Below are 144,179 nucleotides of genomic sequence, written 5' to 3'. Positions count from 1 at the left end.
TTTCTTTTTTTTTTTTTTTTTTTTTTTTCTAATATAGAATGGAAGGTTTTATGTAGGGCTCGTTAGTTCTTTGTATCAGTTACCTTTTTTTCAATTTATGACATGCTACATTGCGGCTGCAACATCAAGATTTGTTTTCTTTTTGTGGAGTTATGCATATTTGTTATACACAAGTTGGTATGATTGAGTTATCTTCTTAAGATGACATTCTTGTTGTTCAAAAAAAAAAAAAAAAACACGGCATTCTCTTGAATAAATTCATCACAGGATGCTTGGTGCATGATTTATTGTAATCTGATAAAGAGTGTTTAGTTTTAATTATTATTTTTCTGATGCAGGAAATGATGAATGAATCCCACGCTTTATTTTCAGAGGCATTCACAATTCTACAACAGGCATGAAATTCCACATTGTTGTATCTCTCCTAAGAGGAATTCCTTATTTTAAAATAATTGTTGTGTAATAACTGCAGGTTACTGGCCCAATGCATCGGGATGTTGCCACTTGTTGTCGGTATGTCATGGTTGTTTTTGTTTATGTTAAGTACGATTCTAAAGGTTTTGTTTGTTCAAGTCATAATTAAATCTTCATGCTTGGTTGCTTTAGACTTGGGTAATGGTAGCGAAGTAATACTTATAGTAATGATTATCGGTTCCTACACCTCATAAATTTAAAGAATTGTAGTCAATACTTGTGTCCTTTCTTTTTTTGGTAACTATTGTATTTTTGGTAACTACTTGTGTCCTTTCTAATGAAGTCTAGCAAACGTATTTTTCTAAAGCCTAAATCCTAAACTGAATTGAGAAATTCAGGTGGATGCATGAGTCCTAAAAACTGTTAAAATCCTATTTTAGTCCCTAAACATCATAAATGCAGATCCTGCATGTCCTTTTCTAGGATTAATGCGTCCTTTTCTAGTTAATAATAATTTTAGGGACTAATGTGAATTTGTTATATTTTCAAAGTTTAACTCCTAAATTTATGAAGGATGAAATTAGGTATATTCTCTATTTTTTCTTGTTTGCATTTCTGCATAATGTATTTAATTTCAATTATTAAATTTCAGGCATCTTGCGATGATTTCGTATCATAATGGAGACATGGTTGGGGCTATTGCTCAAACACAAAGAGAATTAATTATAAATGAACGTTGTCTTGGTCTGGATCATCCCGACACTGCCCACAGGCAGGCACTCCCTATTCTGTTGATCTTGGTTCATTGTGTAATACTATGGGATTCTGTTTTCTTCTGCATTCTTTTATTTGCATATCATTGTGTTTTTGCCAAGACATATAGTCACAATGTGCAAAGAAATGTATTGGTGTGATAAAACAGTTTGCTCTGAAACATTGTGTGATCTGTTATTGTTGTCGTTGGTGCAGTTATTGCAATATGGCTCTGTTCTATCATGGACTTAACCAAACAGAATTTTCTCTTCATTACATGGCACGTGCTTTGCTCCTATTAAATTTGTCATTGGGTCCTGACCATCCTGATATCGCATCAACTTTCATCAATGTTGCAATGATATATCAGGATATGAAAAAGACAAGCATAGCTCTTCGTTACCTGCAAGAAGCTTTAAAAAAGAATGAAAGGCTTCTTGGAAAGGAACATATTCAAACAGCTTTAAGTTATCATGCTCTTGCTATTGCATTTAACTCTATAGGTGCTTTCAATCTCTCTTTACAGGTATGTATAGTGGTAAAAGTTGATGTCTATTTTCTCATGTTACCTGTTGATGGTTGAGTCATCCTAGTGTTTGGTTTGCAGCATGAGAAGACAACATTTGATATACTTGCCAAACAACTTGGTGAAGAAGATTCAAAGACACGTGACGCATTAAACTGGATGAATAGTTTTAAGCTGCGTGAACTACAGGTATCATCATTCTTTCTTCTTGTTAATATGGAATTACACAATCCCAAAAGGTTCACATTACTAGGAGTACTTCTTGGTCTAACTTAGATTTGATTTTTAGACAAAAATTCATCCAAACCAAACACAAAAGTAATGTGGTTTGGTTTGATTTGGTTCAGGTTGAATTCAATACCAAATCTGAACCAGGTTCAATGCAATACTAATCAGCACTAAACTAATTGATCTTTGTAGTTCAATTTGGTTCGATTTTTTTATTTTTCTAATTTATTTTTGTGTCTTTTAAAGTTATTTTTAATTTGGAAACTAATAAAATAAAGCATAATCTAATGACCAATTAAGTCATGATCAATATTTAAAAATGACATTTACATAACGACAAGGCATAAACAATAAAACAATAAAAAAATCTCTCAATAATAATTACATTACAAATCTCTTCTAAAACAAGTGCTTATTATCGGATATTTATGGTCAATAAGGCATGCATTGTCATAATTCATAATTAAACATAACCAAAATGTCTAATACATAACCAAATTAGTTTGATTTGGTTAGGTTTCTACAAAAGAAATTGAAAATCAAATCAATCCACAGTGGAGAAAGCAGTTGAATGGGAGAATTCACTAGAATTTACATTTGTTATCTGATTTTAGCAATTAAAAAGTTCCAATTTAACTATTTAAATATGAGCAAAATGAAAAAATTGCAGTTGGACATCTCAGCAACAATGAGGACTTTGAACACTGATCAACTTCTTATCATCATAATCATAATAGTGAATTTTTTTTATGTCATACTAGGACACGAGTGTATAATTTCACTGTATGTTTTAACTATGTTAAAATTAAATTCTATGTAATTAACAAGTTGGACCAAAACTGTCACTTCTTTTATAATAGTAGGATTCACATTTAATATGTTATATGACAGAAGAATGTACAAAAGCAAAGAGATCAAGTTCTGAACGATGCATCTACTCAGAGGGCCATTGATATTTTGAAGGTTATTCTTTAAGTTCTTTTGATTTGTCTGTTATTTTTCTGATGGAATTAGCAGATCACCATACTGCCATATTGAAAGAATAATAGAAAGATGGGAAAGAATAATAGAAGGATGGACAAATTCAGTTGGTTAAGTTTGATACTCTTGAGTGTGACATCATTATGTGTTTTTTGATTTTTTTCCCCTGAAATGTTTCTAATTTATTTTTTGTGAAATCTGTATATCTTATTATGAAATTTTTTTAATTTTCTTTTTATTTTGCCAGGCACGTCCTGAGTTGATCCATTCATTCCAGGCTGCCAAAGGATCTGGAACTTCAGGTTCATCTGCAAACAAGTCCATCAATGCTGCTTTAATTGGTGAGACTCTCCCTAGGGGAAGGAAAATTGATGAAAGGGCTGCACGTGCAGCTGCTGGAGTCCGAAGGAAGGCTGCAGCAAAGGGTTTGTTACGCCCTCCTGGTGTACAAGCTCAAGCAGTACCTTCCCTTACACAGCTTCTCCATTTTATTAATTCAGGGATGACTCAAGATGCTGTGGAAAATGGACTAGCACATCCCGTTAAAAAGGAAGACAATGATGATGCAACTGATGACCAATCAATGCACTTGCAAGAGCAAGTTCCAGCTGGTTTGGGAAAAGGGCTGACATCATTGGATGCCAAGAAACGAAAAGCAAAAGTTGGGGTTATCTGAAGTTTGCATAGGATCATGAATTCTTGAGTTTGTTAGATTGACGTGATTACGATTTCTTTTTGAATTTGTTGTTAGATTGACGGAGTACTTTTTTTTCGACTTTTTAAGAGTTGAATTTGTTAGATTGATCGATGGAGTACTTTTTTCTGCTTTTCAAGAGTAGCAGCTTTCAGTAACTAGTTTGCATATGATATCAAATAATTTATTTTTGAACTGGGTGTGCATATGGTTAGAGCAAGTAATTGTCATTAGGGGCAAAAATGAATTATTGAAAAATATGTAAATAAATCTGACTTAAATTTTTTTAACAAAATTTATAATAATTTAAATATAGCATAAATTTCATTATATTCAATAATTAAAAGTGTAAATAAATATTATTTTAATATGTCAGCATTAATTATGATGTCGAAATTTTATTTTAACTATTAAATAAGAGTATAATAGTATAGTTAGGATTAGTTGGTTTTAATGTTAAGGGAAAGAAAGAGGAATAATATATATATGATTATAGAAAAGAAATAAATGGAAAGGGAAAGAAAGAGGAATGATGGAAATTAAGGTAAATTTTAAGGAAAATTGTGTTGATTGGATTGATGAAACTTAAAAAGAAAAAAAGTGAAATTCATTTTTTTTAACCTCATAAAAATTAAATCTTACAAATAAATTCTTATATTATTCATAAATAAGTAAATTAATTTACACTTAAAATATAACATGAAAAATGCACAGGATAATTAGAGAATGGTGATGAAATTTTTTACCCTTGGCAAGTGGACCAAGTTTCATTGTAATAATTTGATATCGATCTCAGAGATTTGGTGATCCTAATAATTCCCTTTCTTGTTTACAGAGAACATGAATGAAACATTGATTTAAATATATACCAAAGTAAATAAAAGAAATAGTATAAAATTAATAGAAAACTTTATATGAGAAAGAGATTGGATTCAAATGTACTTTCTAACTCTTTTAATCTTCATAAAATAAATATGATTCCAATTCTATTACTTCCACGTTCAATGATCAATTCAACCAGATTCCTCAAAATTGAGCCCTAAGGTGATTAACCCTAAACATGATTCCGCTATGATTTAAGATTAATACCTTGCATTAAGAACGATAACTTGAACCAAAAATGGCTAACAAAATCAATTCTATTCCTAGAACAAAAGATTGTTAGGTGAGTGATTCAGTTCAGGCTTTTCCCAACAGAGTTCAAAAACCTAATATCATAAAACGGGTGGTCAAATCAGATTAAGCATTAAAAGAAGAATCAAACACAAGTAATAGAACTGAATATCAGATAAATCTAAGAAGAAATAGAGTTAGTAGTTACATTGGATCCAACCCAAAACTAGTCGCTCATGGTGAGGTCCATAACAAATAAAAAACATGAGATTACACAATAGAAGAGAAGAAATGAAGATGGGTCCTCGTTCCCAAGCAATCCAAGCTTCAAATCTAATCTTCGCGCTCTCCTCGTCTTCTGGGTTTTCTTTCTCTCCTTTTTCATTTGTTCCGTCTTCGTTTTCTCTTTTTGTTCTTTTTCATCCCTAAAATATGTTTTGTCTAGGGGAAAGTTGGGATTTTTAACCCAAGGCTGCAGATCAAGATGTGTGGCTACGACTCTAGAAGTGTTTCAAGATGCAGGAAGTTCCAAAGCTGCAGCTCTGGAATAGGGGTTGTAGCTCTGAAACTCTGGGCAATCCAGAATGTTCCAAGGCTGGAGCTCTTGCTTTATGGCTAAAACTTCAACTCTCTGGAATGCTTCTTTTTGGTTCATGCTCCATGGCTGTAGCTTTGGCTTTGGAGCTATAGCCTTGGATTTCCAACTTCATCAAAATCTACACAAAAGAGAAATATTTTCAATCAAAGAAACTAAACTCTTGTAACTCCTTAGATTAATCTTAGTTTATCTATTTAGGAGTCAAATATAACCAAAATTACTTACATCTCTCTCAAAAAGAGTGTCAAATCAAGGATAAAAATATGTAATTTGAGCACTTATCAGAGAACATATTATAAATTAAAAAAAAAAACAAGATTGCATGTTTAGAAAACATAAAACAAAAATGCAAAAATAAATTAAATTGTAAATACAAAATTAAAATGCTACAAAACATGCACGACAAAATAATTATAAAAGTAACAGAATGGGGGCCAACAATATTATTGCTGTCAAAAGGTTAAAAAAGAATATGAAAGTATGTAAAGTTTTTGAAATTCAATTTCTCTGCTGCTGTCAAAAGTTGAAAAAAATATATATGAAATATGTATATAAAGCTTTCGAAATTCAATTTCATGCTTGGAATGGATGGAAGTTATTTCAGATGAACACATTTTCTTTTTCATTTCCTTCTTCATCCCATCCATAAACAAACAATGAAAAAAATTCATTTCCACAATATTTTCATTTTCTTTATCTCATATCTTCTCAATTCCATATAAACAAACAAAGACTCGGTATAGTGAAATGTATGTTATCAATTTCCTTGTACAGCAAATTTGGCTGCAATCCTAATATGACATATAAATAGGTTTATTTAACGTCGCATAAGTTTCTCATACTTAATGCCGCATTTATTACATTATCTCATGTTGAATTTATTGACGGTGTCATACTTTGTAGTCATGAAATGCATAATATATATATATATATATATATATATATATATATATATATATATATAGCGGAGGGTTATAATTACATCGGTGTAACTTTAACGAAATATTATACCGCTTAATAACTTTATATTAATTGTGAATTTTGTAAATCTAACCATTAAATTGAAATTTCATATCACTTTATATGTGTATATCAAATTTTGTTAAAATTGAACAACAACTTAAAGGTAATCAAAGTGTTCTTATTTTAGTGTATTTTGAAATGAATATATTACGTCAATTTTGTTTTATAAAAATGAAGTATCAAATTATCTTGGATTAATATAAAATTTTGTATATATGATCTAAGAGATATAAACTTTCAGTCTAACGGTTAGATTTACAAAATTCACATCTAATATAATGTTAATGAGCGGTGTAATAGTTAATAAAAGTTACACCGATGTTATTATAACACTCCTTTTATATATATATATATATATATATATATATATATATATATATATATATATATATATATTCATAATTATGTTGTGATTGAGAGTTCAGATTTTGGAGTTACATGATAAAGGCACCCTGTTATGTTTTTAGATAATTTAATTTAGATTTAGTTAATTTTTTAATTTTATAAACTTTATTTTAGTTTTATTTATATAAAAATGTTCCATGTTTAATCTTAGAGTTAATCACCTATACACTATTGACAACTAATTATATCTTTTAATTGTGTCATGTCACTGTAAACATATTTACTTTTAACAATAACATGGCACAATTAAAACATATAATTGGTTGTCAGTGTAAAAAAACTTTACACTGACAGTGTATAGGTAATTAACTCTTAATCTTATTCAGCTTATTTTTGTTTTTCTTAGTCTTTTTTATAAGTATAAAAAGAAATAAGATAATAATATATAATATGTATTAAAATAAAAAATTAATTATAGATATTAAAATGTATAGTTCATACAACTATAAACATTAAAAGAACAATTAAATTTTTAATTTAACTGTATTTAATCATATCACAATTTGCATATGGAAACAAGGGTTAGAGAACTTCAGAGTTTTGGAAATTAGAGCTGCATGGATAAACTCCTCCTCCAAAATAGGAATCCAGTTGAAGACCATCTATTGGAATTCTACAAAAATAATATCTCGTTGATCTAGTATATATAGTTTTGTAGTTAGTTTGAGTATATTTTGTAAACTCATCTTCTTGAATTAATAAAATATCTTTGTTTTATAAAATAAAAAATTAATGATTTAAATATGTTTTTAACTATTTTAAAATGGGCTATTTTTTATTTTAATTTTTATAAAAATTTTCTTTATTTTCATTATTATTGTATTTAGTCTTTAGTATTATGCGATCATTATTAATTATTTTTGTGTTTGACATTGCTCCTGACATCCATAATTGTACTTGATATTGTGTTAGTATGTGATATTTTTAAAAAAATTTTAATAAATCTTTATATCATATACTGTTATCAACCTTAAAATTAACATAAGTGACAAAAATATCGACTTTAAATTTTTTGATTTTTATAAAATATTTTTTTTTGAATTTAAGTTTTAAAGAGATGAAAGTCAAAGAAAAATATTGGATAAGAATCAAAATCAAAATTTGTTATTTTTTAAGGGTTAGAAACGATTTCAAATTTTAAAGAAATAAAAAATAGAGACTAAAATTAAAATACACTCATTTTATGAGAAAAAAAATGTTTAAACCAAAATTAATTCATAACTCACTAGTACAAAAATGACTTTTAAAATCAGGGTTTTAAAATCGGTTATAAGGTAACCGATTTTAAAAGTGATGCGGTGGCAATTTCGTAAATAATGGCATTATTTTTAAAATCGGTTATGTTATAACCGATTTTAAAAGTCTGTGACGTTACTTTTAAAATCAGTTCTTGAAGAACCGATTTTAAAAGTCCATTTTTAAAATCGGTTCTTGAAGACCGATTTTAAAAGTCCACTTTTAAAATCGGTTTCAAATAGCCGATTTTAAAAGTAGAACTTTTAAAATCGGTTTTTGAATAACCGATTTTAAAAGTGGACTTTTAAAATCGGTTATTGAACAACCGATTTTAAAAGTATTATCACAGAGTTAAACTTCTATATTCTCTCATTCTCCCCCTAGCTCCATATTCTCTACTCTTTGCCTTCAATAAGTTCTTATACTCCTCTCTTTACTCTCTCGGACTCTCATCTAAAGTGTGCAGCTTCTTAGTTTTTCAGAATAATACAAGATCAAGGTAACATTGTCTTCTATTGTCTCTTGTTTTGTTGTTTTTTGGCAAAATTTGTGTCTGGAACGGTCCCAGAACGGGCCGTTCTGCTTGCAGAACGGGTCGTTCTACAAGCAGTACGGGCCGTTCTGGGGCCGTTCATTTAGGCATTTTTTGAATTTTGGAACAGGCTGTTCCAGTTTAGGTACCCAACTTAGAAAATTAGACCATTTGTATGTATGTGTTATATATTTGTATTTTTATTAATAATTTGTGATATAATTAATGTCTACCTAGTAATTTAGTGTTTAGAAAAATTAGTTGCTTTATTCGATTTTTATAAATTATTATGATGATGTTATATTTATGCACATATTGAGTGAACCTTAGTTTCCCATTTGAAATTTAATACAAATGATTAAAATAGTGAGATTAACATTCATGGTCTATGTTTATTTTTTTTTATGAAGAACAGAAGTTATGGATAAAAGTTGGTTATTGAATTGAAGTTGGATACATGCATCACGTATAAGTGATGAGTATGAGACTGAAGTAGAATATTTTGTTGAATATGTAATACGAAATGCTAATGATGATATGAATGGAAGGTTTTTTTGTCCTTGTGTTAATTGTTGTAATGCGACTCGCCTAGAACTTGATGTTATAAGAGAACATCTTTTGTGTGATGGATTTCTTAAGAGTTATACACGTTGGATATGGCATGGTGAAAATGTTGACATTCCAAGTGTATCAGTCGAAACTCAAACTCAAACATTTACACAAGAGATAGATATGGATGATCGGTTAGAGGAGATGCTTCGTGATGTGGGTCCAGAAGCATTCAAGCATGCACATATGTATGAAACTATGTGCAATGATTTGGAGAAGCCGTTGTATCCAAACTGTACAAAATTCACAAGACTTTTAGCGATATTAAGATTGTTCAATTTGAAGGCAAGAAATGGATGGAGTGATAAAAGCTTCACAGAATTGTTAGAGCTACTGAAAGAAATGCTTCCAGAGGGCAACATATTGCCTAATCGTAACTACGAGGCAAAAAAGGTGTTGTGTCCTATGGGTTTGGAGTATAAGAAGATACATGCATGCCCAAATGACTGTATGTTATATCATGGTGAGTTTGAAGGGTTGCATCAATGTCCAAGATGTGGGTTGTCACGATATAAAAAGAAACAAGATGATTCTAATTATGATGTGAGCACTAAGGGTACTCCAGCGAAGGTTTTATGGTATTTGCCAATTGTTCCGAGATTAAAACGTTTGTTTGCTAATGCAGATGACACAAAGCTAATGAGATGACATGAAGATGAAAGGAAGTGTGATGGAAGTCTTAGGCATCCAGCAGATTGTTTGCAATGGAAAAAAATTGATTCTATGTTTCCAAATTTTGGCAAGGAGCCAAGAAATGTGAGGCTTGGACTAGCTACGGATGGAATGAATCAGGGATCCTCCTTAAATAAGTCAAATATTTAAAAAAAAATTAACCACTTTTAACATCGGTCATGTCATAACCGATGTTAAAAGTGAGACTTTTAACATCGGTCATGCATTGACCGATTTTAAAAGTCCCACTTTTAAAATCGGTTCACAATGACCGATTTTAAAAGTCTCACTTTTAACATCAGTTATGAAATGACCGATGTTAAAAGTGGGACTTTTAAAATCGGTCATTGTGAACTGATTTTAAAAGTGGGACTTTTAAAATCGGTCATTGTGAACCGATTTTAAAAGTGGGACTTTTAAAATCGGTCAATGACCGATGTTAAAAGTCCCACCTTTTAAAATCGGTTCGAGAACCGATTTTAAAAGTAAAAAATAACCGATTTTAAAAGTCTTTTTTCCACTAGTGACTACACTTTAAAAATATAATAAAATAAGTGATTAATGTTAAAAGAATAAAAATCAACCTTTAAATATTAAACATCAACAATTATCTTGTACGAAAATAATTTTAAGAATTTTTTTCCGATGAAAAGAATTTTAAGGTTAATTTCTTATATAATTTAATTTATATTTATCATAATTATTTATAAATTAAATTTTAATATCTCAAAATAACATATCAATAAATAAAAATAATATAATATTATAATATAAAATATTTATCATAAATTTTAAATATAAATTATATATTACAGTGGACTATCTTAATAGGTAGTTTATAATATTCATCTCAATTACACGATTATACAAAGTTCCCTATGCACCAAATATTTTGTTCTTCCATCTCTCTCTTCCACCACCACCTCCCTTCTTCCTCTTTGGCTCCGCTACTCTACCCACAACACAGCCAATTTCACTGTACACGGTATAAGTGTGTAGATGAGTTAGATCTGTCGATAGTTATAAGTGCTTCACCATACTCCACTTCTAAAGTGTTTCACTCTAGAATTACTTAAAATTATATACTAAATATAACATTTATTTATATATAATTTATTGTTATATATTTTAATTATATATAATATAATAAACATTTAATTGCTGCAATAAATATAAGTATTATAAAAACTTATTACCATCAAATAATACTTTGTACTTTTTTATGTTTAAAAATGGAACAGATCCTAGTCTAGCTCCTATAGTACCCTTTCTTTGTGGAATTGAAGTTCTCTAGATTAATTCGGAATGCACGAGCATCACGCGTTGGACGATATATCATTATTTTATGTTTTATAATAGATCGGTGTTATATAAAATTCGAATAAACAGTTATTTTGGTTATTAAAATTGAGATGTGCCTTTGTTTTTAATCTCGAAATCTAAAACAATTTTTTTAAAGTATATATATTGACAATTATGTTAGTCTAAAGTTAAACTACTGATATCAATTTAATAATGAAATATTATTACAGTGTTATAAATTCTATATTCTAAATTTTATTGTTATCTTTATAATTCTTACATATAAAAATATGTTATTTAAAAATTTAAAAAAAAAATGTGACTAGTATTAATATTTGGCGTAGTTGTAATTTCATGGATTCCGTTATTGGACATAATCATAGTTTTATTTATTGTAACATTTGGAGTTCATAAAATGTGGTAAGATTTGGTTTGAGATGGAGAATCGGGAAGGTGAAGGAATTAATATTTGGCTTAGGGAATTCAAAACAATGTTCTATAACAACCACCTAATCCTAGTGTTTCATTCTTAACACCCACTCATGGACTTGATGATAGATGATGGGAAATATTTGGAGTTCATACACTTCTTGTTTCCTAACCATTTGGCCGAGACAATTATTCAAATGTATATCCCTTATGATGTTGGAGTGATAGAAGAATTTGGAAGTTTGATAATAAGGGTATCTACACAGTCAGATCAACATATATAATGATGAGAGATTCTATTGATGATGTCAATATTATTTAAATGGAAGGAGATTGATTATTGTAGAGAAAAACTGAAATTAGAAGAGGTTGAATAAATTCAGTTTAAAATTCAATTTTAGAGAAAAGAAAAAATACTAGAAGAAGATTGAACGGTGTCAATAAAAATTTTAACACTTTTTTTTTTTTGAAATAGTGAATAGTAACATAGGTCTAAAAGAATGCAGATGAAACAAATTAAATCACACAAGATATTTTTATACTAATATGTCTTAATCACTAAGATTATGTTCAATTTTTTTTTTATCAATTTAATCAAGTTTTATGTTTCATAAAAATATAAATATTGTTTCACAAACCACTCCTGACTCAACTTAAGTATTATTTAATTTGTCTCTTCAAGTAAATTATGCAAGTATTCATTAAACAACAAATTCTTTCCAAATTTCAATGTCAAGTAGCCTTTAAACACAAAGTCTCTCTAGATTTCAAGTTAAAACACATAATTTTAAGCTAGATAAAGATAATAAAGGAAACAAAGATCGATTTCCCTTTCATGCTCAGTAATAGCTTCAATTTGCATATAGTCACTAGTGTAAAAATTGGATTTAAAATCATACTTTTAAGATCGGTTACAAGGTAACCGATCTTAAAAGTGACGCGGTCGCAATTTTGTAAATAACATGAACACTTTTAAGATTGTTTAAAATTTAACCGATCTTAAAAACTGATCTTAAAAGATACACTTTTAAGATCGGTTACAAAAGAACCGATCTTAAAAGTTTTGTAACCGATCTTAAAAGTGCCACTTTTAAGATCGGTTATAAAATAACCGATCTTAAAAGTACTTTTAAAATTGGTTATTTAAGAACCGATTTTAAAAGTGCTACTTTTAAAATCGGTTATTTCATAACCGATTTTGTATGTAGTATACAAAATCGGTTCTTAAATAACCAATTTTAAAAGTATCGTCAGAAATCTTTTATATTCCCCTCCATTCTCATTCTCTTTAATCTTTTCCTCCATTCCTTTTTTAATCTCTGACGCTCTCATTTTCAAGTCTCTAATAAGGTAAATTTCGTTGTCATTTTTGTTTTCATTTTCGTCTTCTCATGTTCTTCTTGTGTCTCTTTTTGTTTTCTCATGCTTTTCTCGTCTCTATTTTCGTTGTAGGTTCAGTTTGGGTAAATTTCGAACCTGGAATGGCCCGTTCTGCAAGGAGAACGGGCCGTCCTCCAAGAAGAACGGGCCGTTGTCCTTGGAGAACGGGCCGTTCTGCAAGGAGAATGCCCCGTAGTAAAAGTTACCTTGTTAGGCCTTTTGAACAGACTGGAATGGCCCGTTCCAGTTTTGGAACGGCCCGTTCTAGTTTAATTTTTTTTCGCGGCTAGACTTTTAAGATCGGTTATAAAACAATTGTTAAGTCTCAATTTTACCTCTTTTTGGATGAGACTTATTAGACAAATTCCACTCATCCTTTGAACCATTGCAATATAATTGTTCTCTTTTTGGTTCATTTTGTGTGCAGATATAACTAACCCAAATTCACCTAACAATACCTTAATCCACCTCTTTTTTTGTGCAGGTATTGAGTGAAGAGTGGAAAGTTGAAGATCTCTCAGGATTGGAAGTATAAGAAGCTGAGGAGCAGAACAGGGTAGCTGCGCCGGGCGCAAGATGATACGCGCCGGGCTTGAGCGAAACAGAGCAGCTCATCTCTGGAAGCCATCACGCCGGGCGCAATTTAGAATTACGCCGGGCGTGACGCTTGGCAGAGACTCAAGAAGAAGAATATGCGCCGGGCGCGGATACTTACGCGCCGGGCGCGAAACCCTAATCTGACCTCCCAGGCTCGCATTTAAGGAGAACTTCGAGGGTTTTTCCATTATCTACACATTGGGCGCGTTTTGGGAGCTGTGGAAGGGATTCCCGGAGCTTGGAGCCGTTCGTGTGTGGGTCTTTCCTTCGGTTCTTCACTTCCTCTTCCATCTCTATTTTATATTTACCCTCTTTGTTGAGTGGTTTCACCCATTTTTGTGGGGTTAGATGTAACCAACGAATTCTATTGTAATCCTTACGGTTTTTATGATATATATACATGTTGTTTCATTCATTGTTGTTTATGTTTCTATTCTTAATGCTTGCTTTGGATTTAATCTCATTGCATGATATAGGTTCCATTGGGTATTGGAAAATAACCCTTGAAACTAGCTCTGAAACAAATGCCTAGTGGGAAATGTATCTAGGAATGGAGCTTAGCCCATTAGTAGTCTTAAACCCTAGCCCGTAATGCGGGTGTAGATACTGGGTACTCAAGGGATTGATATTCAGTATCCACATCTAGGCTCTTGCTCTAAGGGATTAGGTTTGAGTAAACTATTGGGTTGACTAAGCAATGAATTTAACAAGAGATTAAGGATTCATTAGTTTGATGTTTGGTGAAATCTGACCCCACAATCTCACAAAACCATAAAATCATTTCTACCCTTTCCACTCACAAACCAATATTTATTTACAGCTTTCATTCCAATAGTCTTAACCTTGAATTCACATGACAAAATATTGAAATTGGAATTATTCTTTAGTCACGAATAGTCAATAAATGCTTATATTACCTTCTAATCCCTGTGGATACGATATTTTTACTACTTGAACGGCCGGTATACTTGCCGTGTTTGAGACCGTTGATAGAATTAAACGAATTTACAAATATTAACAAAAGTGTTTCAACGGAAATCTCAACAAGTTTTTGTCGATCTTAAAAGTTAACTTTTAAAATCGGTTGTTTAACCGATTTTAAAAGTCTAACTTTTAAAATCAGCTCTTTCAAAATCGGTTACAGAACCAATTTTAAAAGTTAAAAATAACCGATTTTAAAAGTCTTTTTTCCACTAGTGAGTCCACCTTGAAATTCTTAAAATACTGACCATAAAGTTTAAACAACTCCACTTGCTCCACCCATTAAGGGACATCCATCCAATAAGTGCAACAACCTTCATCTAATAAGGATATATAAGAATGTCACCATGGTTGGCTTGATACCTACATACATACACAATACTTGAAAAGCAGGAACTCTCAACTATTTGGATGCAATTGATTCAAAGCCACGTTCATCTTCCTAAGGAAATCACACTCCACGGCATTAAAAGGAAATGTAATGTCCATGTCTTGGAGAACACATCAATACATATACACAAATAGGCACAAGTACTTCTCCTCGCCCAAATACACACAATCACTCTCAACACACGGATGGAGCACAAACAAATGCGTGTGTGATGATGTAGACTATATGTTGTTACCAGAGTTTGCAAGTGCTTTGAAGACAAAATGATGACTTCCTTGTTATGCAATATTCGCGATGGTGAGAGCACTCTAACGCTCAAATTAAAAAGAAGTCTAAATTTAAGATAAAATTAAAGTTTAAGTGATATCTAATGTCCTATATATACATAATTAATTCCATCGCAAGATTAATTTTAAGAAACGATTTTGCATGATATATAGTTACATGGATATTTCTTTGACAAATTCTATCGCACCCTCATTTTTTCAAGGGTTTTGGTACCTTGCATACGTGGACCAATAATTTATATACATTTAATTTAATTGTGCCATGTCAAGTTAAATTTGAAATTATAAAATTTTGCTATTAAGTCCCCTTTTTTTTCAACTTTTTATTGCACACAAGTATTTTATTAACCTATAACTATTACAATCATCTTTCATATTTGTAACATTAGTTTTCTTTTCTGCCATTGATACTTGAGAGTTTCGTGGTTGTCTCATCTTACTCGGAAGGCTTCGCATGAGTGACGAGAGTTTCGTGATTGTTTATCTCGGTCGGAAGGGTTGGCAAGTGGTGACCTTTATTGGCTTGCAAAGGAAGATTTCTCCGTTTTTTCTCATCGTTGCTGTCAACCATTCTTTTTTCTCACTGGGTTGCTTTGCAGTCACCAGTATTTCCACAGATCTTAGGTATTTCCATTCGAAATTAACCAATCCGTTTTTGTCTTTAATATTAATTTTTTGACAGGTATTTAAATTTTGTTTCAATTTTTTTGATTAGGGGTTAGGGTTTGTGGTTGATTTTTTCCATTGTTTCAATTCCGTTTCGTTTCACATATAGGGTTTATTTAACCAATCTATTTTTGTCTTTAATATTAACTTTTTGACAGGTATTTAAATTTTTTTTATTGGGGGTTAGGGTTTGTGGTGGATTTTTTTCCATTGTTTCAGTTTCGTTTCGTTTCACATATAGGGTTTGTGGTAGATTGTTTTGGTTTCCATTGTGTCAATGTTGTTTCATTTGTTATTTAGGGTTTGTGGTGGATTGTTTTGTTTGCAATGTTTAAATTATATATATTTTTTCGATTAATGAGAATGAGTTTAGCAAGATGATATGTTCTGATAATGGATAAATCATTTGAGTATTTTTGAATGTTGTTTTGTGATGCGATTATTGACTATGTGCATTTTATAGTTATGCATGTTTTAATTGAAATCGCTTATGCTTATGGTTCTAATTTTTTACTGTGTGCATGTTTAAGTTATGCATGTTTGTCAATATTGATTTCGTTCATATTGAATGTTGATATATTGTGTTCTGATTGTTTTTTTTAAATCATTAATTTTCATAAATTTTGGTTAATTTGAACACAACTTGTATAATGTATTGTATGCTACCTTTGGTTACCCTTTCATGTGTTTTGATCCTTTAAATTAGTGTTCGATGTTTGCATTGAAGCTAAAATTTTGTTGTATTTGGAACTTCTCAATATTAGTTGAGTATTTGTTAATGCTTCAGGTTGTGATATGCATTTAAAGGTAGCGTGTATAGCTTGTGCTTATTTGATGTGATTTAATCTTTAATTTTTTTAGAAGAATTGGATTATTTGTCAACATCCATTTCATTCATATTGAATTTTGATATATTTTGTTCTAATTATGTTTTTCCAGATTATTTAATTTCTAAAATTTTTGACTTTTGGTTAATTGTAACACAACTTATATTGTATCTTCCTCATGGGTACCCTGTCATTTTTTTGTATCCTTTAGATTAGTGTTCCATGCTTTATATTTAAGCTAAAATTTTGTTGTATTTTGAAATTCTGAATATTAGTTAAGTATACATATTTATTTTTGAAGTTTATTGTTGTTCGCATTTACATTTATTTAGTGGTATAATAAAATGTTGTTTTGAATATCAGAAATAGAAAGTATAGCCACAAATTATAGTCAATGGACAACTCTACATGTTTAGGTGGTAGCATGAATAATTCATCAAATGGTCCCATTTTGACACTACCATTGGTATGCAAGTGTGGTGCTCGAAGCAGGTTGAAAACCTCATGGTCTGAGGATAATCCGGCCAGAAGATTCCATGGTTGTGGTAACTATAATGCGTCTTTAAGATATTGTGATTATTTCAGTTGGTATGACCCTCTTACAAATGATTTTCATGCAAATCTCTTCAATAAGCTTAAGAGAGAAAATAACAATTTAAAAGTACAATTAGAAGCAACAAGGTTACATTGGATGAAGGGTTTTTGGTTCTTCTAGCGACAACAACAATGGGTTGTCTAGCGATAATGTTGAGAATTCTAGTATTATTGAAGATGATATTAAAAAATTGAAGGCTGAAGTTGATGTGGTTCATACAGAGTTACAAATTTTGCATGAATTAATGGGCACAAACCAAGTTGAATTAGAGTTATTGAATGAGAAGGTTGAATGCTACAAAGCTAAAGTGAAGAAGCTATTTTTCATCATATTTTCTATATTGATATTTTTTTTGCAAAGTTGGTTCATTTTATGTAGTTTTATGGTTATTTGCAGTTGCATTCATCGTAATCCAAATGCAACACACCACTTGCTTTGGTTTTTTTGCATTAAAAAGTGGAAAAAGCCCCCTGAACTGGTGTCGAACTGTTTCCCAAACACATATGATTAATGCATATGTATTGTGTAATAGGTTCCAAGTTATATTAATGGTATATTTTGATTATGGGTTTTTTATAACTTTTTTTAATGGCATTGTATTGTTTGTTTTCATCTTATAACAATTTTAAGAATGCATACTTTGAATATACCATATGATGTTGTTGGTTATAGTTTTATCGTTCATATGGATGTATTAGTGTTCTTATCATTTATGATTTAAGTTTCGTTTCAACTATTTATTATAATTTGAAAAATGAAAGAAAAATATTATGTATATTTTCTTTTTCTTCTATCTATACTTACTCTATATAAAGGAAATATTTTTCTTAAAAATCGCCTTGGTCTCCACATTTGTAAGACTATTATATCGTTTTATTATTAATTTATTTTAAATAATTAATTGACATTATTATGAAATCTACGTGTTAAATTCAAGATGGTAGGAGTGAAGGACAAAGTACCTATTAAAGTAACATACATTTATTTCTAAATTTTATTTTAGATTTATTAGAGACTGTAATAGTTACCTATTAAGAAACTTATATTTTGTTTAGTATATAATGTCAATTTTTATGGTAATGTATTTGTAAAATTGAAATTAGTAGTTATGTTGAAAAAGCGTGTGACACCCTCTACCCTCCATACCATAACACATAATAATAAAATTTGAATAACATAACATTTCATAATTAAAATATCAAACGTGTTCAGATAGAGAGTACCACATCCATAACTTAACAAAATCAGCGGAAATTACAAAGAAATAAAACTAAACTTTCCAAAATAATTTAATAAAAACATCTTAATCTAATCCTATCTACGCCCGATGTCACATGTCCTATCAGAGCAAATCCTAATATAGAAGTCTAAGCTTCATCACCAACATCTTCAGCCTCATGCTGATAATAACCTGTAAGGCAGTCAAGGAAAAACAACACAAGAAAAGGGAGTGAGAAACATCTCACTCTGGCTCACAGTGTAGGAATATACACTGGATAGCCAAACACAAACAAAACATATATAACACAGATAAATTAGTAATAATATCACATCTCACTCATTCAAGACATAAAAATATCAATTTATCATATAACATTAAAATGCACATGGATGGACACAGACTACATTTTATCATGCATGTGGCGCTAGTAAAACATCACATGACATATTGCCGCTAGCAATATACGAAGAGTAGTCTAGGAGTACATGCTGGGTCACACCCTCTGCGCACTCTCACTAGAAGGACATACTACCAGAGTCTCGTCGGGATAGCTAAGCCGCGCAAGATACATCTCATGCACACAATGGGCGAGACTGGGACTTCCAAACCGAGCTATCCCCAATGACTAATCTCCAAAGCTTTTACACTAGGGGGTCTTCTCTAGCGGTGTATTCCATATCATACCCTTAAAAACATTTATGCACATGATGCATGTCAATCAAGACTCTATGCATTCTAATATCACATTATTATCATCACATCTCATCATCACATTTCATCATCATATTCCATCATCATATTTCATCATCATATTCATATTACCACATTATCACATTATCAAATTATATTCACAATTCTCACAAAGCACTTTAATCCATATTAAAACTCATCTATTTGCGAAATTAAATACATATTTACACTCTGTAAACATTAAGGAACACAACAGAAAACTCAAAAGGTAAAACATTTAAAATTTTCCTATTTCTCATAGGGTTTCCACAAGAACCCACAGAGCACTCTAATTCATATCAAAACATATTCATTTTCAAAATTAATCACATCCTCATGCATCACATCCAACAAGGAACACAACAAAGCAATCAGAAGGCAAAACAGAAAACATTCATATTTTGCTCGTTTTCTCACAGGGTTTCCCGTAGGAAAACACAGAAATCTCAAATTATACAATTACAATTTTAAAACTAAAATTAATCATTCATTCAAGCAATTTATACAATTAATTACATACAAGAGGAATAATAGATGAAACAGATACAATTGGGGAAAACCCTTCATACATGAGCATACAACAAATACAACAAACACAAGATTGGGGGCCAATCCCACTACCCAACATATATTCCCACACCCAAAGCAAGGTTTCTCACTCCCCCCCTTACCTGGATGAGCAGAAGACGAATGGTCTTGATGTGATCTAAGATCGTTCCTGAGTACTCTTCCTTATAGCTATTTGTTTCTCCTCTTTTTTTTTTCTAACCCTTCAAAACACAAATGAGACAGATAGGGTTAACGCTACTTGACTCCTTTCTTAAAATTAATCCATTGAGCTGGGTCAACCCAACCCATTTTCCTTCTCTTCTAACCCACTTCTATTTTTCCTCAAAATAATTAAATAAAATAAATACATGTACATTATAAAATATTTTTCCTCTATAATAATAATATATTTCTGACCCAAAATATAATAATATAATTTCAATAACAAAATATCATATAAAATCAACCTTTTCTTAAAACATATAAATATTTATTTAAAAAATTCTAATAAAAATTATTTAATACGTACAAAATAATTGTCCAAAACAATAATTACTTAAAATGTACAAAATAATATCCCTCTATAATTATTAAAATAATTATGATCAAATACCATCTAATAATAATAATAATAATAATAATAATAATAATAATAATAATAATAATAATAACCTTTTTGAAAACTGGGGTGTTATAAAGTGTAATATGGATATCATGCTCATCTTATGTGAACAAATCGTTCTATTCAATTGAATATTGTATATGAAATGTCCTTAGGTTATTTAATTTTCTTTTATACTTTTTTGGATTTTTATTGGCAAAGGGTATACATCATGATTACTTATTGTTTTATTTTGCTTTTTAAATAGATGGACCCTGCTTTTATGTTGGTCATTGCAAAAAAAATAGCAATTATTATACTTCTTACTGGTGGAGGACGTGAAAATTTCTTAATTGGTGAAACTGATTATTACCATGGTGTAGTTCGTGGAATATTTAAAGATCAAATTATTGGTGGAGTGTTTCATCCAGGTATGAATATGTAAAATGAATTTATATGTTGTTATACATGAAGTTATTTATTCATTATTAAGATTTTGAACTGTACATTAATTTACTCTATTTGTGATGCATATTGTGCTTTAGTGTAGATTGTATTAATTTTTTTATTGTATTAATTATTTGTATTATTTGAATGATAGTGCTTTGTATCTTAATATTAGTATTAATTATATAGGTAATAATTTTTTTTTTCAGAAAATACACTTTCATGAAGGTAAACATGGCATAATAATAATTCATAAACAAAAGAGCTGTCAAAACGGGTCAGCCCGGCCCATGTTTGCTGGCCCACCTTGACCCATTTTAAAATATAAAATTCATTTTCCCATAGTAAATCAACATGTAGTAAATGATAAATAAGAAATCAAAAAGTCAGACAATGAATAACAACCATGTTGTAACCAAAGTTCAAATTGAGACAACAAAAAACTAAATTCTGGCTTAGTAAAGAAAACTTTTTAATCCAAACTCAAAAATTTTCAATCATCCAATTTTGACTAGATTCTTCCTTTTAGCTTGAACCTCATCCCAATTTTGAAAAACTCTTTGAACAACTTCATTCTTGATATCATTGTAATCATCAAGAATTAAATCAATAGCTAAACACATCCTATTTTTAGGTTTTACCTGTCAATAACAAAATACAAGTGCTTAATTTTATTTTATGCAAATTAAAAAGTCAATTGTCATATTTTTGGCTTGATATAAACACTTATAGAAATTTTTTCATATCGATCACTCCAAATGCACTCACGCATCCATTCAGCAACCCAAACACCGCAATCATTCCTAAAAACGAATAAATATATAAATTTTAATGTGTAACAAGTTTTTGAATAATTATATGAAAATTATAATAATTGTAATAAAAATTTAAAATTTAAATTAAAAATGGTTAATTATGATATTACGATCCATGTAGTTGTTTGCCAAGTTCAGCTGGTTCTTTCAAATCATAATCAGATATTATAGGCTTGACAGCATTGGGACTGTCATAGAATGAAGGGTCCTGCAATATTTCTTCTAAAAACATAGCCTACATATAACAAAATTAGTTAATAAGACAAATATAAAAGGTTTATTACAAATCATACTTATATAAATACATAAAATACATAAATAAATTACCAATTTTTTTACTTTCCGCTTTCTTAATTGAGTTGTTGATGGTGTTGGCTTAGAGTCCAACATATGAAGAGTTTTATCAAGCATGTCAACCACTAGAAGGTACCAAAGGTTTTTTCCATCATTAAAGGAAAAAATATCTGTTACAAATGAATTAAAAAAAAAACATTACCATGACATATATAACATATTAAGTGCACCAAAAAATAAATATTAAATATTATGGGTCCATGTTAAGACATTTACCTTTCACAAAAGATCAGCATTTTCCATGAAGTCCTTTTGATAAAATCTAATAACTGTTTCAATTGATGTTTCTCGGTCCAAAGCATATTGCTGTAGTAAAAAAATTTCATTAGTTATGTTGTACCTAAATATATATGGCAAATAAAATAAATCAAAGAATTAATTTTTAGAACTGGGTTTACCGAAAAAGTTGTTGGTAAGAACCAAGTTGACATATATTTTGATAGTTTTTTGTGATGAAAAGAAAACTTGCAAACAAGTAGATTAAGGACTTGCAATAATTGATAAGATACAATGATTTGCTAAAAAAAATAAAATTAAGCTATACTTTTTATTAATTATTATTTAATGTTTTTTTACCTCTTGATCAACACAAGTTTTAGGCATTAGAGACAATAATGTCTTTCTATTTCCATAACCCCAAGATGATTTTATCAAAACCTCTTCCCTGTAATGAAAGAATACAAAGTTATTCATTGTTCAGTAAAAGATTCGATATTCATGTGTAATGCAAGTATGTAAAATGAAATAAACAAATACATACCCAAGTAATTCATCTATTTTGTTTGTTTGAAATATATAAGACGCAACAATAGCCTCCATCTCATTGAGAATCATATCATTGGGTGGTCTAAATGAAACTGGCATCCACTAAAAAATATAAAATTTAATTAATAGTATAACAGAAAATTAAACCACAATATTTGGAAAGATTAGCATATGAACTTATGCTTGGTATATCAATTTCGTTTGTACAACCTTCATATTTTCCAATAATGATTGGCTGGTATGAAATGTTTATATTAGAAGTGTTCCCATATTCATAACTGGAAAATAATTTCTTTGGTTGGATTGTTGGCTTAAATTGACATATTCTATTTTCAGTAGACCCAATTTTTGATGTCAATTTTTGTGTGGATAAAGCCAACTCTTTCATAATTTTCTCTGTTGCATGTTTCTCCATTGCTGATGAGTGATTTGGTGTACAAACTTTGTTCATAAATAATACACCATTTTTTGTTTGAGAACAATGAGAAGGACTCAACATTTGGTTGTTACTTGCAACAACCCTTGTCAAATTACATACAACCTCTGTTAAGTTTTCCACAGTGGATTTGACATTTGAGACCTCTTTCAATACTTGCATTACTCTTGGTTGTTGTGAATCCTGTTTGCCAACCTGATGATGTTTTTTATTGGGAGTCAACTCAAATAGCTCTTCTTCATTTTGTTGACATTTGAGGTTACTCTTACGGTAATTGTCATACACATATTTTACATATAAAAATACGAATAATAAAAATATAAATTTAAATTAAGATTCAACTATTTACATACATTATAAAGGTTGACATACACATACATTCATACATTATTTTTGTATATGATACATGCATCCAAATAAAACCATTTATTAAAAGACGTTTACCTTAAGGAAATTTCAATAACTTCTGTCAATAGTTTTGTTTTCTTGCAGCTTCTCTTCATGCTTGCCTTTGTTTGAAGAGACTGAGTTGTAGGTTGTAACAGCCCGATTTTCACAGATTGTTTCAAGGCCCAAAGGCTCAATAGGGGTGATTAGTAGCCCAGAATGGACCGTTCCCAAATTGGAACGGGCCGTTCTAAACTACTAAAATGAGAGTGATTTTGTATCCCAGAACGGGTCGTTCCCAAACTGGAACGGGCAGTTCCAAAATACAAAGATTGTCTACAAATTTTAGATGGGAACGGGGCGTTCCCAATTTGGAACGGGCCGTTCCAAATCACCAAAAATGCCTAAAATCCTAATTGGGAACAGGTCGTTCCAGATATGGCCGTTGTGGGTTAAGTGCAACCCCAGAACGGACCGTTCTGGTTTGAGAACAGGTCGTTCTGGATGTGAATTTTACACATGCCGTCAGAGCCCAGAACAGGCCTTTTCGGATTCGAAACGGGTCATTCCGGCGACGCCTAATGCCTATAAATAGAGTGCTTTGGCACTCCCAAAGAGCACACCTTTCATTTCTGACTCTTTTTCTTCTTTTCTCTTTTCTCTTCTTCTGCAGTCTCTGTAGACTGAGGGAAACCCAACGGAGGAGATCAACCAGATCCTTAAGTTACTGTTTATCCAGGTACGGGGGAAATGGAAATTATTTATGTGTAGAGTTACATGAGGAATTGGGTAGAGGAAGAGTCCCTTAAGATTATGAGTAATTTTATAATAATTTCTATTTGAGAAATTGATGATCCCATTAAACTGTATATGTATTGAGGATTAGAAATATGCTAATACTTTTGTAAGAATGATGATCTGGGAGAGAGAACAAAATTGTTAAAAAAGTGCCTGTGAGCTAGGTTTTGGAATAATTGGGGGTTTTACTGTTTATGTTAAAATTATATTAAAATGATAATTCCATTGATTATTATATTAATTTATGAATGTTATTGTTATATTACTTGATAAAAATTGATGATTTAGATGTGAATTGCTTGAGGTGTATGAAACCCATTATTTTGGACTTATCTGACGTGTGTATGGAATTGAACTATGAGATGTTGTGTGGAATGTGAATGAGATGTGATTGTGGTTCTTCACACCTATGACCAGGGGTGAGCACGGCCCGGGATTGTTACATGGGTATCGTGACCTTGGTTAACATGTCAGGGGTGAGCACGACCCTAAGTTAGGGGTAACGTGACCTTGGCATAGTGTTATATCAGGGATGAGCATGCCCCGAGATTGTTGCATGGGTATCGTGACCTTGGTTAACATGTCAGGGGTGAGCACGACCCTGGGTTAGGGGTAACGTGACCTTGACACAATGTTATATTAGGGGTGAGCACGACCTTGGATTGTTATGTGGGTATCGTGACCTTGAATAACATGTCGGGGGTGAGCACGACCCTGGGCTAGATATGCTACAGGGGAATCGTGACCTTGGCACAATGTTATATCAGGGGTGAGCACAACCTTGTATTGTTAAATGGGTAGCGTGACCTTGGCATAGTGTGAAGTGCAAGATTTGTGATGATTGGTGTGATTGAGAATTATGACATGATGACGATGCATGATTGATTGAAATAAGATATGTTGAAATATTTATGAATATTAAGTTATAATGAGTTATGATTATGTCGTATTTTTCCTTGTGTGCTTTTCATATAGATATTTTCTTTTCTTACAGTACAAATTGTGGATATTTTAGGTAAGGAAGAGTGTCAACAGTTGAATTGTGGGTATGCTCTGATATTGTGACATCGAGGCAGAGGATTTTTAGGACATAAATTTTTATATGGATTTGGAATTGTAAATATGATTTTGAAAACAATTTGTAAACTCTCAAGTTTTATTTTCAATTATCATGTTGGTTATTGATAAATGAATATGAAGGTTTTATGTGAACCCTTTTACCAACGTTGAAAATTTTATTCTTTAGTTTATTTACATGATTAATCTTTATATATGTGTTGGGGGTAGTAAGGGTGTCACATTTAGTGGTATCAGAGCAGGTCGATCCAATCGGCCGTGAGTTATAAGTCTACTATGATTGTTTGGTAGATGAATGATGGAATGAATTGATTGTGAAACTTATTGATATGCTAGTATGATGATTGATTATGTTTGTTTTTATTTAATTGTGTGTACTCTAACAATTTTTTGCTTTATATGAGGATAATGATGATGATGTTAATGTTTTCCTTGTGTTGTTAGTGTTGTGCTTACTTGTATATTATTTTCTTAGAATTTGGCTGAAAGACATGATATAGCTTAGTTGATGCTATTCATGATTGTTTATTTGTTTTGATACTTCTTGCTTATGTAAGAAGTAGTGGTTGAGTGGTATCACTCGTGTTGCGAGCATATGTACCAGTAGTAGTGGACGAAGCCTTGTGCTAACCAACTGGAAACTATTAGAATCTTGGATGTGAGTGAGACATTGATTTGTCGAGTGTATTGAGAGTTTATGGTTGATGGAGTTTCTGGAATTTATAGTTTTAGCGATTGAATCCAAGGAGGTTGTATCTTGAGAATTGGAAGTTTTGATATTCTTGATGAGAGATTGAAATGTTGGTATTTTCCTCGAGTGTTGGTGCTTTTTAACCTTTCATGGTTTAGGTAGCATGTGAGTTTTATTTTCTAAGTTTGTTGTGCTAAATATGTGAGTTGTTTTTGGTTTAGGATTGTAGTGGGAAGCTTGAATATGAAGTTGAGGTGTGATTTTGGAAGGATTGAGGTATTTTTGTGGCCTTAGATATATCGATAAACTATTGCTGTCTGGTGTAGAAGATATTTTTGCTGCAGTTTTGTTGTGCCAGTATGAGTACCATATTGACATAATTAGATTTTGTGGTCTTCATGAACGTTGTAGCCTTGGATGTTATCTTTCCAATAGAACTGGAATTAGGTAAAACGGAGGTCTAGAACTTCAATTATAACTGCTTTGGTGATCAGAAGACTAGTTGTAAGCGCTGGATATATTTGTTGTGGTTTTGGAATTTTTAGCTAAGAAGATGATCTTAGCTTTCTTTTGAGATAGGTTTGAGATCATTTGAATGAGTATAACTCTTTGTGTCATTTGCTTTGACATTGTTGAAGGGAGGTATATGCTGTCATGATGTTTTGAGTTGTTAGGCATAGCAATGATAGAAAATGATTTGGATATGATGCTCTGAGGTGTTATCATTGAGAGGTTGTTTAAGATGGTATGATGCTATGTGGTAAGGTTGGTTCATGTACATGCTATATGGTGTAAACGGTAATTCATTCGTACATGCTCAGGGATGGTATATATGAAGGTTTAAATTAGGTATTCTAATATGATTTGATATGCATGTATGTTGATATGAGGATAGATGACCTTATGGATCAATTAGCGAGTGTTTATGTGTTTAGTAAGATTGACCTTAAGGTGTGATATCATCATATTGGAGATGAGGATGAAGATGAATCCAAGACAGCTTTACGCTAATTTATCTAAGTGTGATTTTTGATTGTATGAGGTGAGTTTTCTAGGCCATATAATTTCTAGCAGAGGTATAACATAGATCTACTTAAGATAGAAGTCATGCTTAAGTGGGAGATACCAAAGTCAGTTAGTGAGATTATGAGTTTTCTTGGATTAGCTTATTATTATAGGAGATTTATTGAGTAAATTTCTAAGATAGCATTACCTTTGACTAGATTGACTAGGAAGGAGTTTCCTTGTGAGGGATGGCAAATGTGAGAGTAGGTTCCAAACTTTTAAGGAAAGATTGACTAGTGTTGATACTACTGGATTGTAGTAATACTTTGGTGGTATACAGTGATGCTTCTAAGATGGGATTAGGTGGAGTGTTGATACAAGAAGGAAATGTAGTAGCTTATGTTTCTTGAAATTGAAAATTCATGAGAGGAATTACCTTACCCATGACCTTGAGTTAGCGGTTATGATATTTACAGTAAAATTTGAAGACACTACCTACATGATTCTAAGCTTGAAGTATTTAGTGATCTTTAGAGCCTTAAATATCTTTTGATCAAGGGAGATAGTTGAAATTTCTTAAGGACTAGGATTTTAATCTTAGTTGTTATCCAGGTAAAGCCAATTTGGTGACCGATGCTTTGAGTATGAGACCTTTATATTTGCCTTTCCTTATGATTAGAGAGATGGATCTTTTAGTTCAAATTAAGGATTTAAGCTTGACTTATGAGGTTACCCTTAGTAGTGTGAGACTAAGTATGACTCGAGTAACTAGTAGATTGTTAAAGGAAAATTGGAGGAACATAATTAGTTGATTCATTTTGGTGATAAGATATGAGGTTATAGGACAAGATAATAGATAAGAGTTTGCCTTGGGTATAGATGAAGTTGTATGACTTTGAGATCGAGTATGTGTACCTAGTGAACTTATGTTTAGGTGTTTGATCTTTAAAGAGGGTCATAGAAGAAAAACTAATATTGTGGCAGATGCCTTGAGTAGGATGACCATTCACCTACCATCTTTGATGATTTAAGGGTTGAATTTGATTAAAGAGTTAGAAACTTAAGTGTGATGTGTAAGCTCACCCTTAGAAGCATTGAATTGAGTATGTCGAAAGTGACTAGTGGACGAGATTAGAGAAGCCTAGGAGTTAGATCCTTTCTTAGTGAACCAAGTGGAGAGGATTGGTAAGGGTATGGGTAACCCTTTACGAGTGGAAGTTGATGGTGTTTTGGGGTTCAATGATAGGATCTATGTACCTAGTAACCCCAAATTAAGGAAGATGATCTTAGAGGAAAGACATAAGAGTACTCTTAACATTCATTTAGGAGCTACTAAGATATATCCGAGTGGCGCAACGGAAGCATAGTGGCCTAAGGTGAAGAGAGGAGTAGAGGAATTTGTGTACTCGTGTTTAGTATGCTAGAAGTCTTTAGGACTTTTGCAGCCTTTAGACGTCTCATTTTGGAAGTGAGATGGTGTGTACATAAACCTTGGTTGTAGGCTTGACTAAGATGATTACGAAATTTGATTCTTTTTGGGTTATAGTGGTTAGACTCACCAAGTTTAATTGCCTTATCCTCGTTGATAATAGATATTCCTTGGTGAGATTGTTAGAGTTGTACATGAGTAAGGTAGTGAGGTTGTATGAGAATTAGAAAATAAGATGCGAGGAGCCTACCTATTTCTGTTTTCAGGTGAATTTCGGGGACAAAATTTCTAAAAGGAGGGGAGAATTGTAACAACCCGATTTTCACAGATTGTTTGAGACGGGCCGTTTCCAGATTGGAACGGGCCGTTCCAAACTACTAAAATGAGAGTGATTTTGTATCCCAGAACCGGCCGTTCCAAAATACAAAGATTTTCTACAAATTTTAGATGGGAACGGGGCGTTCCAAATCACCAAAAATGCCTACAACCCTAATTGAGAATGGGTCGTTCCAGATATGGCCGTTGTGGGTTAAGTGCAACCCCAGAACGGGCCGTTCTGGTTTAAGAATAGGCCGTTTTGGATGCGAATTTTACGCATGCCATCAGAGTCGAGAACGGGCCGTTCTAGATTCAAAACGAGCCGTTCCGGCAACGCCTAATGCCTATAAATAGAGTGCTCTGACACTCTCAAAGAGCACACCTTTCATTTCTGACTCTTTTTCTTATTTTCTCTCTTCTCTTCTTCTGCACTCTCTGTAGATCGAGGGGAACCCAATGGAAAAGATCAACCACATCCTTAATTTCAGTTACTGTTTATCCAGGTACGAGGGAAAGGGAAATTATTTATGTGTAGAGTTACATGAGGAATTGGGTAGAGGAAGAGTCCCTTAAGATTATGAGTAATTTTATAATTATTTCTGTTTGAGAAATTGATGATCCCATTAAACTGTATATGTATTAAGGATTAGAAATATGCTAATAATTTGTAAGAATGATGATCTGGGAGAGAGAACGAAATTGTAAAAAAGTGTCTGTGAGCTAGGTTTTGCAACAATTGGGGATTTTACTGTTTATGTTAAAATTACATTAAAATGATAATTCCATTGATTATTATATTAATTTATGAATGTTATTGTTATATTACTTGATAAAAATTGATGATTTAGATGTGAATTGCTTAAGGTGTATGAAACCCATTATTTTGGACTTATCTAATGTGTGTATGGAATTGAACTATGAGATGTTGTGTGGAATGTGAATGAGATGTGATTGTGGTTCTTCACACCTATGACCAGGGGTGAGCACGACCTAGGATTGTTACATGGGTATCGTGACCTTGGTTAACATGTCAGGGGTGAGCACGACCCTGAGTTAGGGGTAACATGACATTGGCACAGTGTTATATCAGGAGTGAGCACGGCCCGGGATTGTTACATGGGTATCGTGACCTTGGTTAACATGTCAAGGGTGAGCACGGTCCTGGCTTATGGGTAACGTGACCTTGACACAGTGTTATATTAGGGGTGAGCACGGCCTTGGATTGTTACGTGGGTATCATGACCTTGAATAACATGTCGGGGGTGAGCACGACCTTGGGCTAGATATGCTACAGGGGAATCATGACCTTGGCACAGTGTTATATCAGGGGTGAGCACGACCTTGGATTTTTAAATGGGTAGCGTGACCTTGGCATAGTGTGAAGTGCAAGATTTATGATGATTGGTGTGATTGAGAATTATGACGTGATGACGATGCATGATTGATTGAAATACAATATGTTGAAATATTTATGAATATTAAGTTATAATGAGTTGTGATTATGTCGTGTTTTTCCTTGTATGCTTTTCATATCGATGTTTTCTTTTCTTACAGTACAAATTGTGGATATTTTAGGTGAGAAAATGTCAACAGTTGAATTGTGGGTATGCTCTGATATTGTGAGATCGGGGCAGAGAATTTTTAGGACATAGATTTTTATATGGATTTAGAATTGTAAATATGATTTTGAAAACAATTTGTAAACTCTCAAGTTTTATTTTTAATTATTATGTTGGTTATTGATAAATGAATATGAAGGTTTTATGTGAACCGTTTTACCAACGTTGAAAATTTTATTCTTTAGGTTATTTACATGATTAATATTTTGTGTTGGGGTAGTAAGGGTGTCACATAGGTTTCTTAATTTGATGCTTGCAAGAAGACTTTTTAGCTCCTGCCATGATGTTTTTAAATACTAAATTTATGTATACAACAAAAGAGTTTGAGTAAAATAATGTGAATATGATAGTATAGCTGACATTTGTGTGTGTGTGTATATATATATATATAATATAATATAATATAATATTTATATGTCTGTTGAAAAATTTATTTAATTTTAGTTTACGTTTTGTTATTGGACTTTGAACATGTAACACAGTTCACGCTTCATGATTAACTCGATTGCATGTAATAATAAAGTCGATGTTCCAGGTGGTTGGTTGATGGAAACGAAGCATCAACAACCTCTAAAAATAAGTCTAACATTGTTGTTGTATATGCCACTAGTAACCATCAATAACAGCGTTTGTAGTGTGGCTCCATGAGGCCATAGGTTGCATGATTTGTTTCTTGATTGTGATGCCTTTACTTGTCCATCTACTTGGCATGCTGAAGCATTTAAGGCTACAAGTTCTGCCTTTACGTGTCCATTTACATGGCATGGTAAATTAAAAACCAAAAATTTAACCAATAATTAACGTAGCTAATTAGTAAATCAATTTAATTATTAATAAATGTATCATTCAATTCATAGTTATTTTTTCAGTCGATTTAATTAAATTGAAATTGTACTATACAATTTGAAAATTAAAACCCATGTTAAATTTTTTTCTTATATCGAGCTAATAAAAAGGATACATTTAACAAATCTAGCAAATATATAATTATCATCTTTTATTTCATTCTTTTAAGAAGCTTGTTTTCATGTTTTTCTCTTTTCAGTTTCTATTTTCCTCTTACCACATCAATATATAAAAATAATTTATTTTTATAACTATTATTTTTTTAAGAAGTAAGAAATTGTTGTAAAAAAAATTGTACGTCTCGAAGATGAAAGTCCAAGATTTATTCGGAAACAAATAAAAGTTAATTTAAATTATATAATTTTAAATTGAATAATTATTTTATAATAAATTTATTCAAAAGTATGAATATTTTAAAACTTTTGGGCGATGTTTCGGAATGAATTACAATTTTCTTTTGTAATACTATAATATATTTAAATATATATATATATATATATATATATATAAAAGCTTTACGAAGAACTAAATGAGTTTGGTTGCATTGTTAAACTCAATTGTTTTATAATAGAGAAATTTTGATACCATTATCTATACTAGTAGAATTAATGTACCTCTATATTTTATTTAATAATAATATTTAAAAAACATGAATGTTTATTAGATTAATTAGTATTATCTTGATCCTCAAATCTTAAAATCTTAAGTTTAAGTATTGTGTTTGTAAAGATAATTAATTTTTAAATTTATTTTTTATCATTTATAAATTTAAAGATAAAATTGTGTAAAAAAATATATGCAATAAATCAAATTATTATTTTTTATATATGTTATAGATATGATTATAAAAAAATTGTCAGTAGCATTAAAATAATCTGTTGATAAGAACCTAATCGATTATTGAAACAACTATAAATAAGAATAAAAATAAAAAGTGGTTTCATGGTAGTTAATATATTTCAGTAGTAATAGTTCATGGTAGTTCGTAAAATGTTGTGACTATTACACTATAACAATAATAAAGCTACTATTTTGAACTTTAATATTAAAAATATAGAATGTACTCTTCCTTTAATAAATATTTTTTTAATAATAAATAGATGGGTCAAGGTACTTCGTGTCTCTAATAATTACACACAGATAAATATTAAAAATTATAAATAGTTATTCAAAAAAATATAAGAAGAGTATTTTTTTTTTAATTCAAGGTGTATAATCATCTACTAAAAAGTGGAGACCAAAAAGGTGGTTATCAAAATATATCCCCCTTATAATATGTATGTATGTATAGATGTATAGATGTATAGATATAGATACATATATAATAAATTGAAAATGGTAAAACTTGTATTTTAGATGTTCAAATTAAAAACTAAAATTTGTATACTTAAAACATCAATTTTTTTCCATGCGTGATACTGCAATTATTTCTTATTTATTTAAAAACTTTATGGATTTATGATATCAAAATTTATAATAATAATTAGCAGAAAAAATGCACTATGTGCCTGCATCACATTAAAATAAAAAATAGCTCTAGTTAGAGATATTATAAGATTTCAATTTAAACTTTATCCATAGTTTACCAATTCTAATATGTTTAAAATTATAAATAATCAAAAACAACATACAAAATATAATATTTATAAAAATATATATATATATATATATATATATATATATATATATATATATATATACATATGATATACAATAGTTAATATTACAGTTAAATATAATAATAGATTTTAGTCATCCGTGGAATACATACAACTATATCATAAGAAAACATCGACATTAAGATTAAGACATTCAGTATTTAGGAACAAAAGATTACACTTAATATGCTTACAATAACCCTAAAAACCTATTTACTTGTTCTATTTATAATAAAAAATACACCGATGATCACATTTTAAATAAATGAACATTAAGTCTCCAAAATGTGTAAAAGTAATTGGATGATCAAGTACCTGAAAATTAAAAAATATAAAGTATTAGTATTGTTCATAGCTCTATTTCATAATGGTTAATGAAACAAATTTCACTATATTGCACCTTATCTGCGATATTCTTGAACGAATAGGTATATCTTGTTTTCTCCTTTAACTTTATCAAAAATCAATAAGTCCCCATCAACTAAGTCGTGATTTCTTGCAAACTCATACCAACCAGTCCCAAATAAACTTTTATATTTGTAGTTTAAGAGTGATCACCTTAATTTTCTACCACTTGGAAGTACAATATCAACATCTTTTTTACTATTCTCTTCTCCAAGAGACTCATTTCTCCTAATATCAGCAGGAACGGGCTAAATTTTTATAATAAAATAAAATGAAAATAATTTAGTATTTAATAAATTTATTAATTATTAATTCTTCATCAAATTAACAATGAAAGTGTAACTTACCAACGCTCTTTTCAGATAAGTATATGTGACTATTGTTTCCCAACCAACAATCACTAGTGCAAAAATTGGATTTAAAATCGAAGTTTTAAGATTGGTTACAAGGTAACCGATCTTAAAAGTGACGTGGTGACAATTTTGTAAATGATATGAAAACTTTTAAGATCGGTTAAAATTTAACCGATCTTAAAAGTACTTTTGAGACCGGTTATTTTATGACCGATCTTAAAAGGCATGTCTAACACAACTTTTGAGATCGGTTACAAAAGAACCGATCTTAAAAGTTGTATTAGGCATAACTTTTAAGATCGGTCATAAAATAACCGATCTTAAAAGTACTTCTAAGATCGGTTATTTTATGACCGATTTTAAAAGTGTTACTTTTAAAATCGGTTATTTAAGAATCGATTTTAAAAGTGCTATTTTTAAAATCAGTTATTTCAGAACCGATTTTGTATGTAGTATACAAAATCGGTTCTTAAATAACCGATTTTAAAAGTATCGGCAGAAACCTTTTATATTTCCCTCCATTCTCATTCTCTTTAATCTTTTCCTCCATTCCTTTTTTTATTCTCTCGTGCTCTCATTTTCTAAAGTCTCCAATAAGGTAAATTTCGTTGTCGTTTTCATTTTCATTTTTGTCTTCTCATGCTCTTCTTGTGTCTCTTTTCGTTTTCTCATGCTCTTCTCTTGTCTCTATTTTTGTTGTAGGTTCATTTTGGGTAAATTTTGAATATAGAATGACCCGTTCTGCAAGGAAAATGGTCCGTTCTGCAAGGAGAACGACCCGTTCTTCAGGGAGAACGACCCGTACTGCAAGGAGAACGGGTCGTTCTGATGTCCATTCTGGATTGGTTAAACTTATGTCAAACTATGCTAGAACGGCCTGTTCCACACTATCTTTTTAGGCCTTTTTAACAACATGGAACGGCCCGTTCCAGTTTTGGAACGACCCGTTCTAGTTTATTTTCTTCGCAGTCAGGACTTTTAAGATCGGTTATAAAACAACCAATCTTAAAAGTTAGACTTTTAAAATCGGCTCTTTTAAAATTGGTTACGGAACCAATTTTAAAAGTTGAAAATGGATAACAAACTCAGATAGTAATAGTTTAAAATGACAAACCTCTCCTTTTCGAAGCAAAAATTCAAATGAATCTTTAATGTTGTCAATGTTAGCCATGAGAGAAACCAGTAATGAACACAAAAATGAAAACTAACTTAGAGAAATAAAGCCTAAGACAGAGAAACGAAAATGGCTTTGAGAAAAACAAAACAAAACTATGAGAGAGGTTATTAAGTTTAGTTTACGATTTAAAAAAAAAAAACTAGTTAGTGGTTTGACACGTGTAGTGCTTTTTAGCATTTACGAAGAGTTGTAAGTTTTAACCAACAATTTTATTTTGTTTATTCTATCTTAAAAGTTAAGTTTATATTTTTTTGTAACCAAAATTTAAGACTATATTAAATTCAATTGACTAACATACAATATTTATTAGCTGTGCACAATTACCATTATTTTTTCTTTTCGTAACTCAAGGATAATATTCTGCAAAGTCAGGAATATTTGATGGTGGTGTCAGGATTTTGTGATTCACAATAGAGGATAAGCCTCATTTTTAACAATTTTAATTTATGATGCATCGTCCCAATAGTAATGCTGTAATGGTTCTCCATAATTTTTCAACATAAATTCTGCCTTAATAATGATAGTATCCCCGCATGAGAATCCTATAGGTGACGTGAGATGACTGGTCGTGTATGTTGACATGACTGCTACGTGTGTTGAGTTGCTCGAAATAGTTTAGGAAATGCAACCACTTGAAACATGTAACTTTGTTTCCAAAAAAAATTTGAGTATTACCGTGTTTACCCCTCATACATTGTATAATGGTACAAGGCTGACATGTTTATTTGAACGACTACACCTCGTCACAAATTTTGATACATTTATCTTGTTATTATTCTTTATTATTTTATTATAATAAACATTTGATGATTGGTGACTATATTCAAGTATTATTAAAAGGAAAAAAATTAATTATTTATTACTTAAGGTCATGGTCTACATGTTAAATAAAAAAAATAAGACTAAATACAAATGATGAAATTAAATAATCCAATTAATTTAAGAATAATTGGACAATTAAATAAATTAGTTAAAAGGCTAATCATTAATGTTGATCAGTAGATTAAATGAGGTACATAGTTTAGGGTTTAATCAAATAAGTAATATATATACACATATAGTTTTCCAATATATATATATATATATATATATATATATATATATATATATATATATACCTGCATAGTTAACTAGTACATGAATGAGATATATTTGTTTAGGGTTTTGTCTCAAATCATTAATACTAGCTAAGTAATTTAGGTTCATGGTTGAACATTTGATTAATCACTAGATAGGTACATAGTTAACAACTAAATCAAATATAATATATATATATATATATATATATATATATGTATGTATATATATGTGTGTGTGTATATATATATATATATATATATATATATATATATATATATACACTTAATTAGTAGATTAAATGAGGTACACAGATAGGTAGATAGTTAACTACTAAATGAAATCAATTAAATATAAAATAAAATGATTAATCACTACATAGGTAGATGGTTAATGAGTAGATTAAATGAGGTACATAGATAGGTAGATAGTTAACTACTAAAAAATACAATGATTAATCACTACATAGGTAGATGGTTAATTAGTAGATTAAATGAAGTACATAGGTACTAGATAGTTAGATAGTTAACCACTAAATCAATTAAATAATATATATACAAATATAGTTGTCGAATATATATATATATATATATATATATATATATATATATATATATATACATATACACACACATATATATATATATATAGTTAACTAGTACATTCAATGAGATGTATTTGTTTAGGGTTTAGTCTCAAGTCATTAATACTAGCTAATTAATTTAGGTTCATGGTTGAATATTTGATTAATCACTAGATAGGTACATAGTTAACCACTAAATCAAATATATAATATATGTACCCGTATTGTTTTCGTGTATATATATATATATATATATATATATACATATATATATATATATATATATATATATATATATATTTAATTAGTAGATTAAATGAGCTACATAGATGGATAGATAGTTAATTAACAACTAAATGAAATAAATTAAATAAAAAATACAATGATTAATCACTACATAGGTAGATGGTTAATTAGTAGATTAAATGAGGTACATAGATAGGTAGATAGTTAACCACTAAATCAATTATATAATATATATACACATATAGTTTTCCAATATATGTATATATATACACACACATATATATATAGTTAACTAGTACATTGAATGAGATATATTTGTTTAGGGCTTAGTCTCAAATCATTAATACTAGCTAATTAATTTAGGTTCATGGTTGAACATTTGATTAATCAATAGATAAGTACATAGTTAACCACTAAATCAATTAAATAATATATATACACATATAGTTTTCCAATATATATATATATATATATATACACACACATATATATATTGTTAACTAGTACATTCAATGAGATATAGTTGTTTAGGGTTTAGTCTCAAATCATTAATACTAACTAATTAATTTAGGTTCATGGTTGAACATTTGATTAATCACTAGATATATGTACATAGTTAACCACTAAATCAAATATATAATATATGTACCCATATTGTTTTTCTATATATATATATATATATATATATATATATATATATATATATTTAATTATTAGATTAAATGAGGTACATAGATAGGTAGATAGTTAACTAGTAAATGTATTAAATTAAATAAAAAATACAATCATTATTCACTAGATAGGTGGATAATAAATTAGTAGATTAAATGAGGTACATATATAATTTTATAATATTACACAACAATAAATAAATATATTTATACTAATATATAAACGAGATACCCTTTTTGGTAACCACTTTTTTTTTACTATTATACCGTTTCATTTAAAATAATTAGAAAAAAAAATTTAGTCAAATTTAAGTTACGACTTTCAATAATTATTTTTTGTTTTCATTTTTACATGGATCATTTTATCTTTTATTTATTTTTCAATAACTATTTTTTTATGAGTAGTTTGTCATTTTTTTATTTATTTGTTTTTTTTAATACAATCTAGGCACGGAGTTCTTTTTTCCTTCTTATATATATATATAATGCCTAACATCCTTATCTATACTAACATATAAAGGGGATACATTTTTTAGTAACCACCTTGGTCTCCACATTTTGTTGACTAATACGCCCTTCTATTTTAAAAAATTAGAAAAAATAATATTTTTAATCAAATTCAAGAACTTGAAACTAATAAATTAATTATAACATTTACTTAATTTTATTTTTATTTTATATTTAATAGAGGCACGAAGTGCCTCAACCTCACTAGTACATCATAAATTTAATATATAAAGTAATTTTAATATTTACTAATTTTATTTCATAATTTACTAATTTTAATATGGACACACGTTTGCATTCATAATTTTATTTCAGTGTTTGAAAATTATAACCGTAAGCATTTGTGTTAAAAAGACTTTAATTGGCGTATTGGAATCAGTTATGTTATGACTAATGATAACTGATTTTGCCATTTATGACATGTTTACCAGGCTTACATGGTTTTGCATGTTACATATTTGAACGATATGCCAATTATCACACGTTTAAACGGTTTAAATATTTGAACGCATTTTTGAACCAACTATGGTAACCGGTTTCAAGAAACAACATACAAAAACTGTTTTGTAACTTCCCAATATTGATTCCAATGTCATCAAACTGAAACAACGTGCCATAATGGGGTCTCTTCAAAAATTTTTGTCAGTTTTCTTTCTGATCTTATATATAGATGTTTGCCACATACGAGAAATATAACACAATCAAAGTTCTTTGTCATATTCTCTTACTACACAACTTTACTTAGACCACTGCTACAGAAGCCAAAACTATTCTTTTTCTTTGAAACTATTCTTCGTTCAAATGGAGAAGTCTATTGCTCATGATCCTGAAGAGGAAATGGAAACTCTGAAAGACGTCAAGAATCATGAAATTCATTGCGAATACGTCCCTGGATATGTAAGTAATAAAAATTTTGTTTTAAATTCTCTATATTAAATTATATTTCAAAATAAACAGTATAATTTTTTCTTGTATTTAATTTATCATTTCTTTTCTTCTATGTAGAGAAAAATAAGATTGCCCAACTTATTTTCTATTGATTACTACAATGAAATCAAAGACGTAGTTACTCTAGAAGATCCTTACGATAATTCTTTTGAATGTTCTGTGAAGAAAAAGAATGGCCGGTTGTAATTAACTGAAGGAACTGAACCTATTGGCCCTTTTAATGGCCTTGATAGAGGTGGTTGGCTAAGTCTGACATTTTTGACTGAAAAATATTTTGCAATGTTAGTAAAATATAGGTTAAGTGACGAAGTTGATTATCCCAAAACAATAAAAAATTTTAAACTGACTAAGTTCAAGGCCAACCACCTCAGTCAAAAATTTCAAACTGACTAAGTTCAGTAAAAAATGTCAGACTTAGCCAACGACCTCTATCAAGGCCATAAAAAGGATCAATAGGTTCAGTTCCTTCAGTTAATTACAACCGGCCATTCTTTTTCTTCACAGAACATTCAAAAGAATTACCGTAAGGATCTTCTAGAGTAACTACGTCTTTGATTTCATTGTAGTAATCAATAGAAAATAAGTCGGGCAATCTTATTTTTCTCTACATAGAAGAAAAGAAATGATAAATTATATACAAGAAAAAAATATACTATTTATTTTGAAATATAATTTAATATGAAGAATTTAAAATAAATTTTTATTACTTACATATCCAGGGACGTATTCGCAATGAATTTCACAATTCTTGACATCTTTCAAAGTTTCCATTTCTTCTTCAGGATCATGAGCAATAGACTTCTCCATTTGAACGAAGAATAGTTTCAAAGAAAAAGAATAGTTTTGGCTTCTATAGCAGTGGTCTAAGTAAAGTTGTGTAGTAAGAGAATATGACAAAGAACTTTGACTGTGTTATATTTCTCGTATGTGGCAAACATCTATATATAAGAGTCAGAAAGAAAACTGACAAAAAAATTTGAAGAGACCCCATTATGGCACGTTGTTTCAGTTTGATGACATTGGAATGAATATTAAGAAGTTACAAAACAGTTTTTGTATGTTGTTTCTTGAAACCGGTTACCATAGTTGGTTCAAAAATGCGTTCAAATATTTAAACCGTTTAAACGTGTGATAATTGGCATATCGTTCAAATATGTAACATGCAAAACCATGTAAGCCTGGTAAACACATGTCATAAATGGCAAAATCAGTTATCATTAGTCATAACATAATTGATTCCAATACGCCAATTAAAGTCTTTTTAACACAAATGCTTACTGTTATAATTTTCAAACACTGAAATAAAATTATGAATGCAAACATGTGTCCATATTAAAATTAGTAAATTATGAAATAAAATTATGTTATAATTAATTTATTAGTTTAAAGTTCTTGAATTTGATTAAAAATATTATTTTTTCTAATTTTTTAAAATAGAAGGGTGTATTAGTCAACAAAATGTGGAGACCAAGGTGGTTACTAAAAAATGTATCCCCTTTATATGTTAGTATAGATAACAAAGCACATTGACTTTGTTAATCAGGTCTACTTCATAATACCAAAATATTACAAATTAATCCTAAACCCTAAATATTAAAATTACCATAATCAATTCTGAATCTTCATAACATGGGTCAAATTGCGTCTATCATGAGGAAATGAAAATTCAAGTTCATCTTCGGCAACAAACTGATTTTTGTTACAAAAATCCTTCCAACCTTTCCCAAGTTTGACAAATTTCCTTCCCTCGGAATGAATGATGACAGAACATTTCACCATCTCTACAGGACCACAGATATTCAATGTTTTCCATCTTCTCTTACGCAAATGATCTCCAAATTCTACCGGCAAGCTCTGTTAGAATATAAAATAAATAATTATTTTCTATTTTCCCTATTCATAAAAAAGGTTTTATTTTTAAAAAGACAAAAAATAAAATATACTCACCAATTGACTTCCAGTTGCTTTATACTCAATCAGCACTACTTTGAACACTTTTTTCGTAAAGGTGGGTGGTCGACTTTCAGATGGAGTTACCAGGTTGGGATTACGAGATGAACACGAAGGGTTTGCAGCTTCATCTACGAATTTTAGGTTCGATGGGTTACTCCATACAGTAATGTGAAACAACCTTAACCCTACGTAGCAAAACATGATGGAATGATCTCCAGTCATCCCATAAAATTTTTGCAAGAAACCCCAACCATCTGTTATTAGTGCTTCTTCATGGACGACTTCACATTTCAGTTTGTGTTTGTTTTCGTTTTGATCAATTACTATCCAGATGCCACCCAGTTCGTCCTTAAAATTGTTCCAGAAGTCTTCCTCAACTTTTCCAAAAGGCTAACGAAGAAAACTAAAAATTGTCAAGCAAATAACTTTAAAAACATAAACAAAATCATAAAATTACCTTTTTTTTCCGATGAAACGTCACGAACCACCCTAAAGTTGTCATCTCGTTAATCGGTGTTTGTCTTCTTGGCGTCATTGCTCTCCAACACAAAACACATATTTCGTGAAACCTTGTGTTTGACGGTTTGGGTTTTGGTATTTTGAAACGATGAGACCTTATAACTTCTAATTACTAATAACAATTAATACCAAACCGTCACCCAAGCGGAACCAAGACACTACATAATTGGATTATGAGGTCTTGTAGGCCCATATGACATTTATCTTTTTGGGCTTTAGGATTAATAATTGGATCATCATATATATATAAACACCACCTTAGTAATTTTTGTACTCGAATTGGGTTACTTAAATATATTTTAACTTTTTTTAACATACCTATAAATAATAAATACTAAATTACTTCATGGTAGAAGCACTAGACTTCGATATAAAAACCAAAATTCTATATGTAGATTAACTATTTTAGATTTTAGTGTTTTCTTAAAATTCCTTAACCTAAGGTCATTACTTTGATCCTAATGTCATTAATTTCATCACTATAATTGCTTTTCTTAACAGGGCTCTAAAGGTCCCACTATTCCATGAACGTGTTATAGTTTATGTATTCTTTATTTTCTTGTTCCCAACTAACTCAATTCAAATTCGTAAGTTCAAATTCGTAACTCGCTTCAAATTTGAAAGTTCAAATTCGCAAGTTTATGCATTACGTAAATCATTAGACTCGGTTGTTGCCTTAAGTTCAATAATAGTAATAAAAAATCAAAATAACTGGTTACAATTGACATACACACAACATTTTTTTTAACTTTAAAAAGAAACTAATCTTAATGTCTAACATTCAGATTCAATAAAATAAAATGGCCTACACTAGGGAATAAAACTACCAACTTAAAAAATATATAAATCAAATTAATATGCATATATAATTTGGTCCTCAAAACATTCAAAACGTGCATATAAATTAAAAATTATAAAGAACACATAAGGACATTTCTTTTGTTTCTCATCAACCATGTTCTTGAAAAATTCTGAAAATTAAGGATCATCAGCAATACCACCTGAAGAAAAAAAAACATTATTAAAACAAAGAAAATAATTAAAATTCATTTATCATAAAATTTAACAAACCAATTGCATTCATCCTACATTGTAAAAATAGTAACCGGTTTCAGTTCCATTATTAATTGTTTGTTGAAGCAGGGACGGATCCACGTTATAGAGAGTGGGGGCACTTGCCCCCACTACTATTTGACACATATATAATTTTTATTTTAAAAAATAATATATTTTAAAAAATAAAAATTATATTCTAATAAAATAAATATATATATTTAAATTATCATAGATTAAGAAAAAATATTTATTTATTTGATGCCTATCAACCTTTTAAAGGAGATTAATTCTCTTATATGATAAAGAATATTTCTTAATAACGAATCAATTTTTTAAAAAAATTTAATTATAATATATATATATATATATATATATATATATATATATATATATATATATATATATATTAATACTCACATATATAATGTAATATATTAAAAAAAATTAATTTTTGATAAAATAAAATTTACAGTATGCATGTTTACCTTTTGTGTTTTTTATTTATTGTATATGTTGATTAAAAAAATCAAAATAGTAAAATTGTATACGTTAATTAAAAAAATCAAAATAAAAAAAATTAGAAGATTTATTTTTCATTTAAAATTTTTATTATAAATTATATTTTAAAATAAATTATCATCTAAAAATATATTAGATATTAAAAATATATTTATATCATAAATAAATTAAACTTGGTTTTTATAAAATTTAACATATTTATTTTTATATTTTTAATAGTATTAAATTATTATAAAGTAGACCTTTAGGATTGTAGTTCTACCCAAACATTTAAAAATGTCTATGATAGATAATTAAGTCATACTTAGAATATATATTTTTAAATAAACTTATATTTAAACCTACTAAATTGTAATAAAATCTAATCTAACCTAGTTTATTTTCATCTTTAATTATAATCGTAGATATAAAAGATTGTAAAAAATAATTATAATATATATTTATGTCTTTAAAAATTATATATAAAATTTTTAATATTACAAATATATAAATAAATATTGTTCCCACTATATAAAATTTCTGGATCCGTCACTGTGTTGAAGCAAATTATTCCAATAGAAACCCTACTGACATTATGCATTGTATTGTTCTGCATTAAAAAAAATAGGTTAGTATTTAAAAATTTTACAAAACTGAAAATACCTACAAAATTAAATATAATTTAAAATCAAACCTGAGAAGGCTGTGTAAAAACTGAATAATGAGAATTAACTGAAATAGATAGGCCTTGATTGTGTGTAATATATTGGGATGGCAAGTATGCAAATGAAGGTGGAATGAAAATTCCTGGGGGATAAATTGAATTAACTCCACTACAAGGGGGAAAAGAAGGAACCACAACTTTGACTTTAGGGATTACTAGTGTTGCTCTACTTGTTGATGTAGTTGTTAATTGCTTCTACGAATAAACAGTTAAACCCAAAAGAAAATTACTCAAACAGTAACAACACAAAAAACAAAAGAAATTAAAATTAAAGCACACAATTGATTTTTCTACATTAGAGGTTTTGACTTTCTTAATTGTCTTTTCTTATCCATTTCTGTTTTCTTGTCTTTCGCATTCTGCAATAAAATGAAATAAAATTAGACGTTAGAAATACAAATACTAACACAAAATAAATTGTAAATAACATAATAAGAATAAATTTATCAACAACCTCATTTGTATTATCATCATGTGTCGGATCTTCCTTCTCCTAAAAAACAAGAATTTTGTATTATTATTTAAATTTTTTTTGTAAGGACACAAAACAAAACTTAATTGTCAAACATAATAAGATTACATGGTCATCATCAATGGATTCTACAATTGATGCATTGTCTTCATTTTCTTCATTGTTTTGATTCATGTCAAGAGAACCAACAAACTTTGAACATCTCCTAATTGTGTGGCCAATGTTATTACAGTTTCTACATCGTCTTTTCTTACCACAAATCCTTTCTTTCTTGGAGTCCCTTTTGTCTTCACTACCATCGGATCACCAACTCCATTGACACATGACATGTCATTATGACTTCCTTCCAGCATTTTCTCATACTTATGAGCCAAATTTAAAAAATTATCTCTAATTTAAGTAAATAAATTCCTTTTTTGTTTGCAGCAATATCACAAATCCTATTAGCAACAAAAAAAACTGCCCCAAATTAAGCATTTTTCATCACATCTGAAGTTGTTTCCAATGTATCTGAGCATAATAAATCAGTCTTTGCTGTCTTTGTCCATCTTCTACAAATTAAACTCTGGAGAATATTTTCCATGTACTCATTTTTCATAACAACAAAAATATGAGCACAGGGTATTCCACGAGATTCAAATAAGTGACATTCACAAACTATGTTACAGTTCACTGTATCATAAACAACATTGACTTCTTTCATACGATTACAATACATGTTAATCTTGAACAACAATTGGTCTCCATTTTGTATTCGCTCAACAACATTCAATGCCCCAGCAACTATTATCTCTTCCTTCACTTCTTTGAATATCTCCATGGTATATATATCTTTGAAGCCTTACGCTCAAAGTTATACAAAGAGGTAGTCAACACTGGTTCAACAAAAGAATCTTTAAAATCTGCAATGTGTTCATTGTTCCTATATTCTCTTAAAGCTTGGTCAAAACATTGTATGAATTCTATTATAGTACTTTTTCTCCTAACATAAGTTTTGATTATTGAATTTATCGCTTCACACTGAGAAGTCGTTCTTATGCGGCCAAAAAATTTATCACGAAAATAAGCAGTAGCCCACAAATGCTTAATATCATATGTTTTAGAAACCCACTTATTTCCAACAAGACCATGCTTTGAAATTATCTTCTTCCAATATGATTCAAATTCATCAGGAGTAAAGTTTGAATACATGGCTGTCTTAAAATCTGATAAAAATTCAGAAATCTTAACATTCTCACAAGCATTCTTATGCAAGTGCCATGCACAAAGACGATGTGATGCATTTGGAAATACTTGTCTTATGGCCTCCCTCATAGCTCCATCACCATCTGTAACAACTGATCTTGGATATTTATTATGCATTGCATCCAAGAAAGTCTCCAACACCCACTTATAAGTCTCAGTAATTTCATCAGCCAACAAAGCACAACAAAAAATAGTTGTTTGAGAATGATGATTACAACTAGAGAAAATTACCAAAGGAATGTTGTATTTATTCTTTTTGTACGTGGTGTCAAATGCAAGTACATCACCAAAACATTGGAAGTCTGATCTACTACATCCATCTACCCAAAATAAATCCTTCAATTTACCATCATGTGTAGTTTGAAATTTTGAATAAAACTTTGGATCATTACCAGCCTTGCCTTCTAAATAGCTTAATGCAACACTCACATCCCCATCTTTAATCATATCACGTTGGGTTCGATAAAATGATTGTAAAGGTCACATTTTGAGAAACCAATACTACCATATCCACCCTTTTGAGATAATAAATATCCCATTATGTGGCAAGTTCTAACACCAAATGAATGCAAACTATTCACTTGAGCTTTATCACCATCAGAAAGTACACGGTACTTAGGAATATGATGGATATCATGGAGTGGGGTAACATAGTGATTATGAGTTTCCTCAAATGAAAATACACTCCATTTAGAAGTTTTATAATCAAGGTAAACACGAAGCTTAGCTTGACAATTAGTACGAGTGATGGGCCTATGCTCCCTTTTCCTATCCACCCTCTAGTAGTGTTTTTTATTTCACAAACCTTGTCTATTGCATACAAAAAGACGTTTAATAACATTTCCCTTTATATCTCTATGTATATCTTCTTTCCTTATTACAAACCCATGAAACCTAGCATATGCAGTATAAAATTCAAAAGCATGGTCTTCACTACAAAATTCTAAAACTTTAATATCATCACCTGTCAAATCAGCTATTCTTTTAAATTCATCAGTTGATACATTTTCTTCTTCACCAACCTTTCCATCAACATCATCATTCACACCATCTTTATCAATGTCATCAAGTATAACAACATCATTACTTAAATCCTTATCATCACCCAAATTAACAGTTGGTTCTCTATCACAATTATCCATCTACAATATATACCATAACATGAATTTCAAATAACTAATCTATCAAAGAATACATACAGTTAAACCAAAATAAATGTATATATTAAAATTAAACCATAGTATTAAGGAAAAAGTTACTTATGTGAAAACAAAATGCAACCTTCATTAAATAAAACAAATACAATTCAAATAAAAACAGAGTATAACAAAAAAGGTTTATACAAGAAAAAAAAAGAGTATAACACTAACACATTAAAGCCATAGTGCAAACACATTCATTTTTCACCACAACCTTCATTTTCTGTTAACTAATTATACACAAAATTTAAAACAAAAAAACCCCAAACTCATAACATAATAGAGAGAGTAACATAAAAAAAAAAATAAACGACATTACCTTTTCGCCAAAAATCAATGTCGAATAGCTGCTGCCAAACAATCAAAATTACCTTTTCCAAAACCCGACCTAAAGGAAGAAGACAATTCCAAATAAGTGATTAATTTTCCAAATAACCTATGAAATTGAAAGTGGAACACAATGAATGGAGATTACCTTCTCGAAAGTTAAAGTCGGAACCCAAAATCTAAAGGAAGAACGTCGAGTAGTTAACGACGATGGCAACGAAATGGTGCAAACTTGTAACTAATGAAGCTACAGAACGAAGATAATGAAGGAGAAAATCAATGTCAAACCCTAAACCCTGAAAGTCAACCAAGAAAACGAACCCGAAAACAATAAAGATGACCTTCTTGAAAGCCAAACCGTAAACCCTGAAAGTCGGCCAACAATGTTGAGTACTTCACTCTACGACAACAATGAACTAGTCGAAATCTTTACCTATCGAAAATCCACCGCTACAGAACTACAAATACAAATAATCCTAAACTTTTAACTTAACACTTAAAGGACTATTTTACAATTTTTAAAAATTTGTTATTTATGTAAATCACTTGGTACGATATGCGTTAACTTAACCATTATAATTATGTCACGTAAGAAAGATTCCAAAATTACCCTAAATATAATGATACCGAAGAGTTTCTCTATTTCTATAATTGTGCACGACATTTATTGTGCAGGGAAATTATCCCTAATGTATAGCTCTTTTACGGACTTTTGGATCTTTAGAAATATAATGTCAACATTGTTCTTTGTTGCTCCTTGAGCTATGTTCCAAACTCCCAGTCATGAGCTCGACTCGGGAGTTGTGTGGTACATTAATTATAATTATACGTGGATGGTTTGATGAGAATGCGACAACAAAGGCATGAATATTATATATATATATGGGTTGATGAAATGAAGGCCACATCCCACAACTCCCAACATAAGATAGTCACCATAACATGATTGAGACACTCTTGTTCCTCTTCCTCTTGTCCCTTGTTCTAACATACGCCTTCTTCTTCTTCTTCTCTTCTTCCACTAAGAATCTCCACCTTCCACCAAGTCCTCCAAGCATTCCCCTACTGGGCCACCTCCACCTCCTCTCTCCATCCCTCCACAACTCTCTCCACGCCCTCTCCTCCAAGCACGGCCCTCTCCTCCTCCTCCGCCTCGGCCCCTCCCGCCGCCTCCTGGTCGCCTCCTCGGCCGCGCTCGCCGCCGCCCTCTTCACGACCCACGACCTGGCCTTCTCCTCGCGCCCCGCCTTCGCCTTTGCGGAGAAGCTCCCCTTCGGCAGCGCCGGCTTCATCACCGTCCCCTATGGGCCCTACTGGCGCTTCATGAAGAGGCTTTGCATGACGGAGCTTCTCTCCGCGCGCCAGCTGGAGCGCTCCAAGAGGGTGAGGAGGGAAGAGATTGAGCGTTCCCTCAGAAATGTGTTGGAGAAGGCTCGGGACTGTGTTGCCCTTGACTTGGGCTCTCACTTCATGAAATTCACCAATAATGTCACTTGCAGGATGGCAATGAGCACCAGGTTTCTGTTAATTACTACTCCTATTCTCTATCATGATTTTCTTTTTTCTAGGTGTATTGATTGAAAGGTTGAAACTATTTGATCTTCATATTATTTTAATAGTATTCTTAGAAACACACTATTTAATATTTTTAATTAATTAAAATTTATTAAAAATATAAATATATGTAAATCTTACACTTTATTTTATAACTTTTCTCATTTTATAATTTTTGATAAATTTTAGGAAACATTTAGTTCTCGGTACACCGAACAATTCTATACATTTTTAGTATTATATATACTATTTCTCATATCACATCTTTATATGTAATAATGGAAAATTTAGAAATAAAATAAAATTTTAAAACAAGTTTTTTTGTACAATATGATAATTATTAAAAAATTAATACACCATTTTGTCTCTAATTTTTTTAAAAATTTTAATTAAATACCTAAATTAAAAAAATTATAATTAGATTCAATTTTTTATATTTATTAATTTAAATTTGAGGTTAAAAATTTGTTTATAATCTGTAAAATTTCACTAATTAAATATCCTTTATATCCTCATATATGAATTTGAAAAATCACATTAGCTTACTATTTTCATGTCATCATCTATGAATATCATATTTTAATCTTTACATGTTAAAAATTAAAATTTTCTATTATCCCTAAATTCTTATGATCAGAGGTATTATGAAGAAATTTTTACGATTAAGAATTAAAACTTGATTCATATGAATAATAACATGAAATAGTGATATGATGGATTGTAAACAAATTTATAATTTCAGGACTAATATTTAAAAATATAGAATTATTAATGTATTAAATCTATATAAAAAAAAATCTATTTCCTTTCAGAACAAGTACATTGTACACCGAACTTATATTTAGATTTTCATGTTTAAAACATATAATATTTTTTTTAAAAATGACTGTTTTGGTGGTGTTTGATTTGCGACAAGTTGTTCGGATAACTGCGAGGATGCTGAGAGGATCAGGAAGCTGGTAAAGGAGACCTTTGAGCTAGCTGCGAAGCTTTGCTTTGGAGATGTGTTGGGCCCTCTCAAGATGTTGAGTTTCTGGGTTTATGGGAAAAGGGCTTTGGATGTGAGCACAAGGTACGATGAATTGTTGGAGAAGGTGCTCAAGGAACATGAACACGAAAGATTATCAAGTGGAAATGAGCATTCTGGTGATGAAAGTGAAAGGGATTTGATGGATATTCTATTAGATGTTTACCATGATGCTCATGCAGAGTTCAAGATCACAAGGACTCATATTAAAGCCTTCTTTCTGGTAAGTTCCATTTATCATATATTTATCTTTCTTTGTGTTCATTATAAAAGGATGTGTTTATATTTGAATGGTTAGCTTTTTAATCAATCACCTTCTTACATTTTCCTATAAAATAAACTCCTTTAACGTGTTGAAATGTAGGACTGAAGAATTAGTAATAAGGTGATTTGTTTTTAATGCATGGCTAGTGTGGATTTATTGCACCCAAAAAGAATGAAGGGTGGTTTTTTAAACCTTCTTTTTCTGTATTTGGTAAATTTATGAATAATTATGTTTTTAATTTACCATTGAATTACATGTAATATTTCCTATTACACTCACAATTGTGGTTGTATAGACTCCAAAAACCTTTGTTAACAGCGATTGCAAATAGTTTCTCAAAGATCTTGTTTAGAAAAATATTTTTAGAAACATTTCAGGAGAAAAATGGAAAGCAAACCTGAAATAAGCTTTTTTGTAATTTAAAATTATCTTATGTATAAACTAATTTGTATCAGCTGAGACTTATTTTAACTTATAAAAACACTTATTTCACTTTTACTCTTTTAGAAGTGTTTTTGAAAAAATTTACTCAACCATACTCTAAAGCCTTGTTTGTGGTTGATAATTATAGATTAAGATTGTGATGGCCTCTACGAAACTAACATGAATTTACTCTTGTGGCAAGGACCTCTTCATTGGAGGCACAGAAACATCAGCAGAAGCAATGCAATGGGCAATGGCTGAGCTCCTTAACCACCCTGAAGCATTTCAAAGGGTGAGAAAGGAGATAGAGTTAGTCACAGGCAATGGTAGGCTAGTTGAAGAATCAGATATCCCAAACATGCCATATTTGCAAGCAGTTGTGAAGGAAACACTAAGACTTTATCCACCAGGGCCAGTCACAACAAGAGAGTGTCGCCAACACTGCAAAATAAACGGCTTTGATGTGCCACCAAAAACAGCAGTGGCAATAAACTTGTATGCCATAATGAGGGACCCTGATTCTTGGGACCATCCAAATGAGTTTATCCCTGAAAGGTTCTTGCAAGAACAAGATGAGGATTGTTTAAGTGATGATGGTAAGAGAATGAAGTTCAATTTTGTGGCATTTGGAGGTGGAAGGAGAGGGTGTCCTGGGACAACACTGGCATTCAGCTTGATGAACACTGCAATTGCTGCCATGGTGCAGTGCTTTGATTGGAGAATTGGTGAAGATGGAAAAGGTGAAAAGGTTGATATGCAATCAGGCTCTGGCATGTCGTTGACCATGGCTCACCCCCTTATTTGTCTTCCCGTGCTACATTTTAACCCTTATGATGTATAATTTTATTATTATCAATCAGTATTCTTTGCCAAATATGGACGCAATTTCTCATCAAAGTTTCACAAACATCTAAATATATATAATGAAGACTTACCTGGAAAGATCTTGTATTATGCAACTATTAGTATATTGTAGTTTAATTGCTGAAAATAATGTTTTTTTACTATCTTTAACCACCAATTGTGTAACCAATTTTAAAGGTATATATGACTAAACTTTTTTATTATAATCTCTTCTTAAAAAAGCAAAATATGAAGAAAAATAAAATAAAATAAGTTTCTTTATATGAAATTAGTTAATTTGAGAAATTCTCTTTTCTTAATTTTTTAAAAAATCTTATTTTTGATTTATGTATAAATTAGCTTTAACTCATATAATTTTTTTAATTTTTATTTCTCTCTCTTATAAGTACTTCTAAAAATATTTATCCAAACAGACTTGTAATAAATAATAATAATAATAATAATTGCTTTAATTTAGTAATATTTATCTAAAAGTCTCGCATAAGTAAATAATTTTAAGCCAAAAATGTTTTAAAAGAAAACTAATATTTAAAAATAAGAAACAAACATAAATAAGAAGTGTCCATCTGCCCAGGATATGATGATAATAATGCATAAGGAAAACTAATTATTTGTGGGAGTGCATTATCTAATTATTTGTGTATTTACTTTTCTGTTTTCAATTAATCACTAATTTTAAAACAATAATAACAAGAGAAAAAAATGAAACAGTAAAAATTTACAAACAATAGGAAACTAAAATAAAAAAATAAAATAAGTTTAAAATATTCTGTTTTTTTTTAAAAAGAACTTAACAAAAACCCTTTTATTAAATAAGTTTTTGTTTCTTTTATATAAAACTCCTCTTTCTATATTGAACACGAGTAGCTATATTATGTGAGAGTGTGTTTATAGAATTTTTCTAAATACTTTTACGCCCTTTTCTTTGATAAGAAGATTTATATATTTTTTAACTTTTTTATTTATTTTAATTTACGTTCACCATGTATATTTTTAAATTAAATTTAATAATTTTAAAATAAATTATTAATAAATACAAATAATCTTGTATCCTGATATAAATTATTTTTCTTAATATCTATACCTATTAACAAAGGGAACAAGTTTTAATAATCACCATGTTAATTTCTATTTTTATATTAGACATTATTATCATTAAATTTAGCAAATTTTTTTCTTTCAAAACTTTTAAAAATAAATATATAGAAGTACAAAGTGTCTCTTTCCCTACTAGTAAAATATAATATTTGTTAAAATATTTATTTAAATAAATTTTAAGTTATTATTATTTACATATTAAAATATTAATATATAATAAATATTTGATATGTACACATTAAAATATTAGTGATATATAAGTTTATAGTTTTCAAATTAACAATAATTTTAAAATATTTAAAATAAAATTATTAAAAATAAGATACAATGTTTTCACAATCAATATAAAATGTTTTTAAAACAAACAACATATATGTTTTAATTAAAATGAAAGAAACAACTTAAATATAATTTTAATCTCAAATTTAGATATATATTTTTTGTAGAGCTGTCAAAACGGGTAACCCGGCCCGGCCCACCACGGGTTGAGCCTTTGGTGGGCCAACCCAACCCGGCTCGTTTATTGGTGAGCTGGAAAAAATTGAGCCCGGCCCGGCCCACCACGGGTTGGTGGGCTAAACGGGTTGGCTCACCTAATTTGAAAAAATCACCTAATTTAAAAAAGTGTAATCAAATTTAATGCCTAATCCTGCAAAAATAGTATGCACATAAGCTTTTCTAGAGAAAAGTAAATAAATTCCTACACTAATTACATAATTTGAAGAAAAAATACATAAAATTGAGAACCTATGATGGTTTATGAAGTTTTATTTGGCCCAACCCAATAGCAGAAGTTTTTTTTTTTTTATGGGCTGGTGGGTCAGCCCGGCTCACCACGGGTTGAACCCGGGTGAGCCGGGTTGTTAGTGGGTCGGGTTTAAAATTGGCCCACACTGAAATTTGCAAATTTTTTTTAGCCCAACCCGGCTCGAACCCATGGTGGGCCGGGTTGGCTCACCGGGCTGAGCCCATTTTGACAGCTCTAATTTTTTGTCCCTATAATTTTTTTAAAAAAAATTATTCTCTTAAATTTAAAATTTGTTTTAGTTCTTAAAATATCAAAATTATTTTAGTCTTTCTTCATTTATTGCTATCAAATATGATATTAATAATTAAAATAATAATTTTATAAATTATAAAAATTAAAATAATATTTTTTTATAATTTTAAAATTAAAACATAAATTTTAAATTTGATGACTTAAAAAATATATTCCCAAATTTAGAGAAATAAAAAACACACATGATTTTTTTTTAAATTGAGTCCTTTAAAAAGTTTTATGCATATGTTTCTTAAACAAATATAACATAACATTTTATTTTATTTTTTTAAAATTAATGTCTCTTAAACTAATAAAATAAGCTATCAAGTTCTTTACCAAAAATGTGTTTTCCGTTGCCGGGACTTGAACCCGGGTCTTTCGGGTGAGAGCCGAATATCCTGACCAACTAGACTACAACGGATATTTTGAAAAATGATTGACTAACAATTTAACTCAACTGTAATATTGGTGAGTCTGGTACACAAACATTGAAACATGGATGCTCTGAATTAACTTTCTAATTTTTGTATACTCTGATTTCAGACAACTTCGTCTTTTAACTTTATCAATAAAACTATCCAACTTAATTACTTACTGTAATATTTCAATTTCCTTAAACGAAAATAGACCTAAACCTAGAGATGTAAAAATGGGCTTGGTTCGAGCCGGGTTGGGTTGAAAAAAATTTAAAATTTTTAATACGGGTCAAATTTGAACCCGGCTCACTAACAACCCGATTCACTCGGGTTGAACCCGTGGTGAGTCGGACTGGCCCACCAACCCGTGATTAATTTTTTTTTTAAATACAATAATTATTGGGTCATGGTGCAGTCCAACATGAGACAATAATGATTTAATGTTGGATTGTGATTTGTAATTTTTATGATTTTGGATTGTATTTGAAGTTTAAGATGATTTTAGATTATATTTGAAGTTTAAGATGATTTTGGATTATATTTATCTCTTTGAGATTATTTAGATTTGATTTGATTGTATTTAAAATTATCATTTAATGTTTGGGATGAATGATTCATTTATGGATGTCTTAATTAAGAATCTCAGATTTTTAAAATAAGTTTAAATTTTGGGCTTTAGTTGTATATTAAGAAAAAAAATGAAAAAAAATATTTTTTAAAGGTAAGCCAACCTATTTAACCCACCAACCCGTGATGGGCCGGGCCGGGTTCGATTTTTTTGAGCTCACTGATAAAAGAGCCGGGTTAGTCAGTTGGTGTAGTGAGCCGGGCCGGGCCGGGCCGGGCCGGGCCGGATAGCCCGTTTTGACAACTTTACCTAAACCAAGTTTTTAGGATTAATTATTTGTAAAAGACTCAAAAGGAGTAGAGAAGAGTCATACATGCTGATAAGCAAATTCGTAATTGATCTTAAATTGAACCACTGCATTTCTTATTTACATCGTTTATATTAGAATTAATGTAGATATAACGACAATATAGATATAGCGATGTTAAATAGTATTTTTCTTTCTTGGCATATTAAGTTTTTTACATTTTTTTTATATAAGAATTCGTTTTGTACATAACTAATACTTGTGTAGAATCTATAGTCCATAGCATATAAATTAATCATTAAATATTTAAACGTCAAGTTTGGATAAGTATCAAGTTAATTTCCTGAAACTTTCCTGCACCTATTTAATATTAATTTATAACCATGTCAAAATTAGAAAGTACGTATTATTCATTGTATAGTGCGTTTTCTTTTATATCTCTCTTTCCATACAATTTTTCTATGCATATTTTTATATTCCTCTTTTTATCCACATTTTTCTTATTAACACTATTATTTTATTAAATTATATAAAACAATTACAAAGAGTATTTTAAAATAAAGCTATTTATAATTGATTTAAATAATTTATTATTAAGCATAGAATTATTGTTTGTTGTTAAATATATAATAAAATATATATTATATGGTTTTAATGGTTTATTAACATTACTACTATTACCACAATTACTTATATAAATATTATTACAATCTCACAAATATTATAAAATATAGTTACAAAATGTTGTTTCTGTAAAAAAAAAAAAAAAGAAATAGTATAGTATAGTATTATAATAAACTTAAGTCGTAATTAAATTTAAAAGAACATAACATATAAATGAAAAATTATTTTAAAGTCTCTGGATATATATTTGCCAATTATTATATAAAACTAAGGAAAATATAGTACAGACATTATCGTACCTGTGTGTCACGTTCTTATTGTGCTAAATTTATACATTATAGCAATTTATCTTGTTATAGTTGATATATATATATATATATATATATATATATATATATATATATATATTATTTATTTTTTGCAACATGTTTATTTATAATTTTTTTATGTTGTATAAAGGTATTATAAAAAGATAAAAGTCTCACATCAGTTAATATTATTTTTGAAGAATTGTTTATAAATTAAATGGTAATATGAACTACAAAGATATCAGGCTAAACGACCATTTTAGAGCACTTTTACAAACTATTTATCAAAATGGGGTTGTTTTAAAATATATTACACTTTTGGGGCTGTTTTCTACGGTGTCGCTATGGCCCATAGCAACACCTATGACACCTGGCAATTTTGTAACTCCAGCGAAGCCATGAAAGCCATATTGATAATATCGCTACAGCCTATAGCGACACAAAACAGCTCCACTGAAGTCGCTATAGCCTACAGCGTCAAATATTTAATATAAACAAAATAATTTTATTATAAGTAAATAAATTTTAAAAAAATAATTTGTGAAAGTGGCGCTATGGCCTATAGCGACACTGTGTCGCTATGGGTTATAGCGCCACCCAGTTAAAAAATTAAAAATGATAAAAAGAGAAAAAAATATATATATAACATAAAGAAAAAAATAGAAAAGATAATTATATAAATATAGATTTATATGAAAATCAGAAAATAAATTAAAATCTGGAAAAAAATTAATTAAATTAATAATTTAAAAAATAAAAAATAAAAAATTTAAAAGAAGTGGCAGTGTCCATAGCGACACTGCTTTTATTTTTTTTTTTCATTTTTTTTAATTACGCATTTTTCGTTTAATATTTTTTAATTAATATATAAAAAAGTTATTAATACACTTAAACAATAAAAAGAAATAAAATTACCTAAATCATAAATATATAAAATAAAATTTATATTAAACAAATATATATATAAAAAAAAAAGTTAAAAAAAGTGGCGCTATGGCCTATAGCGACACTGTGTCGCTATGGGCCATAGCGCCACCCATTTAAAAATTAAAATTACCTGAATCACAAATATATAAAATAAAATTTATATTAAACAAATATATATAAAAAAAGTTAAAAAAAAAGTGGCGCCATGGCCTATAGCGATACTGTGTCGATATGGGCCATAGCGCCACCCAGTTAAAAATTAAAAATGATAAAAAGAGAAAAAAAAAATATATATAACATAAAGAAAAAAATAGAAAAGATAATTATATAAATATAGATTTATATGAAAATCAGAAAATAAATTAAAATCTGGAAAAAATTAATTAAGTTAATAATTTAGAAAAATAAAAAAATAAAAAATTTAAAAGAAGTGGCGGTGTCCATAGCGACACTGCTTTTAATTTTTTTTTTCATTTTTTTTAATTACGCATTTTTCGTTTAATATTTTTTAATTAACATATAAAGAAATTATTAAATATTTAAATACATATTTAATTCGTAATATAAATATTTAAAGGAAAAAAAATATATAAAGTAAACAAATTATAGAAAAAATAAGTTTATAAATAGAAATTAATATTTAATTGATTATAGAAAAGAAATTATTTTTAAAATTAATTTAGTTAATATTAAAAAAAAAAAAAAAAAAAAAAACCTACAAACATAGTGGTGTCGCTACCCATAGCGACACCACTTTTTGATTTTTTTTTATTTTTTTAATTACGTTTTTTAAAGGAAAAAAATATATTACGTTTAATTACGTTTTTGTGGCCCAGTTTATTTTAAAATTTAATTATATTATATTAAACGAATTATATATAAATACTGAAAATGCAAGGCGCTATGGCCCATAGCGACACAGTGTCGCTATGGGCCATAGCGCCTCTCTTAAAAATTACATAAAAATTTATTTTATAATTACATTTTTAAAAAACTTAATTTTATTTTTATAAATATATAATAAATAACTCAGTTTATTATTTTTATTTTACATTTCTATTATTTTCATTTTTTTTCTTTTTTTTTCTTAGAACGTGTCGCTATGGGCTACATCATTTTTGTTAGTCCATCAACTGTGTTGCCCCAGCCTATAGCGACACTGATGTGGCTCATTCCAGCCCACCCTAGACCAAAAAAAAATTGCCACGTATCATAGGTGTCGCTATGGGCCATAGCGACACCGTAAAAAATAGCCCTAAAGGTGTAATATGTTTCAAAGCAACCCTATTTTGATAAATAATTTGTAAAAGTGTTCTAAAATGGTCGTTTAGCCAAGATATCAACAAGAGTGAAGAGGCTCATGCCCATGCACATGACCCATTTGGGTCTCATTTTTTTTCATGTTAGTTATGGGACTAGTTACAAAATTTTAAGAGCATCTTCGGTTTTTGTTGCATTCTTTCTTTCTATTTCTTTCTGCTCCAGGACTTATTAGACTTTGAGTTCTAAACTTTTTTTCGTGTTAGTTTTGCAAACTCAATTATAAAATTAGAAGGTTCTAAATTCTAAGCTTTTATTCTTACTAGTTTTTGTAGCCTTAATTTAAAAACTAAGACTCTGAATTCTAAGTTTTTGTTATTGTTAGTTTAGCTACCTCATTTATAAAATCGGGACGTTCTTATTATATCCTAGAGGAACTTGCGTCAAAGAAGTACTTTAGTATAGTAGCGCGTCACATTTTATTCTTGATGCATTACATAAAGTAAAATATTTTCAAGAGAGGTGGATTTTAGTATGATAAGCAAACCTTCTTGTTGGGTCATATTTTATATAAAGGATGGTAATACATGTTTCATTTTAGCGTTCATTTTTGCATCGCATGAAGTTAAACATTTTCAAGGAATATGACTTCAACTTGAGTTTTATACACTGTTATATTATATTATGTCATGATGTCTTGATCAAAGGATTTAGAAACATGTTGAGAAAGGGCGCGAGACATTAAGTTTAATACATTGTAACAATTTCCTTTTATAATATGTTTCCATGTATATTAATTTATTTTTTGCATAATGCATGTTCATATGTATCTTTTGTTTCTTCTATGTTATTTTTAGTTTAATAAAATATTTCTCAACAGTTGTCCAAACACATGCAATGTAATTTCCTTAATTTTTTTTTTGTTATCATATATGTATGTGGTAGTAAATCAAAAATATTAAAAAATGGATCGAGTACATTTAGCCAATGATTCGTTCTTAATAAGATATGATTGTCACTAACACTCTCTACTAGTATGATATACTCGGTGATTAGTCCACATACATGCCTCAACTCACATGGATTAACATGGATCATTAGAATTTCCTCACCAAATGTGATCTTCTTAAGGTCAAAGTAAAGAATTTTCTATAACCTCCATCAACTAGGTTCATTAAGCATTTTCTTAAAACTATCATCATGGTATAATACATGATCACACAAGGATGCACATGATGTCACAAGTCTCATATGGAGAATCCTACATCTATAGGCTATGCCCTTATTCAAATCATAACATAATTGTTAGGATTTCATGAGTAATTTTCAAAAACAATTTTAAATCAAAAGGAACCCATATGTGGAAAACTCCTTTCTCACAAATCACACTAAATGTAAGAACAACACTAAAGGTTTCGGGTTTTATCTTTATAGCACACTTTATGCCTTTTGGTGAGTCCATATATGTGGTTGAAGGATGATCATCTTCTTTCTTCTGATCACTGAACACTAAAGGGTATGGTGCCTTTACTCAATCCACATGAGCAACCTAGAGGATGAGATTTTAGTGCTAGCCACTTGTGGACAAGGTTAGGGATTTGTGCCTCTCACAAACCTCTCAAAGACTCCTCTGTATTTTTCTCTCTTAGAAAATATCCTAGGTATGATTAAGTTAACCTGTATATTAATAGCCTCTTGTTGACCTAATTTGCCTCGTTGATGGGATTATCCAATACAAACTGAAATTCTTGTTATTTAATTGAATCACATTTAATTAAATCTGCTTCTAATTAATTAAGTGATCCTTAAATTAAATCATATTTAATTTAATGACTTTACCTTAAACATTTATTCTATATGTGTGACCTTATAGGTTCTCACTTAATAGAAATAATATTGAATATATTTATATTAAATATTATATATACAGACTAACATCTAGTAATGCATCCTTTTCGCGTAATTAAATAAAAATAAATCAATGATTCGATTTCACTACCATAACTATTATAGTAATATGTCCCCTCGTCCAAATGCATTTGATTGAACATGAGATATAAACTTATTATTCTCATTAAATTCAATCATGTTTTTTGATACCCAAATAAACGTTCAAACATGAATAGTCCTAATATTCAATATTGGTCCATTCCAAAGTAGTTACACATATTTCACATCTTACTTTATGGACTGGTCCAAGACACATCTCCTATTATGCGAGAGGGATGAATTTTCTCTATATCATTCACACCCCTCACATGATTCATTTCATGCCCAATTAACTATATTTATAATTATCTTCTTACAAATAATATCTGATAACATTAAAGGCTACAACTCCTACATGCAAAAATCATAGTGACTTAAAGTCAAAAAACTACTTTACTATAGTTGTCATGAGAAACATTTATGATACTCGTATAAAATATTATGAAGTATTCTTATAATGGTCCATCCAATATAAATATCTACCTCTAGTATTAATAGTTAAAGTTATGAGTTTGAGATGTTATGTGATGAATTATTGTGTTGTGATGTGTGATGTGCAATTTAGATATTTGTGCCTGTAGCTGAGCTAAGTATGTGTAGGAGTTTATGATGGGTATGTTGTGTGATCAGATACCTATACAATTGAGTAATACATATGAAAGTAGAGTTGTCATAATGGCTCAAAACCCGTGATCCAACCCAGTCCATGCGGGTTTGAGCCGAATTGGGCTAAATTTTTTTGGCCTATTCCAATTGTAAGAAAAACTTGGCTAGGCTTACTTGTAACCTAACTCACCACAAGCCAACTCAGGGTGAGCTGGATTGCCTCATGAGTTGACTCGCCTAGATATTTTTTATTTTATTTTTTAGGTTTCCAAATGTTAATTTATGTGATTATACATTTGTACCATTAATTAAATTTTGTACATACTAGATATGAATTATGATAATTAGTGTCAATTTGATATTATTTGTCAATATTTTATGTAACAAGTTTGATTTTATAAGTTGATTAAGTTGGTTGTGGATGATGTCTATTTTTTTTTGACATTTTATTTGTCCTATTTGTTAACATAGTTATAATTTTAAAATATAAGATTATAATATGTATTTTTTTTTACAATGTTTGATAATTTTTTTTTATATATTTTCTTAAATTTAAGTGAATCAACTCGTTTAATCTATCAACCTGTAGTGGGTTGGGTTGAGTTTTTTTTTAAGCTCATCTATAGGTGAGTCTGATTGGGTTGACTCACCTATTGTTTAACCTGTGGTAGGTCGGGTCAGGTCAAGTTACCCACTTTGATAGCTCTATATGAAAGAGTTACGTAATTGAGATATTGTATGAAAAGTTACTTGCAATGTGAGTTATATTTGTGATTGTGAGTTATGTGTGTGATGCGGGTTAAATCTAAGCAATGACTTAACAACATGAAATCTAAGCTATACTTGGTCATTTGAGAAGTTTAGTTAGAGGTCTAGTAGTGTGAAAGTCTGCCTAGAGAGAGGTCTAGTAGTGTGAACCGCATTTGTGTGTTTTGATGATGTGATTAAGTCCAACATGCATAGTTTGTTTGAAGGTGGTTGTGAACTTATGCAAGAGGATCTCTATGGTCCTCTACCTTGGCCGCAAAGTGTTATGGTTGAGAACCTTTAACAATAAATAGAAGTCGATCATACACAATTGTGATACTTCAAGTGAAATTATAGATATATTTTCTAATTGAAAGTAAATTGAGAGGGTTACCTAATGTGTGAGAATCCAATCCATGTGGTAACATTTGCAAAATAATTTATTTGTTTGAAATGATAGTTGGAATTTGAAAATAATTTTATTGTTAAATAAATTGCTTTTACACTTCTTAAAACTTAAGATTATTTTCTAACTTTTTATTTTATTTTTAAAATGATTTTGTAATAGTTAATTTTTTTGTTGTATCGAACAAAATTAAATATCTTAAACATAATTTATTAAAAAGTTTATCCAAACAAATTCATTCAAATTATAACCGATTATAACAATAGATTATCTATATAATCTTTTGTTTCACAAAAAAATCTATTCATAGTTATTCCGAAAATATTTGTAAATAAAATATACTTCCAATTGCGATTCTGTACTCGTGAAGAATCGAAATAGTGGATACAAAGGTTAAAGTTTGATAAAGAATTTTTTTCATGTAAATAATGAAGTTGCTTTCGAAAACCAGGGAGTATCCATACGCAACAACTTTGTGCTGAAATGCCAGCTAAGATGGATACTTCACTTACCATTCTATTCCAATACGTAACGCACAATTAGAAAAGAAAACCTCAACAACATTGAAACTAGAGGCCTATATTGTGGATCATCCATTTGATCATCTACCTCTTCCTAACCAAAAGACTTTAGCCAACAACACAATCAAAGTTATTATTCAAGTCAAAAGGCCAAAAACTATGGTGTATGCATGTGTTCGAGGGCTAGCAAGTTAGGTGAACTTGAACATAATTTTGTCTTAGTTTCAAGCTAGAGAACTTGGTCCCCTTTTCATCGATTTTAGTTGAGAAATTTTCGGACAGTTTAGCACCTAAAAAATAAAAAATCGGTACTCTGTTGATTCTTTCAATGAAAAACTTTACAGATGTCATGATATCAAGCAAGCAAACTTCACCTTGTTCCCATTTTATAAAGATTGTGTTTGTTGAACCTCCGAATTTCCCTCGCTCATAAGTATCACCTAGCTCATGCAAATGTTAAACTTTCACAAAATCTGAATTTAGCAAATCAGAAACCAAAACGGACACCTCTCATGGCATTGAAACAGCTTTCCCTTCTTTTCATATTTTTCTCATTAGGTAATTGTAATTACATGTTCTGTTTCTCCAACACACCACATTTGGTGTTTGGTTTTCAAAACATTTACTATAGCTTTATTAGAATGTACCTACCTCTTATGGTATTTTTCTTTTAATTTCAGGAGTGGATGCAACAGTTTTTACTTTTCAAAATAGATGTAGGGACACAATATGGCCTGGGGTCCTAACAGGAGCAGGAAGACCTCAAATCATTGATGATGGGATTGAGATAAAACCTGGAAAGGCCATAAACATCACTGCACCAAAAGGGTGGTCTGGCCGCTTCTGGGGGCGGCATGGATGAACCTTTGATAGCTCTGGCAGTGGAACATGCATCACAGGAGACTGTGGAGGCAAGCTTAAATGTGGTGGTGTTGGTGGTGCGCCACCAGCTTCACTAGCAGAGTTTACACTAGACAGCCAGGAAGGGGATTTTTATGATGTTAGCCTTGTTGATGGTTACAACTTGCCAATGTCAATCTTTCCCACTGGGGGATCCGGGCAGTGTAAGACTGTTACATGTCGGTCGGATTTGAACAGAAACTGCCCCAGTGGGTTGGAGATGAGGAACCAAAGCCACATTGTTGGTTGTAAGAGTGCATGTATGGTTTTCAACAAGCCGGAATATTGTTGCACTGGCAACTTCAATAGCCCACAGAAATGGCAGCCAACAAGTTATTCAAAGGTGTTCAAGGCTTCTTGTCCTCAGGCTTATAGCTATGCCTATGATGATGCAACCAGCACATTCACTTGCCAAGGAGCAGATTACTTAATTAGGTTTTGTTAGATAGGACATAGAGGAATAGACATTGTATTTACTCTCTGTGTGTTTATTTTCTTGATTATACATGTTTAGCAGATTTTCTAAAGAAATGTCATGTTAAATATACAGGAGTTTATTTAAGATTTCCTCACCATTGAATATTTAACAAATGATTGAGATTAAAATTATGAATGATAAATTTATCGACGAGAAGTAGATGGTAAAATAGTGAGAGCCATCAAATGCAAATATATCAACATTAATTTCAGAGTAATGCAAACCCCATTAATCTACAGCATAGGCGCATAAACATTTCACAAATTTAATATTAATGAAGAAGGTCTCCCACAAACTCTCATTAAAAGCTTTATCTTCTGCAACCCTCATTCACATCTGGTTTGTTGGAGGATAGATATTACTAAACAAAACAATGAGGTTGGTCTAATTATAATTTATAACACAGAAACCCTCCATGAATATTAAAGATCAAATCAATGGATATGTGCTGAGATCAGTGTAGTAGGTAATGACAACAATATAAGAAATCTAGTGCCTAAGAGATAACAACTTTTTAGCAAGGAGATCTCAAACTTTGTTCATTATCATCGACCGAATAGTCGTCCATTATTTCATTTCGAAACCCATTGTAAAATACATTGTTTATCTGGCTTCAAGAACATGTTCATTCATAATATTAAACAATAACATTTTCCTGTCATGTATAATGTTAGGAGTCTCATGATGAGTAAGCATATAACGAGATGAGTAAGCATATAACGAGAGTCCGACTCAAAAAACTAGTCCATTTGGTAGGAGAGCCTCAAGGCTTAAGTACCATATTAAGCTTCATATTCTACTCAATGTAGACTCCTAACATATAACTAAGAGAATGATGTCCTATTTGCATCCTTGGGATGCTGCTTTGTGTAATAGTCATGGCAAAGGAGTCACATCTAGATACATTGAACAGACTACTCAAATTCATCATATCCTTCTTGAGTTTGCAAAACTATGCCTAACAACTATCTCTTGGAGGGTAAAATACAGTAAAAAGAAAAAATAAATGGCAAAGTATATATAAAACTCATAATAGCATGGGGGAGGGAGGTAAATAGTCCTTACCCAAGACAAAGGTGGCCCTAGGTGAAAACAAATTCTAAATAATACTGCAACAATTGAATCTCCTATTAGCATTCTGGCATTCAGGTTCTTGCAATGGGACACTAATTTTTGTTCCATCAAGTTCAAGGTTTACTTTATCCCAATTTGATTCAGGTCCATCCACAGGGATGTGCTTCCTACTGACAGTTCTGTATACTTGAGAGAGGAGACCAAGGAAAGCTGATTCCACATTGGTGGAGTCAAGTGCCGATGTCTCCAGAAAGAAGAGACCTTCCTGCTTTGCAAAGTCTCTGGCTACCTCAATAGGCACTGCTCGAATAGAACTCAGGTCAGATTTGTTGCCAACAAGCATGACAAGTATATTTTTATCCGCATGTATCCGGAGCTCATCCAACCACTTTTCAACATGGTCAAAGGTTTGCTGATTGGTTATGTCGTATGCTAGTAACGCACCAGTTGCACCCCGGTAATACGCAGTTGTAATTGCTTGGTACCTGTCATGAATGCCAACATTGTCACAGGAAAAATGAAATAGACATGCATTTGAAGGACACTTCAGCAACCAAATAAACCACACCCATAAAAATGAATAAAACACAGAATCATGGCAATTGACAGACTAGTTAAAATCGTAGGTACATGGTACATGGTTATGCGTTTTTATGTATATACGTGGTTCATCAAGTAGTACACAGTGCAGTGAATTCGGTATGCTGTGCATAGGGTTATAGGGAGAATTTTATATATATGGTTAAAACTTAAAACCAAGGTTTTAAATTGCGGTTGCAATAGTTTCACCGCAAAGCAATCCTTGACATTGCTGGAAACTGTGAATAAATGTGATCAAAATTGTGGTCCAAAGAGCCCCAAAACCTTGAAGATGCAGCTGAAATCGTGGTCACGTACAGTTTTTCAAAACCTTGCTTAGAACTCATCACAAACTCACTCTATTCTGTTGAAGCTTAATGCTACAACAGAGACAATACAACCAAGAAGCCATCAACTGCTAAACATTTAGATGAATATCATGTAGTTGAAGGGCCATGATTCACCACTTGCATCTTCTGGATTGCTTGTATTAAAAAACTACGCTGGTTTTTGTTTCTCAAAAGATCAGATCTCAACTTTTAGATTTTCAGATCTCAGTTATTCATATTCCTAATCAAAAACACATAATAAAAGAAATGTAATTCATCATGAGAATGAATGCATAGTGGAAAAATGTTGGACCTTTCTTGACCAGCAGTGTCCCAAATCTGTGCCTTGACTAGTTTATGATCCATGACGACCGTCCTAGTCAGAAACTCAACTCCAATTGTGGGTTTGGATTTCATGTGGAATTCGTTTTTCACAAAGCGATTCAAAAGCTGAGATTTTCCAACCCCCGAGTCCCCAATCGTGACAATCTTGAAAATGTAGTCGATGCCCTCGTCAGCATCACCCTGCCACTGAGCCATTTTCTCAACGACCCTTTTGGAGGCTCAACGCAACAGGGCAAACTGCGCAGCGTGTTGGGCATAAAAACGAGACCTTTTTTTTTTTCTGTGTGCACACGCCTCGTGTGTGTGTGTGTGTGCCTCCACGGAACGTTGTTTTTATAGGAAAGAGAAAAAAGGGGTGGTTGGTTGGAGAGGCATTTGGGTAAGGGAAAAATGGCATGTCAATTAGTTTCATTAATGTTTGAATCACGCTTCCGTCTTTGAGTAGACACTGGAAGCGTTCTTTTGCTGAAAGCAGAGATAACGAGTTTACAGTTTCGAATTTGGACAGCAACTTGGGACACACGACAAGAAAGGAAGATTAGGATTTTGACACTTTTATAACCCAAAAAGAATTATTTTACTGTGACGTGGAATCTAAGATGGATACAAACGGTGCAAGTACATCCTTATTTATATGGGTGGGTTTGGTTTGGGGCTTTGGGCTTAGTTAAGAAGGCTTCTACGGGGAAGCATGAAGGTAAGTGCCTCATGGCATTAAAAATATTTATAATAATAATATTTTAGTATTTAAGTTTTTTTTAATAAATGTATCTGCATAGAGTTACAGGGATCAATTCATCCTTCATTCCAATATACTAACATGGGTTTTTTAAGTTTTCCATCTCTTAATTATTATTTAAGTCTCTTTGGTTCTTCATGTTTAAAGAGTTGACTTTATTCAATCTTACTTGTCTAAGAAGGGGGAAAGAAATAATATACATGTAAAAATCACTTCAATACTTAATTCCATTGTTTATTTCAACCAAATCAAAGTAATTAATACTTGTAATAAATATGATTTAAAAGCATCTTTTTCTCTTTAATTCACTATTATTTATACTAATTTTATTGAGTATAGATACATTATATTTGAAGGGTATTTCTATGCAATTCATGGAATCTTTATTTACATAGTCCTTGACAAAGATTCAAGAATCCTTTAATTTTATCCCTCGATCAAATCCTATTGATATACATGCCCTCAAGCTTTTATATAGGTTATAAATAAAAATAAAACAAAAATTTACTTTTCAGTAATTATAAAGTAAAAAAAAAAAAAATGTTGTGTTTGTGACGATGATTATTGTTGTGAAAGAAAGCAAATTCTCATAGACATTTATTTTTCCAATATCATATTTCTTTTTTCGAAAAATACAGAGTAACTCAATATTATATTTGTTTTTCCAAGTTTTACACAACAGTATGTGTAGACTCGCATAATAAAAGCTAAAAGCATGTTATTGAGAAAATATAATGACAAAAAAAAAAGAAGAGGAATATAGGCAAAGAAAATAAAAAAAAATAGTGATACAAAAAAAATAATTATATGTGTGTCTCAAAATTTCAGTTATTAATCACTTACATAATCTTTGTGAGTTTGTCTCCACTACAACTGTAACACTCCAATTTGTATACTTTTATTGAGAGTAATTTAATAATTTTTAGAGGGTGATTTAGTAGCCCAGAATGGACCGTTCCAAACTGCTAAAAAGATCTATTTTTGGTAGTCCAGAACGGGTCGTTCCCAATCTGGAATGGGTCGTTCTAAACCACCAAAATGGCCTATAATCCTAGATTGGAACGAGGTGTTCCAAAGATGAGAACGGACCCTTCCAGAGATGAGAACGGGTCGTTCCAAATATGGTCGTTATGGGTTTAATTGCAACCCCAGAATGGGTCGTTCTGGTTTGGGAACGGGCCGTTCTAGATGTGAATTTTATACATGATGTGAGATTTCAGAACGGGCCGTTCCACGAATCCTGATGCCTATAAATTGAGTGCTCTAGCACTCCCAAAATCATATTTTTTAGTTCTGACTTCTTTCAGTTCTGACTTCTTTCTTCTACATTCTCTTCTTTCCCTTCTACACTCTCTGAAGATCGAGGGGCACTTAGAGGAGGAGACCAAGGAGATCTCTGTTTTAGTTTCAACTGTTGTTTATCCAGGTACGGAGAAAAAGGGGATTATTTATATGTAGAGTTACATGAGGGAGTTGGGTAGAGGAAGAGTCCCTTAGGATTATGAGTAATTTTATAATTATTTCTGTTTGGATAATTATTGGTCTTATGTGATTCTGTATGTATTTAAGACTACGAATATATGATTAATTTGTAAAAATGATGCTCTGGGAGAGAAAACGAAATTATAGAAAAGTGCCTGTAAGTTAGGTTTTGGAAAAATTGGATTATTTCTGTTTGAGGAATTAATGATCCCATTAGATTCTGTATGTGTTGAGAATTATAAATATATATTTAATTTGTAATAATGATGATCTGGGAGAGAGAACGAAATTGTAGAAAAGTGTCTGTGAGTTAGGTTTTGGAACAATTGGGATTTTTACTGTTTATGTTAAGATTATATTAAATGTGTAATTCCATTGATTATTATATTAATTGATAACATGATGTTGCGAATGGTATGTTATGACTTAACTGCCCAATTAATTATGATGTGAGTATGTGAACATGAGATGAGATGTTGTGTGGAATGTGAATGTGATGTGATTGTGGTTCTTCACACTTATGACCAGGGGTGAACACGGCCCTGGATTGTTACATGGGTATCGTGACCTTGGATAACATGTCAGGGGTGAGCACGACCCTAGGTTAGGGGTAACGTGACCTTGGCACAATGTTATATCAGGGGTGAGCACGGCTCTGGATTGTTACGTGGGTATCGTGACCTTGGATAACATGTCAGGGGTGAGCACGATCCTGGGCTAGATATGCTACAAGGGAAACGTGACCTTGGCATCGTGTTATATCAGGGGTAAACACGGCCTTGGATTGTTACGTGGTGTTGGATCGAGCGCTTACCACTAGGCCAAAAGCTATAGCTAATAGTCAGGGCGCAACTCTTTTTACTTAAGAGCGTAGCAGCCCAAGCGCCATGATTCGACGGTGACTTGGCCCACCTAGCCTCCGCCACGGGACAATTGATGCAACCCGCAACAATCTCCCCCTCAGCAATTGCCCCGCTGGGTATCGAACTCATGACCTTGGCTCTGATATTGGATCGAGCGCTTACCACTAGGCCAAAAGCTATAGCTGATAGTCAGGGCGCAACTCTTTCTACTTAAGAGCGCAGCAGCCCAAGCGCCATGATTCGACAGTGACTTGGCCCACCTAGCCTCCGCCACGGGACAATTGATGCAACCCGCAACACGTGGGTATCGTGACCTTGGATAACATGTCAGGGGTGAGCACGACCCTAGGCTAGATATGCTACAGGGGAAACGTGACCTTGACACAGTGTTATATTAGGGGTGAGCACGGCCTTGAATTGTTAAATGGGTAACGTGACCTTGGCATAGTGTGAAGTGCAAGATTTGTGATGATTGGTGTGATTGCGAATTATGACGTGATGATGATGCATGATTGATCGAGTTATGATATGTTGAAATGTTTATGAATATTTTATTAAGTATAGAGTTATAATGAGACGATATGTTGCGTTTTCTTTATGTGCTTTATATATAGATGTTTTCTTTTCTCACCGTATAATTTGTGGATGTTTTAGGTGAGGAAGATCCGGCTTTGAGTGGTATCTAGGATGCCAACAGTTGAATTGTGGGTGTGCTCTGATATTGTGACATCGGGGCAGAAAATTTTATGATATGAAATTTTTATATGGATTTGGAGTTGTATTTATTATTTTTAAAAATAATTTGTAAACTCTTACGTTTTATTTTCTAATGTTCATTTTTCAATCATTTTGGATATTGAAGAACATTTGTGAAGGTTTTTATGTGAACACATTTACCAACTTTGAAAGTTTATTTTCCTTAATTTAATTACATTATTACGATATATGTGTTGGGGTAGTAATGGTGTCACAACAACAAAACGGACTCTTAGTGGCATTTAATATGACTTTTAGTAGCAATAAAAATTGTTGCAAAGTATAATACTCTTTAATTGCTTGTAAGATGAGTACAAATACTCTTTAGTTACCTTATCTCTAGACTTATAAGATGAAGGTTATCCTCTACTTATATATTCTTTAATTTTCTCTAATCGATGTTGGACTTATATGATGAGGATTATCCTCTACTTATATATTCTTTAATTTCATTATTTTTTAATCGTCTTATCTCCTAATTAATTATTTTATCTATAATTGATGTAGGATTTGGATTTTATACCAACTTAGAATAGTAAGTTATAGGTCTAACTCAACTCTACAAAATAAACTTGTACGGTGAGAGTTATCATTCACTTATATACTTTTTAATTATCTTATCTCTAGTTTATGTGGGACTTAAGTTTTTTTGAATAAATAATTATCGCTAATAATAAATTTTGGAGTGATGTAAATACATTTTTAGCGGCCATTATATATTAATCATTAATATTTTTATTAGATAATAAAATAAATATAACTAATTTATTATTGTTAAACAATTATCGATAAGAATAAATCTTGTTGTAGAACTCATTTGTGAAGATTAATAATAATAGTCTTTAATTAGTAATAAAAAGTCATTAATTATAAAATATTTATAATAGAATTAATACAACAATTAATAAAGCCATTTAATTATGAATGTAATCATTTATAACTTCTAAAAATAATAATAATAAGAAAATACTCTTAAAAACATAAACGATACCTAATATCTTTAAATAAAAGAGAAAATATAATTATGTTTATAATAAAAAGTATCAAAATATATAATGATTAAAATATAATAAATCTTCGACATATATAAAATACGAATAATTATTTCATGCAAGAACAATTTTTGAATTTTTTTTTTATTATAATTATATATAAATCAAATTTTAATATTTAAATAAATCATCAAAAATAAAAATAATCTTATCTTATAATATAAATTATTTATTATAAATCTAAAATATAATTTATATATTTAAAATATCTATTTTTCAAATTTTAAATATAATTTATATATTTAAACATATTATTTATTTATTTAAATATTTCTTTTTAATTTTTAATAATATATAATAAATATTTAACTTATAGATTGATAGCCTAAACTATTAGTATACATTAAAAAATAAAATTATGAAAAAGTGAGGAGGGAGAACAAGACCCCAATATGCTATGTATCTCCTCTCTGAGTATCATTAAAGAGACAAAACTAGTTAAAATATGTTTATATTAAAGAGTAAATATGTGTTTTTCTTTTGTTGTTTATAATTGAGAATAGAATAAATACCTAATTTTATCTAAAAAAAATTACACTAATAATTCTTATATTATTATATCTAAATCAAAATATCATTACTGTGAGGAGAATTGAATTCAAATTTCTTAAGTAAGATGTCGAATTTAATCTTCTAAATAAAAAATAATTATAAGATAAGTAAGACCTTATTAGAGATGCTCAACAAAATTTTCTATAACATAGATTAAAATTGTTATAATATGTAAATTTTGTCCTCACCAATAAGAAAAAAATTAATGAGGAATCAATATTTAGTAATTAAGGAATAGATAGTATATAACCAAAGAGAGTATTAAAAGTTGTGAGCAAATTAATTATTTATACAACCAAGAAATGCATGTCATCAGTTAAATGAAGATATTAGATGGCAAATTTTCAATCCACCCTTCTTTGTCAATATAAGAGATATTTAGGAATTCATCAAGTGCGGGTCCACTTAAGTGCTTCATCCATTGCACACGTTTGGATTTATCTGCTCCAGGTCCACTATTTCCCTCCTCCACAAATGTGATGGTTTCTCTGTAATTAAATTTATTTTCACACAAATGCATAAAATTATGTTAACTACTGAGCTATTTTATCAAAAGTATGAGATAAATTTAGGTAAAAAGAAAAACCTAGTTTAGACTCATCTAAAGTAAAAGAAGTATAACTTACAAGATAATGTATAGTTATTACTAATTATTGTTGAAATTATAAGTTTATTATACATAGACATGTATTATATTATAATTAATCTCAACCATTTTTTTTTAAACTAACGACTTTATCTTCTATAATTGATCATTTTTAAGAGATAAATCTGAACTAAAAAAATAATCCAAGTTTAATGTAGAATATGAATATCTTACTCATGGCCAACAAAGTTACGAGCATTCCAACCTTCAGGTGTTACTACATCTGATAGGAATGAGTTTGCTATGATGACTCTAGCATAAGCCCTTAAAGATCTTCCTAGTAGAGTTTTTCCTCCTATCCCTGTAATGTTACAATTTTTAAAGACAAAGCCGCTAGTATCGTCTGGTGACTCCCTTTCTTGTGCTGTAATAGCCCCAACTTGCATGGGACCATCTTTTCCCATTGAAAAATATATTTCACTTGCCTATTTTTCATTAAAAATTATATTATTAAATGTATTGCGAAATTATTCAAAGAATATAAAATGAGGTTTTTTTTTAATTTTACCTCAAAAATTGATTGACCATTTCCAAATATGAAATCAATCCCACCTTGAATATAGCAATTATAGTAATAATGACGACCATATTGATCATATAAGGTATCTTGTACTCCTAAAAAGGAACAATTATAGAAAGCACATTTATCTGCATAGATTCGAGCAGCTATAGCTTGCGTGATTCCCATTTCGCCAAATATGGGATTGTTGAATGTATTCTGAGAATATAAAATTATAAAATAATTATATTTTTATTTAATATAATTAATTGTCATATTCCACCACATATCTCATAGTGAGTATTTAATTAAATTACACTTTTATTTCTCTTATTACCTTCAATATGTAATTTTGATCTCTTTATTTTTAATTATAAAATTTTAGTATCTTAATTTTAAAACTCTAGTCATAATGTGAATAAATCATGTGGTGTTGACGTAACAATGAAATATAAGAATTAAGAAAAAAACATTAAAAAAATATTCATATGAAGACTTAGAATCCATGCCTTTTGCTTCAATTTTCATCATTTAAACCACTAAATCACTTAAATTCTATTTTTTTTTATCTAATTTTAATCTATTATAAAAATAATAAATAATAATTTGTTTAATAAAATTTAGCAAATTGATTTTATAATTTATAATTTACTATATTCTTATTTTTATAAAATAATATAATATTAGTATATATATTATTTAAAATATTAATTTATTTTACGTTTTATATTTATATTTATTGGATAAAAATATATTACATAATCAATTATATAATTAATTTTCAAAAACATTAATTATTTTATTATATAAATTTATTAGAATGAATAGAAAATTTGATATTTATTGACGAAAAACATATTAAATATATAAAATAAATAATATTAGTATATATATTATTTAATATATTTTCATACAGTATATAACATCACTCGTCTACATCATTACCACATCACCAATTAATGGTATCAATTGAAGGCCAAAAATTGTTTAATTTGAAATTTTGAAAGTTCAAAATTTTATAATTAAAAATAGAGGAATTAAAATGACATATTAAAGATAAGGAACCATATTTTTAAAATAAATATTCATTTAAATTTTTTACACAAACAAAGAAAATAATAATTTTATAAAATTAATCATATTATTAATCTTTTTATTTGAAATGGTATAACACAATAACTTTTTGAAACATATTATTAGAAGTATAAATAAAAATAAGGTAATTAATATTGTATTAAAAAGTTAAAATAACATTTATTTTAAGACTTATTATATAAGACAGGTAATAAAATAAAAAAAAAACTTGAAAATAATGATACCGTAAAAGTAATGCCAGATGCAACAGTATAATTTGCTTGTGAAAAGAAAGTAGCATCCGGATGGTCATCCCATTCAATAGTCGTGAATTGAGTACCAGCTCCTTCTAGGTAAATGCAAGGTTTCTTCATCGGAATTACGACCTGTTCTCTGGATTCACCAAGTACATAATCTATAAGTTTATTAATGCAAAATAAAATGCTCAATACTTCTTTTAAATTTATATAAACAAAAAATTAAATTTTTTTAACTAAAATATAAGCAAATTAATTTCAATCAAGTCAATGTTATTTAATACTCTTAAACCAAAAATATCCCTAAGATAATAAATAGAAATACTATCTGTTACAAGTGTAGTTAAGAATATTTTAATAAATATAATTATATTTCATGTAAAATTATAAAAATTAAATATATTTAATTATCTTTAATCTATGTGATATTGACTATTTTTCTTATATATACATCCACATGAAATATCAAACAATTCATATTAAATTGAACGCACACTACAAGAAATATAATATATATATATATATATATATATATATATATATATATATATATATGGAGGTTATAATTATACTAGTATAATTTTTACTAAGTGTTATACTGCTCAATAACTTTATATTAAATGTGAATTTTATAAATCCAACCGTTAGATTGAAAGTTCATATCTCTTAGATCATATATACAAAATTTTATATTAATCCAAGATGATTTGATACTTCATTTTTATAAAACAAAATTGATGTAATATATTCATTTCAAAATACACTAAAATATGAACACTTTGATTACCTTCAAGTTGTTGTTCAATTTTAACAAAATTTGATATATACGTATAAAGTGATATGAACTTTCAATCTAACGATTAGATTTACAAAATTCATAATTAATATAAAGTTATTGAACAATGTAATACTTAGTAAAAATTACATTAGTATAATTATAACCCCCCTTATATATATATATATATATATATAGTAACATATAAAAAGTGTCACTATAGGTATAATATATGTAGATATATATCTATTTAACGCATAGTTACACATAATTTTAATATTGATTTTGAATAAAATTTAACAACATATTTTGTGTGTTACTATAATCTATACTAATATTTTTAATAATTTACCAACATATATTGTATTTATTGCGTAGATAAAAGAAATTTTTAGTAACATATATAGTGTCATTATATTATGTGTATCACTATATGATAATTTTCTTGTAGTAACAATTAAGTATACTAAGAAAATAACACGATTAATTCTAAAACTTCCTATGTTCTTATTTCTCTTACTTATTACTAGATCAAAGTGTATTAACTAAATGCTTTTTACTTTTTCGTCTGATAATTTCTTCAAAAAACACAAGAAAGATTTGTATGAAAATTTGGAAAATATTACTAGTAAACGCCGGGAGAAATTTTAACTTGAATCCATTGAGAGTTTTCTTCAGGGACAGAGTTGATGGCACTTTGAATTGTTTCGAAATTTGACTGGCCAACAATGATGATCTTGGGTGGATTGGCACAGTCTTGGGATTCAGATACATTGCAAGCAATTACTAACAGCGTGAAAATAAACATAAATAGTTTTCGAAACTGCATTTTCTTTTCCTTTTCAATATTCAAATGGTGAAAGATATGATATCAATACTCTGCCTTTTGTTTTACAAATATTGTTATTTATAAAGAATAAAAAATTATGGATTTGGATTTTCTCATGTAAAACTTGTCCAATCGAATTTCAGTTTGATCAAAAAATAAGAGAGAAAATTTAAATTATTGATTATAAAATAAATTTATTAGAATTTAATAAATTAAGTTATGTCAATTAAACACATAAATTTTTATTGAATATTTGAAATATCATAAGAAAATGCATATAATAATAAAATGATGGTTAATTTTAATTTTTAAAAATATAATTGTACATTCAAATTCAAATTTAGAATTGATATATATATATATATATATATATATATATATATATATATATATATATATATTCTAAGAGCAAGTCTACTTATACTTATTTCATTCAATAACTCATGTTTTACATCAAATTTCAACGATCCAATATCGTTGAATTTAAAGTTCTTAATTATAAATCAAATCTGCAAATTTTAAAAAAATTTGAAAATCATTTGATACTTCATTTCATTAATTCAAATTGATGGATAATCATAAAATTATTTTATATATTGATTTGAATTAATGAAAAACGAAGTATCAAATGTGAATTTTGTAAATCTAACCGTTGAATTATAACTTCATATCACTTTATATGTTTATATTAAATTTTGTTAAAATTGAATAACAACTTGAAGGTAATCAAAGTATTCATATTTTATTATATTTTAAAATGTATATATTACATCAATTTTATTTTATAAGAATGAAGTATCAAATCATCTTAAATTAATATAAAATTTTGTATATATGATCTAAGAGTAAAGAACTTTGAATAGGCATGGCAATCTAACCCACCCTCGTGGGTACCCGCCCCGATTTGGACAGGGAAAGCCCGTGTTTATCGGGTTCGGGTTTTCCCCGATTGATAAAATCGGGGGCGGGGGCGGGTGCGAGGATTGAGATGTTAATACCCACCCCGCCCCCGCCCCGCTTAATAATATAATTAAAAAATTATTTATATATATATATAAACCAAAATTAAAAATATTATATGTAAAAATTTATATTATTTTACTTTTCTTTTTGTTTTTTAAATTGTTCATATTTATTTAAAAGAAAAAAAGAAAAAAAAATAGGAGCGGGGACGGGGCGGGGCGGGGAAACCCGAACCCCGCCGGGGGCGGGGATGGGGACCCAGATTTTACCCTCGGCGGGTAGGCATGGCAACGGGGCGGGCCGAGGGCGGGATTTACGTTCCCCGCCCCCGCCCCCGCAAATTTAAACCGCCCCCGCCCCGGATACCTGTCGGGGGTAAAATCTAGGTCCCCATCCCCGCCCCTGGCGGGGTTCGGGTTTCCCCGCCTCGCCGCCGCCCCCCGCCGCCGCCGCTCCTATTTTTTTTCTTCTTTTTTTCTTTTAAATAAATATGAACAATTTTTAAAAATAAATAAAAGAAAAGTAAAATAATATATATTATTAAGCAGGGTGGGGGAGGGAGCGGGGGCGGGGTGGGTATTAACATCCCCGTCCCTGCCCCCGATTTTATCAATCGGGGAAAACCCGAACCCGAACCCGATAAATACGGGTTTTTTTCATCCAAATCGGGGCGGGTTCGGGCCGGTACCCATGAGGGCGGGTTGGATTGCCATGCCTACCAGCGGGTATTGGGGGTGGGGGCGGGGGCGGGGAACGTAAAACCCGCCCCTGCCCCGCCCCGTTGCCATGCCTAACTTTGAATCTAATAGTTGAATTTACAAAATTCTCATTTAATATAAAGTTATTGAATGGTATAATACTCTAACGGTAGAATTTATAAAATTCACATTTATTATAAGTTACAGATATTTCTTATAAATTTTGCTACAATTTTAATAATCATAGAAATTTTTTTCCATGGTAAAAATTTGTAGAAAATATTGTAAGAATTTTGTTTTGTTTCTTGCAGATTTTCTTGCAAAAATAAAATAAAAAATTTAAATTTGTAAGCTTAATATTTTAAAAAAAACTTCAAGTCCCACATCGATTGAAAATAAAGCAATTAAAGAGTATATAAGTTGGGGCAACACTTATCTTCCAAGTTGATTTGTATGGTTGAGTGTTAGGTTTATAATCTACAATCTTAGAATTTAAAAGATTATGTATCACATGTTGGAGGCATGGAAACAAATGCTTTAGATGAATTTATTGTGAGCATTTGAAAGTTGAAAAATTATTGATAGAATTTATAATAATTTTTTAATTTTTTCGTAAAAAATATTATTGCAAAATTTCTTGCGAAAAAATTCGCAGGAAACTTTCCTGCGAATTTATTTTGCAGGAAACTTTCTTGAAATTTTTTTTTTGCAGGAAACTTTCTTGCGAATTTTTTTCGCAACAAATTTCGCAGGAAAATTTCCTGCGAATTTTAAAATTCGCAAAAATATATTATCCACGAAAGTATTACCTACAGATAAAATTTCGTAGAAAAATTTGCAGGTACAACGTTTCCTGCGGATTTTTATGAAAAATTCGTAGGAAATGTCGCATGTAATAAGAGAAATTCTAGTAGTGTGAGTCCTTTTTTTCTAAATTTTTTGAACCTTTTCAAATTCAAATTTTTTCTATTAATTGAAAAATAAATTTATTAACATTTAATAAATTAAGTTAAGTCAATTAAATACAAATAATTTTTCATAGAAAATTTGAAATATCATAGAAAAATGCATAATAATGAAATGATGGTTAATTTATTTTTTTTAATATAACTGTAAATTCAAATTTAAATTTAGAATGAATTTATCTATATCTATCTATAAATTATTAAAGGTAGAACAATTTTTTAAAAAAAATTTCTCGCTCAAAAATACTCAACACCACTCATTTTTTTCTAAATTTTTTTAGTGGAAATTTTTTAAAAAACTATTTTACGTTTAATAATTTATATAGATAAATATCATATGGATATACACTACTAGAATTTCTCTTATTACATGCGACTTTTCTTGCGAATTTTTCATAAAAATTCTTAGGAAACAATGTTCCTGCAAATTTTTCTCCGAAATTTTATCTACAAGTAATACCTTCATGAATAATATTTTTTTGGGAATTTTAAAATTCGCAGGAAATTTTCCTGCAAAATTTCTTCCGAAAAAAATTCGCAGGAAAGTTTCCTGCAAAAAAAAAAATTTGCAAGAAAGTTTCCTGCGAATTTTTTCGGAAGAAATTTTGCAGGAATATTTTTTACGAAAAAAATAAAGAAATTACTATAAATTCTATCAATAACTTTTCAACTTTCAAATGCTCACAATAAATTCATTCAAAGCATTTGTTTCCATGCCTCCAACATGTGATAATAATATTTTAAGATTGTAGATTATAAGTCTAACACTCAATCATACAAATCAACTTGTAAGTACTTTATTTTCGATCGATGTGGGACTTGAAATTTTTTTAAAATATTAAACTTATAAATTTAAATATTTTTTTTATTTTTCTTGCGGATTAAAATTTGCAAGAAAGTCCGCATGAAAAGTTACCTACAAAATTTTTCTACCATTTAGTAAACATTACTTGCAAATTTATTTTTGCAAGAAAATCTGCAAGAAATAAAATAAAATTCTTACAATATTTTCTGCAAATTTTTACCATAGAAAAAAATTTCTATGATTATTAAAATTGTAGCAAAATTTGTAAGAAATATCTGTAAATTATTTTTTGCAAATAAATTCGTAAAAGATTTTTGTGAATATTTTTTTGCAGGAAAATTTGTAAAAAATTTATACGAATATTTTTTTGTAAGAAAATTCGCAAAAAAATTTTACAAATATTTTTTTGCAAGAAAATTTGCAAGAAAATAACACTTTTCTAGTAGTAATAGATATGAATATGGATATAGATATCGATAAGATATGATACGATGAATTTTATTTTGTTTGACTTTTTTTTTCTCCTATATTTTTCTAATGATGCTAAAAACATTGTTATATGATCTTTACAAAATTTTCTTCATTCTCAATCCTTTTCAAATTCACCTTTCGTATCATGCTCTATTCACTTGTCAATTTTTTTCTTTTTTCAATTGCACTAGATAATTGCTGCAAGACTTTTACAAAAAAAATTTCACCGTCAATTCCTTTTAGATTTACCTTCCATATCACTTCTTTATTCACCAATTAATTTTTTGATTATTTATATTTACACTTTATTGTCATACCTTAAATAAAAATTGCTAATTCACTTTTATTGTGTGTTTTTAAAAAGGAGGATGAAAACTTGTTATAAGAAACTATTGGGTATAATTATGTAAAATTTGTTGTTGGAAAGGTCTTAAGAAAATTATAAAAATAATCACTACGTAATTTGATAAAATACTAACAGCATTCCTATAAAATTATGAAGCTGTACTAACCGTACTTCGCACCCGGGCTCCTAGTCCGGATTAGTGTTGCAAATAAGTAACCCCGGGCACGCGGTGCATGACGTCAGCCCGGCATTTGAGCGAATCATACATGATTCCGAGGATCTCGTCCCAGACCAGATCCGCCCTTCAATTATATCATATCATATCATGATATATCTTATCTCAAGCCCAAAAGCCCAAGGCAAACCTAGATCACCTCAAGGTACGTGCATTATATATATGAGACTATTACTCATGCAAACCCTAACTTTAGCATCAGAGTCTCTTTTGCAGGTACCTCCCCCATCTCGGAGCACCAATACACCCAGCAAAGGAGGCTCACCGATCTTACTGGACGGATCACTCCCACGACCAAATTCCGGTAAGAACATTTGGCGCCCACCGTGGGGCCGATCAGAACAGCTCTTATCGGCCACCTGCATGGTTTCTACTAGAAGCCACATTAGACGAGCAACGAACGACACAAGCCACTCCGTTACCATGGACAGCGACGCTGCAACCCTGAGGCGGCTGATCGACCAAGTTGAGCAGATGCGACAACAGCATGACGCCGACCTCCAGAAGATGCGTGCCCAGCATGAGGATGACCTCGCAGCAATTCGAACCACTAACGAAGCAGACCTCACAGCGCTACGCGCCGAGAACGAGCGCATCCGCGCCCAACTCCCTCGACATCACTCCAATCAACCCCCGCGCAACAGCGCTGATCATGAAGAGGAGGCGCATTCAGCCTCCCAATCCCCAACGACAACCAAGGCACCGACCTCACGACCTGCCACACACCGGTCTCATGCATCAACGCACAGATCGGGGCAAGGTACTAGCAAGGCCCCTACTCATGTCTCCGAGGGCCAAGAGCCCTTCCGCCGTCATCCATTTGTGGACGGCATCATGGAACTCCACTGCCCCGCGGATGGAAACCCCTCCACCTCGATCGCTACGACGGCACCACGGATCCCAACGAGCACATCGACTCGTACACGACTCAGGTAAACCTTTACACTAACAATGACGCTATATTGTGTAGGGTTTTCCCGACCTCCCTCAAAGGACCCGCGCTTCATTGGTACACCCAACTACCAGCCGGATCCATCGACATTTTTGCCACCCTGGTGCAACGATTCATGGCACAATACGCCACCAGCTGACCTCACCACACAACCTCGGCCGCCTTGGCCAATCTCAGGCAGAACGACGAAGAGCCCCTGCGGGCCTTTATGGAGTGCTTCTCCAACATCTCAGTTCGGATCCGAAATCTCAACCCGGAGGTCGCCCTGCATGCCATGCTCATGGCACTGAAACCCGGATCATTCGTCGACAGCCTATGCCGCGATGCCCCCCGCGACATGGACGAACTGCGCGCCCGCGCCGCCGGCTACATCCAGATGGAGGAGCACTCGGCTTTCCGCGACCAAGTTTGCGAGAAAGGCCCCGCGAAACCGGAGCAGGGCCACAAAGATAAGGTGAAAGTCAATAATGACACACAGTTCCAGAAGTCGGCCAGAGCGAACAAAGGCGGGAGGTATGACTTCTACACTCCCCTGAACGCCCCAAGAGTCCATATCTTGGAGGAGGCCAGTAACAACAACCTACTAGCCCTCCCACCACCCGGCCACACACCCAACAGCGCCGACAAGTCCAAGCACTGCCGGTACCACAGGAACTATGGCCACACCACGGACGAGAGCCGCACGCTCCGAGACCGCATCGAAGAACTTATCCAGGCGGGCCACCTTGGCCACTACGTCCAGCGACAGCCAGGTCCCCGAGGTGGCTCTGGAGGCCGGGGACGCGGGAGAGGTCGCGGGTCAGGACCTCGCACAGACTTACCCACAAGGTCCCAGCAAAATGCTAACGGCGCAGTACAGGCCGAAATAAGTCAGGAGACAGAAGCAGCCCCCTTGCGGGGAATCATTAACACAATCGCAGGCGGCTTCGCCGGAGGAGGCGCTAGCAGCTCGGCCCGGAATAGACACCTTCGAAGCATCAACTGCGCCCACTCCACCGCCTCGATCTTGCACACGAGCTCGCCACCGATCTCTTTTTCCGATGAGGACTATGCGGGAATCAGCCCTAACCAAGATGACCCCATGGTTATCGTGGTAGAGATCGCCAACTGGGAAGTACAAAAGACACTCATCGACCAAGGGAGCTCGGCCGACGTCCTGTACTGGCCAACATTCCTCAGGCTCGACGTCCCCCATTCTCTAATCCAGCCACACACCGAGCCCCTAGTCGGCTTTGCCGGTAAACGGGTCCACACCCGCGGGTACGTGGACCTGCCGACAACCTTTGGAACACCTCCGGATACAAGGAGGATCGTGGTCCGATACCTCCTCGTGGAGGCCAACACCTCCTACAACATCATCATCGGGAGGCCGACCCTAAACCACCTCGGTGCGGTGGTATCCACTCCGCACCTCACCATAAAGTTCCCAGGGAATGACGGAAAGATCATCTCCGTCAGAGCAAACCAGAAGACAGCTCGGCAATGCTACGCCGAAAGCCTGAGGATTTCCTCATCCGACAAGGAAAGCAAGGGGAGTCCCTCCACAGCTCCCCATTAGATTCTGTTCCCCCACTTGTACAAACGAAACCGTGCACTCTTTTCCCGCCTCAACTCCCAACTGAGAGGGTTTTTAACGAGGCACGCAAAATAATTTAATAACATTCTCCATTTTGCTCACCTATTGCTTTCTCAACTACTGTTTTCTTACCTACTGTAAAAATCGAAATTGAACCACCATCATTCATGAAAACCCGAGGTCGAGTACGAACCCCGGTATTCTCGTTGAAGGTCGAATACGAACCTTAATCCAATCATTCATGAAAATCCGAGGTCGAGTGCGAACCCCGGTCCTCTCGTTGAAGGTCGAATACGAACCTTAATCCAATCATTCATGAAAATCCGAGGTCGAGTGCGAACCCCGGTATTCTCGTTGAAGGTCGAGTACGAACCTTAATCCAATCATTCACGCAGATCCGAGGTCGAGAACGAACCCCGGTATCCTCGTTGAAGGTCGAGTACGAACCTCAAGACAATTAAGTCACATAAATTCGAGGTCGAGAACGAACCCCAGTATTCTCGTTAAAGGTCGAGCACGAACCTTAATCCAATCATTCGCGAAAATCCGAGGTCGAGAACGAACCCCGGTATTCTCGGTAAAGGTCGAGTACGAACCTTAATCCAATCATTCGCGCGAATCCGAGGTCGAGTACGAACCCCGATATTCTCCTTGAAGGTCAAATACGAACCTTAATCCAATCATTCATGAAAATCCGAGGTCGAGTACGAACCCCGGTATTCTCGTTGAAGGTCGAATACGAACCTTAATCCAATCATTCATGAAAGTCCGAGGTCGAGTGCGAACCCCGATATTCTCGTTGAAGGTCGAATACGAACCTTAATCCAATCATTCATGAAAATCCGAGGTCGAGTGCGAACCCCGGTATTCTCGTTGAAGGTCGAGTACGAACCTTAATCCAATCATTCACGCAGATCCGAGGTCGAGAACGAACCCCGGTATCCTCGTTGAAGGTCGAGTACGAACCTCAAGACAATTAAGTCACATAAATCCGAGGTCGAGAACGAACCCCAGTATTCTCGTCGAGCACGAACCTTAATCCAATCATTCGCGAAAATCCGAGGTCGAGAACGAACCCCGGTATTCTTGGTAAAGGTCGAGTACGAACCTTAATCCAATCATTCGCGCGAATCCGAGGTCGAGTACGAACCCCGGTATTCTCTTTGAAGGTCGAATACGAACCTTAATCCAATCATTCATGAAAATCCGAGGTTGAGTGCGAACCCCAGTATTCTCGTTAAAGGTCGAGCACGAACCTTAATCCAATCATTCGCGTAGATCCGAGGTCGAGAACGAACCCCGGTATCCTCGAGTACGAACCTCAAGACAATTAAGTCACATAAATCCAAGGTCGAGAACGAACCCCAGTATTCTCGTTAAAGGTCGAGCACGAACCTTAATCCAATCATTCGCGCAGATCCGAGGTCGAGAACGAACCCCGGTATCCTCGTTGAAGGTCGAGTACAAACCTCAAGCTAATTAAGTCACATAAATCCGAGGTCGAGAACGAACCCCAGTATTCTCGTTAAAGGTTCCACCATCGAACCAGTATCCTTGGTAAAGGTCGAGCACGAACCTTAACCTAACCGAATCCGAGGTCAAGAACGAACCCCGGTATTCTCATCAAATACGAACCTTAATCTAATTATCCACACAAACCCGAGGTCGAAAACGAACCCCGGTATTCTCGTTGATGGTCGAGTTTGAACCTTAACCCAATTATTCGCATGAACCCCCATCAGCCAGTATATAAACCCGAAGGGGTATACGAACCCCCAACATGCAAATTCAAGGTCGAACGCAAACCTCGATATCCCCACAAGGTCGAGTTCGAACCTTAATCAAACGTCAAATCCGAGGTCGAGTACGAACCCCGACGCTTTCTTTAAAGGTCGAGTCCGAACCTTAATGGAACCAACTCGCTAATTACGAGGTCAAGTACAAACCTCGACGCTCTTGTCAAAGGTCGAGTTCGAACCTTAGTAACTTATTCGGAGGCCGAGTCCCGACCACATATCTGAGATCGAGTTCGATCCATGATGAAACATACATGACCCTAAACTTAAGGGCGGACATGGACCACTTATCCAATTTACTACACTCCGGCTTGAGGTCGGCTCAGAACCTCGACGCTAATAAATCAAGGTCATCGAACCTTCACAGAAACACTCACCCAAACAGAAGTCCGAGGTCGCGCCCGAACCTCCTTTAGCATATAAGGTCGAGTATGAGCCTCGATGTCCCCGCTTAAAGGGCGAGTCCGAACCTAACCAAATCGCCTAATTCAAATCTGAGGTCGAATACGAACCTCAACACAGAATACGAACCTTAATCCAATCATTCACTTAAGGTCAAGTCCAAACCACTAACCTGAGGACAACTCTGAACCCTGGCAAAGCACACCCCACTCTCGATACCAGGGTCGAATTCGAACCCCGGCACGACCAACTTAGGGTTGAATTCTGACCTTGACTCCAGCCTAGGGTCATTTATGAACTCTCACAACAATTACTTAGTCAAAATTCGAGATCGAATACGAATCTTAACACATTCATTTACGGCCGAGTTCTCCCACGAAAAACCCTACTAAGCGAAAAACTAAGGCCGGCCTCGAACCTCGACTTCACCAGCTCAAGGTAGAAGTATCACCCGATACAAAAGCATATAACAGACACCAAACATGTGCCTCAAACAGCGCGAACAGCCAAAATTGAACGCAAAAACGAACAAAATAGAGCAACATACATATATGTATACAAACAAAGTTCACAAAATCCAGTACATCAATTCAAGCCAAAGAAAAAGGAAACAAAAAATACAAAGAAAGCCTAGGCGGAGGCATTTTCACTGGAACTGTCGTTAACATCGTCCTCCGAAACAATCCTCCCACGACGGACCACCTTCTCCACATGCATCGAAGAGAAGTCGAACCCGGGAGCAAGAAGTCATGCCTGACGAGCAGCCTTCTAAAAGCCCCTCTTATGCTCTGCCACGACGGAGCGCTCCACCTCGGCGAGCCGTCCTTCCACGGCCGCCTTCCCCACTGCCAGTTCTGCGAGCTCTACTCTCAGCGCAGCAATCTCATCCTCTCGACCGCCCAGAATGGCCTCACTACGGAGACGCTCCTCAGCCGCCGCTGCCAACTCCCCCTTTAGAGAGGCCACAACATCCTCTAAGACCCGCACCTGGTCACGGGAGGACGTCACCTCGTCCTCCAAAGAGCGGGCCCGCGCCCGGGAGAAGGTGGCGAGTTCCTGCAGCTCCCCCATCCGAGAAGCATAAGCCTCATTGGACCGCAATGCAATCTCAACAGATTTCTGCACCCGCAAAAGGTCGCTACGCGCAGTCCGGAGTTCAGCCTCCCGCCGCTTCGCCTCATCAAGGGCCGCGGTGAGAGTCTTGTTATCCTCCCTCAGGATCTCATTCGCCTCCTTCCATGGCTGAAGCCGGCCCCTCACCTTAGCCAGCTCCTGCTCTTGCTTGGCCAGCTCCTGCTCCTGCTTAGCCAGCTCCTGCTGCAGCTTGGCCAAGTCTTCTCGCTGCTAGCCCCACTTGGGTTTCCAGTGACTCATTATGCCTATCACCCTCTACAGCATGACCTGGGCAGCATCAAAACTGTCCTCGGGATCGATCCTGTCAATCAATCCTTGGTCCTCGGAGCTCAACGAACCCTGAGGAAAGAACCTCTCCGCGGTCACCCCCGCGCTCCACAATGAATCCATGTCGGCGGACGCGCTCACGTGATCCAGCCGCACCGTGTCTATCCCCTTCCCAAAGCGATGGGACAGATATTGGGTCCGGACAGGCCCCTGCGATGAGCCTGCCTGCGGCGCCAAACCCGCGGCAGAGGATGGCCCTCCCTGCTCAGCACCTAGAGAGTCCACCTTAGGGACTCCCGACTCCGCCTGCAAAAACCAGTCCCGCATCACAAATAGATAAGGTGACATGCGAGAAAGCCATGAAAACAAAAAACAAAAAAACCAGACTCACCCCAGCAGCCTGGGCGGCCAGCCCGGAAGCCTGCACCTCAGGATCAGCGGCATTCCCCGCCTGCACCTCAGGCTCAGCGACTTTCCCCGCCTGCAGCTCAGGCCTAGAGGCATTTCCTGCCTACAAAAAAAATCACCCAGATCAAACAGCCAGACAACATAACAAAAAGGCAGAGTGAAAAGCCCGAGAAGACAATACTTACCACCTTGGCAACTCGGACGATCTGCCCGGAAATGCAGACCTCCACCTCAACAACGCCAACCCTGCCCTGCAAAGGGATCCATAACGCCTCAAAAAACAAAGACGGAACTCACACGGAAAATGCGAGCAAATGATAAGCTACTCACCTCGGCGTCCGGTGCAGTAAGCCCGACACCCTGCACCACCTCCGTCGTAGTCACCGGCGAGGCCTCCTTGGCCGGAGGGCTCTCGGTGAGATCCACAGCATCCACAACCCGGGAGGTCGCCTCCTCGGCATCGCGAGAAGCAGAGGTCCCCCCGACCTCCTCCTCCCCCCTCTTCCTCTTCCGGTGAGTCTTCAGGGGTGCAGCATCCTCCTCTGGAGGCTCGGGAACCTCGAGCTCGGAAACATTGTAGCGGTGTTTAAGTTGACGCCACAAGTTTCTGCCCATAATGCCTGTAGAAATGAAACAGAAACACATCAATAACGGGCAACCACACAAGTCCTAATAACCTACCAGAGCACATAATACTCACTCTCTAGGCCCCTCTCCCTGAAAGGCGAATTTGCAAGCGACAAGACGAGCTTGCAATCCAACGGACGAAGGAGCCCGGCAAGATTCTTGATGGCGGCCGTCTCTGCGGCCGTCACCTTCAGATCCTCCAAACCGTGAAACCTAGATGGCTTGGGACACCAATAGAATGGAAACCTCGGCAAACCGCCGAAGTAGAACACCTCGTCTTCCAAAGGGTCAACACCCACAAGGGCGACCCGGAAAAACTCCTGCTTGAAATTTTTATACGATTGGGAGTAGGGAGTAAACAAGCCCCCATCCCTACTCCCGCTCAGGGACAAAATGCCATAAGGCGGAACACCCATCTTCAACTGATAAAAATGAAGAAAGACGCGAAGAGACACCTCTATACCTAGAACTGTACACAGGACCTGAAAAGCCCTCAAAAAACCCCAACTATTGGGATGCAACTGGCAAGGAGCCGCGTTGATGAAATTCAAAAAATCGCACTCAAACTGGGTAAAAGGAAGACAGAAACCCAAATCTCTAAAAAAGCATTGATATACATAGAAATGGGGGAGATCAGTAGACCTCCCCATATACACGTCCTCATCAGCCTGACAGGGCTCAAGCCGAATCATGTGGGAAATGGAGGAATCGCAAACCCTATGCGCTCTCCAAAACGCATTCACTTCGACGAAAGAGCGAAAAATGCTCTGAGCCTCAGCCACCTCGCGTTTGACCCAGTCGTAACCAGGAACGCCTGGCTCTGGGCCCCTAGGTGGCGACGGGTCTTTCTTCTCAACAATGACCCTTCCGGCGGCCACCACCTTCCCACGCGCCTTGCTCCTGGCAGACGCAGAGGATCCGACACCACTTCCACCGGCCATGAAAAAAGAGAAGAAGCAAATAAAAAGGAAGTACCTGGTACTCCTCCTCAGAAAACAACCCTAACAAAGAAGGGACTACCGGAAACGACGACGGCGACGGAAGCGCAAAAGAGAAAGGAGGTAAAGGGAAGCAAGAAAAGCTCTCGTACTCGAGACGTCAGAAGAAAGACAGAGAAGAGGCGCGAGTGGAAGAAAAGGAAAAACTCTCCCCCAAAATTCAAAACCGACGCGACACGTGTCAGCTGAAAAGCACAACTGACAACACATTTATTGCGAAATCATCATTACACAACCGTCACTGCCCTTATTGCGTCACTTAAATGTCTCCAGAACACTAACAGTCGCGACACGTGACGGACCTCCAGTTAGCGTACGCGCAAAGCCATTTTCCCCTCTAGCAAACCTGGTCTTAACTCCTCGACCTACGGCCTTCAGAGCTCGGGGGGCTAGTGTACTAACCGTACTTCGCACCCGGGCTCCTAGCCCGGATTAGTGTTGCAAATAAGTAACCCCGGGCACGCGGTGCATGACGTCAGCCCGACATTTGAGCGAATCATACCTGATTCCGAGGATCTCGTCCCAGACCAGATCCGCCCTTCAATTATATCATATCATATCATGATATATCTTATCTCAAGCCCAAAAGCCCAAGGCAAACCTAGATCACCTCAAGGTACGTGCATTATATATATGAGACTATTACTCATGCAAACCCTAACTTTAGCATCGGAGTCTCTTTTGCAGGTACCTCCCCCATCTCGGAGCACCAATACACCCAGCAAAGAAGGCTCACCGATCTTACTGGACGGATCACTCCCACGACCAAATTCCGGTAAGAACAGAAGCAATTCTTCAAATATATATATTTTTTCTAAACCTGTTTTTATGTATTTTTTATTTAGTCTCAACAATGTTTTTCACTTGAATATCCATAAAAAAAATGAAGACAGGTATAAGAAAGGAAAATGAATAGTTGAATAATCAATATAATACCCATTTGAAAAATCATTAATAATATATTTTTTTTATTTACATATGCATATTTATAATTTTTTATATATGTGAAAATACACAATTGAATTATAAATTAAAAGAGAATTCGACAATATTCCTAAATAGATATTGAATTTAGAGAGTAAATAATCATCCATAACAATGTCATGTTTTATTATCAATTTGTTGGGAAAGGTATGAGTTTATCATTTCATTTTATTGAAATGACTCCATTTATTTTTTTTTCTTATATATATATATATATATGAAAATTTTTATTAATATTTTTTTTTTATAATTTCTTCAAATGTAAAAGCAAAAGAAAAATTTTATTCAATGTATATTAATATTAATATTTTTTATAATTTTATTAAAATTAAGTTACAATGAATATGAAAGGTTAAATTATTTTCAAAAATTTAATTTGATAGATATTAAATTTAAAAATTCTTATTGTTTTCATTTAAATTTAATAAATTCAAATTTATAGTACGTTAATTATTTCAATGATATTTTTGAAAAAAATTATACATGAAATTTTTTTATTTTAATATTGTAAACAAGAAAATAAAATATTTAAGAATCAATTGTTTAATAATTCATGTGTTTTAAATATTTTTTAATTATATATAGCAAGACTTATTTACTTAATTTTAATTTTTTATAAAATTAATATGCTTATTTAGATATATTTTTTTTATAATAATCTCATAATAATGTTCATAATTATTTTAAAATAATATTATTTTAAAATTATAAAAATGCATTTAAACACATTAAATTAATATATACATAATTTTTTAATTATATTTATTAATTATTATAATATAAATTGTATTTTAAATCAAATATACGCATAGGTAATCATACTAGTAGTATTCAAAAGTAAAATTCAAAGAACAACGTTATATATAAATAATAGCTAGGTCATACTATACATAAATATTTAATGCGTATTAATGTTGAAGAAATGATATTATTGCTTTTACAAAAATATGTAATGCCTATTAATGTCGCGTATTTGACCAAAATATTTAAGACCTACTATTAAATGTCATAACTAAAATTAAGCAATAAAACGATGTTAAATAGTTACCAGACTTTAAATATATTACAAATTCAATTTACTTAAACTCATACGGATAATATGAATGAACATATGTAGATTAATTGGTACACATTATTGTCGCTGTTTAACCCAAGTTATCTCGAATTCAAATCTTTTAACTATGTTAAATATTCAGAAAAAACAAATACTTATTATGAAAGAGAAAAAAAAAACTTTACACATTGTTTTGTTGATTATATTTACCACATAAAATCCGTATAACTAATAGAATTCTTTATTATCAAGAAAGTTATAATTGAAAATAGATTTGTTTTAGAAAAAAAAATAATAATCATTTCGATCTGTACTTGAAAGTTCATTTGTTTCTGTTGAAATTTTCATTTGGTTTAATTTTAAGATTAATCATGTAAATTTCTAATTATTAGTTTAGGAATATTCAAAACAAAAAAAAAAGTCTAGGAATTTCACGAACCATTTGGTTAGTCTAGTGATGGAGTATTTGGGTAATATATATCTTGAGGATTTTCTATTCTAACTTTATAGTTGTTATTATACTAACAAAACAAAAAAAGAAGAATTTCATCTTTTTATGTAAATGTAATAAATAAATTATTAATTAACATACATAATTTTTTCAACTTATTTTTATATTGATAAAAGTAAATAAATACAGACTAGAAATCTTAAATTATGAAAAATATTATACAAATTATTTCTCTTTAATTTATTTTATACTTTTTTTTTTTGTAATATTATATACTTCGTATGAAACACTTTATGTTTATATTAGAGACAAAGCAAATTTTAAGTATGGAGGTGGATGCTGAGGATCTTTCCTTAGTCAAACTATTATAAGAGAGTTTTATCCCCTTTAATTTTAACGTGCATTGTCTTTATTGTTGAATTTATTTCTACATTAAGGACAATGTAAATTTTAAGTGTGAGAGACAATTTGTTGTATTTTAGTTTTTAGCAAAACAATTTTTTTTATTATTTTCTATATTATGTTTTTGTATATGACATTGTATTTGTATCAGTATCTATTTGTTTTATCTGCTTTCTGTTGCTGTTATTGTTTCTATAATTAGTAGGTGTTTACTTTTATGATTTTGTATTTGTTCTTTGTTCTATTTTCTGTACTCTATTTTTATTTTTGTATTTGTTTTACTGTATCTATTTTTTGCATTTTGTTTCTGTATTTTTATTATTTTGCTTTGTTGTTTGTAAAAAAATTAAATACATAAATTTCATACTTTCTTTTGAATTTCTAAATATAAGAATTGTGAAACTTGTGTAACGACCCGGCTGGTCACTACACACGGCACTGCATACTAGAAACACCGCACAGAAATGAACAACTGTATACATATAGGGTCTAGAATATACATATACATAATCCAATCTGAACAGAGTTAAAGTGTACAAAATTACAATCAAATGCTACTATCCCAAGTAGCTCAACAACAAAACAGCCACAAAGGAAAATCAGCTCCGCCGGTCCGCTGAAGACTCACCACTAGATACCCACCTATCCCTGCTCTGCTCCCATACATAGTATGATCATTGCAGTCCAAACATCATGGAAACAACAAAAGGGTAAGCTAGTGTAATTAAAAATCAACATACAATTATATGGCAATATAATAAACAACAGCTACAGTTATCAGCACACTTGTACAGCTTATACCACTCAACAATATCAGCACCGCAATACGACAATATCAGCACTGCTTAGCAGCAATCACAGCACAACAATAGTGGCTATAACGGCACCACTTAGCGGCAACAACAACACCGACTTAGCGGCTATAACAGCACCACATATGTGGCTAATAACATCATACAGTTCAGCTCAGCACAGCACAGTACAACACAACAACTCAACACACTTATTACTCACAAATCAGCCTAACATTCCATAGTACCACAAGACTATAACTCAACTTTTTAATTCATCGATCACAGCCCAACTCAGCACAACATTATACCTCTAATACAGCTAAACATTATTTTCTCAGCCTTATCACCTAGCCAGCACAACATGTTCATCAAGTTTGGCCTAGTTCAGCATATAACAACATTGATTATTAACCTCAGCAAAATGCAACAGCTGACAACATGTATAACTATACCTCCTTGCGCGCCCGGCGCCCTCAAGGTCACGCCCAGCGCGACTCAACCCGAGAGCACCAGGGGCCAGTGCGCCCAGCGCAAGAATACTCGCGCTTGGCAAGACTCAACCCGAGAGACCAAGACTCTCACGCGCCTGGCGCAATTCCAATTGCGCCCAGCGCCTGCCAGGCAGAGACTCTAAGGAGTCTCATGCGCTCAGCGTGGCCTAACCCGCGCCCAGCGTGGGGAAGGCAGAGACCTAACAAGGTCTCGCGCCCGGCGCAATTCGCATTGCGCTCAACGCTCTCTTGGCAGAGACTCCCAAGGAGCCTCTGCGCCCAGCGAGCCCAAACGCACGCCTAGCGCGGCACCAAAGTACCCAAAAGATGTCACCCTTGATATCGCGCCCGGCGCAGCTCAAGTCACGCCCGGCGTGGGCCAACCAGAGACTCCCATTTGCAAGCTCGCCCGGCGCACACAGCTTTGCGCCCGACGGGTTTGCCTAAATAGAGTCCCCTGGTGGTCACGCGCCCGACGCAAAGAACAGCGCCCAGCACGAACTCAGCAGCAACTCTTCCCAAGTTCGAAATTTGTCCAAATCCTGCAAAACTTAACAGGAAAACCACATGCAATCCAGCCAAAAGTTCTCATTCTCATCAAATGTCAATAAAAACGCCTCATTTTCAACATGCAAACACAATTTATTAAAAACCCCAAAATTTCTTCAAACTCCGAAAACCCCTAAAAACCCCATTTTCACCAAATCAGCCAAGAACCATCAATCATCCGCAATCACAATGAGTTCCTAGACTCATTTTAGCCAAAAACGCAGCAAACTAACTTCCCTTACCTCAGTTTGAAGATCCAAGCTTCGGGAAGGAAAATGAAGAAGGGGGAGCTTGATCGGAGAAGAAGAACAAGCTTGGACAGTAAAGGAGAAGAAGAGCTCCGCGCACTCTGCTCGGAAATCCTGAACCTATTTCGCACCACCACCTTGAGACAGCGAGAATGGAAAAATGAGACCCAAGACACAAGTGGGAGCAAGGAGAAAATGAGAGTTAGAGAGTAAGAGAGTTGGGGAAGAAAGGGTTCCGTACGGGGGGTCTCACAACTTGCATCACTTTTTTTTTTTTTTTTTTTTGTCGAGATCGCATAACTTGGTATGAGTCATTTTTGCATTTTTAGTATAGTAAGTTTACTTGAAAAATTAAAGATGATTCATTAGTGATAGAATATTTTCCTTGTGAGATTTTGAGCCTATTTTGATATGGATAGAATACACTACATCATGTCATTTTCTTTCTTATGTGATTGTACTCATGTTGCTAGTTACTCTAGGTTTTGCTTTTGCTTTTTCTTTTTTATGCCTATTGTTTCACATGCATTATTATTGATATGATTTAGACCCTTTTTTTATATGGTACTAGCCAAAATAACCTACCTTACATTTTCCCCTTTGTTCCCTTTGAGCTTATATAACATTTTCTTTGATTTTGAAGCTCATTACAAGGCATACTGTGAAAAACCATGATACACTCTAATCTTAGGGATTAACAGAACTTTAGAATTGTTTTGGGAATAGCTTCTAAATAAGTGTAGGGGTGTAACCCCAAGGGAATAATTTTATATTGATATTATTGAGTTGTTTGGCATTAGCTTGAAAGAAAAATGAAGAAAGAAAAAAAAGGACAAAAAATATATAGAAATAAAAAACAAAGCAATGCAATAAAAAATTATGGTTGAAATAAAGTAGGAAACCAAAGAAAACAAAAGAACCCTATTTGGGGTAGCTTTTGTACTTATTAAATTTATTCCTCATTGCTCCTTTTTTTCTTTACACTATTAGAAGGATTGTATTCTAAGTCAGTTATTTTGCCATGTCTACATTGGTTCTAAAACCGACTTAGACATAGACGACGTAGATGAATGAATATATCTATGTCAGTTACGTAAAAACCGATTTAGATGAACACATATATCTAAGTTGGTTTGCATAAAACTGTCTTAGATGTACACAAACATCTAAGTCGATTTTCATAAAACCATCTTAGATGTACACATACATCTAAGTCAGTTTTTATAAAACTGACTTAGATGTATATTGTAACAGCTTGATTTTCACGGATTGTGCGAAGGCCCAAAGCCCAATAAGGGTTATGTTGTAGCCTAGAACGGGCCGTTCCCAGAATGGAACGGGCCGTTCCAAACTACTAAAACGAGGGTGATTTAGTAGCCTAGAACAGGTTGTTTCCAAACTGGAACGGGCCGTTCCAAAATACAAAAATTGTCTACAAATTTTAGATGGGAACGGGGCGTTCCCAAATTGGAACGGGGCGTTCCAAACCATCAAAAAAGGCCTATAATCCTAGTTGGGAACAGGTCGTTCCAAATATGGCCGTTATGGGTTAAATGCAACCCTAGAATGGGCCGTTCTAGTTTGAGAACGGGCTGTTCTGGTTGTGAACTTTGCACATAACGTAAGAGTTCAGAACGGGCCGTTCCAGATTTGAAATAGGTCATTCCGGCCACTCCTGATGCCTATAAATAGAGCGCTCTAGCACTCCCAAAAAGCACACCTTTCAGTTTTGACTTCTTTTCCTTCTACATTCTCTGAAGACCGAGGGGAACCCAGAGGAGGAGACCAACTAGATCCTGCTCTAGTTTCAGCTACTACTTATCGAGGTACGGGGGAAAATGAGATTATTTGTATGCAAAGTTACATGAAGGAATTGGGTAGAGAAAGAGTCCTTTAGAATTATGGGTAATTTTATAATTGTTTCTGTTTGAGGAATTGATGATCCCATTAGATTCTGTATGTATTGAGGATTAGAAATATATATTTAATTTGTGAAAATGATGATCTAGGAGAGAGAACGAAATTGTAGAAAAGTGCCTGTGAGTTAGGTTTTGAAAAAATTGGGGGTTTTACTATTTGATTTAATATTGTATTAAAACAACTTACAACACAAGTAATCTAGCGACACTAGCATCATCATCAACTTGTATACAATTAAGCAACTTACAACATAACAACACTATCATCATCCTCAACAGGATCAACATACAACACAATCACAACTTAACAACACAACAACATAGATACAACTCTTATTAACAACAAATCAACTCATCAACAACTTATGCGTTGTCACGCATTTCAACTCGAAGATCTCCTACAACATGGTAAGTAGTCTAAGTGGTTAGGTCCTATCGAACCGATAACACAAAACCTTTTTGGGCTTGCTAGGTAAACAACAAATTTGGATAGAAATCCACAACATGATAACGATTTCTCAGACTTTGCCACTTAAACAAGGAAGTATAGTACTCGGTTAGGAACTAAGTTCCCGACTTCGTACTATACTCAAATTGGTCGCTTTGTAATCGGTATAGCTCGACCTTGCCCCTATACCATGGTCACTTTATAATCGGTATAGCTCGACCTTGCCCCTATACCGTGGTTGCTTTATAATCGGTATAGCTCAACCTTGCCCCTATACCGTGGTCGCTTTATAATCGGTATAACTCGACCTTGCCCCTATACTGTGGTCGCTTTATACACGTGTGCCTCGACCTCGCCCACACACAGGACCAACTAAGTCCTAGAGGAGAACAACACAATGTCCACTCCAAGGGACAACTTTCCAAGGAGGGTTTTCAAAAAATTGGGCTCTTAGAGCACCACAACTATCTCAATCCGCACAATGGGATGAGCAACTTAAAAAACATCGAGATCTAGTCCTATTGATCAAAAACTTATCATCACAACTGAATCAGCTTACAACTCAACAACACAACTCAACTTAACAACTTAAACAACACACAACTTTCAACTCATCATCTTAATCAACTTTCAACTTAAACAACACACAACTTTCAACTCATCATCTCAATCAACTTTCAACTTAAACAACACACAACTTTCAACTCATCATCTCAATCAAATTTCAACTTAAACAACACAAAACTTTCAACTCATCATCTCAATCAACTTTCAACTTAAACAACACACAACTTTCAACTCATCATATCAATCAACTTTCAACTTAAACAACACGGTATATCAACACAACAACTCATCAACATTGTTTAACAACACATTTTAACAACACAACATCTCATTTCAACTTTAAACAACACAATAAACTCAACAGCTTATTAGCTCAACTCGTAATTTACAACTCAATCATCATAAAATAATATCTTTTCAACACATGGCACAACATACAACTTTATAGCAACATACAACTCTTCTCTAACAACTTAACAACATGGTCTACTAATAAATTTTGTATAAATCTCACCACGTCTACACATTTCACATCATGCTTCTCACAACTCACAACATTATCATTTCATCATATTTTACAACATATAAATAATCCACACATAAATATATCAACTTTAGCAACATACCATGTATTCAACACATTTTCTATTTGGCACAACTACTCATTTAGTTTACAACACTATACTCAACATGCATCTCTTCATTTCACTTTCTACTCATTATACATCTCAATGTAATTATACAACTTCATATGAGTTCCTAAACTCACATACAACCAAACAACATACAATCTAGCTTTCCTTACCTGAAGATTGACTCAAAATAGCCAAGAATTGAGAAGAAGTAGAAATTTCTTTCCAAAGCTCAACCCGGAACTTCAATCCACCCAAAGCAAGCTTCCTAGTCCAGAGTCCTTCTCTCTAAAAACCTCTCCTTCTTCTCAACTGCACAACCTCTATTTATAGAAGTCTGAAATGGCCATAACGGTCCGTTTCAAATTTGGAACAGCCCGTTCTGGGCTCTTTCATCATGTGTAAAATTCACATGCAAAATGGTCTGTTCTGAAATTAGAACGGCCTGTTCTGGCACGTCTAGAACGGCCCGTTCTAAAATCGGAATGACCCGTTCTAGAGTGGAATTTAACTCACAACGACCATTTTGGAACGGCCCATTCCAGTCCAAAATTCATAGGCCTATTTAGTAGTTTGGAACGACCCGTTCCAGTTTGGAACGACCCGTTCTAGGCTACTAAATCACCCATGGCCTTCTAAAATACTTGCTACGTTACACTTGTACTGATGACCAAGGGTGAGCATGACCCTAGGCTGCTAAAAAGAGTAGCGTGACCTTGGCACAATGTTATGTCAGGGGTGAGCACGGCCCTAGGCTGCTAAAAGGGTAGCGTGACCCTAGAACAATGTTATGTCAAGGGTGAGCACGACCCTAGGCTGTAAAAGGGTAGCGTGACCTTGACATAGTAAGATTTGTGATGATCGTGATTGTGATGTGATTGTGGTTCCTCACACATATGAACAGGGATGAGACAACCCTGGATAAGTGATGCTACAAGGATGGCATGCCCCTGGCATAGTGTGGGATGAGTGAGGCAATTAATACGTATCACTTATGTCTATAGTGGCACGACCTTGAGGTGGCGTGACCATTGGCATAGTGTTAATTGCAAGATTTGTGATAGATTGGTGTGATTGTGAATATGATGCATGATTGATAGAATCAGAATGTATGATATACTTGTAAAGACTTCATTAATTGATGAATTATGATAAGATTATGTTGTGTTTTTCCTTATGTTCTTTACATATAGATGTTTTCTTTTTTCACCGTATAATTTGTGGATGTTTTAGGTGAGGAAGATTTGGCTTTGAGTGACATCTAGAATTTCAACTATTGAATTATGGGTGTGCTCTGGTATTGTGACATCGAAGCAGAGAATTTCTAGGATATGGAATTTTTATATGAATTTGGAGTTGTAGTTATTATTTTTAAAAACAGGTTGTAAACTCTTATATTTTATTTTCCAAATTTTATTCATGTTGGACATTGAAGATCATTTGTGAAGGTTTCTATGTGAACCCTTTTACCAATACGTTGAAAAAATTTATTTCCTTAATTTAATTACATTATTACGATATATGTGTTGGGGGTAGTAAGGGTGTCACATATATGTGCATATCTAAGACAGTTTTTATTCAAAATTGACTTAGATGTATGTGTACATCTAAGTCAGTTTTTACGTAGAATTGTTATAGATTGTATTTTTTTAACCAGGTAGAATTGTTATAGATTGTATTTTTTTAACCAGGTTAATTTTTAAAATAAAACTGATTCAATTATAAATAACCTATAAAAATTAATTCAATTATCCAATGTAAGAAAAACCACATCAAAATCCAGCATGAACCAAAAGAGGCCAATCTGGGATCCTTATCATTATAGGAATGGCTCAGTTACATCATTATCATTATATAATATATAATGCTAAAGAAACAATATACTTAGAAACCAAGAGAGGCCAATCTAGGATCCATAAAGAAGAGTTTTTTCTTACAAGGAGAAGAGAAGCTCAAAAAAATTAGGACACACTACATTAGCATGCACTCGGCAGCCTAATGCTGAAGCCACATTCACCTATTTCTAAATTTTACATGTAATACTAGACCTTTCAACATGATCTAGTTCTAAATTTTTCTATAAAAAAATTTCCCCAATGAATCCGAATGTCTTCTAATTTGGTTTCTTCCAATGGTGTAGCATCTTCAGAAAGCTGCAACATATATACATCATATATTAGTTACATCATAATAAGCATTAAAAGAAATTAACAATATTTTTAAATGTATCTCACTCCAACCATTTGTTACTCCCCCTTCAATTATTTCTGACATCCAATTCATGACATAGTATCCACATTCATAATGTCCTTGTTGTTTATAACTCTAAAATGAACATCAAATTGAGTAGTATAAATAGTTTGGTTTAATTAAGGTAATAAAAGACATTTGTTAGGAACATTGACTTTAATTACCAACCACTTACTTACCATAAGGTAAATCCATTCTAAGTTCTTTGATAGTGCAGTGAATATACCACTCATGACATTATACACAACCATAACACTAAAGAAAATAAAATGAACATAAGTTACATAATTAAAATTTTATAATAAAAAGCATAAAATTAAAAAACGTATTAAAAATTAAAGTTTACCTTTTGACTAAATTTTTGACATGTATAGTGGGCTTACGATGCAAAGAACAAAACCATACAGCAACATTACTCATAGGACAAAGAACCAACAACTGTCAATGATTTCTACATTGAGACAAAATTAGTTAAACAGTACATATATAAATTACATAAATTAAATGCTACAAGAAACATGCACTTACTAATCGATGTAAGGAGCCAAATAAATTTGCTTCTTGGAGTTCTTTATCCTATCATTGATATAATTTATAGCCTCTTCTTTCTTATTCCACGATTTTTGTATGGACTGGGGCTCTAAAAATCCATACAAGTCATCATAGCCATGCTCTTCAATTTTTTGATTTAGATAACTGAAATTTATAAATAAAAAAAAGTAATTATGAATGAATCATAATTAATTAAATAAATTTCGATACTAATAAGAATTGTGTACTTACAACATCCAAAATTGTATGATTGAGATGTTAAGCATTTGATGTTCTATTAATTCACGTATATCATCAAATGTAATATAGAACACAAAATCATTAACACCGACACCATATAGACTTCCAGGACATATCACATGAAATGGTCAAGTTGGATAAGTAACCAACCTAAAACAAAAAAAAAAATGTTAAATAGTCTTTATATAAGTCAGAAAAAGTCACCTTAAATGGGTTGCCATAAGTTAAAGTCAATGATGCCTCACACAAATCACATATAGGATCATTATTGGGTTTGGAACTATGAACTGCTGGAATATCTTGTGTCTGCTTAGATGATGAAATATGTCTCACAAGGTGTCTCGGCCATGAAATGAAAGTCTGCAGGGCTTATCCAACCAGTTGAACCTTTGAAGTAGGCATAGGAACATGAGTATCAAAATCTCGAACAAACTCAACAACAACCACCTTGACCAAATCAGTTGTTAGAGGTACATGGTGTATGGTTGAACTACCCTCATAAACTCTACCAATGTCCACTACACGAGGTGGTATATCGTCAATGCATAACTCACATAGATGAGAGATATCAACATGAGGCTCATCCCCTAATGCATTACCAACTACAACAGTAGCACTTGAAGGAGTTGGATAACTACCTTTACTACTACTAGGGACCAAATCTACTTGAACTGGAGGAACATCCTCTGTCTATGTATTATTCATATCATTTTTCTTGAGCTGTGCAACAACTTGTTGTGTGAGGAGTTCCAAATCCTTGGGGGTTAATCTAGCTATGGATAATCCTTGTGACTAGCGTCGTCCATAATACTGACCAATAATAGTACTAACACCAACTGTGCGAAGACGACCAGGATGCTCTGGTCATCCAAGGGCAATATTAAATATATCTTGACGCCCTTCGGGAACAAAGGAACCTTGTGATGCTTGCTCATCCAACTTATTCTACAATAAACAAATTTAGTTTACAATATATCATAGAATAAAAAATTTGAGCAAATAGGTAAATAGTCTTATTTTATTAAAAAAATACTTACAATTTTTTTAGCAATTTAGTTAGCTGACTCAGAAGTCATTTGGCTTGAACTTTTTGTGCGAGCCATCACCCACAACTTATGACATGGAGGAGGAGGTGGAGGATCAATAACTACATCCTGACTAGCACCATACTGTATTGCTTCTTCCTTTAGTCTCTGAAGTTCATTTTTTAGAATAATTTGTCACTAAGAGACCATAACCCCCACGAGACAATAGGTGAGGGGCATCATTAAGTTTCTAGATAGTCTATGATTTTTCTCTTATTTCCTGCAATAATTGAATAACACAAAAAAAATGAGAAAAATACCCATGTTGTATTATAAATTTTACAAATAATAAACACAGTTTACCTGCCATTTAGGGTCATTTCTGATTTCTTTGAATTTTTCCCAGTCTTCAGATTGATGTTATACTCATCACAAGGACTATTACCTTTCTGTTTCCCATTTATCCAGACCCTGGCAAGAAAAGACTTATATTACCTAAATCTTATAGAAACATGTTGAATGATTTTTTCCCCTCAATATAACATTATCCTCAATCTGATATACTTCCTACAAAACAAATTTAAATTGAACAATTAATAATAATAAATTTAAACCAATCAGACAAAGTTATCAAATAATGATATATTGTCAAATCATGTAAAGGTAATGGAAATAAAAAAATATCCTTCTGAATCAAATCCTTAGTAGCTTGTGGGACTTTTTTGCAAGAAAGAACTAAAATGTTAATCTTGTCTCGAGCAAGGGTTCCTAAATTACTTGCAAACTGAACACTATTTGGCCCTAAAGCTGTCCCCGTATTAGGATCCACATCAATTTCTATTTTTTGTCCCTTCATGCGTTTAAGGGCTACACTTTTCAACCGTGTTGGTGGTCTTTTTTTCCTAGGTATAGCCTCTGAAGTAGGGAGTGTAGGAGAAGAGGAGTCTTCAGGAGTATCCATGTGTCTGTTTTGATAAAAAAAAAGAAGCAAGGTCAATTCCTATAAAAGTAATAAAATAAATTAAAACATGAAAAAAATAATGAATAGAATATTAAAATCTATAAGATAAACATAACTTATGTGCGACAATTAGATAGTAATGTTCTCCCATATGCCTTTATCATGATCATTATGAATGACATGAATGTCATCTTGCTCAATTTCTTCATTATTAGTAGTCATACGTGTTGAGAATGAAAGACTCTCCCAAAACTCGACTATTGAATCATCAACATTGTGCACACTTCTACCTTGGAGAACAATGGACCACATTTCATCAATGGGATCTTTGACATAAAATACATGTGTTGGTTTGCCATGATAAAAGGTTCTTCTTTATGACCCACTTTGCTAAAGCTTACCATCGTAAATCCCATTTCACCGGTTCGCACACCGGTGTTAATATCAACCCACTTGCACTTAAAAATAGGAACTTTAAATTTAGTATAATTGATCTCCCAAATGTCTTCAGTGACTCCATAATAACTTGTGGATGCCATAACAGGATTTTTACCATTCCTACTAGAAAAATGCATAGATTGAGCTTGAAGAGTGACCCCACTATTCTCTGTATATCTTAATATCTCACATAATAAAATATTAATATTTTCTTTTATTTATTTTACTTATTTTATTTATGTTCCAAATATAATTTGGAATTAAAATTATTTAGGTTATTGAGTGTATTTGTAGACAAACCTAATTACAATAAATTTGGAATAACTTAAATATTCTTTTTCTTAAAATTGAGGATTGAGATTGTGCTATTTGTCACATAATTTGTAACATTATTTATTTATTTATTTTCTTCACTTATCGTGTATTTAAATTTTATTTTCACATTTATTTTGATTTATTATCATTATCATTAAGTTTCAATTATTTTGTTATTTATCTTTTACTTAAGTTTATATATATATATATATATATATATATATATATATATATATATATATATATATATATATATATATATATCGTAATCTGTCACATGATAGTATATATTATGAGAATGAGATTTTTATGTGAAAATGAGAATGCACAATCCCAACTATTAAATTAAAATAAACAACTTAAATTAAAAATTTACAAAATAAGGTTATCACATATCGCAATAAATCATCGTAGTTGTCTCTATTGTTATTGCCACTACTATCATTAGAATTGTCATTACCACCACTAATGTTATTTTCGTTGTCATGTCACCACTACTACCATAACATCATGTTTTTCTTAATTATATATATTGGAGATATATGTAATTAAGAATGATGTTTTATGTCGTGCTTTGTTGTTTTTGCCAGTGTTGAGGTCAGGCGTTAGAGTCGAGATAACCATAAACTTAAGTTATAAAGGATATAATTTAAGCATGTGAGAGTTATTGGTCCAAGGAGAGCTAAGGTATATGAGGGAATTGGAAACTTCATAAGTTTCATATTTCAAGATTCTAGATAATGTTAGAGGGAAGGACTCAGAGAATTCATATTGCTAGTTGAGCTTCGAATTGTCCTTAAAGTTGTGGATCTTTTCCAAAGATAGAGATTGGTAGATCTTGAAGCCAAAGAAAGATTATAGAATTGAAATTCTTGATGATCAAAACTGAGGGCTTTAGTGAGAGTTGTAGGGGGAGTTTTATTCTACCTTTATTTTTTCCCATAGGAAGCTCGATTGAGGTAATGTATGTTGCATAAACGTTGTTGATTTTGATTCAATTTGATTAGATGGATGGATTGTTGAGATTGGTGAATTGCATGTGTTGGGATTTTGAGGGTTTTGGGAGTGAATATGGAGATGTTGATTTTCATCCTAAATCCTTGTTGCATGCTTTGTTTCTTGCTAGATTTGTGATCTAGAGGTTGCAGTGATGAGTTTTGTATATGTTGATTCATTTTAGTTCTTGACTTAGAATTTAAGATTAAAGGATTAACTTCACTTGACTTTAACCTACTCAACCAACTAAGACCTAAAAACTTAAGAACCTAAGTTATATTACAATCATGATTTTTTCTTGAATATTTAGCTTTTTTTGTCCTTTTGTGTAAAGCCAAAATCACATCAACATCTTCCTCTTCTTTTAATAACAACATAGTTGTCCCACACCCCATGAGTGAAACAGCTCATCTTCTCCTTATTTTGAAAGAACTCCAACAACAAGATTGGTGTGCCTTCCATGGGGTTTGGACAGCACAACGGAGTTTTTAGAAAAACATGAATGAGAGCATATTAGGTTGGCCCATATATTACTCTTATTGATTTGATGACCACTAACAATTGAAGATTTTTTTCTAAACACACATCGATGGATGAAGAATGACTCTTAAACATGTTCTTATGCTGTTTATATATAGAGGATCATAAAAATTGGGAGTTTTGTTTTCTATTTAATAAGTTTGACTCATAATTTTATATTTTTTAATACATTTTAACCAATAATAAATGAAAGAAAAATATATTAGAGAATGAGTGGATGACTTTTTTGTTTATTTGTATTTTTACAACCATATACTATTAACTATTAAGTTATTAGGCCTCTCCTTTTGAAATGAAGATATGCATTGGAGTATGCATAGCTTGGCATGAGTCCAAATGGTAGGGAGAAATTTTAGCAACGTATCAAGGAATTTCCATCACTCTTTTCTGCATTTTTAATTAGCACACCCCTATATTTGCAACACGCATGCAAAGATCTTAACTACTTGTTGCTCTGGTAATTTCTTCCCTATATAGAACTCAGTCTTTAGCTTGTCATAGTTTCTCAAGAACAAACCTCTTATGAATAAAATGATGAGCATTTACAATGACTCTTTCTAAACTTATTAGTACATAATGAATGATCCTTAAACCAAGTAAAGGAAAGAAAGAAAAAAAAATGAGGGAAAATGAAAAAACAAAACTGGAAAGAGATTAACACGGAGCTGGACCTAAATTCTTAGATACTAGCAAATATCAGCACTATTCTACATAATGACAATGGCTCTAAATTTTGGTACAACAAAGAATAAATACAAAAATAAGAAATCCTTCCTTTGGTTATCTACAAGGATATAAATCAGGCACAAGGTCTAGAATATTGCTTCTGGTTACTTGTACAAGTGCACTTTGCCCTAGTATCTGTGAGCATCTGCAAGATGAGTAAATTATTTGGTTAGACAATATAGAACTTTTATTTACTTGTATAAGTGCACTTTGTTTATTTATTTAATTTTTTTCAGGATTTGTGGGAAGACTTGTATTTCTCTAGTACCTTAACTTGTTTCTGTAGGTCTTTAATGTAATCAACTGCCAAATCCAACATATCTGCTGTGCTTGTTTGCTGCCAATAGAGAAGCATCAAGTCATCAAAAGGGAATATGAAGATGATTAACTCAACAATGTGATTTTCTAGTGAGATATTTGATTACCTTGTCCGATTTTGGGAAAAGGTCTTGCAATTTCTTGATTCTTGCACTAATTCGTGTTCTTCTTTCCTGAAATATTCAGATTAAGATAACATAAGAAGCAGTTGAGTTTACCAGTAGGTGGTTCATTAAATTATGATGTAATCATATGATCAAGGTTTTAAATTGTGATATTTAATAATAATGCTCGATATTGCGAAAAATTGTAGATAAATGTGACCTCAATTTCTGTTTCAAAGACCAAAAAATCTTGACATTGTGACTTAAATTGGGGTCGCCAACAGTTTTCCAAAATTAAAACTTTGCATATGATTTATAATCTATAGTAACAGTAGAATTAAAGGAGACTTTTACCCTCTCTGCAATGCTTCTTGGGTGTGTAGCAAAGCCTCTCTTGGCACGAATTTTACATGGAACAGATCCTTGAATCTGATAAAATTTCTGCATGGTAGCCATCTTAGTAGAAGAGCTAGGCAGACTCAAATGGTGGGTCAAACCAACATTTTGATATCCAAAATCAGCATCCTGGTAACATAAGTTTTCACTTATCAACAACATAGATAAAAATAAAAAATAAAAACCAAAACATCAAAGTCCTTATTTTACTAGGTGAGGTCAGCTACATAAATCATGACACCATTCAGTATTGGTAGTAAACTAGTAATTGATCTTTCTATATCAATTTTTTGCACCAACAATATTTATTTTAGTTGATATGACATCTCCATGATTTGGAACACAATAAATTGATAAATCAGTGAGATAAACTATCGAAAAGACTAATTTAAACTAGAATAAAACTTTTAAACTTAAACGACCAAATTGAAATAAAAAATAAAAGTAAAGGAAAAAAAAATCTATTTTAGCATAAATTCTTCTACAAGGGTATACCTGAATATCCATAGCATTTGAAGTGGAAAACAAGATTTCAGCATTGTTGCTAGCTTTGGAGGCACTGAATGCAGAAGCATCCCAGAAGTCACTGGTGAAAGAAGGCATGTAACATTTGGAGTTGCCATTGTCATTTCTCAGGTTTCTACTTTCAACACAAATTGTTTCCACACCTTCATTTCCATTTTCAGCAATCTGTGGCATCCGGGTGGAGCAAGAGGATGCCCTAGATGAGAAGTTCAAAGTACCATGCAGTCCACTGGTGGTTGTAATAGCTTGTCCGTTTGAGACATCGCAGCCCCTAAAACTTGCTACATCTCTCAAAGCTGCAACATTTGGAATCATAAAAAGTACTTTTTATATGATCAATTTAATTGATTATATATATATATATTGAAATAACTATATAGAACAACAACTTTTTTTAACTATTTTTTTTAGATGAAAATATTTTTAGAAAATTTTCTTAACCACATTAGTTTTAATCTTTTATTTTTTAAAATTAAAGTTTAATAATTTTTTTTAAAATTATCAATAATTAAAAGTGATATTCACATATTATTTTAAATTTATTTCTTATAAACTATTTTAATATATTTAAAATTATGTTTTTATATAAAATAAAAATTTAATTCACATATTATGCATATTAAATATTTATTTTTTAGTTATAATAGTTCAGACATTTAAAAGTCACTTTATGTCTCGACTATGAAAAGTGACCATACTAATTCCGTGGATGACTTTTAATTTTATCTATATAAATAATAATAATAGTAATAATAATAATAATAATAATAATAATAATAATAATAATAATAATAATAATAAAGTTTAAACATAAAATTTTGTAAATATTATGTCTTCACCACTAGTTCAATCCTACGGATTAATTCTGATCAATTCATATTATTCGAATCTAACATCTTAAAAGGAAACCTCAGCGAGAAACCAGGTTTATAAAGAGAAATGATATTTCTATCATAAATTACTTATAATAAAGAAAAAGAAAACAAGTACAATAATATATATATATATATAATATTTTTAATTATTAGAGTGGATCCAACAATGAAGAGTTTGAATAATATATATAGAGTTTTAAGTTCGAATTCCAGTGATATTAATGTAATTTTAATAGATAAAAAACATATGAAATTATTTTGATATAAATTATTTACGCGTGTAATTATTTTCTTTTGAAAATGGGTCTCCAACCACAACAATTACAGTACACTAAGTTTTAGTACATTTTAGGGTCTCCATTATTGTAGTCACGTGCTGGTAACGAACAATAAAATTAATTGTTAAGAGAAGTTGCTGCCCAAAAGATTAAAAAATAAATAAATAAAAATAATAAGAAGAGGCAATTGAAGGATTCCCCTTGTGACCTAAATTTTTGTAGTACTTTTACAGCTAACTCCTATGCCTTCTTTTCTCAGATTCTTTTCTGATAACACAGGTTCTGCCCTCTTCTTTATCCCCAAATATTCCAATTAATTTTCTTTTGATTCGAAGAGATTTAATAACTTAAATAAAATATAGTTAAAATAAAAGTCAACCCTCTATATATGCAAGAAATGGATATTCCATAATTTCGATTTTATATTCTGGACAAGCAACTCCCAATTGCCTTACTATATTTAGCAGTACTGCAGGAAAAAGGGATCTGACTTGACTTGACTTGAAGCTAATTAATTAACTAGCAAACTTCTCAGAATATTAATTTTGAAATTTCAAAAAAATCCTATAACAGATATGATCCATTAACCCTTCAATTCACAAGGCCAAACAAGTTTGATGAAAATTGATTCGCGTTTAAGCCAAATCAGAAAACAAATTATCATCCATAAGAAGAAGAAATTTTACTCAGAATGAAATGAATTTAATAAAAAAGCATCAAGAATGTAAATCTAATTATACATTATCATTTTTTAACATAGAATTATAGATTAGCATAGGAAGTTTGTTTAGTTTTTAAATAATTATTTTAAAAATTGCACTTGGGATATCTTTTAATTAATTGTTAAAAAATGTATTACTAATACAAAACAGTCTTAGACTCACATCTAATCACAAATTTAATTAAAGATGATTTTTATTGGTTAACAATCTAAGAGTTTTTATACTGTGGATGCATAATCATTAATCATAGTAGAAATCAGTGAAAGATATGAAAATTAAACTAATGAAATTTTAAGACAGTTAGCAGGTAAGGTAAAAGGGCATACATACCATTATCAACTGAGTAATTGGAGAAGAACCCAGCAGGGGAACTCTTTTGCCTAATGAGATTGGAACAATGGTTGGAGGCACTCATTTTAGTTTGTGTAGAATTCTGTGAGGGCAGGGAACTCACTGCACTGAATGAGCCATCAAAAGCATTCCCTGAAGCACCCAGAGAGCCATTTGGCATTGACAAGCCTTGAATTTGCTGAGTTTGGTACATTATCTGAGGTGAAGGCCCATAGGAGTAACCACTGTTTTGTGGTGGTGGCTGTGAAACAGAGTCCCCTGCTTCTTGCTTCACTTGCAAAGGCTCAGAATTGGTTGAAGAAATCAACTTGGCCAACATGGTCTCCATTTCTGAACTTGTGGTGGGAGGATAATTCTGCTGCTGCTGCTGATGATCATTATGGTCACTTCTGAAAGCTTCACCATTCACACAACCAATGTTGTTGTTGTTGTTGTTCACAAGGCTTGTGAGCAATGAGCTTGGGGCAGAACGGTACCGCGTTAGGCCAGAATTGTGTTGGTGACAATGTTGACCAATATTTGGATCCATTTCAGGGTTCATCCTTGTCTCTCCTTGGGAATACTTCACAGCATGACTATAAGCAATACTCATTTTATCTTCACAATAACCTGAAAATAATGAAGAAAATTCTGAATATATTACTTCTTATAAGCAAACAAGTCATTGATTTGAATAGACTTAAACTCAATTTTCTAAAGATGATCAACCAGGTTCTTTGACTGAGATTAATTACTAACGTTATAATAAATACATAATATGTATACTAATTATAGGATGGTGATTTGCTTTCATGATTTGTTGCGATCATTAGCTTTTCTAATTACCAATTTTCCAGTTTGAAAATGAAAATCACCCCTAAAGGAAAAAGGAAGAGAAAAATGTTATCATTTTGTTTCCTTCATAGAAAATTTGTACATGGCGGTGCAATTACCATACCTTGGTGACCGGGATAGCCTAAGAAGTCTAAGACCAGAATTCCAAAGGGAAATGCAAATTCTGTCCTCAACAAAGTTTAAAGCAGCAAAACCTGACAAGGGTCAGACAAAAAAGAGTGTCATTCTAACCGAATGAGAAGCATTATTTCTTGTTACAATCTTTCTTGAATTCTGTTCCTGATATAACAGGAGTAGCTTTTTCGACCATAAAGCTTAAGAAAAGAAAATTGAAAAAGAAAAGAAATTAACAAATTGAAACACAATAAAGGGCATACGTGCAACACAAAAACTTGGCACGTTCGAGTTCAATAAGGCTCAGGTTCTTAAGCTTCAAGAGTTTGGATCAGAGATGAAAATCCAGACACAGACTCAAGGGGGAGAAATTGTGGGGAAGAAAGCTAAGATTGTTGTCTTGCCTTTGGGATATATTTATGTAGTTTGTCATTTAGTGATTACCCTTATATTTCCACATTATAACAATAATACCATGATGACATGAAGTGGTCCATGACAACCTTTTGTCTTTTTCTCCCCCTTTTTTTCTCGATAATCTTCCCTTTCACGAAACATATATTACCCCGTGAAGCGGCCAAACTTCAGAATGTGTGTTTTGGTATCTAACTTTCTTTGTGCATGCTTACTGAATAGAGAAAGTGCATTAATTACACTATTTTTTTAAGTCATACCATAAACAAATAAGCTTGGGAATGGAACTTAGGAAGTCGTATATAATAGAAAGAAGTACAATTACTAGATTAAGCTAGTGATACTATACATACATGGCATTAATGTATATTTGGCGTTCTTTGGTTGCAGGAAGGGACAATCACCTTTAGCCTTATTTGGTTCTTCCATTATCTCCTATATGGTTCTATTGTTTATTATGATGACCATTATTTTCTTAGAAAATATAATTAATGGTTACCAGGGAAAGGCACTTTGTAGTAAGGCTTGTAGTGGTTGGATGCAAAAGCATGATTGAACAGATTTAAGGAAATCTTCCTTTGGTTTATAAATTTAAGGAAACTCAAAAAGGGTAGAGCTGCTTTATTCTTAGAATTTACTTTATTGACTCTGATTTCGACACTTATAGTAGTGACACTTAAATAATGTATTTGTGTATAAGATAAACTATATTAAGATAGAAATACATATTTTATATATGTTTATAGTCTGTCACTTTTTTTTTTTGTGACTTTCTATCAATAACATAGTCACCCAAAAACATATTATTGTTACATATTAACTCAATTTTTTTTCTTTATCACATTACTAATCTTATTTTTATATGTCTAATTTTCTCCCATTTCTAACTTAACTTTATAAAAGATATAAAATACTAAATAAGCATAAAAATTCTCAAAAATATATTATTCTGTCTTACAAAGATGTCCAATGCTCAATGACATTTTTTTTCTACATATATTCTCCTTAAACCACTCGATGACGCCAAATTATGTATTACTAAGTATGTAGATTAATTAGTGTGAGTTTGTTTCAACTTAATTAATAATTTTGAATCTGAGTCTTATGTATATAATTACATTAAATATTTAAAGAAAAATTTTATCATTCATAATGATCATATCCATATCAAACATAATTACTTCTAATCGAAGATACTTGTAGTATAAAAAAAATTCAGTTTAGGTTTTTAATCATAATTATGATTGTTTACATAATCTTTTTAATCATAATTATGATTTTTTATGTCTAATGTTCTTTCATATATTTTTCACTCTATCCGTTTTATAACATATATGCAGAAGAAAAAACAAGTACTAAATGAAATAAATGTCATTTATTTTTTTAATGTAATTATTAATTACTCTTTCTCATTTGCTTCCTTCATAATATCTTTTAAATAGTTGTTGTTGTACTATATATATAGTTTCGATAATATTGAGAAAAATTAATGTCCAAAACTGCTGGGCATAAGAGAGGATTTTCGGAAAAATATCTAAATCTCATAAACCTATCTTACATCCATTAAAAAGTTACTTACATTTATTAGAAAAAAATTCAAATTACATGAGCCTACACGTAAGATCCATTAAAAAGGGTTATGCATTATATATATACACATATTAAGTTTAATCATATTAAATATGAAGAGATATGTTAAAATATTCAAATTCATGCATTTATTAAAAAAAAAAAGTGGAGTATATAAATAAAGAGATAATTTTCATCTTATAAATTGATTATATAAGCTTGAATGACACGTTCAAATTCACATTTTTAAGAGATAAAAAGAAATTAGTATTTTAACATGTGTATTTTATATGATAAATGCTTATTATATATAACTAAATTTTATAATAAATTATATATACAAATAAATGCTATATTTGAATATATAAATTATATTTAAAATTTGTATAAGTAGATTTTTTAGAACATATAAATTATATTTTATATTTAAAATAAATAATTTATATTGTAGTATAAGATTATTTTTAGTAATTTATAATTTATTTTAAAAATATTAAGATTTAATTTATAAATAAATATGATAAAAAAATTGAATTAAATAAATTAATAAAAAAAATTCTAAAAACACTATTATCGAATAATAGCCCCTTAAAAAGTTCAATACCTAAAATAGTGGTTTAGGTTTAATATATAACATCTGATTAATCCAAAGAGGAGTGACTATTGGGTCCTTATATCAATGATGGATAGTAAAAACTATAAATTAAGTAATTAATGATGATGAGCGATAGAAGTAAAGAAAAATGATTTTACATAAATTAAAAAAGAAAATAATAATAAGATATTTATAAATATATATTTTATATTTATTAATTATATTTGTTTCTTAAATGTTATAGTACAATCACATTATACATGCTTATATTTTTATTTCTTCCATTCTAAATTAACTGATTTTTTAATATTTGAAAAATGTTCTAAAATAACTTATATTCTCAGTTTTTAATTTGATATTAATTATTATATTTTAAAATTTATCTCTTAATAAATTATTCAAGTATCACAATTAAAAGAAATGTATTTATGAAAAAAGTTGTATTACTAATAAGATTTTATCAAAAAGTTATATATTGATTATTGTTCTCAATCGATACATAGAAATATTAAACTGCAGTATCGCATTCATTAATACACTATTATTGAGTGAACTTTTTAAAAGTAAAACCGGGCAACCAAAGACTATCACACAACAACCCGTATATATTTTCCCATCTATTACTTTCATCATTATATTTTTAAAAAAATGTAATTTTCAATAATTTGAAAATAACATTATATTACTATTGGGAAAAACCCAAGTCCCGCCAATCCTAGATCATTAAAAAGGGTCACTCACCATTTATCCACGTACCAAGCCCAATAGTGCTGGACGTGAGGGGGTGTATTGGGAAAAATTCAAGTCCCACATCGACTAGAGATTAAGCAATTGAATAGTATATAAGTGGAAAGCAACCCTCACCTTACAAGCTGGTTTTGTAGGGTTGAGTTAGGCTTAATCCACTATTCTAACATGGTATCAGAGCCATTTAGATCCACTTTAAAAATGGGTCACCCACCATTGATGCATGACTCACAGCCATGAGGGGGTGTATTGGGAAAAACCCAAGTCCCGCCAATCCTAAATCATTAAAAAGGGTTACCCACCATTTATCCACGTACCAAGCCCAATAGTACTGGACGTGGGGTGTATTGGAAAAAAGCCAAGTCTCACATCGACTAGAGATTAGGCAATTGAATAGTATATAAGTGGAAAACAACCCTCACCTTACAAGCTAGTTTTGTAGGGTTGAGTTAGGCTTAATCCACTATTCTAACAATTACGATACCCTCTAAAAAAAACATTATATTACGATATAATCGATATTATTTAGTAAAAATCTAAAAGTATAATTTATAAGCTTAAAATATTTTAAAAATTGCCTATTAAATGAGTACAATATTGAGAGAGAGAGAAATATTAATTACACTTTAAAATTCTAATAAAATTAATTATTTTGAAAAATGAAAAGAATTAAAAATTTAGAACGAATGAAATAATATATATATATATATATAAATTAGGTATATAAATTAAATATTTTTCTAAAGTAGTACAACTATTTTATATTTACAGTATAATCACAGTTAATTACCAATGATGTTGGTAGTATATGACAATTAATTCATCCATACATATTACATCTTTGTCCTCTAATATGAGTAAACTGAATGATTGTTTCATTTTGATCGTGAGCTTGTTTGGATACAGAAGTAATTTTTTAGAATTAATAGATATTTTTATTTTTATTTTTAATAGATACGTTAGCAAAGGTATTTTTGACTTCAATTCAAACTGATATTTTTAGCGGATAATTAACCATGGATCAGCCATCCAAAAGTTTGCATTGTGCAACAGTAATAACGAAGTTTTTTTTTTTTTATAATGTACTGTCAAAAAAAAATGTGAGCATATTAAATATTTGTTTGTTAACTAATTTGTCAGGTAATGCTACAATTGCTTGAATTCTTAGGCAGGTACTACTATTCAACTTTGTACAAAGGTGAACGAAGCAAACAAGGACTATATATTCAACCATGTCACTTAATTAGCATAGAAAAGAAGGGGAAAAAAAAAGAAGATATATGAGTCTTGTAATTGTGCTTTCATCAGAAACTTCCTTTTCTTTCCATACAAAGAAAAGAAACTTGGTTTTCTTTCCTTCTTTTGCAGTGTTAAAATATTTTGTTTTCACACAATTTAATTAAGGGTGGCTAGCATTTATTTATCTGCAAAAAGAGATTTCTCAGTTAAAATAATGCTAGTAGTCCATGATGTGTACGAAAGGTTCTAAATTAGTTTCGTCAGTTAGTTTCTCATTGGTTCAATGAAAACTCACAAGAAAACAAATAACTGAGTCTTGGTCAAGCTGTTCTTCTTCTTCGATCTTCAGCCCACTGAATTGATGGCGAGGAGTTTTAGGTGCCACAGAAACTAACAAAGCCATATGATTTAAGTTAATATTTTTGTATTTGAGAATTTTTAAGATAATAAGATCAACAAAATATGAGATTCTCTCTGTCTTTTTCATTTATTAATTAATTACATGTACACATTTAATTATAATGAAACTGTACTGAGAAAAAAAAACTAGTATTCTAATGTATACAGTGCATAAATTACATATTTATTTTATATAACTAAATTTATAATAAATAAATATTTTAAAATATACAAATAACATTCATAATAAATAAACATTTTTAATATATAAATATGATAAAAAAATTATATTGTGATAAATTTATTTTTAATTATCGATATTTTTATATACTAAAATTCTTTTAAAAAATAAAGATGAAAATGATAAATTAAAAGATGTAAAAGTTAAGAAAAGATTATAAAAAGTTAAAACACTCTTATTAAATAAAACTTATTAACAACTTCATTAAAGATGTGTTTTTTTTTTTCATGGAACATGGCTTTCGTGACTGAAAATTATTTTAATAGACAAAAATTGTTCTCAAAAAGATCAGGTCGACTTGCTATGTTTAAGACAAACTTAATAATCTCTGGGGAAAAAAAAAAAAGAAGAAGGATTAATCATTATTCAATTAGGTTTACATTAAAATAACGTGTCTTTTCACTCGTGTGAATATGGTGCAACCATCTTTTTAATAAAACTATTCAAACAAAAAGTCAAGTGAGTTCCAAAGCCTCCAGCTGCCTTCGATCAATCCAAAACCACAAAATATGACTGGCCATTCTATTACCCCTTTCTTTCAACTTTCATCTTCCCACGAAAAGTCCACAATTCAACAGCTACTTATTATGAATAAGAATTGATTAATTAGCTAATAACAAATATATAGTAATTTAAATAGTACTCTTACCTTGACTGACCCAAATCATTTTTATATGTTATATACTACCCATATGAACCTCATGCTACATGGCGCTGTCAAACATTTGATATTTTGGCCAAATTATTCAATGTCAACCCCCCCTTGATAAGAAGACAAAATAACTTGGTTGAATTGGTAAGGCATGACTATGCTTTTTCTTTTGTAATTTGAGGTGGAAAGTTAAAGAAATCTACGACTCCAACAACTTCATTGCTGTCGCCGCAAGCAATGTAGTGCTATGGATTAGAACAGAGTTGAAGGAGCAAAATGGGTTCTTAAAAGTCTCAAGACTAGGATGAGTCAACAATTCGACATGTACAATAATTGATTATTTGGATGATTGTCATAACGTATTTATTTCCGTATTAACATTAACTTGTTCATATTTGAAATATGAAGCATGCATTTTCCAAGTATGACTGGCACCAAATTCATCTAGGATACGGTTTCAGTACTCGTGTGAATATAATAAGTTAGAATTCAGATAATAAATTTCCAAGTTTAGGTTATTGTACAAATTTTTTTTCTAATATACTTGAGGGATCCATGTTTTCATTAATATTAACTGATTTCTATAATATATGGAGTTTATTAGTAATACACCGTCAATGTAAAAAGTTTTACAAGTCAACCAATCAAAAATTATGATATATAAGGAGAAGATATCAAATTACACAACTATAATTCTACGAGATAATATTGAGAAAATTATTGATTAACTTAATTTCTAAAAAAATACTTTAAATTAAGTAATTTCAATTGTTAAATATGTTCTAAATCTTATATAAATAATTTAAAGGTTGAGATTATTAAAATCCACTTCTTAAGAAGTCACTTTCATATAATCTCTCTTTATGTAATGTTGATCAAGATCAAGATGAAACTCTTATATTCTGATGATTATAAGTGTATTTGTATGAGTTTCTTAGTGTTAAGAGTGCAACTTGTAAATTTGTCTTTGTTGTTTTGCTTTGTGTATTTTTAGTTTTGTACTTAGGTACTAAATCATTACTTATAGTCTATTATTCTTCGTATAAGTTGATGGTTGATGACTTAGATTAATTAATAATGGTGAATTTTAAAATTGATTTAGAAAAGATTTGGATTGAAAAATCGAAGTCTTAAGATTTTACTAAAAATAATCGATTATCTTTAGTTATAATTGATTATTTACTCTATTTTTTAGTTACTTGAGAAACAATTGTTGTAATAATTGATTATCTGACAAAATAATCGATTATTTCAAAAGTAAGTTCTAGAATAATTGATTATTTTATAAAATAATCGATTAAATTATTCTTAATATGTTTCTAGATTTGTGAAGAACAAAAATAATTGATTATTTATCAAAGGCGGTTATTTTAAAAGGGAAACTCTATATAACCTTTTTTAGAACATAGAGAGAACTAAACTTTTATAAATTCTAAACAATTATGTGAGCTTTGAGCTATGTTTCCTTGGTAAGAGAGGTGTTACCCTTTGGGAACCTCTAACATGAATCAAGAGAGTTGAATGATCATCAATAATCTACATGGAGAATTGAGGCGGATTGATTTAGTCTTTTCACATGTTCATATTATTTTGTACATAAAGTGATATATATCTTTTCTTGTTATACTTTGCATTTCTTGAGTAGGTTTCTCAAGGTAGAAAGGTTCTTGAGTAGATTTCTCACGAATGAAAGATTTCTTATAGTAGGGTTCTACAAGAGTTGCTTCTTGGGACTCAAAAAGTGATTTCTTTAATTTTGTTGAAGTGTATTGTATGTGATTTGTGATTATAAAAATTTTTAAATTAAAGATTAGTGAAAATATTCAATCGAGTTGATTGAGGATTGAATGTAGGTCATAATGGTGGTGGCTGAACCAATATAAAACTTTGTGTAAGCTTCTCTTATCTTTACTTGAATTTTACTTACTTGTTTAATCTTAATGCATGTTGAGTAATCTATATATTGTGTTAATAGCATAACATGTAATTTAATTTAGACTTGCTTTGGTTAATTTTTAACACATTCATTCTGTCATGGTTTAGATTAATTGGTTCGGTTAGAAACAATTAGAGAAGTTTTCATCTAAGAAAAGTTGAAAATAATTTTTGTAAATCCAATTAACCCCCGTTCTAGGATCAACCATTTTTTCTAACATGCAACACACATCAAATTTAATGTCTCAATGGTTCCACTCCATACTACTTCACACGGTGACTTTTTACACAACTCACTACAGGAAAAATACAAATTACCGACGGATAATTTTTTACGGATACAAATTCGTCAAAAAATTTATATTTTCGACAGATTTTACAGATGGAAAAAAAATTCGTAGGAAAAGTTATATTACTGACGGATACAAATTTGTTAGAAAATTTATATTTCCGGCGGATATATCTGTCAGTAATTTTTGACAAATACAAATCTGTCAAAAAATTTATATTTCCGACGAATAATTTTTTATGGATACAAATCTGTCGAAAAATTTATATTTTTGACGACTGTATCCATCGATAATTTCCAACATATATATTCATCGGTAATTTCTGATGGATTTACTCGTCGATAATTTTCTGTCGAAAAATTTATATTTCCAATGGAAAAAAATTCGTAAGAAAAGTTATATTACTGATGGAATATTTTTGACAAATTTATATTTGTCAAAAATGTAAGAATTTTTTATGAAAATTGTTAAAAATTGGAAATCATATATTAAAAAAGGTCATGAATAAAATTTTAAATATCTATATATATGTATATATAAATATATATAGAGAGAGAGAGAGAGGAGGAGGAGGAATCAAATGACTCATAAAGTAACTCTTAGTAAAGTTACTGCGCTTAATACCTCATGGTATATGATGAATTTCATCGATCCAATTATTAAATTAAAATTTATTAAATTTTAATAATAATTAATATAGAGAAAAAATTGATTAGCTTTGGAATAAATTATTTGCAAACAATATAGTTAAAAAAATTAATTATTTTAAATTATTTAACTAGAATCTTATAAACAATTTACTATATGATTTTGATATTTTTGTATAACTAATATCTAATTTTAAATTTGATATGAAAATATTATGATATAATTAGATAAGATTTTAAATTAGTATTTTATTAACGGTTGATAATTAGAAAATAAAACAAGGATAAATATATTTTTTGAATTTTATATCTTAGATTTAAGATGAATAAATATATTAAGTTAATTAATAATTTATTTAAAATGTTAAAATTTAATTTATAAAAATAATATTTTAAAAGAGAACGGTTATAATAACACTGGTATAACTTTTATTAAGTATTACATCGCTCAATAACTTTATATTAAATGTGAATTTTATAAATTCAACCGTTAGATTGAAAGTTTTTTACTCTTTGATAATATATACAAAATTTTATATTAATTTAAGATAATTTAATACTTCATTCTTGTAAAAAAAATTGACGTAATATATATATTTTAAAATATACTAAAATATGAACACTTTGATTACTTTCAAGTTATTGTTCAATTTTAATAAAATTTGATATAAACATATAAAGTAATATGAACTTTCAATCTAACAGTTGGATTTACAAAATTCATATTTAATATAAAGTTATTGAGCGATGTAATACTTAGTAAAAGTTACACCAATGTTATTATAACTCTTCTCATTTTAAAATATATAAATTATTATTTAAGCTTTTAAATTTATAATAAATAATTTAAATTGTATCATAATATTAATTTTAAATAGAAATAAATAGATTGTTAATTATAAAAGTAAGTATATATATAAATAAAGATTAATTAAATATAATATAATTATTATTATTGGTAATATAATTATTATATATATTATTATATTTTTATAACGGTTCGGACACACCAAAATGAGAGGGATCCAAAGATAGTATAAGTATGCGATTGTATAGTTAAGGATGACTTAAATGAATTAATTTGTACTACCTATATTGACAACATACATCTGCTTTTCACTAGCTTATCTTATCAAAACTCCACATGCATCGTGAAATGGAATCCTTGAGAAGCCAAATATGAGGGTTGTTACATTAATAAATTTATTCAAATTTTTAAAAAAAAATCTGACAGATTTATCCGTCGGAATCATATAAAGATTCTCAAATAATTTTCAACGGATATATCAGTCAAAAATTTCCAACGAATTAAATTGTTTCTGACGGGTTATTTTTTTCAACGCCTCTTTTTTCGATGGATTTGCATCTGTCAGAAATATTGAGAATTTCCAACGACTATTCCTTTTTACCGACAGATTATGCCCGTCAGAAATTTGCTTTTTTATTGTAGTGACTCCTTGTTGATCAAAATCTTTCACCAATCAAAATCCTTCGTGAATAATCCTTTATGAGATGCTTGTTCGCCTTTATGATTAACGACTAACCCCACAAACCAACACAAGACTTTTTTAGTATAACCTCTTTCCGATCATTCGCCTTTCAGCGTACTTTATCCTCACTCACACACTTTTGGGAAACTTCTCAAAAGGTCACCTATCCCTAAATTATTCCAACTTAAGCATGCTTCACTATGGAGTTCTTAAGTGATGAGCTATCAAAAAATAGATATATCATGTTTTTACAAGTATTACAAATCATTTCCTTTAAGTCATCCTCAATCATACAATCTCACACATGTACAAACTCTAGATCTACCTCATTCTAATGTGTCTGGGATGTTACTCTCTCTCTCTCTCTCTCTCTCTCTATATATATATATATATATATATATATAAGGAGATATTTGTTTATTCCAAGAGTAAGTCTATCTAGACTTACTTTGTCCAATAACTTATGTTCTACATCAAATTTTAACAATTCAAAAGTTGAATTTAAAGTTCTTAATGCATGGAGCAAGTTTGCAAATTTTTAAAAATTTGAAAACTGTTTGACACTTCATTTCATTAATTTAAATTGATGGGTAATCATAAAAATATTTTATACGTTGATTTGAATTAATGAAATGAACTATGAAATGGTTTTAAAAAAAATTTTAAATTTGCAGACTTGTTCTATGCATTAAGAACTTTAATTTTGACAGTTAGATTGTTGAAATTTGATGTAAAACAGGAATTATTGAACAAACTAAGTCTAGGTAGATTTACTCTTGGAGTAAACTAATCCCTCCTATATATGTGTGTGTGTATCCAATGAGCATGTCTTACATTATGAGATATGAGAGGACTAAATTATAGCCTTTAGATATATATAAAAATAATTAACAAATAAGATTAAAACTAAATTATAAACATTCCCCTATAAGATTATTACTATTGTTACATTCATAACTAGTACCATCACCACCACCACTGTCAACATTGCCACATGGTGACAATGACGATGGTGGTGTTGGCAATGATGCCACCACAACCATAACAACCACCATTGTCACTAGTGTTGTCACCAACACCATCAGTGGTGGTGGTGGGTGGCAACTGTGTGACTATGGTGGTAGTTATGGCAATGGTGGCATCGTTGCCAATATCACCACCATCTCCCTTAATCTTATAATATACAAGGATGTCATTTATGAAGATCACTACAAACCTATTAAGGTATGGGTGAAAAATCCTATTCATGTAATCCATTAAAACTATGGGTACATTAGTTACACCAAAGGGCATAACCAAATACTCATAGTGCCCATCGCGGGTCCTAAAAGCAGTCTTTGAAACATTCTCAGCCCTCATCCTAATCTGGTGATAACCAGATCTCAAGTCAATCTTACTGAATTCTCTAATTTCTACTAATTGATCCATCAAGTCATCTATCTTAGGCAAATGATACCTATTCTTAATGGTTACCTTATTTAACTGCCTATAATCTACACACAATCTCATACTTCCATATTTCTTTTTAACTAACAAAACATGCGCTCCCCAAGGTGAAACACTCAACCTAATAAACTGCTTCTCCTGCAACTTTTCTATCTATTTCTTAAGTTCACTCAACTCCTTAGGGGACATTTTATAGGGTGCTATAGAAATAGGGGCAGTACCAGACACTAAGTCTATACTAAACTCGATCTCCCTATCTAATGGTAAACTAGCAACATCACTAAGGAATAACTTAGGAAAATCCTTTCACCATAGGAATAACACTCATCTCATTACTATACCCTAGTTTAATACAAGGAATTAACATAAATACATCATCGTTATTTTTCAAACAGTTTTGGACATGGCTAGCAAAGATCAACTCGTCAAACTTGTCAAAATAGTTCAAAAGGACATGGTTTAAAGATAACCAGTCCATTCTAAGAATGATGTCTAGTTGACTAAGGCAAAAAAATGAGATCAACTAGAATTTCAATAAGAACTTGTAAAAGACGTTATAAACAAGAAATAGGAATATAAACAAGACTACTAGTTGGAATTTCATGAAGATGATAAGTTAGAAGAAGTCAACTAATTCACTTTTGAAAAATAAATGGACAAAATGAAGGAATAAGTTGCACAAAAATCAAGAGTACAACTAAAGGCTCAATGTCCCATAAAGAAAGTGTTTCCAACTATTTCTAGTTGATTAGCCTAAAGTGTCATCCACTACTACTTGCACCTATGCTCGCAACACGAGCGATATCACTCACAACCACTACTCCTGGTATAAGTAAGAAGTATCAAAACAAATAAGCAATCATAAGAATCAAGAAAAGCAATCATACTATAACACACAACAAATCACAAATTAGAGTACACACGAACATGCAGTTAAGACACATAACACACATGTCCGGTTTGAATCAACCAGGCTCTATTACCACTAATGTGACACCCATCTACCTCGAAGAGTGATACCATATAAGGATATAAATAACTTATAAATAAAGCAACTTGGTTCAACTGAAGAATAAATAACGAAGTAATAGTAATGAAATTACAACTTGAATGTATTGAAGTAAAACAAATGAGGTAACATAATTCCTAAACTACTCCCAAACCCCAATGTCACATTGGTATCAAAGCTACCACACGCATCTAGATCTCTCCCTGCTCCTCCAAAGACTGAGGATCCTCTTCTGCAAAACATAAAAATATATAAACAAACAAACATGCAGTGAAAAAAATTTCATTCTATATGGAATGAGTCACAATCTGATGGAGGACCATCCATGGAGCTTCATGTGAGACCCATCACTAAGCCAATGGCTAAGAGAGTGGAAGAGGATAGGGAAGTCAAAACCTTAGAAGACATGCTTCTCAAGATTAAAATACATTAATCACTCTCCTAAGCTTTGATAGCCTAGAATTTATCTTTATGCCTATTTTGCCATTGTCTTTGATTTTCCATTTTTACCCTTGTATTTTGGGGTATCTTAGACATAGGATCTATTTTACTTGTATTTCCAATTTTACCCTTGTATTTTGGGGTATTTTAGTCATAGGATTTATTTTCTTTTATATTTCTCATTTTACCCTTGTATTATGGGGTGCTTTAGATCATAGGTTTTTATTTTTGGGCTAAGGTATTTGATTAGGGTAGGAACAAAACCTAGACATATTTTTTGTGGCTCTTGGACCTATTTTTGGTGTTAGAAAGGCTTAGGCCCAAGTGGAGGGCAAAGGTTGCATGGTCTTATCCTGCACCTAGATGTAGCCTAACTAATCCCAAAGATTCCATCCTTGGCCACCAAGTTGCATCTAGAGTTCATTTGCATTTCATTTGGTGTGCATTTGGCTTGTGAATTTCGTCTATGCACTCTCCAAATGCAACCCTAGATGCCTCCCACTCCTATAAATACCAGGCTATGCATCATGTAAATACTTTGGAATATATGAATTTGAGTAAGCATTTTTGCCTCAAATCCTCTCCTTAGTCACTAGGTCTACATGGCCTACCTCTCGTATCTCCTCCCTAGAGTGAGTTTAGGGTTACCTTGAGTGGCCTTCATCTCCACTTGGTGAAGAGAGCCAACTAGAACACCCAAAAACACCATCCTCCCAACCTTTCTCCTATTCGCCCAAGACTCCACCTTTCACGCCCACCATCACTTAGCCTCACCCTTGAAGGAACGTCCACCCTATAAGGTCACCATCTTGGCCTTGGAAAGGAGCTCCTCTTCACCATTGAACGTTTGATCATCCCCTTGGTGGAAGGAGTCCATCATTTGGTATCTAGAGCTTTGGTTATCTTCAAAGGTAACTAATGTTCTTTCATTTTCTTTGAGTCTTTATATTTTTTGAGTCATTATTTGTGTCATCTTTGTGTCTATTTTCATTCATGCAAACCTTGTGATACATGTCTTTTTATGTTACTCCATGGTTCACTCCTTGTTCATGAACCTCCTTTTGTGCTTTAGGGGTTTTCTTGAGTCTTAGGTTCTTGTGTGCCATTTTTGTTTTCTATTCTTGTTGCTGGAAAAATATATTATGAACATCAAGAACATGTCTTGCATCTCTTTTTGATCCTTTTTACCTTTTAAGTTTTGTCAAAAGTGTGTTTCTCTCTCCCATCTCGAAAAGATAAATATCTATATGTATGATGCACCCATTTGATGTATAAAAAAATGAAAATATTTGATGTATGTGCTTTTCCATGAGGTGGCTGAAAATTTACTACACCATTTAGAAGTCATTCATGCATGTTGATTAGTCCTTGGCATGCTCCAAATTTGTGTTGAAATCTATGTGTTATTTGCTTCCTACACATACATGATTAGCCACCTTTCCATGCACATCATTACATGATTATTTCTTTGTCCTTTGTGCACATGTGTGAAGTGATTAAATGTTGTGTGTGAGTGCTGGAATCTTTGAAAAAAAACCTGCACAAAAGGAAAAAAATAGTACAAGACACACTCCATTCACAATATGCCTCATCACCTACTCATGTGTTGCCACTTGTCTCTCTAAATTTAACTCCTTTATGTGCTGCATTTTTAATCACCCACAAGTGTAAAAACCAAGCAACATTTAAAAAGAAAATAGAAACAAAATCTGGATAGAAAAATTGAAAAAAAAAACGTGACCAAAAAGGCTAAAAGAAAAGAAAGAAAAACAAAAAGGACTTGTTGCTAGACTTGTGGACATTGACCTAATTACCCTTGCACATTAGAGTTGGACTTGGACTGAATATTTGGACCTTATTGGACCTTCTTTGAGACACAAAACCGTGGCTGGACCTTTACCAAAAAGGACTTAAGTTTACAATTGCAAAACCTTTAAAGACTTATTCCATTCTAGTGCCATTCTAGGATTTTCTCTTTTGAGTGCTAGCCTTTTTAATGTGTCTTAATTTTTGCTTGTCTTCCTTGAAATTCTTATGTTTGCCTCATTAATCTCTCTTTGAGTTTAGCTTTTTAATTGAGCCTTTTCAGTTTTTATTCCTTTGGCCTCCTTCTTGTTCTTGGTTGGTTTGTTGTCTTTGAGTGTAGGTGAAGTACTATCTCCAAGATACCCTTAGCAAAATTTCTTTGGGGGATTGAGTGGAGACTAAATCCGTGAGGTCCCAAGTGCTTTGGAGAAGGATATCATATCTCAAAGAGTGAAAACACCAAAGGAGAGGACTAACTTTATTTGTTCCTTGTGAAGGGGAGCCAAATTGGAGGAGTTGAAGACTGAAATTTTTGTTTTCCTAATTGTTTCTTTCTTGTGAATTTTCGGCCTTTTGTATTTTGGCCATTGCTTTCTTTTATCTTGGTTTGTAATTGGCCATTTTTAAACCTCTTCATTTTGGTTTTAGTTCGTGTAGTTGAAGGTGATTTGAAAACCTTCACCTAGAACTTCGACTAGTATATGCTTCAAGTGTTTTTCTTTTGCATGTTTTAAAGCTTTTAGTAGTATAATTGCTTAGGACTTTATTTTTGTCTCAATTTTCGTTTAGAAGGCTTGCTTTTGCCTACTAGGGGGAACGTGCACACACACACTTTATTTTTGTGCCAAATTGTTTTGTGAGAAAAGTAGAAAAGGCTTAGTGACTTTTACTTGATAAGGCTTGGTTATTAAGTGATTCCTAGTAGTCCACCTCTCTTTGATAGTTCACTTTGTACACTTAGGTCTTTTTCTACCTATCTTGCACCTTGAAAACCATTTGTGAAAACCTTTTATCACTCATTCTTTGTGAAAACCTTTTTCAAACCTTTTTGAAAACAACTTTGTGAAAACCTTTTTGATCAAAGATGAGTGATCATTCTAGTGTACATGGTCATAACTCATGTAGTTCTAGGTCTAGTGTTAGGGATGAACTTAGGCAATTAAAGGAGTACCTAAGAAAAAAAGAAGAGGAAAATATAAAAAGAGAGGAAGAATTAAGAAAAAGAGAAAAAGAATTTGAGAAAAATAATGAAGATATAAAAAGGTTGCTTACTAGGCTAGTTGTGGGAGGAGAAGCTAGTGGTTCAAGACCAAGAGTCACTTCTCCTAAATCCTCAAAAGGTAAGGGGCATATGATACCCTCAAGTGTTCATGAGGAGGAAAGGCATCATACCCAACCTCCAAGTGATATCTTCTATAGTAGTCATCACAATGATGATTACTATCAAAGACCCCCAAGGCAACATAGACATAGGGAGTCCTCCAATAAGGAACCTAACATCACTCTTCCCCCATTTCATTGCAAGGATAATGCTGAAAATTATTTGGATTGGGAAATGAAAGTTGAACAAATTTTCTCTTGCCATGGAGTGAGTGAAGATAGGAAGGTTGCTAAAATATCAAACGCAAACAAGATTTCATCAAATAGAGCACTTGCAGGATTAGGGGTCAATCCCTCTACCCTTCATGCATAAACTCAATTCCTAGAGATGAGTGTTCTCACTGCTCCCTTACTTGGATAATCTCTAGATGACGGGTGCATGGCTTTGAGATAATTTCCTTCCTAATCTTGTTCTCTCAGTTCTGAGGCACGTACATGAAAATAGAGGCGTAAGAGAGTTTGATCAGAAAACTATTCTTTAAAAAATCTTAACCTTCCATTAACCCTCCTTCAGTTAAAACACTTAACCACAGTTACAAATTCTCTTTCCTTTTAATAATTATTATAATAACCTTTAATAAAATTACTATATATTATATTCTAAAATATATTAAATAATTAAAACAAGTATTTAACAACCCCTACTAATAAAATATCAAAATTATTAAGAAAATACTTATATTATATTTTATGAAAAATGGGATCTTACAACCATCACCATTTTCACCACCTCATGGCAAGTTAGGAGAGAGGTTACTTTAGTTCATGTCATTTATAATATGTTGGGATATAATGTTTGCAAGAGGTGAAGGGATATTTGGGTCTTTGAGCATTGGGCTGGGAGGAGCTAGGGTGAAGTGGTGCTTTGATGTGTCATCATAATACAACCATAACAATGAAGCATAAATGACCAAATGTAGCCAAGAGGAGGGTGGGAGGCTCAACTCATACGCTACCTCACTGATTCAGCAAGTCACCTAAAAGGCTAGTTTGTTATGGATTGTTGTAAAGTTGTAACCAAGAATCGAGTTCAAATGTAACATTACTTTTTTCTTGTTTACTTGAGCGCACATGCTTTGTTTGGTGTGAATCAAGTTTACCTTAAGCTCTTTGATTATTTCTCCCTTTTTTTCTAGATGAGCTCGATTAATATGTCCATAGTTGTGCGAGATTGAAGATATTACTAGTTGGTTGGTGGGTCAGGACCAAAAAGGGCTTCATAAGGAGTGGTACCTGTTGTTGAATGAAAGGACATATTGATTCAATATTTATCATGGTCGATCACTTGTAAAGCAACAAAAGTAACTTTGATACTCTAATTAACAACTTCAGTTTACCCATCCATTTATGGATGATATGAAGTTGAATATTGTAACTTTTAGCCTTCTTGTATGAATAATTTTATTTAGAAGCAACTAATGAATATGGGATGTATGTCTTAAGTGATGATTTTCAACATGTCGTGAAGATGTTGTATTTCAAAGATGAAACGACACACGAGTTTCTTAGCATATAACTTGGGTGGTAAAGTGACAAAGTGGACATATATAGTTTAGCAATCACAAACAACCAAAATCACCATGTGGCCAAAAAAGGGAGGGAGATGAGTAATAAAGTCCATGGTAAGGTCTTCACAAACACTTTCTAGAATTCGTAAGGGTTGAAGAAGCCTATTTTATTTTTTTGGCAAGTATTTTGTTTTTGGCGCTTTAGGAAAGAGCATATGAAGATCTTAAAGTCATAATTAAGACCTTGCTAGTAGAAAGAAGCCAAATACGAGCAAGTGTTGGTTTTAAACTCAAATGGCTTGTCAAGGAAGTGGTATGTAATTCTTGAATGATGTTGGAGCAAAAGTTGTGAACCAATGGTAAGAAAATCCTCTTTTTGAAATATAACAACCTATTTCTGAAGTGAGAATATTATGTTGTAGTAGACTAGTGAATGTAGTTTTGTAATAATACGTTCTCTTCTTGTTCCAAGAAATAATTTAGAGCTACTAAATGAGTGTCTGAATCAGGAAGGAATTTCTTTGAGAAATAAGAATTGTGGAATAGGGTGATCTTTAAGGCAAGAAAATGCATCAACAACCCAATTTTTCTTCCCATGATGGTAAAAAACTTCAAAGATATACCCAAGTAACTTTTTGTTGCCATTTTTGGTTGTTTAGGGGTATGAATTGTTTGGATTAAAATATTTTCAGCATTAGGTAATCAGTAATGATGTGGAAGTGTTGCCCTATATGGTATTAAAGCCATTTCTTCACTACTCTAAGGTCAATTTTAAAGAATATTATGGATTTGACAAACTTTTCTAAAAGTTTGTCTATTTTATGAATAAAGAAACAATCTTTGATTGTGATGACCTTAAAGGCTTTGTAGTCGATGTATAATTTCCAAGTGACATGTCTTTTCTTAACCAAAATGGTGCGTGAGGAGTAGGAACTCCTATTGGATTGAATTATTCCTTCATGCAACATTTTTATAATGAGATTTTTCATATGTCCTTCTACAAGTAAAGGTATTTATATGGCTTAATAATAATTGTAACTTTAGTTGGTAATAAGAGAATAACATGGTCATGAAATCTTAGTGGAGGTAATCTATCAGGCTATGGAAAACTTGAGAAAAATGTCTGATTAAATTTTGAATATCTTAAATCGGGTGAGTAAGTAAAGGTTGAATGAGCGGTGGGTTAGAATGAAAGGAGAGTAGGTGAAAAGAGCCAACTTCTTCAGTGTGTATGTAATGACATAGTTGTGAGTAGGGAGTAAGGGTTGGAGGGACGCTAATAAGTGTAAATTTTAATTAAATGATTTAACTCTTTTGACACTTATTTAACTAATTTTAAAAGAAAAAATGTTTTTAACTCCTAAAATATTATAAGAATCAAAATGATGTGTAAATAAGTTAGCTTATAAAGAATTGATGGATTTTTACTTATGAACACTTATTTCTTCTAGCAAATTTAATGAAGTCCCAAGACCTTAAATATCCCTCAAATTTTCTTAGTTGATTTGCAAGCGCTCAACGGATCAGTGGCAGAGACCAAGGTTGGTTGTAGAGCCAAATCCACTTAGAAGTTTGGAAAAGGTTGAGCGGGTTCGATCTAGAGAGGGGTGAAATTTTGAATCCTTAGGTGCTTCACTCAACTTATATAGCTTTTTTCACCTTGAAGAATTCAAAAATTCTCTCAACCATTTGGAAAGTGTTGAGCAGATTGGTCTCTTTCATGCCTACTCTATTTTATTTCCTAGACATATTTAAGGGAGTAGGGGAGAGAAACTCACAATTAGTTGGAGAAGGACAATATAAGAAACAAAGCTAAGGAGAGAAAAACTTCAAGAGTCATCTGAGGACAGAGATTTTGGGTTCATATTCTTCTTTTTCTTTGATGTTTTCTTTGTATATGGAGATTTCTCTCGTTACCATGGGTATCTAATTCTCTCTTTTGTTAGGATTGAATGTAAACTATCAAACTCTTATGTAATCCTTTTTGATTTATGTATATGATGTTCTATCATTTAGTGATAGTGATTTGATTTTGTTCTTAGTACTTAAGAAGAATTGATCAATCATCTTTTGATTTTCGATTAAACTTTGGTTGGAAAAAAATTTCTAAATCCAATTTGAATCAAAACACCTAATGATTCTAAAAGTTAGGAATAAATTTAGAGTCGTTAAGTAAACAAATTCTTGTAACTAATGCATGGATTATGATTTGGTAAATTGAGGAATTGGTTATCAAACTAAGATCTTTAGAATTTCTAAAGGCAAGGAATTGATTTAGAGTGACTTTAAGGAATTCAATAACATTGTGCAATATAAATCATGTATAAGTACTCTTAGGAAAGCATGAGTAAAATAGGTGAAGTTCAATCCCAACAATTTCTCTTACTATTATTTCTCAAATTTTGCATTTGCTTTCTATTGTTGTTTTCCTTATAAATTTAATATTGAAAATTCAAAAAAAATATTTATATTCAATTGTAAATATTTCTATTACAATTTTTAATTAGGATATTAGAGATTACAAAATATCTTCAAAGTCTATGTGGATTGACAACCTATACTAAAAAAATTTATATTACAACACACTTGGTATGCTTGCCGCAAAAATCCCAACAAATGCTTACTGGCCTATATGGAAATGGCTTGTGAATTGTGGGTGAAGGAATTTTGGGGAATAGAGAAGTTTGCTTGGATAAGCTCAATGGTGCTAAGCCAAGTGATACCCAAAACAATATTGGCACTTTCAATAGGAATGATGTAGAAAGGAAGATGAAAGTATGGGCTTGAATTTGTATTGGTACAAAAAGGAAAATGGAATTAAGGGTAATGTTATCTCCATTTCCTACTAGAACACAAAAATGGATTGGAAATAGTAGTTAAGGTTAAATGTTTAGCAATTATTGGTTGTATGATATTATATGAGCTTCTCGTATAAACTAAGATCATAATTGGTAACCCATTGATGAAACCTTGAAATTTGAAGGTTGATGTGAAAGGAATGTCAAAAAGTACTTAGGGTGAGAAGTGAAAATGAATAGCCTCCTCAAATGTTGGTGTGTTACTGTTAGTAGGTAGAGGTTCATGTAGTTTTAGAGGTCAATCTGGGGCATCTTCACAAAGCAAGAGTAAAAATTTTTTTGGAGTGGCACACTTATGCCCAAAATGTAATTGTAAGAAAATATGGTTGTATCTAAGAGGAGGGGTGAATTGGATCATTTAAAAAAATTTCTTGAAATTTTCTTGAATTAAAACTTTTCTAAAAGATCTTCCATTAACTCAATTGATTTTAACCAAGCTTGGTATAAGGATGTTGAAATTAATTATGCAAGATACAATTAAACTATCCTAAAATATATGTTTTCAATTAACCAAATAGATACATAGGTAATAAATAAAACAATCAAATAATAGTAAGAAAGGGTAATAATAGCTTGCACAAAATTTTATAGTGGTTCAACCACAACCACCCTAACCTGCACCCAGTCTCTTAATTAACCAAATTGAGAATTTTACTAAATTTTTAAACTCCAAAGTTTTACAATTACAACCACATGCAATTTACTTGTGGAAATTTAAAGAACCTCAATTCTTGAACCCCAAGAAGTGCATTTATAGAAACCCATTATAAGTAACTTTATCTTTTTGAGAAACCAACTTAAGAATCTACCAAAAGATAAAGGAATGATATCACCTAATATACAAAATCAAACGAAAATAGGTGAAAAAGTTAAATCACGGGATCTACGATTTTCATGTATGTTGATGATGACTCATGTTTTCTTGATTCACGATAGAAAACTCCCTAATTGATAAAACTTGATTTCTCATGATCTTCTATTAAGAACTCACAACTCAATATCAAACTTAAGTGTTTATAAGTGTAAAAAATGAGTCACACTTGAGTTCTAAAATGAAATTCGGTATATATAGAGTTTTCTATATGAAATAATCAATTATTTTAAGTGATAATCAATTATTTTGTTCTCCGTGGATTTGAAAATCTAACAAGAAATATTTAATCGATTATTTTGGTGGATAATCGATTATTTTTAAACCCAATTCTTAAATAATTGTATTATGCTAGATAATTGATTATTCTAACAGATGTTTCCAAGTCACTTAGAAATAGGGAAAAATAATCAAATTATATTTAAAAATAATCAATTATTTTGAGTAAAAACTTAAAACTTTGAATTTTTCTTTTGATTTTGTTTCAAATCGATTTTAAACCTTATTCATGATTAATCATCAATTAATACAGAGATTATAAGATAACTTATTGATTTAACACTAAGTACAAAGTAAAACAAACAATTCAAGTTACACTTCTTTTTATATAAAAGCTTATTATATATATATACAAAATTATACACATTTGTAATCATCAAAATTCTTGAGCTTCAACTTGATTTTGATTAATAGGAATTTCTCCTTGCAATTTTAGTAGAGGCCAACAACACGATGCTTTTGCAAATGTGCCTAGGACATGCAACGAATGGATAAAGTGAGGGATGATTTAGTTAGTAAGGTCACTACATGTTTGTTGATAGAAGAATAAGGAATAAAGGTGAAATTGTTGTAGCTTGGAGTCCTTGATTTTTGCTAGTTTGTGGTTAATTGTTTGGGGCTTTAAAATTATGGGTGGGTATACAAATTGGTCCAACTAGTTTAAGGTCTAATTAATGAAACCCATATTTTAAACAGGTTGAACAAGTTCAGTTTGTAAAATAAATGGACTTTTTTCAAGTCCATATCCAAGCCATTAAAGCCCATGGATAAACAAATTGGTTGCAAGTCTAAATAATTATTTGAAAAAATACATTTTAAAAAAATAAAAAAAAAGTATGGAATTAGAAGAAAAGAAATCCTTTTATTTTTAAGCTAAAATCCATTTTGCTAAAATGGGTAAACACCATTTGAGTCCCTGAAAGTGCATGTCGCTAGCACTTTAGACCATAAAGGTAAGGAAAATATTAATAAGTCCTTGAAATTATAGTTGTGTTATCTAAGTCTCTAAAATTAACCACTTATTGTCACTTTAATCCCTAAATATACATTCAAATTATCATTTAAGTCACATGCTTTTATGAATTTTGGACTAAAGTAACATTTTACACTTCTGGTGACTCTTTTTGAATTTTATACTTTAAAGGACAAAAGTGCCAATAATATACACTTTTAAGGATTCAAATGGTGTTTTACCCACTAAAATTCACCAAATTTAGAATGGTCTTAAAAACTGAATAGTAAAGTGTTAAGACTAAAATTATTGCCAATATTTATATAATAGTCTCAAACTTTGAATAATAAAATCATCAAAATATCATAAAAATAATCCAATAACAAATACACATCAAATAAATATAGTTTTAATGTCAAAAGAATTTAAAATTATAAATACACATCTAAATAATAAAGTCTTAATATCTTAAAAATTAATTATTGGACTTTACGAGCTTGCCCACGAGGCTACGTATTAATTTTACCAAGTTTGCAAACTTCACAAACTAGGCTTAAAAATAAATAAAAAAAATTATATGGGTTTGAGAAAAACGGCTTGTTATCTACAAGGTCCACGAGCTTAACAAATTGACCCCAAACCAATATTCTCAAGTCCATCTCGGAGATCTTCATTTGACATCAAGTATCTATCAAGGTAAAGGGGAGTGAATAGCCTTACTTTGGAGTGTGGGTTGTATGGTGAGTAACGAGATTGACCCTCCTAATCTTTTTTTGTATTCTTGTATGTGGTGAGGGAGAAATTCCAATTATGCCTTGTATCTTGGAATTTGTGTTCTATACTCTTCTATTGTGCCTTATTTGTGATGATTAATGTTTATGGTAAGTTCAATTTCTTTTAATTTGTTGCAATTATGAATCTATGAGTGCATGTTGTTCTCATAAGAACCCTAAGGGATAGAGTAAAATGAATCTTTAAGTAAAAATTAATATTTATATGAAAGAGTATGTAATTGGTGGTTTAATTGTAAAAATTTAGGCTTTCATTAAGAATTTGTATAAGAATATAGAGTTTAAAGGTAAAAATCGTGCTTCTGATGGAGTTTCAAATGGTTTTGGAGCTTCATTTTGATAGTACGATCGTGCTTATTATGAAGAGTGCTCGTGCATAACTAAACACACTTGTGCTGAATTTATGCATGATTGTGCACCTTGTTAAAGTTTGAATTAGCTTTTATGGAATTCATGAAAGTTGCAGTCCTAGGTGTTATCTTTCAAATTATGGTGGAATAACCTAAAAAGAAGGTTTAAAACTCAAGTTATTATCAAATTAGTGAGCATAGGTCAAACTGTAATATTTAGGCTGAAACACTACAATTTTTTATTTTTAAAAAATAGTAGATGACTTAATCAACTCTTGAGGTCAAAATAAAAGTTATAGGTAATTTTATAAGCATTCTTAAAAGAATAATATCAACTTGATATCAAAATTATAACTTCATATATCATGTTTGTATCCTCACAATGTTGTAGGAGCTTAAGATAAAATGAGACCGTTTGGCAATTATAATGGTGAGTTGTTTTACCCTTTAAGCATTTAATCTTAAAATGTCTTGAGAAAATTATATCAATGGTTAAGAAAGAGAAATAATGAAAGAGGGATATTTTTGAATGAGTTATGATGAAGATCCAAAACTATATTTGTGAGACCTTTTGCATGAGGCTTTATGCTTGTATGAAATGTGAGATGTTCCCACATTATGTGCATGATATGAAATATTTATGCGTAGCATGAGGAATTCATATGTGATAGGTGATGATTATACATGATTTGATATGAGATGGTTATGTATGATGTGGTTTGAAATGTTTGTGCCTATGAGTTATTGAGCCAAGTAAGACCGTCAAAGGGAATGTCAACACTAAATGAACTATGAATGATGGTTGGAGTATTCCTAGTCCTACCATATAACACCTTGAAAGAAGTCATCCTAATGGTAATGTGGAATGATCTATTGACCAAAATTTTTCCCGCAAGAGAAATCAAACCCATAAATTGGGAGGGTCAGAAGAAAAAATAACATAAATACATTTCCAATAACTTATTAAGAGCTTTTGATTTCTCATTGGTTTGTTGATAATAAGATGAGCTCATCCTCAATGTTGTCCCTTACAACTTGAACATGTGCTACCAAAAGAATCCAGTGAATACTTTATCACAATAAGAAATGATTAAGTGGGATATCCCATGCAATTTGGCCTAAATCTTGATAGTGGACATGTGCAAGCACCTTCCTATATATCATAGGATCCTAGTCTTCTCTCCATTGCTACTTATCATTGTAGTACAAGTTTCATCTATCAACTTAGGGTACTAGTCCTTTCCCCAATAACACATGCCTTAAAGGAGTATATATGTGTTTGACAAAAGTTACACTCAACTAATGCACTATCTTTCTCTTAATATAGCATGCAACAATTTACACTACAATCAACATTCTTAGCTATCAATCCCAACTTAGAAATTAATCTCATTGTTTGATAGTGATTTTCAAGTAAAGAAGTATTTCTTTATGCCATGTTGTTTAACATCTATGTAAGAAAGTCAATGCACCTTTGAGGAACTTTATAGTTAAATCTAATTGCTAATTAACACATTGATGGCACAAATTTTGCTTCATACTTATAAATGGGTTGGTTTACACTCATCTCATTGAGCTTCTAAATTAGGAAACTCTTCCATTAAGATTGTCTCTGTTTGACTTTACACTACTATATTTTAATTCTTTAGCAACATTTTCTTTCTTAATTTATTAAAATGTTGCTATATATTAAATAAATAAGTTATTTTGCAACTTTTTTTTTTAAATGTTAATATAATTGCTTATAAAATCAAAGTCTCACATCGAGTAAAAAAAAATATTTCTTTCATCTCTAATTGTTACCCATAATTAAAGTCTCATATCGAATAGATAAATGACTCATAAAAAATATATATAATCATATAGTTATACTTAAGATAAATGAATTTTGATATTTTATATATAATTAGTGGTAACTAATTAAGAATGTTTTTCCTTAAAAAAAAATTAAGAATGTCTTTAAAGTAATTAGTAACATTTATACATAATTAAGTAAAATATTTTTTAAATATTACTAAAAATTACTTGTGTTGTAATGTTAGGATTCACATCGAGGTCTTCAATAGCTAGTTTGAAAGTGTTATACACCATTTGATATACATTAATTGAATTCAATCTTTATGTTCCACCTCTTTTGGCTTATTGGTTAAAGGACCACATCACTGTATATGTGGGCTCACTTCGCTATGTTTAGTATATTTAAGATAATATAACTTAAACTTTGACTTGTTCATGTGAGCCCTTACCTATCTCGGAGGCAACAATTTAAAACATTTACACTTTGTACATAGAACCCTAATCATTCCCTCAAACAAAAAGTATAGTCAAACTGAGTTAATAAAGTCATCTTTCATTTGTCTCTTAACTTCATTCACTATGTCATACATCGAATTATGATCCATTCTGTACATGAAATCAATAGATTATTAACCAATATGAGAAATGCACAAACTTTGAGTCAAATGTGGTATCAAAGTCATGAAGATACTTGGATTTGGATCATCTAAAAATCCCAACAAAAGGATTTCATCAGAAGAAACTCTATGGTAGACCTTAGGACCAACTGAAGGACAAGCATCAAAGTTTCCCTTAATTGCTTTTTTTATTAAAGATAAGCAAAGTTCTAAGTTTGAGAGGATCTCGTGTGCTACATTTTAGTCATAATTTATCACTTTTTTCTACATATTTGTATTATATTTGTTTTTTTTTTCTTAGAAAAATGCATATATATATTTTGATCTTTCTTTTACTTTATTTTATTATTTTTCAATTCTTATGCAGGATAGAAATCTCAATTTAAAATGAAAATAAAGCTAATTAAAACCAATTGAAGGAAGATTTTAGGGAGCTAGCTAGAGATCATGCTACGAAATGTGCAAGATCAGTAGAGTACCAAAATAATAGTTTAGGTTGTTTTATTTTTCCCTTTGTCCTTATTTAGGAACTTTTTTGTTTTATTTTATTGTCGGGCCTTAATAAAATATTCCTTTAATTTTATTATGTATTAGGTCAGCTAGTTTCTAAACCCTAATTATATATATATATATATATATATATATATATATATATATATATATATATATATATAAAGATTCTGAAACATTGAAGAGGCTTTTTTTCTTATCACTCTTGAACTTCTCTTATGATGGCTACCTTCGAGATATCCTCTCTCCCAGTTTTCTCCTTTTTCTTTATATTTTTGTGAATCGTATGACATTACAAAAAATATTACATATAATGACATATAAAAAAATATTACTATAGATAAAATATATGTAGGTATAAATCTATTTGACATATATACTTATACACAATTTCAATGTTTAATTTGAGTGAGATTTATCATATATTGTGTTACCATAACTTATACATACATTTTTTTTAACAATTATGATAATATATTTATTAACATATACCAACATATAATATAGATAAAAAAAATAGTTTTTAATAATAAATATTATGTCAGATATGTATCATTACAAAGGAAAACTTTTTGGAATGTGAAAAACTACACATTTCTAGTTTAAGGTTAATCAAAGCTCAATCTTTAATGATTGTGATATATATAATTGTCTTTTGTTTGTTTTCTAATTTTGAAATTTATATTTCTACTATTTTTTCCCATTTTTGATAATGAAACGTTTTCCGGTTTGTGCAAAAAGGGCTCTTTTCCGAATTTATGAAATTGTATAAAATCAACTAGAGTTTGTGTAAAAGAGCTCTTAGGCATATAGAGTTGTGATAACTGAAATTACTACTTTATTTTTATTAAAGTCAATTTAATGAAAAAAAATTATTCATTCTTATCAAATAAAAATAAGAAATAAAAACAAGGAACTCAAGTTTAATGCTATTAATAGATTAAATTCTTGAAAGCTTGTTTAGGACAGTTTGAAGTAATCAATCATCTTATATTAATTACTATAAATATAAGGAGAGAGGTTAATTATTAAAACTTATTAATAACTATAGCAAATTTGTCAAAAAGAAAATAATTTTAAACCAATGATCACCAAAGAAACTATGGCGTAAATTACACCTCGAGTTGAGCTAGAATCTTTTAATTATTTAACACTCTTTTTCAAAAAAAAAAAAAAAAAAAAAAAAAAAACTCTTTTTTTCACCATTTACATTCAATTCCTTCTCAAGTCTCCTTCTTTATTTATTATACTTTGTTCTAATTTCAATAATAATTTTTTTTACCAATTCTTATTAATGTGTATTCGACTTTACTATCTGTTATTCTAAAATAAAATAAAATAAAATTTATTAGTTTGACACCGTCACTCATAATGCCAAAAAATTTGTTTCACATAAAACAGTGTGTTTTATACTCGTATATAATGTTTCTATATTTGTCGGATAGTACTCATTCAGTGTAACATCATATTTTGGAAAATTCTGAGTGATTGACTTGGGTTTCCCACAATTTCATTTTAGTCAAAGAGACAATAGTTCACGTTACATGGCAACCGACACTGGAAGATTTTAAGAACTTCAGACACTGAAGTCTTACTTTATTAGTTTCACACAAGCTAGGTTTTTTTTCAAAGGCATATATTGATGATTCATTTCAATATGGTTATTTAAACCATTCCCTTAATGCATGGAAGAAGAAGAAAACTCGTTAATTTTAACCTAGAAACTTGGATTTGATCTCAAAGTCATTGAAGATCCACACTAGCTGTGGGAGTTGAAATTAGAACTTCATAAAAAGTCAATTGTTTTTTTATGATCACATAACAATTACGCGTTCCTGTGCAAAGACCAAGACCAAGATACATCCTTAAAAGAAATAACGGTGTGTGTGGGGACACAGTAGTTGACATTCTTCTAAGTCTTAACTACCCTCAATTTGTCGACGTGTGTAATCTATAACCAAATTTGAAGATAACTTTGAATCAATTTGAAAGAAAAATGTACAGTAGCACCACCTAGGGTTATGAAATTCGTTTTCAAGTGATGTCTTTTTCAAATTTGTCACACTGAAAGCTCAGTTATAATAAGCTACAAATAAATAACAAAAATTACAAGTAATATTAGGAACTGAGTGATAGCCTATTTATTTTAAGATACATGAAAATATTCTTTTAAATTAAGCTAGCAGAGTCATTGAGAATGTCTTCAACTACAAATTTTGTGGGTTTAGTGGGAACTGCTTGTAAACTGGACTCAATTCTTCAAATTGCATGCCTATACATAGTTTAATGTGAATATTGATGAATTAATTTCTTTTGAATACACAACTTGTATCTTCCCGTACTCTTAATTGACCTATAGCTAAAGTTTTAATAACCTTCTTAGCCTCTTAGTTCAGGATTAGAAGATTGTGTACATTGCATAATTAGGATTGACTTTTTGAAAAAGGAATACTTCACCAGTGACTGAAGAACGGAACTTGAACAAGGAAAATAGACTAGCTCCTTTTCATTTTTTGAAAAATTATTTTTGCAGGAAAGTCCACAAACTGTTCAAAACAAAAAAAAAATTATATATATAGGAAAAGAGACCGTCTAACTAATAGCATGAATTTCTTTAACTTTCTTTTATCTTTCTTCAAATATATTTTTTCAGCGCTGATAACAACCTTCTGATAACCAACATATTTTAAAAAAAGAAGAAACCCTCTAAGTATTGGAACCTGATGACCCTACGTGTAAGTTACAAAATGATGTATGTTGAGATACACCAAAAAGCATAAACTTTGCAAAACGTAATATAGAAAGAAAACACCCCCACTAGGCATTTTGCATCTACCACTAATCATTCTTTAGCGATCACTGTTGGTTTTTCACTATAGTCTTGAATAAAATGAAGATGTATTATATATAATATAAGATTAGGTTTGCAAATGAAAAGTAGCATTTTGTTGATTGGCCAATTGGAACCTATACCACTCTCACAATCATATTACACAGAATCAGATAACTCCACTTTTATGAAATTCTATTGGTAGCATGCGAATCTGCCACCCTATGAGATCAAAGAATATATTGCTAAAGTTATGAAATAATAACTATTCCTTATTCCATAGTCTGAGATAAGCATCACATATACATAACCACTTTTTCTTCCACTTATTTTGTTTTCTATAATTAATTTGTTGTTATATATCCTCGACAAGAGACATACCCTAATCCGTTAAGATTTCTACACCTTTTTATCTGCGTCGTGCGCATGATGTGTCCTCCCCCGTGGAAAAGAAATAGTAATTAAAATGAAAAAAGTTGAAATGTTAGGTAGCAAGTATGCAATTATAGAGACAATGCAAACAGATTGAGAAACGGAGTAATGGACTAGTAGGCATGCAAAGTCTCTGATCTTAATTTCTTCTTCTTCTTTTTTTGTTTTTTTAATCGATCTGAATTACAACGATTTACTAGTATAAAAATGATTTACAATGTATATTAATTTAATATAGGACAGAGTGATATTTTTTGTGATTATTTACAATTTTATAAAATTAGTTATATGATAACTAATTTCATAACACATACTTAAAATCAATAAAAATAACCAATATGTGAAGACCATGGTTTTACACTGCATTTAAAATCGATTATATGAATAACCAAATTTTAAATGTGTAAAGCTTACGCATCATGATGAGTTTCAATCTTGCCTCGTCAAATTCATTCCTCCTCGTAACCCACCCGTCAAATCCCTTATATGTGTTGTTGCTTTCCTTTTCTCATTCGGATTAGATTGTTGCTTGAGAAGTAAAGTTATATTCTCTTTATTTTTTTTCTTTTTAAGGGCAAAGTAGGACTTGAAATTGAACTGGACACCCTCTACAAACTGCAATACTCTTTCATTGGTCTATGATTTCACCGTACACTACCCGCACGGCCTCCCCGACCTTGTTTCTACCGGCAACACTCCCCCAAAATAACTGATTTTATATTCTATTCTCCCACTAGTGATGACAATTCAAACGTAAAATTATATCAATATTACTTCAACTTACTAGATTCATCCTAGTAATTCATTTTTTATCTTAATTAATATTTGAGATTTATCATTAAAAAATTAAAACAAATAAGTACATACTTTGTTTGGTAGATCAAAAATAGACTCATTTTATATATGTATTTATTTAACAACCTCTTGTTAACAATAGCAACTAAATTCTATAAGAAGAGAATAAACACTCAACATATAAACAATGATTTAATAAGCTTCAACTATGTGTCTATATCCTTAGGAGCAAAGTGGTTGTGACTGTGTTTCCATTATTATTCATTATAATAAGGTTTCTTCTAATATATATAAACTATGAAGGCGTAATTCTTCACGTCCGACCCAATTAGTTTGTAACCCAACAAATAGACACTCCAAGTCCAATATGTTCCACTCTAGCATCTGTCTACCCATTCTAAATATGAGTCATACACAACTATCTCCACCTTGGTGAATATCAAGTCTTTTAGGAGATAGTAACAATAATCTCTCATATGCCTCTTGGGTTGGGGTTTATATTTATCTTTAGCAATAAGTAATATTTAACAAGTCCAAGTAATGTTTGAACTTATCAGTGATTACTAGTTTGGTTAACATATCAGTTGCATTTTCATAAGTGTGAACCTTCTTAAGTAATATTTGACTAGATGTTATGAACTTTGTGATCTTATGGAACCTCACATAAAATATGCATTATTATATCACGTTACATTTGGTTTTGTTCCAAGTAAATAGTAGTTTAGTTATCATAGTGCAACTCAACTCCATCTTAGTCGATGCCCAACTCTTTTACTAGCCTTGTAAGCAACAAGGCCTCTTTACTAGCCTCTACTACTACCATGTATTCTACTTCAATTGTTGACATTGTCATAATTGACTAGACTATTGATTTCCAACAAGCAGGTCCTCCTATAAGAGTAAAAAATACCATGTGGTAGACCTCTTGTCATCCATGCCACCAACATAATTTGAATCAATAAATCCCACAATTAAAGAATCACCTTGCTAATAACTTCTAAACATAATATTGTGACCTATTGTGCCTTTTAGGTACATGAAGATCCACTTCATTGCTTTCTAATGTAGCTTACTATTGGCTTGTAAATGAACTTACATACTTGACTTACATGTGCCAAATCTAGTCTAATGCAAACCATAACTTACATCAAGCAATCAATTGCATTGGCATAGGGAATATTTGACATGTACCCCATTTCTTCGTCTGACTTTAGGCATTGTTCTACATAAAGTTTGAAGTGTTTTGCTAATGGAGTACTGATTGACTTAGCACTGCTCATGTCAAATTTGTCAAGAACAAAACAATTTAGGTATGAGTCTACCATGATCATAGCATGCATAACTAAGCATATATATGGAATTAGTCCACTGACTATCTTCCAAATTCTATGCACTTTTCTGACACTCGTTTAGGGATTTTGGTCCCAAACTTTATACCTCACTTATTGGTCGCTTATGACAAGTATGGTTCGACATTCACCATATTGTTTCAACTTAAAAATCTAAAGGGGAGACAACTTTAAAATAACTTTTCAATTAGGAGGCAACTTACTTATTGAAGAGTTTAATTTCAACTTTTTGGATCCTCAAAGTACTTCAACTTAAAAATAGTGATATTTTAATTTCTAAAACGATTTTTGTCCCTATAATTTTTATGTAACTTTCAACTAAAAAACATGCATCACATGCTTCATCACATTTTAACAACTTAGAGCATACAACTTACATCTTCAACTTCATACAACATATTATTTTCATCTTTAAAACAACATAATTTATCATTGTACATCAATATCTTATGAAGTGGGTTCAATCATTATCAACTTATATCAACAAAATATTGAAATATACACAAGGTATCACTATAAGAAAAACGCAAATTTCTGACGGATATGAATCAGTCGAAAAATATAATTTTTCTAGCGGAAAATTTTTTACGGATATTTTCGTCAGAAATTTTTAACGAATTTTTGTTTTTGTCGAAAAATTTAAGACCATAGCACACTTCCTAATATCCCTTGTTTGAACTCTTCGGGAATCTGATGATCGCTTTTTTTGAAATTTACAAATATTATTTTTAATATTATAAAATGTATACATTTTAATTTTATTTTTTTAAAAATATTTTTCTTTAATTTTATCTTTTTAAAATGACTTAAATATGTCTTTAATCCTTATAAAATTAAAAAGTTTTGATTTTAGTTTCTGTAAAAAAATTGTTTTTCATTTTCTAAAATTGGGATTTTTTTTTAATTCTTATTTTTTATGTATTCAATTTTAACTACTTTTTATTTTTTTTAAAAGATAAATAATTATCTTAGGTGTCACCTACAACAATTACGTACTATTATCATATTGATATTTAACACCTCTAAAAAAATTTAGTTTTTTAAAATAAATATTATTTGTCTACCTTAAAATAATCAAACTAGTGAATTTATATTTTAGAGAGATGAAAATCAAAGAAAAATGTTTTACTCATTTTACAAATACGAAACAATCTTTATAAATCTTAAAAGGATGAAAAATAAAGAAAAAATTTACAAAGATCAAAATCAAAATCACTCATCTTATAGGGACTAAAATATATTTAAACCTTCTAAAATTAATATTTTTGATCTTAACAATTATTTTAAATAAATAATATTTATTTTTAAATATTTATAAAATACTTAGAGATGTTAGTATATTGTCTTTAAAATTATAGTAAGCAAGTTCAAGTGTGAATATTTTCATATTTGTGTGTTTCATGAGTTTTCTATTAAATAATTAGTGCATATATTAGTTTATTTAACATAAATAGTAGTTTTATATTTTAGAAGAAAAAACAAATTTTTTATTTTCTAGAAGTGATAAGCTTAAAATTATATATATATATATATAATATATATATATATATAATATATATATATATAGGGGTTATAATTATACCGGTGTAACTTTTACTAAGTATTACACCGCTCAATAACTTTATATTAAATGTGAATTTTGTAAATCCAACCGTTAAATTGAAAGTTCATATCACTTTATACGTGTATATCAAATATTGTTAAAATTGAACAACAACCGGAAGGTAATCAAAGTGTTCATATTTTAGTGTATTTTGAAATGAATATATTACATCAATTTTGTTTTATAAAAATGAAGTATCAAATCATCTTTGATTAATATAAAATTTTGTACATATAATCTAAGAGATATGAACTTTCAATCTAACATTTGGATTTACAAAATTCACATTTAATATAAAGTTATTGAGCGCTGTAATACTTAGTAAAAGTCACATTTAATATATATATATATATATATAGGGTTATAATTACACTGGTGTAATTTTACTAAGTATTACATCGCTCAATAACTTTATATTAAATGTAAATTTTGTAAATCCAACCGTTAAATTAAAAATTCTTTACTCTTAAATCATATATACAAAATGTTATATTAATCGAAGATGATTTCTTATAAAAAATAAATAAATCTTTCGGAAAATTTATATTTTCGATGAAAACATTTTTGTAGGAAAAGCTATATTATTGATAGAATATTTCCGACAAATTTATATATGTCGAAAATGTAAGAACTGGTTTTAAGTTTGATATGAAAATATTATGATATAATTAGATAAGATATTAAGTTAGTATTTTATTAATGGTTGATAATTAGAAAATAAAACAAGGATAAATACATTTTTTGAATTTTATATGTTTGATTTAAGATAACTTACAAAATAACTCTTGGTAAAGTTATTCCTCTCAATAACTCATAGTGTGTGTTGAATTTCATTGATCCAATTAATTGTTAAATTAAAAGTTATTAAATTTTACTAATAATTAATATAAAAAAAAGTAATTAGCTTTGGAATAAATTATTTGTTATATGATCTTAATATTTTTGTATAACTAATATCTGGTTTTAAATTTGATATGAGAATATGATGATATAATTAGATAAGATTTTAAGTTATTATTTTATTAATGGTTGATAATTAGAAAATAAAACAAGGATAAATACATTTTTTGGATTTTATATGTTTGATTTAAGGTAAATAAATATATTAAATTAATTAATAATTTATTTAAAATGTTAAAATTTAATTTATAAGTATGTAATAAATAAATATTTATAATTTTATAAATTATATTATCATTATAAATTATAAAATTAAATAATTTAAATTATAATTTTAAATAGAAATAAGTAGATGTTAATTATAAAAGTAAGTATATATAAATAAAGAATAATTGAATATATTATTATTATATTATTATTATTCATAATATAAAATTATTATATATTATTATTATAGTACAAGTATGAGATTGTATATTTGAGGATGACTTAAATGAATTAATTTGTAAGTTATATTGACAAATACATATACTTACAGTTAAGCGTGCTTGACCTGGAGTAGTATAGGG

At 31.3% G+C, this 144,179-nt stretch overlaps 8 protein-coding genes and 1 non-coding gene across 12 annotated transcripts in view; 3 read left to right on the top strand and 6 right to left on the bottom strand.

Moving 5' to 3' along the window:
• LOC109792792 (clustered mitochondria protein) overlaps positions 1–3,754 on the top strand; it is a 15,656-nt gene extending 11,902 nt beyond the window's left edge. For 2 of the 4 annotated variants that reach the window (XM_020352224.3, XM_020352222.3), the window contains exons 23-29: positions 339–395; positions 473–513; positions 1,067–1,186; positions 1,384–1,693; positions 1,775–1,882; positions 2,813–2,884; positions 3,150–3,754. In XM_020352224.3, the coding sequence (XP_020207813.2) occupies positions 339–395; positions 473–513; positions 1,067–1,186; positions 1,384–1,693; positions 1,775–1,882; positions 2,813–2,884; positions 3,150–3,578 (1,137 nt within the window). In that variant the 3' untranslated portion in view covers positions 3,579–3,754. The remainder of the gene's footprint in view (positions 1–338; positions 396–472; positions 514–1,066; positions 1,187–1,383; positions 1,694–1,774; positions 1,883–2,812; positions 2,885–3,149) is intronic. The other 2 variants (XM_020352223.3, XM_029270229.2) reach the window with 2 other exon arrangements.
• A 36,806-nt stretch (positions 3,755–40,560) lies between these two features.
• LOC145950579 (uncharacterized) lies at positions 40,561–41,440 on the bottom strand. Its single transcript, XM_083061682.1, has 3 exons — positions 41,363–41,440; positions 40,900–41,295; positions 40,561–40,806 (listed from the first exon to the last, which is right to left on the bottom strand). Exons 1-3 carry the CDS (start codon positions 41,438–41,440, stop codon positions 40,561–40,563), a joined length of 720 nt encoding a protein of 239 aa, XP_082917808.1.
• A 3,532-nt stretch (positions 41,441–44,972) lies between these two features.
• On the bottom strand, positions 44,973–45,866 carry LOC145950578 (protein FAR-RED IMPAIRED RESPONSE 1-like). The gene has a single exon (XM_083061680.1). The coding sequence runs from the start codon at positions 45,864–45,866 to the stop codon at positions 44,973–44,975; it is 894 nt and encodes a 297-aa protein (XP_082917806.1).
• Positions 45,867–47,839: 1,973 nt separating this feature from the next.
• LOC109793133 (cytochrome P450 705A12) lies at positions 47,840–51,231 on the top strand. Its single transcript, XM_020352601.3, has 3 exons — positions 47,840–48,462; positions 49,416–49,749; positions 50,417–51,231. Exons 1-3 carry the CDS (start codon positions 47,888–47,890, stop codon positions 51,053–51,055), a joined length of 1,548 nt encoding a protein of 515 aa, XP_020208190.2. The 5' UTR covers positions 47,840–47,887; the 3' UTR covers positions 51,056–51,231.
• A 2,335-nt stretch (positions 51,232–53,566) lies between these two features.
• On the bottom strand, positions 53,567–53,639 carry TRNAE-CUC (transfer RNA glutamic acid (anticodon CUC)). The gene has a single exon. It is a non-coding gene; the product is annotated as a tRNA-Glu (tRNA).
• Positions 53,640–62,048: 8,409 nt separating this feature from the next.
• LOC109793130 (pathogenesis-related thaumatin-like protein 3.5) lies at positions 62,049–63,425 on the top strand. Its single transcript, XM_083062207.1, is given in 2 exon segments — positions 62,049–62,455; positions 62,578–63,425. Coding segments are annotated over 2 exon segments (711 nt in total). The 5' UTR covers positions 62,049–62,409; the 3' UTR covers positions 63,243–63,425.
• A 567-nt stretch (positions 63,426–63,992) lies between these two features.
• Positions 63,993–66,019, bottom strand: LOC109793132 (ras-related protein RABA4d). Its single transcript, XM_020352600.3, has 2 exons — positions 65,571–66,019; positions 63,993–64,834 (listed from the first exon to the last, which is right to left on the bottom strand). The coding sequence occupies exons 1-2, from the start codon at positions 65,795–65,797 to the stop codon at positions 64,375–64,377; spliced, it is 687 nt and encodes a 228-aa protein (XP_020208189.1). The 5' UTR covers positions 65,798–66,019; the 3' UTR covers positions 63,993–64,374.
• A 5,295-nt stretch (positions 66,020–71,314) lies between these two features.
• Positions 71,315–75,381, bottom strand: LOC109795699 (putative pectinesterase 29). The gene is made up of 5 exons (XM_020355200.2): positions 74,924–75,381; positions 73,511–73,658; positions 72,201–72,410; positions 71,867–72,117; positions 71,315–71,534 (listed from the first exon to the last, which is right to left on the bottom strand). Exons 2-5 carry the CDS (start codon positions 73,637–73,639, stop codon positions 71,363–71,365), a joined length of 762 nt encoding a protein of 253 aa, XP_020210789.2. The 5' UTR covers positions 73,640–73,658; positions 74,924–75,381; the 3' UTR covers positions 71,315–71,362.
• A 28,745-nt stretch (positions 75,382–104,126) lies between these two features.
• On the bottom strand, positions 104,127–109,285 carry LOC109797655 (transcription factor bHLH130). The gene is made up of 8 exons (XM_020357759.3): positions 109,132–109,285; positions 108,858–108,948; positions 107,900–108,529; positions 105,665–105,990; positions 105,128–105,298; positions 104,777–104,842; positions 104,620–104,688; positions 104,127–104,496 (listed from the first exon to the last, which is right to left on the bottom strand). The coding sequence occupies exons 3-8, from the start codon at positions 108,510–108,512 to the stop codon at positions 104,425–104,427; spliced, it is 1,317 nt and encodes a 438-aa protein (XP_020213348.2). The 5' UTR covers positions 108,513–108,529; positions 108,858–108,948; positions 109,132–109,285; the 3' UTR covers positions 104,127–104,424.
• Positions 109,286–144,179: the final 34,894 nt, after the last annotated feature.

The sequence above is a fragment of the Cajanus cajan genome, chromosome 8, assembly GCF_000230855.2.
Source record: "Cajanus cajan strain Asha chromosome 8, NIPB_CcT2T_4, whole genome shotgun sequence".
NCBI classification, from domain to species: domain Eukaryota; kingdom Viridiplantae; phylum Streptophyta; class Magnoliopsida; order Fabales; family Fabaceae; genus Cajanus; species Cajanus cajan.
Note: the sequence above shows the minus strand (reverse complement) of the source record. Positions and strands in the feature narration are given on the sequence as shown.

Excerpts from the sequence above, each read along its gene's own strand:
- LOC145950579 (XM_083061682.1), bottom strand. The coding sequence starts at position 41,440 with ATGACGCCAAGAAGACAAACACCGATTAACGAGATGACAACTTTAGGG. Across the intron at positions 41,296-41,362 it reads CGTTTCATCGGAAAAAAAAG|CCTTTTGGAAAAGTTGAGGA; the intron begins GTAATTTTATGA and ends TTTCTTCGTTAG. Across the intron at positions 40,807-40,899 it reads AAGCAACTGGAAGTCAATTG|AGCTTGCCGGTAGAATTTGG; the intron begins GTGAGTATATTT and ends ATATTCTAACAG.
- LOC145950578 (XM_083061680.1), bottom strand. The coding sequence starts at position 45,866 with ATGATTAAAGATGGGGATGTGAGTGTTGCATTAAGCTATTTAGAAGGC.
- LOC109793133 (XM_020352601.3), top strand. The coding sequence starts at position 47,888 with ATGATTGAGACACTCTTGTTCCTCTTCCTCTTGTCCCTTGTTCTAACA. Across the intron at positions 48,463-49,415 it reads AGGATGGCAATGAGCACCAG|TTGTTCGGATAACTGCGAGG; the intron begins GTTTCTGTTAAT and ends ATTTGCGACAAG. Across the intron at positions 49,750-50,416 it reads ATATTAAAGCCTTCTTTCTG|GACCTCTTCATTGGAGGCAC; the intron begins GTAAGTTCCATT and ends TCTTGTGGCAAG.
- LOC109793132 (XM_020352600.3), bottom strand. The coding sequence starts at position 65,797 with ATGGCTCAGTGGCAGGGTGATGCTGACGAGGGCATCGACTACATTTTC. Across the intron at positions 64,835-65,570 it reads GACACTGCTGGTCAAGAAAG|GTACCAAGCAATTACAACTG; the intron begins GTCCAACATTTT and ends CATTCATGACAG.
- LOC109795699 (XM_020355200.2), bottom strand. The coding sequence starts at position 73,639 with ATGAAGAAACCTTGCATTTACCTAGAAGGAGCTGGTACTCAATTCACG. Across the intron at positions 72,411-73,510 it reads CATCTGGCATTACTTTTACG|AATACATTCAACAATCCCAT; the intron begins GTATCATTATTT and ends TTATATTCTCAG. Across the intron at positions 72,118-72,200 it reads ATGGTCAATCAATTTTTGAG|GCAAGTGAAATATATTTTTC; the intron begins GTAAAATTAAAA and ends AATGAAAAATAG.
- LOC109797655 (XM_020357759.3), bottom strand. The coding sequence starts at position 108,512 with ATGAGTATTGCTTATAGTCATGCTGTGAAGTATTCCCAAGGAGAGACA. Across the intron at positions 104,689-104,776 it reads TTTTCCCAAAATCGGACAAG|CAAACAAGCACAGCAGATAT; the intron begins GTAATCAAATAT and ends CTCTATTGGCAG. Across the intron at positions 104,497-104,619 it reads ACCTACAGAAACAAGTTAAG|ATGCTCACAGATACTAGGGC; the intron begins GTACTAGAGAAA and ends CTCATCTTGCAG.